This window comes from Drosophila mojavensis, unplaced genomic scaffold, assembly GCF_018153725.1.
Source record: "Drosophila mojavensis isolate 15081-1352.22 unplaced genomic scaffold, ASM1815372v1 contig_36, whole genome shotgun sequence".
NCBI lineage: Eukaryota > Metazoa > Arthropoda > Insecta > Diptera > Drosophilidae > Drosophila > Drosophila mojavensis.
This window is the reverse complement of record NW_025318858.1, coordinates 19,733,626-19,877,804: the sequence shown is the minus strand read 5'-3', so window position 1 is coordinate 19,877,804 and position 144,179 is coordinate 19,733,626. Positions and strand designations below refer to the sequence as shown.

Here is a 144,179-nt window from a genome sequence, read left to right as displayed (position 1 = left end):
TTTATTTTTTGGAACGGGTCTTTCGCTTTGACATTTGTAAACACTTCCGCGTGCTCTCTTTAATTCATCTGATTGTTTTTGTTGTTTTTTGTCTTTCGCCTGTAATTGATGGCTCCACATTGTGATTGGAGCTGATCTCTATACATGTGTGTGTGCGTGTGTTTTTGTGCATTTTCTGTTACATTTAACGAGAGCTATTAGCGGCTGTAGTTTGTGTTGTTTGTTCAAGTCGATCGCAATTTGTTATCTGCGCCAATTAGCCATCTGTTTCTCGCATTTAATCAGCTCTGGCATGGCTCACATCTGAAGAATGACTTAATTATTGAAACACTTATTTAATAATGTTGTTCATTTCGATTGGCTTTAATTGCATAAGTCTGACGGATGGATTGAATTGATATTGAATTAATATTGGTTTTGTATCCGTAATTAATAAGTTTTAATTAGAAATGTACTTCTATACATACATATTATATATACATAATATTATTCCAAATGTTTATTTTTATATGAATTATTTATATTGGTCTTCATACGTCTATTTTGTATAATTTTATATATAATTTTATATATATTATTTATATAATTTTATATATAATTACTTATATTCATGTAACAAGTAAGCTTTATTTAATCTTGTTTTTTTTTTTTTTTTTTTTTTTTTTTTTTTTTTTTTTTTTTTTTTTTTTTAATGTAATTCTCCTTATTTTTACTAAGTACCACTAAACTATTTTTTACTCAGAGATTCCATATATAAGCTCATAATTTATAATGGCTTGAATTTGCTAAAATGCACGTTCAGAATTAAAATCCAGTCTAAGTTTAAAATCCATTTTTTTAGCCAACGTCACCCGCCGCCCGCCTCCTGTGGAGTCTGGTGTAAATTAACTCACTCGCTGACAACAGCTGATGTCCCCCTTGCATCATCTATCTTCGGTGTCTGACAACAACCTACGACAACTGTAATTACATTAATCCATTGGCACGCTTCGTCGGCTCTCGCTTAGCTATTCCGTCTTCCTCTCTGTCGGTCGCACCGCCCGCCCGCTTGCCCGCTCATCCGCTCATCCGCTGCGCCATGAATATCAAATAACCAATCAACGCATAAAAAATTTTTCGCACTAATCCAAATGCAAAATAAAAAGAGTGTAAAAATAAATGAAGACAGGCAAATCAATCAATGAATCGCAGCCCAGGACAAGGACGCACAGCAGCAGCAGCAGCAGCACCAATAGCAACATCAACAGCGACCCAAATCAATCAAAGTTTTTGTGTGCGCTCAACAATATTTTAAACTTTTTTAGCCGCTGTTGACTTAAGCCACGTGTAAGTTGCCATGTTTGTCATGCCGCACAATGAGGCTCACGTACACACGCACTCACACACACACACACACAAAAGGTGACAACAACACAAACAACAACGGGAAGATCAACAATATTCATAACCAGCTCAATCGAACCCATCTCAGCTGCCAGACAATGGCTCTAAATAAACTCAACCCTCGGCTGGCATATTCGCATGTCTCCGTTCGCCTCTTGCTATCTCTTTCTATTTTCGCCAGCTCACAATTTGGTACAAATTATGCAAATGCTCTGGTTTCTTATCAGCAAATTAGCAACAGCCGGCAGGCGCTGCCAGACCACGATTGATTATCCCAAATGCAAATTGAAGCTGCAAAAAGAGCCAAAAATGGAAATCTGAAAAAAAAAAAAAAAAACAACTGAAATCTGAATACATTTTTATTTGCGTCGGATCATTTATCAAGCATGGCAACAACTTGCAGCGCTTTGGCAAATCACATAGAATGATGATTAATTTGCACGTGATTTGAGCCAGAGCCGGCGGGATTAACAGCAGCAGCCGCAGCCGGAGAAGTCCACTGTCCAGTGTGCACTCTCTAGCGGCTACTGTCTGCTAATGTTTGCATAAATGTTTGAGCTGTTGAGTCAACACGGAGAGGAAGCAACTGCAGCTCTATATGAATGGCGGGCTAGGGGAGCGATGTCGAAGCCGACGCGTCGCAATAATTAATGATGATATGAAGGTATCGCAGTCATGCGATATTAGCATGATAAATGAGCTGATGACCAGCTGACCAAATGACCGGCTGACCAGCTAACTGGATCCTTATCCAAACTCCAGATGCATTTGCTAATAAAAATTGTGAAATCTTCAACACATTCGTAGCTTGAAAAATTGATAGAGATAATAAATAAATCAAGGAAACGAATACGAAGCACTTTTATTTATTAATTGGGTTGTTTGAGCAGCATCGAAACGAAAGCATCGCCTAAAAATGTTTTGCCAGTCAAATTGCGATCCAGGTTGGAGAAATCTTTGCCGTTGGAGTAGGGCGCCTCATTTCTGGTTTGTAAATAGTAAGAGCCACGAGCCGTGGGCCGTGCATTGTAGCCAAGTCGCTCAATGTTCGCGCTGGGCTGGCACTCATACTTCATGTAGCTTATCATATTCTTACAATAGAAGCCATAGAAGCCAACGGGCGAGGTAATTGACTCCGCATAGTAGTCCGCCGCACGTTTGTGATAGCATTGATAGGTGGTCACTGTAAGCACAGAGCGATTGAGTCAATTGTAAAACATCTACCACTAAAATTTCTACTACTAACTTTGGGATATGTCTCCACAACCGGGCTGCGATATGCCCGAGTTGGGATAAAAGTCCACGTGCCCAAGGGGCCTCAATATGCCATGGAAAAACACGTCCGAATGAATCACATCCACAAAGGCGGCATCGCTTTTGTCCAAGCGGGCCTGAATATCGTCGGTGAGATACAGCGGCTTGGCGGGATCTAGCGCTGATATGCGGTTCACTCGTTTGTTCAGCTTTTGCAGCATTTTCGCCGCAAATCCAGCCACATGGGCACCGATGCCAAATCCAATCAGATGCGCTTTTGACAAATCCGCACCGGCACTAGCCAAAAGGTAAGCCAAACAGCGACCCACAATGCGTGAGTTGTGCACAGCTTCACTATAGCAGGGATCGACAACTAGATTCGTATATTCCAAGGAGAGTACGTCAACGTTCTTGTTGCGTATCAATAACGGTAGCAATTGCCTATTCGGTGACGCGGTCCGAGAACCAGCGTATCCATGTATCAGAACATGCAGTTGTCTCCCAGGTAGGAATCTGTCACTTTCGGTAAACCTAGCGCCTTCGGGATTGTCATGTCTGTAAAGAGTCTCAGATCAGATCAGATCTGAAAAGAAATTCCCCACAACACGCTTACGTATGCAGCCAGAAGGTAATATTCCAATTGGGACACTCGTCACTCTTCAGTGCAAAACAATTTGTCGGGAGCAATAAGATGTTAGCAGAAGCCAGCTCCAAGCCAATGCATCCTGTTGGGAGTATATTTAAAAACATTTGAATATATTTTACCTCTACATATATGATTATCCTTCAAGTACCCAGTATTAATATAAGATTCAACATTTTACTGCATTGCCTCAGTCCACCAAGCTAACGACTGAAAGTATTAACTTGATATTTTGACTTTTTCAACATTTATCGTCGCAATTAATTAGCATGACTTATAGAATTTGTTGAGCTATTTATATACAGATATTTTAAAATATATATTCGCTACACAAATGCGTATTATATTTCATTTGAAAGTTAGCTATACAAGTCAAATGAATCAGTTTGTTCTCTTTCAATATAAATAAATAAATCGTAAATATTATATATATCAAATTATAGCCAACCATTAAAGCGAGGCTAATCATCTTCTATAAACACATTACTAACATTACTTAAGTCAGTAAAAAAATAAATAAATAAAATAATAATAATAATAATAATTTTAGTTATCAATACCAATAAAGTTCTTTATGATTTTCTTTGTATATTCCCATTAACATTAATCATTAATTATAATCTCTTTTAACAATTCCATTTCCATACCCTTCGATTGACTGCGAATCCAATAACATTATTAGAGTGCTAAATATATATATGTATATTAACCTCTACCCAGCCAAGAGTCTTAGCGGCCAGTGCCTTACCTATAATTTATTTTAATTTTAATTATTTTTAATTATAGCTCTGTATTATAAATAAAATAACCCAGTGAAAAGCCCAGTGGTGTTGTTATTATGCAACTATTTTTCTTGATTAATAAATAAATTAGTAGAAAGTAAATATACCATGAACTCAAGCTTTACACATGAATAAAATGTATTTTGCATACTGAAGTCAGCTCTAACGATGTTTGACACACTAGTCTGATTCGCATACTCGTGTTAATCTACACCTCCAGCATTATTTTAGTTCACAACGCTTTTAAAGAAAGTTGTGTTTAACATAAGTATACGGCAATATGACATGCAATTTACAATAGTTTTTTAATTACTATTTAGCTCATTTGTATTACAATTGTTGCGTTGCTCTTGGAAAACAGGAAATTAGGTAATTTAAAAAAAACTCATAGCAAGAGATTTTCTCACTCGCTTTAACGCATCTTCCCCTTGATTTCACACAATACTTTAAAGTACTTTCACTGTGAAGGTCACGCCATAAACTTGGCAACTTGACCTAATTCCGCTGAGAGCTGTTTGCAGCATTCTGCGGCCGCAGCTGCTTAGAGTCCCCAGTGGCTGATTATGTGCTTTTGCACCTTAATGTGACCACATTTTGGACACTCACTCATTCCGTCATTCCCTCACTCAAGCACTCGATACCTGTCAAACACACACACACACAGACTCCTGCCACATTGCAAGGCTCCTCACGTGCCACGCTGATGGGAACGTCGTTCATTGAATTACGCACAAGTTGGCAAGCGCCACGGACATAACTTTTTACTGCAGCCCAGTGAAGTTTTTGAAACGATGGCGTTTGATAAGTGGCTGACAGGATATGTTGGGACAGACAGACAGACAGGCAGAGAGCAGATGGACAGAGAAACGGATGCTTGACTCTTAAGCAATGCTGCAAATTGCCAGCAGCTCTCCAGGGACAACTTTTTGGGTTGCGCTAGTAATGGACTTTATTGATAGGGTTGCCAACAGATTACACTTGGAACATTTAGAAGAAAATTTTATATATTTTGATTTTTTTTTTTTTTTTATTAATATTTACGTTTATGAATGACAATCGTAAATATCGCCTGTAGATTACGCTAAATACATAATACATTAAAAAATAAAATTAGGCCTTTACAAAGAAAAGAAAATATATTGGCCGAAAGCAGAAACAGTTGTCTTATATTTATTTTACTAAAATCTGGCCAGGAGAACAAATTATAAAATAAACTGACAATTCGCTAGACATTTTTGTAAAATTTATAATAATAAAATAAAATTGTAAAATATTCGAAAAATACCGAAATAAGTATATAAACTATATTTTGTGCAAGTGAAAAATATATAAACTTCGATTATAAAATAAATAAATAAATACAAAATTTATTACAATTAAAAATAAACAAGCTTCTAAAAATTATTTAACTATAAAAATTAAAAGAAATTTTAGCAATAATGAGTAAATATTCTTAAAAAAAACAAAAATTAAATTATACTGTATAACAATCAATATGTATATAGAATTTTTAGTCTTGATACAAGGTTTATATTCATGTTTTAATAAATTACTTGAACAATTCTACACCAATACAAAATACGTTCTTCAAGTGTAGAGTCCTTGGTAAGCAGCCGCCGACTCATGCTCAGCCACCTGTTGAAAACTTTGGCAGCTCTGCTGGCGCGCAGATATGAAGCAGGGCTTATGTGGCGAGCCTTTGGTTTTCAGCTAAGAGTTTGAGTAATTGCCACGTACGCGGCGGGTGTTTAACTTTTAATTGAATTTGATCGAACGCATGTGATAAAATTAATTGAAGAGGCTCACTGAAAACTCAGCTGAACGAACTGCAAGAACTAGGAGAAAACATAAAACGTGGTAGCAAAAGCTGCGCTGTGTCCACTTGACCGAAAGTTTTTAATTGACTTTTGAGCGTAAAATTTGAGCAGCACGTAAAAAAGGGGGACGAAAAGGGGCCGAGACAGGGGTCGCTGGCTAACAACTTTTTGGGGCACAGCGCATTGGTATATGTCAAGCGAAAATGGCAGAGAGAGTGAGCGAGATAGAGAGAGAACGGGAGCAGAGTCGTGGTCTCTGTTCGCCAGGTAATTGATGTTGCCAATTTGTGTTCCGTCCAAAAACTTTGTTGTGTAGTTTGCGGTGTTTCATTAGCGGTTTATGTTTTGCCAAACATCAAATGGCAAATGGCAACTGGCAGCCGCCATTTTTGTTGTTCTTGGTTAGCATGCATGAGCTTTAAGTATGGCTGCTGGCAGAGCTTCTGAGTTGCAGCTAATTTGATTTATGACTTATCAAACTGTTGAACTGGCGCTCATATTCGCCTTATATTCCCTGATAAATTGCGCAACAGGCAGCCCCAGCACTGTGAGTGCGACAGTAAGTGGGCAAATGCCCCTCTATATAAAACGGTAGCTCGTAAACCTCAACCGCAAGCTCGAGCAGCCTCAAAGTATGCTACGCAAATAGCTTCGGCAATTTATGCAAGAAACATTTTTGCCAGCTCAAGGCAAATTTCAGGTATTTCTATGAGTGCGCAAAACCTGAACAAACGACCTGACAAAACGGATATGGCCAATTTCAGCATTTTCATAATTTCCGCTCGAGTTTGTTTTGCTTGCGGTTAGAAGTATTTGGCAAAAGACGCCGACGCCGACGCCGCTGCTCGAGCTACCGAAAGTCTTGGCTAAAGTCTGCCGAGCTGCTTCCTTTTCCTGTTCCGCCGCAACATCGAAAGTAAAGCTCGTTTATTTACGGTTTAATAAGTCTCGGTTACTTTGCCATAAAGAAAAAAAAATAAAATAAAACAACTTACCACAAATAAAATATAAATATGAAGCCATGAACGTTAGAAAAACCTGCCTGAGACCTCTTCAGCTCCCACACGCTGCGCCCACACACACACGAGCCATATATCTAAGCCGTCTAATTCTGATTCGGGCTGCTGATGTTATGAGTCTTAAAGCTTAAACACATCAAAAATAAACATCATTATAATAAATTTAAAAAGAGCCTTCAGCTCGGATTACGGGCTTTTCTATGGCAACAGGAGCTGATTTCATCAAAGCAGCTGAAAACATCAAAGCAAATTGGGAGACAAACAAAAACACTTTCGTTCAATGTGTGAAGATGATACTCTTTTGAGCACACAGTAGCCTCAAATTCTTATCAGTTATATATTTTATAAAATATCAGATTCTGCAATTATGACTACATTTTTGGAGAAATACTTGGAAGTTATATATTCAATAAGAAAATAAAAAATTTGCAACAAAGTTGTAATATAAAATATCCTGAAAATTGAAAAAAAAAATTGAACAAATTTCTTGAATTTCAAATTAAGAGACGTTGTCTATATTTTTTTTTTTTTCATTTATTAACGCTCTTTTTACAATTTCTTTTGAATTTTATTTGTATTACTTTAAAGAATTTAATTCTTAAGGAATAAATATAAATATAAAATTTGTTTTAATTTTTTTTTTAATCTTTAAAATGCTGAAAAAAAATGCTGATGTAAATTATAAAAATTCATTTATTTAAGACAGTCAAGAAATATACATTTGATTCAATTTGAGTGCAAAATAATGATTGCCCGAGCACATTAATAAAAATCAGCAAAAATTGTCTTTGAGGCCGTAAAGAGGCTCTTTGAATGCATGGCACATTCAGTGCTCAAAATTTTGATGCTCCCTGCAAAGGTAGACCGCTCTATAGGTAGACGGGTAGACAGAGAGAAAGAGAGAGGGAGTGAGATATGTACATTCGTACAGAAGCCGCTCTGACATTAATGTATGCAAATGCGATGCCGTTCAGTTTACTTTGATTATGTTGTCTGGCTGTGTATTAATATTATCCTTTTTGGAGTAACTTTACACTGTGCACAGGATATGATTTGCATAGCTCAAATAATTTCGGATCGCAGGGGATTGGCATGTAAATTTTATTTCATTTCATTTCAGTTCTGGCTGTGTCTCCGTGTTGGCAAATGATTTCTCGATTTATGCGCATTCGCGTTGATTAATTATTGATTTCGAGATTTGATTGGACAAAAAATGATTAATGCTCCAGTTGAGGCGTCTCAAATTTCAATTTCAGAACAGCTGTAACATTAGGAGGATGTGCACCGCACCAACAAAGTGGGTGCTGCCCGGTTGACCGGCCTTTGAGGACACAAACCGCAACTAGTCAAAACTGGTTAATGGACCTTCGCGAAGCGGGGCGTGTGTGGACAGCATTAATAAGTTGGCAAAACTCGCTAAATGAGTACAAAATTGCGCGCAGGCGCAGAAAATTTAATTAAAACGAGAGCTGCGCACCGGCGCACCCCAAACAACCCCTGAAAATAAAAGAGTTGGCATCGCGTCAAAGAACTCCGACTGACAGGCCAACTGACGCAAGTTCATCAATTTCTGCCACTGCTGCTGCTGCTGCTGCTGCTGCTCCTGCTGCTGCTGCCAAATACAATTCACGCAATTAGACACACAAGCCGCATTAGCATGCCATAAGCAACACAATTGAATAAGAGATATATATACATATATATGTAGCTTTTTTTTTATTTTTAAATATTTTGTTCATTTTGTGTGAAGAGGGTAAGACACACGGAGACATGACTTGGAATTGCAGTTAGTACAAATGAAACCAATTTTTCATAAACTAAGTTAAGTATGTTCTTAATTTAAGATTCTTTATATTAGTATAACAGACAAAGAAGATAAGCGAGTTGAGTTTAAAAATATGATATCGAATCGTAGGGGATCGGCATGTAAATTTCATTTCATTTCATTTCGTTCCAATGCATTAAAATACTCCAAGGTATTAAAATTTATGATGTACATATTATATGTCTGTAATCTAAAAATAAAATTTATTTAAACAGTAAATTTGCGTCGTAATCGAATTTAAATGTTTTTTTTTTTTTTTTTTTTTTTTATCATATATATTAATCATATATTATATAAAATCTTGATTGACAGCTCTACTTAGCAAAATATTTCTAATTGGAATTAAAAACTTTCACACACTCTCAGCACTATCTAAGATTCCTGCTTCAATTAAGTCAAACGTTTCCTTACTCATGTTCGACAACATTTCTTTCATAATAAAACTACCACCAACAACATTCTTTCGATGAAGTTCTAATGGCTGGAATGTTGTCGAGGTCTTTGATGCAACTGCAACGCGTTGCAAGCACCTATCTCAAACCCCTTGAAACATGCTCGCTTGCAACTGCAACACATTGCACGTTACAACATTATTTTAGGGGTTGTTGATCTCACGAATTATGCCAAGACACGCATCTCGGAAAAACTAACCACAAACATTTTCAATTTCCAATGCATGCAATTTTCATGAGCCTAAAAAACGAGTTTTCCTCTTTTCTTTTGAGAGGACAATTAAGAAAACCAAGAGACGGCAGACAGACAAAACCAACAGCATCAAAATTCAAAAAACATTTTTTTTGTTTCTTGTATTTATTTATGCGCTTTATTTTCACTTGATTTAATTTTGACACGCACACTGAGCAATAGAAGAAAAGAAGAGAAATCTGTTTGCTAGACATTTGCATTTGATGTGCCAGTGTCAGAGTTCTGACAGCAAATATCCCAACCCAACCCAACACAACCCCAAACCGAAGGAAATTGCTGACCTATTTATGTAATTTTCTTGAGTTTTCACTTTGGCCATTGTCGTCGTCGTCGTCGCCTTTGGTATTGTTTGCATTCAACTGGAAGCACTTTATTCCGTTTCAGTTGTCAGCAGTGCAACGACTTTTCATTTATGAGTGAAAGAACTCCAGACAGCTGAATTATGATATATTTATGGTTTAGGGTTTAGTTGTACATTTTATTTTATTTTTTTTTATTTATTTATTTTTTTTTTCTTGGTTTGCCTATAGGTTTTTTATTGGTATTCAAAATTAAAATATTTCAAGGCATTTGAGATCATGTCATTTGAAACTAAATTGAGGTCTATTTGAGTTGTATTGTATTAGTGAGTACATATGACAAGCTAAAAATTTATAAAGTCCGCATCAGTTCAATTTAGTAATTATTATTATATACTTATATAAGATATACTATATAGTATAGTTCTATATTATAAAAACAAACATTCTTGAACTTGAACAAAAATATTTATTCATGATTATCTCATACTCCAAGCTAATCATCAATATATTTGATCTATATTGCTTTAAACCGCTAAAAAAAAAAAAAAAAAAAAAAAAAAAAAAAAATTTTAATAATAATAATTCAATAAAAACAATATATTTTGTTCGACTTTTTAGCGGAGTTCCAATCCCTTAAAAGCTACAGATATTAAATTGTGTATAAATTATCTTAGAAACTACACATAATAATCTAATTATACCTTAGGTTAATACAACTGCAAAATCCAATATCCCAAATCCAATTGTATATAGAAAAGCTATTGGATGTTAATGTACATCAGTATGATATTATGAAACATATATGTTCCTTCACTTCCTAAATTTTTCCAATTATTCATATAAAATTGTACATATCATAGATATACCTATTCAACAAATTATGACAACCTTCAATATTTCCGCTCTCACTCTCATCTGCTTCGCTATGAAGCATTCTACTATGAATAAAGTATTTCCTCTCCATATACATAATTGTAGTATTTTAGTTGCAGATTGAATACACAATCATCAATCTGGTTACTTTCACGAGTTCCATTTCGTATCTCATGCTACTGTCTCATCAATTGCGCCCTTAACAAACATAACTCAACCTCAATTTATAATGGACTTTCGCACTGCGCACGCTTCACAGTCCAGCGATTTGTCCAATTGGCAGCTCATAAACATTTCGATCCAGCATTTTAAAACACACACACACCTATACACACACTCATATGCTGTGCACAACAAAGAGAAAGGGCATCGCTAACAATTGCACGGGTTGCTAGTTTATGTGCCCCGGAGATTGTGCAAAAATATGAGCCCATTAAAAATAAATCATATGACAGCCCATGGCTGCAGCAGTGGCAGATCAGAGGCGCAACCCCCTAACCCTTCCGTGGTCCAGGTAAATGCCAGTCAAGTGTGCAAAAATGCATTAAACAACACGCGACTCTAAAATCTCTGCCTCACAAATTTCGACGCTGCCACTTGAGCGAAGGGGAAGAAGGCAAGTACTCTCCCTCACTCTCTCTCTCTCTCCCGCTCTCTCTGTTTGGCAATCCTTTGTTTTTGCTTAAAACCATTTATTAGCTCATATCGATAATAACGAGAGCGTCGCAGCAGCAGCAGCAGCCTTTGTTCGAGCTGCTGACTTTTTGTTATGCACTTCCGGCTTATGGATTTTAAAATTTTTTTTATATTTTTTACCAGAGTTTCAGGTTGAGCCGAGCTAAGAATTCGCAGCAGCAGCAACAGCAGCTGACCAAAAAGAGTTGGCATTAAATTGCGGCTAATTGTGAAGCGATAAAACAGAAATCGAAACCAGGCGCATAAATCTAACAAGTCAACTTCTCGGGGGCGTACGATCAGCTAGATCAGGTGTCTCCAGTGGGCGACACTTCACGCATATATTTTTCATAGAGCTGAGTTGTATCATGGTTCCGAGCAGGTTCGCTTTAACTAAACTTATGCAAACACAAGTGAGTGATATATTTTGACTAGTAATATAAATGGTTGATAATTAAGTGAATATCTAGTATTGAACTCGAACTATTGAGCTAATTAAACTAGTTCGTAGCTTAAAATGAACCAATTGTTATCATAACATTAACATTTTTCTAATTGGAATAAGATTGTTTGAATGGAACATTAAATTATTTACTGAATGATCATTAATCAGTGTTCTGGCAGCTTCAATGATCAGTGAACGAACAGTTTCTGGGATTAGTATACGATCATGATTATGTGAATAATATTCACTGTTATTGAACATATGACTGAGCTACTTAGTGAAGCAACTTACATATATAGTTGTTCGAAAAATAAAAAATCAACAACTAATCAGGTTTAACGTTCTCAGTTACACTTCTCCAATCTAGTTCCTGATTAAGTTTTTACGATTGGGCCACTGATGAGAAATTTGATCATGTGATTAAAGTGAATAAAATTAATTAAAAACTCATTTTGACCTATTAAACTTCCAAAAATAGTAAAACTAAGTCAGAACATGTTCTAAATATGGAATAATTAAAATAATAAAAAGTTCTTCATGAATTTCATTAAACATCTTAAATTGCTAAAACTAAATCAGAATATGTTCCGCAGAAAGGATTATTAAAATGAACTACTTAATGGATTTAGTGATCGTAGGAACTACAGAGCCCAATTTTGCATATACAATACGACTTATTAAATTTCTAATAGACTATAAGTTCTTTTGAGCTAAGCGGCTTTACCACTTTATTTTTATATAGTATAAGTTATTGATTTACAGTGTGTATGATCTACTGATAATATCATTTATAAACTCCTAATGATCGGAACTAGTGAGCACTACAACAAGTGTAAGTAGCATTGCCAGCTCTATGATGGAGCACATAGAGCATGGAGTGCAAGTGCAAGTGGAGCTCAAGTCTTGTTCAGTCAAAGCATAGCTCATTAATGTCTCGACCTCGACATGCTCTGGCCATTGGCATGCAGAAACACCCGCGCGCACTGATTGCCGTATTGGGTATGGTAAGTGGTATGAGTGTGGATATGGGTATGTGTATCGAGAATCGATATTAAATAAGTGCCCGGGCCAGACGATAGCGCAGCAGGTTCAATGCATGTCCCATTAATCAGTCGGGAATTGAATTGGCGACAGGAATCGCTGGCGACTACGCCACTTGCACTTCATTAAGTTGTACCCCTGTCGGCATTTAATTAACCGGCTATCCAACTCCTAGTTAGTCAGCTCTTCAGCTCTTCGACTCTTCGGCCCTCCCCTGTCCACGTCTGACGGTTTTTGGTTCAACTATTTTGCATATCTGGCAACGACAAGTCGCAGTCACAATTTGATTTGCAGCCGCGATTAGCGTCTGTGATTACATATTCAAATGATTGCCACTGGCGGCGTTTACAGCACGATTGATTGATTGACTGATGGTCCATTAAGTGCACCATTCAGGTGGGTTTAACCACCTACTGACACCTGTTACAAAATGCCGGTTTGTGGCTGCGGTAAATGCGAACAAAATAATACCGCTAAAGGCACAACAAATTATCTATGCCACATCGATAATGGAATACTCTTAGAGAGATAACATGGAGGTTATAGAGAAACTATATAATTGAAAATCTAAATAGAGAAACTATATAATTGAAAATAAAAATTTAGTCGATAAGTGAAATACGTAATGTGGAAAATGTAGTTAATTATTGCAAAGCTTTAAAGTAAATATTTTATTTAAAAGAGCACGAATAAAATACAAAATAAAAACTATGGTATATTAATAAAAAGATATTGATTAATATGTTTGGTTACACATTGAATAAAGTGTATCACTTTAATTAAGAGAGTGAGAGTCTTGTACTGAATGAAAATTTAATATTATCGTATTTTTATCAAAACATATCAAATATATATTTCAATATACCTATATTTATACACTCCTATATACATAACATTTTTTACATCTTCACTCCATTACATCACTCCATAACATATTTATAATACCCGCCCAAAGAGTATAAATAAGTGCATGTTACAGCTTAAGGGAGTGTTTGATAGTGAGAGAGAGAAAGAGAAAGAGAGAGAGTATGTTTTACTGTGAGAAATTTATTCTACTGCAAGCTTGGCATTGGCAATTGCTGTGTTTACACTAAGTGTATTCTAGATCCCTTATCTCGCTGACAAACAATGTAAAATAGTATGGGAAGAGTTTCTAAGTAAGTGATACTTAAGAGCATTTATTTAAGGCAAACTGTTTAAAATCATATAAATAAATTATACAATTTTTGCCTTACAGCGCTCATGAAAGCAATTAAGCCATAAAGAAAAGAGGGGTAGTGCATGGACAACTGGAAAGATGAGATGAAAAATTTGCAAAATGAATTAAATTAGATATTAAAAATATATTATTAATATAAACAATTTTTTAAATCACGCATGGATTTCGAATTTAAATTTGTTAATGTTTTATATAACTTTTTCATAACAATAATAAAGATACTAAATTATTATCAAATGGGGAATTGACAGAAGCAATGTCTATTTTATGTTCCCTTCCAGTAAATGTTGTTTATATATGTATGTCAAAAACTTCCAAATTATTCATAGCCTCCTCAAAGTCAACTACTTATATTTACATAGTTTCTCTGTGAGCATCATTGACTTAACGGTAAATATTTTATTCCCAGATAGAGTTCTCCTAATCTCAAGCATATCCTTACGAGGCAGCATTGCTATAAAGTAAATATTTCTTCTAGCACTTAGTCAAGCATTAAATCATTCTCGTGTGGTTACAGTTCAATTCAAAGCCCGAATCAAAGGAATTCCAGAAGCCCTCAAGCATGGAACCCTCTAAATGCTCTTTTAAAGCATCTGCTGAAAGTATTCCCCCCGAGCAACGCACACACACAAGCACACTCAACACGCTCTAATTGTGCAAATTCCCACAATTTAGTTTTTTTTTTTCCTTCTTTCTTTTCTTTTCTTTTCTTGACTCTAAAGAGAATGAGAGACTGAGAAATCGGCAGAGTCTTCATTCTGTTAACACTCTCGCGGTGCTTGCCTGTGCCTGTGCCTGAGCCTGGACCAAAACATTTTTCCCAGCCGAAAGGGTTGCCAAACAATGCGCTGGAAAATCTGTTTTCCACCGAAAAAAAGAAGAAGAAAAGCAAGCTAAAGAATGGGTAAAACGCCGGCCACTAAGCCAAATAAACAAACAAAACAAAGCCAAATGAAAAGTAAAGCGAAGCGACAGCCGAAATTCGTGATGCTGCAAAGGTAACACAATGAGAGAGAGCGGGAGGGAGGGAAAATGAATGAAAGAATTTTTTACTTTTTTTGTAATTGTTACAGCCAAAGCGCATATCCTTATGCCTGTATCTTGGCATTGTTATAGCAGCGAGCGGGAAGTGGAAGTGGAAGTGGAAGTTGCTAAGTAGAGCACGGCCAAGTTGTATAAAAAATAGAGGAAGCGGTCAATGGACTCGGCACAGCATGAAATCAATTTGTGGCAGCTACTTAAGTGCAACACACTCACACACACTTACACACACACACACTCACATACACTCAGCTACTTCATCAATGGCTCCATAAGCATTCGGCAACACGATTTGCCTATTAGCGACAACAACAACAACGAACGAGCGAAAATGGTGACAAAAATGTATTTGCTTTTAGCGCAAAGCATTTTAATTACCTCACAACAAAGCAGAAAAAGAGGAAAATGCAAAAAAAGCGATATTGAAAATTTGCATGCCCACCCCAAAATGCACATCCTGTCACACACACACACACATACACTCACACGCACCCAATCACCCATTATGATTCTTGCATTTGCTTGTCCTGGCCCATTGCCATAAATTTTAATGGCAAAAAGTGAATTTTTTTGCAATTGCCTCTTAAACGATATGTGCGCAGGGGAAGGGCGCTTATGATATATGTATATAGGTCTACCTACTATATCCCATAATGACGTTCGATGTTTGATATTTCGTCACATGGCGAGTGGGCATGCATAATTCGATGCTTAATGGCAGCACATTTCAATCGATTTTAAATGCCAATTCGAAATTGCATGCGTATGTGGCACACATGCAGCCTGCAGCATGCAACGTGCAACATGCAGCCCAGCTGCGTATGGCATCCGCAAATGGCGACCAAAAAATTTGCCTAAATAAGTCCACATACACACACAGACAAAGACATAAAGAGTTATTTTGGGCAAATGCCATGCGATTAGGAGGCGCCACCAACAAACGACCCAGCCCAGGCACGTGCCGCTGACTGCAAATGAGCATAGAATGCCACTGACACCAGGCAACAAAGCCCGTCCCAATTCCTAAGTTATAACACAACTGGACTAGCCACAGTGCAATATGATATAAGCCAAAAAGAAATTACTACATTTAAATACTCTTTTTATATATTTTATAAATATTTTTGGCAGCAAAAGTTAGAGCAGTTAGATTAAAGTTAAAAGAAGTCTAAGGTATTTTTAAGAAAATTGATAAAAAAATATAAGAGAGATATTATTAATTGTTTAAGAATACAATTTGGAGAAACAAAATAAAATCCAAAATTAAGAATCTATGAAAAATAAACTTTAAAATGAGGATGTCTAATAGAAAATATAGTAAGGTAGAGCTTATAAGATCAGAAAAAAAACAAAAAGTTATGTCAGACTGAACTGCTCTAAATCCAACAGATGTGGAAAAGAAACATTAGAATAAGAAAATATAATAAGGATAAGAACTGAGTTTTAAAGAAGAGTTTAGAAGAGTTTCTGATTACGAAATAGATGAGATGAGATCAGAAAGTATAAAAATACAAATACCAAAGTGAGATGATTCAAGAAAAAAGCTAGAATGGATTAAAAAAAACAAACAGAAAAATAATATTGTAAAAATATTTAAAATATTCAAATAGTGGAAAACGAAATTCCTTTAAAAGTATTTATCTATTTGTTTTTAATAGGAAACTAAACTTTTAGATTGGAACATGACTTCAATCAAAAATTTTAATATTTCATTAAAACTTATCCTAAAGGAAATTGGAATGAAAAGCGTAAGACTTTATTAATATAATCAGAAAAAAATGAGTAAATTTAAAGAAGTTTTTAGAGTTTCATAGAGTTGAATGTTATCTAATAATTATGTAAATAAATTAAAAGCTTGACCTTTATTTTATTTTGTGAGCTGAAATATAATTACCTAATAAAAATGATCTAATTATAAGGCAAATAAATTAGAAACTTGAATCTGCGAGCCTCTATGACAGAAAAGGATAGATACTGAAGCGCTTGATTTGAGGCTTGTGCAGCCAGTGACTTATATATACATATATAGAAGTTCGTATATCAGTATCCAAATCAGCTTCACAGTCCTCAATGCTCAAGTTGCAATAGAGAGTATATAAGGAATGAAACGAGTGTGTATGCGTTTTTGATGCCTTGCATGCTATGGCGCAGTTCTAAAGCACTTGAAAAGAGCATTAGGAATTATGCTAGAACTTTGTTGCAGTTGCAGTTGCTGTTGGTTGTTGGTTTTATTGTTAAGGCAAAGTCCTGCCCCAGGAAACGGGAGCTGAAGCATGTGAAGAAGAGCTGCTGGGGTGGGTGGGGCATGGCGGAGCAGAGCGCAACTGGTTGCCTTTTATGCTCGACCCAAAAGCCAGACAAATGTAGACGGCAAATCGATAGCAAAAGAAGTTGCACAAAAGACAGTGCTGGCGGAAGGAGGGGAGGGGGAGGACTGGGGACAGTATGGCAGAAGTTGGGGTGCGTAGAGTGAGCGTCATGTGAAGCCAATGAATAGCAAATAGTTGGCTAAAAACTGGGCTGGCATGAGGCAGAGTAGACATGGTGTGATGTGGTGCCACCACAGCGCAAATGTGTGGGAGGTGGTGCTGTGACTGAAGGAGGCGTGGCAGCCGCGTCATTTTGGCGCCACTTTGTTTTCTTCACGAGTGGGAAAGAGAGAGCAGATAGAATCGAGACATTCAGCTGGCCAAAGCTGCGTCTAATGTCGACCAGTTTTTATTGTTTGCCCAACTGATTTGCGTCGAGCATTGGGTTTGCGCCTTTTTATGGCCATGTCTTTCATTTGATATTCAACATGGAAGCTGGATTTGGGTCACCCAACCACGCAACCACACGCACATCCTTTACAGTTATGTCTGAGATGTCGGAGATGGCTGCTGCCGCTGCTACTGTTGTATTTGTTGTTGTTCACGGAAATTGAATTGTTTTTCACAATTTTCCATTGGTGGTGCGGGCGTACAATGAAATTGTCAGAGTCGTCGTCGACTTTCTTGTAAACAACTTCTGCATAACACACTCCAATGGATCGATAGAGGGCAGGCGAAGAGTCGAAGATTCTCACTCGGTTAGGTGACATAGATTTGTATGCGCCGCTGTTGACAAGCCTGATGAAGTATTAATAATAGTCGACTATGAAAACTTTGCTCCAAAACTAACTTTGTATGTACGTTACTTAGTTATATATAGTTGACTGTGTCTGTTTTAGTGGCCATATTAAAGTTATGTCACAGCTAGAGAGCTACAGTGATTCACTTGTTTTGCTGCCGGGCCACACGTGGCATTTTACGATTGAGTCCACCCTCCAGCCAGGCTGAAGGCAAAGATGAATCATTAGGAAAATCAGAGCTGAAATAGGCAGGGCTTATATGGTCCCTTACATACATATATTGTAGGTCATAAAGCGACAGTTGATTGAGCTGGCATGAGTGCGAGCAGTTAGTGATAAGGCAAAAGATGAAAGTGTATAAAAGGGCATTGCCATTATATTTATACATATTACTATCCTTTCTAAGACTGACGAGGTTTTTCAGTATACGTTTTTTTATTTATTTAGTCATGCTTGGTTGCTCTTGAAAGAACTTTAAGTTTCTGTCTGTACTTTTAAGTCGTTATTTTTTATTATTATTATTTTTTTTTTTTTTTCACTTCATATTTCAGCTCTTGTGTCTTAAGAACTTCAAAGTCTTCAAGTTTAATATAGTGCTCGAAAGTATTTAACTGATCTTAAAGTTTTTGCTACTAAAGGCTTCAAGGTGCTCAACAAATATTTGTTCTCAAAATTAGATTTATTTTTAATAATAATAAATATTTTTATAGTTTAATAAATATTAGGCTAAGATCAGTTTTAACTCATATCGTGACTGTCACAAAAAAAAAGTATTCTAAAAAAATGTTTAGTATTCAAAATATTGTTCGTTTTTTTTTTTTTTTTTTTTTTTTTTTTTTTTTTCACTAGCACTACAATTTTGATTACACTAAATATAGACTTCAATCAATTATAAACATTGGAAGAAGATTTAAAGCTTACCCGATATTAAGTCTGACTATTGAAACAGAATTGAAGACGAAACAACTCAGGATTCATGTTATAAATGTCTTATTAATAATTGTTGCTAAACAATAAGAAGAATCTAAAAATATGCATTTGTGCATAAATAGCTAATATTTATCATCATTATTATAATTACTTTATTAAACAATCATTATATAGACATAAAGGGAAAAGTGAGCAGGTAAATTGAGTTAAGAGCCCCACATTATCGAATGCCCCTCTCGTCACTAACAAAGTTGACTCAGGTAAGTGAAATAACAGCTGTTTGGCGCCCCCTTTGTGATGGCCATCAATGCGACAATAAAATGACAATTCGCAGTCAATTTTCAGTAATATCGCATCGAACGTGCGAAATTCAATTGCACGAACCAAACTGAGAAGGCAAACGGTAGAAGTCAGCACGTGACAATGGTTAGCAAATGTGTTTTCCATCCATTCAAAGCACTCATTCATTCATTCATTCAATTATCGAATCGCCAGCATTCAACTGCGTTTAGGGCAACTATTTGGCTTTTGCTGAAAGAGACACTGAAATAGATGAAAAGGAACTAGAAATGAAATCTAAGAATGAATGGCAAAAGAGAAAGAAAGGTGAGAGAGGAGAAAGGGAATGAGGGACAGGCCTGACGACAATTTCAGATGCTGTTGAAAGACAGCATTACGTTCTCATGCACCTTTTCCGTGTCGCTTACCTGAGTTAATTGCCGTCATTTTGCGCAAATTGCGTTCAACACACAAAAGACACTTTTCCCCCATTGCCCTCGTCCTTCACCTGCCTACCCCATCCGTCCCTTTGCCCAATTCTCGGTCAAGCAGCTTTAATTGCACTCATTGCACTGCATTTTTTATTGATTTTCTTTGCAAACTAGCTGACTGGAGGCGAACGCACGCCCCCATCTGCGCCTAAGCAACTGAGCTGAGCACAACAAAAGCCAAATATGCCATCAAAATATTCAGGGTCAAAACTTGGTCATAAAACCCAAGTGCAATTGGGCAACAATAGAAAGTGCTTAAGTTTGGGTAAAAGGATTTTGTATATTACAAAAATTATGTTCTTAGAGAGTTTTGCCGAAGTGAAATACATGCTTATATAAAAAAAATTTTTGTTAAATTAATAAAAATAAATATATATATATATATTACAAAAATTATATATATAAAAATATTTTCTTTTTAAATTTAATTTAAAATAATAATATCTTTATATTAAAAAAATTATATTATGAGCTGAAATAAATATAAAAATATTTAATTAAATTCAACAAAATGATGTCTAGATATTAAAAAAAAAAAAAAAATAAAATATATATATATATATATATATATATATATATATATATATTTTTTTTTTTTTTTTTAAGAGAATATAAAAAATATATATATTAATTATATTCAAAATTAAGTACATATTTGATATACTATATATATTTCATAAAACCGCAGTATAATATAATTAAAAATAAAATAAAATATATTAACCTTTAATATAAATAATAAATATATGATAAAAAAAATGTTAAGTATATGATTTAATTTATTTACAAATTATTATTATTTATTGATATCTAAATTATTCGATTTATATACAACTCAATATAAATTCTCAGCTCTAATTCATCAGTCATTTTCCCTTTAAACTTTCTCCGTTTCAAGTATAAAGAGTATAAGAAAGAAATACGTTTCCTTAACAATTTCCTGCATGTTCGTTTCGTAGAAGTTTGCCAAGTAGGTCAGCTGCCCCCGCACTTGGCCCCGGCTCTGACCTCACTTCAAAAGTCATTTACACACAACTCATAACTCAATTGTCGGCGCTCAACACGCTTCAATTGCCACGATGAGGGGCAGATCCTAAGAATATAAAAGAAGAATTTCTGTTGCCCGTCGAGCATTCAAATTTGATATACATTTTTGTTTGAGAAAGTGTCAAAATTGTTGAAAGAGAAAACAAGAGACAAAGAAATGAGAGAAGTTGGGGGAAGGGAAATATAAAACGGAAAATAAAACATATGCAACTCAATTAAGGATAAGGCAGGATAAGAGCCCGATGCACTTCAGCGCAGCGACGCAACAATTAAAAATCTCACCTCGCAGGTAGAGAGAGAGAGGGAAGGAGAGACCTGCGACTTGTGTGTGTGTGTGTGTGCACTTAGTTACGCAACATTTGCGACGATGCAGCGATAAGGTCCGTTTGACAATTTTTTATTTTTGTTAATTTAAATGCGTTGACTTTTTTTACACCCCGTCCCCCTCCTCCTCCTGCTCCACGCACATTACGTGTCGGCAGCTGCTTGTCCCAGGCGCTTATCCTGCTCGTGCCGAGCACTCGACACTCTATTAGATAATTGCCAACGCGAGTCCTTAAGTGTGTAGGCGTGTGTAGTTCTTCTGCTGTTTGCATTTGTCGCACATTAAGTCAGCCCCTGCCAACCTGCGCCAAGTGTCAGCTCATTAATTTGGTATCCTTTTTGACCTGCTGCTGCTTCTTCTTCTTCTACGGCGACTTCACCTTCGGGCTGTGTTGGCACGTGTGCTATGCCGCATGCATAGCTCCAGTTTCACAGGCCAGCTAATTAGTAGCATGTGTTGACAAAGCGAGGTTGCCCTACGGCTACACCTAATCCTAGGGGCTGGCCGGGCAATTTATCAGCTTTCAACTGTGAGTCATCAGGCAGATGGCCAAAAAGCTAAACACTGATTGGCTTAAAGCATTAACAGCGTAATTCAACTAACTTGTGAGGCTCATAAATACATAGCTCAGATTTGGTTGGCAACAGCAAAAAAAAAGGGCACAAATAGCCAGAAGGCCAACATGAAGGCCTTAACTACTTCCAAAAAAAGAGGAAAGTTTTTTTTTTTTCATTGTGCGCTCTACTCAAATTTACATAGCTAAAGGGAAGCTGTGAGTGGAAGCAAGGTGAGGCGCAGTCAACTCTTTGGCATGGCCTAAACAAACTAACAAAACTCAAGTGCACAACTGAAAAAGTCTAAAAATGCTTGTTGTAATTCGCAACGAGTTCAGGTCAGCCAAAGAGCAGAACTAGAAAATAGTTGGGAACATGAATAGAAATAAGTCGAAGCAAGTTAAAGTTATGCTAACATAGAGTAATTGCAGAATCTAATACTCCTTTTCTGTTTATCTATCTCTCTCTACTTCCGAGAATTATTATTCCCTAGTCTTAACGAAACTCTGATAATGATCTCTTATTTATTTAGAATTATCATAGGCTTTATAATTTTGAAGCTCTTATATGTAAATCACTTATATCAAGCCTATGCCTACCTGGGCAAAGTTTTTACAGCTAGGTTAGGGTAAGACAGCATTCTCACAACTCCCAGTCAAAGTTCTAGAATTTCAACTTTGAATATAATGGAGCAATATATTTGATAAATTGTAGAAACGCATAAGGAAAACTTTAACCAATATCTCATATACGCTGCCTAATCAATAATGTTAGCCCAGAAAACAATAAGTAACAAGAAAGAGAGAAAGTTGAGCTAATAACTACAATAAAGTAGAAAAGAAACAATCAAGAACTTCATAAGAACAGAGATGATTAAGAGAGATCAATTAAGGTAAAGGAAACAAAAATATCCAACTAAAAGTGCAATCGAAGCGTAAAAAAAACTTTCCTAACTAATAATATTCAATATAGCAAGGACAAACGACAAATTACGAGTTATCCTTATGACAGGATAACAAAGAGAAGCCCAGAAGATGCAGAAGAAGAAGAAGAGGACATTGTTGGCACAAAAGTTTTATTGCCGCGGACAGTTTGATGGAGTCTAAGCGCTTATCCATTGAGCCCAGAGCTACGAAGGAGCTAAGAGGCAAACGGAAAGCTAAAGCAAAAATTAAATTTAAGCTGATTTAGGATTTATGAGCCACCAGCGACCAGCGACCAGAGGACGTGCCACATGCGACAGGCGATGAGCTGCGTCTCAGACGACGCGTCGCGACGGCTGGTGGCACGGCTTAGCGGCAGTTGCAGCGTTTTTGTGGCATGAGGCAACATTTTGCAGTTGCAAACAGTTTTTTGAACCTATTTAAATGGAAATGCAGAGTTGTTCAAGTGTAAGAAATAGGCAGAGGAGGCGTGGCTAAGGCCATCAAGTATTTAAATATTTTTTATTAGCAATTAGTATAGACATGTTCATCTCTCTGTCCGGATTACGTATACATATAACTTTAAGTTTCTATCCATAGGTTTGAATATATAAAGTCCTAAGTCGCGAAATAGGTCAAAAACGAGATCATATCATTGAAAAAATTGCACTACTTCAATTAAATCTATCATCAGCTTGAATATGAAATGTCACTTATTTAAATATAAATATAAATAATACATATACATATATCATATATTTAAATCAGATTAATTTTATCCCCAATCATCAATATCTCTCATGAACTTCTTTCAAGCCATAAAGTCGATAACAGATCTTAGGTACTTAAAAATGCTAGTAGGTCATTTTATAGAGAACTGCTGATATTTTCAATATCAGTATTGCATATTCCTAAAATCAGTTAGGGTCGATTATGTACTTTAGTTATATAGGCATTTCTCGTAAATTTAAGAGCTAGAGCTATACAAATTTCTGTATTGATTCGGCTATTGCTGGCTCTTTTTATATTTTCAGAATTTGTCTTAATACAAAATATTCGCATTTTTTCCAGGGTATCTTGCTGTCATCCAACTCAAGCTCACTCACGTCTGTTCTTTATACGTACGTATGTATCCTTATTGTGCATTGTTTTTTTTTTTTTTTAAGTCGAACTGCGCACAATTTTTAATTAAAACTTTTGCTCAGCTGCTGTTAGCTGGAAAAATCGCGCTTAGCAGGCGGAAAATGCAGTAGCGAACAGAAAAAACAAGCGGAAAATAAAATTCATTTTCTTTGGTTTTTTATACCCTGAACCCATTGAAAATGGGAAATCAGGGTATAATGGTTTTGTGAAAAAGTATGTAACGGGCAGAAGGAGGCGTGGCAGACCCCATAAAGTATATATATTCTTGATCAGCGCGACGAGCTGAGTTGATATAGCCCTGTCCGTCTGTCCGTCCGTCCGTCCGTCCGTCCGTCCGTCCGTCCGTATGAGTGCGTCGATCTCAGAAGTTATAAGAGCTAGAAAGCTGAAATTTGGCATGCATACTCGTGTGTACCATACGCAGTACGAGTTTGCTTTATTTTTTCGATAATTCATCCGATAACTTTTTTATCGAGAATAATCGAAAAATCGGCATTGTTTTTTCAGCCTAATTGGAACATTTTTAGACCTGGAGTCTTCAAAGTATATAAGTATATAAAGTTAATCGATACAAAAATTTTGTAATTTACAGATTTTGGATACCACGCCCCCTTTCCTTCCAATTTGTAAAAAACGCATTTCAAATACTAGAGACTTGTGCTTTGGAATGTGCACACATATTCATCATATGATTACACTCTGAAAGTTTCATTAAGATCATATGTCTACAAAAGAAATTATTCAACAAATAAATTCTCATAATATTGCCCACACTGCAGCGCAGCCCAAGCGCAGTCGCTGCTTACTGCGCAGTTAGCAGAGCGCAGGCTTATGCGTGCGTGTGGAAGCATGTTTATGTATGTGTGCATAAAAATGCAGAATGATTAGAATATCAGTTTAGAGGGTTCAGGGTATCTCCTAGTCGAGCAGTCTTGACTAGAGCCTTCTTACTTGTTTTTTATTATTTATTTTTTCATTTTGTGGGGGCGGAAAAACTTAGAAGACGAACTTGGAGCCACTCGGATGACGAGCTCTTGGCAAGTTTTGTTGGCTTCTATCTCTCTTCTTTTTTTTTTTTGGCCAAGTCAACTTTTTATTGGCCAAATATTGGCCATAATTAAGGCGATAAAAAACGAGACAATTCTATTCCAGCAGCTATAATTATTTCGTTCGGCCCCGCTCGTCCGCCCTTTTTGGTGACTTTTAATTTGCATTTTAATTTATGGCGCCTATAACTTTTATCGTCTTCGTTGTCGTCATCGAGCCAAAGGCCAAAGGCCAAGCGGGCCAAAAGGTCAGGATAGGCAAGATAGGCTAGGACTACATTTCGAATGCCAAACGACAGAAACAGCTGTTGGATTACCCAAAAATCCAACTTCGTTGGGCAATTAGCAGCGAGGTCAAAAGGTTGATGAGTTTTCCGATAGCCTAGGCCGACAGCTGCTGGCCGCGGGGGCAGTTAGTCAAAGGGGTACCGTTAAGGCGGCTAGATTAAAGTAAGCCATAACATAGTTTCAGATAGTGAGTATCTATGCGTGTGTGTGTGGGGGGGATCTATGCAAACTAAGCAACATTTGTGAGCAAAGCGAAGACAAAGAATTTGTCTCTTCTCAATGACCTTTCTTATCGGTGTTGACGTCTCAGGTATGAGTGTGTTTTGTTCCACTAATGAGAGTTATCTCGTAATTGTCACTCGAGAGGTGGAGCTAAGATGTTTGTTCATCTGCTATCTGATTCTTTATGGGATTTAATTATTCAATTTAAATGTGCAATAAAAATTTATAAACAACTTTGAGCTTAAGAACTTATTGAAAGATTACTTTAAGCTAATAAAATAATTATGTTTGCCTGAGATAATTCTTAAGCGCTTTTACAGTTTGATAAGATGTTTTTTAAAATTATATTACACAAAGTTGGAAATAAAAGTAGTTAAGACTATAAATTAATTCTTGCCCAATGTTGATACCTGTTAAAAGTATGAATAGAGTATACACATGAAAATATGAATTTTATAACATTGGAATTTCGCCCTACTATCTCACAGGACGTGGAAGCTCCCACTCATCTTCCCTATCTTTCTCGCTCTTTCTGTTCCTTTTTGTCTCTGCCTGTCTCTGTCTTTCTAGTAGAGGGCTGCATGAGGCCAAAAAAAACGTACTCGAATTAACAATGCGCATATTAAGAACGTTTCTACGTCCGTCTTTATGACCCACTTCTTCTCGATCTTTCGCTGTTTTCATTTACATTATTCCTTCTCTATTCATTTCTCTTTCCGTTGCTCTCTTCTCCCCTCTCCCTCTCTCTCTCTCTCTCTCTCTCTCTCTCTCTCTCATATTCCCCTTATAATCTCTCTCCTTTTATCCCTCTCTCCCATTTTTCCTTATAATTCCCACTCTCTATTTATTTATCTCTCTTCTCTCTCTTTCTACTTCTGTACCTTTTGATCTATCTATCTCTTTCGGCCTCTCTCTCCCTCTTTCTCTGTGAGTCTCTTTCTGTCTTTCCCTCCACCTCTCTATCTTTCTCTATCTATATGTCTCTCCCTCTGTCTCTTTCTGTTCCTCTCTCTTTCTCTCTCTCTCTCTTTCTCTCTCTCTTTCTCTCTCTCTCTTTCCCTCCCTCAGTCTCTTTCAGCCTCTCTCTCCCTCTTTCTCTGTGAGTCTCTCTCTTTCTGTCTTTCCCTCCACCTTTCTATCTTTCTCTCTCTATATGTCTCTCCCTCTGTCTCTTTCTGTTCCTCTCTCTCTCTCTTTCTCTCTCTCTCTCTCTTTCCCTCCCTCAGTCTCTTTCGGCCTCTCTCTCCCTCTTTCTCTGTGAGTCTCTCTCTTTCTGTCTTTCCCTCCACCTCTCTATCTTTCTCTCTATATGTCTCTCCCTCTGTCTCTTTCTGTTCCTCTCTCTCTCTCTTTCCCTCCCTCAGTCACTCATTAAAGCTGAATTACTTTCTCCTCAACTGCACAAGGCAACACAAACTCGCAACAATGTTCCACTCGGCTAATGAACACATGTCAATTAAAGTAACAACACTGACCAGCGTCCAGTGTCCAGTGTCCAGTGTCCAGTGTCCAGTGTCCAGTGTCCAGTGTCCAGTGTCTGCTGCACCACAGTGGATCAGCGAAATGATATATGTGTGTCTGGCTGGCTGTCTGTCCCGCCGTCCGCTCGATTGGCCGGCGGACAAGGCTCGCGTGCCGTCGACGCAGCGTATTACGTCTACGCACAGCTGTGGAGCGCGGTGTGTGCTCAGGTGGTGCTGCTGGTGCAGGTGGCTCAGGTGGGCGACGGAGGGGGGGTGGGGTGCAGCTGTGACAAGGTGCCACTGTGGCCAACAGAAATCCATGTGTCTCACATTTCAGGCCAAGACGCGGGCCTGATTTATGTCGCCGCCGAAGGAAAAGTGTCGCGGGTGTTGCGTGTCAGCCCCCCACACAGCGGGCGAGCCACCCAGCCACCCAGCCACCCAGCCACCCCGCCACCCAGTTATCCGCACCACCCGCTAGACACATGAGACTTTGGCAGCAGCTGCTGCGGCTGTTGCGGTCAGCAATTTCCGCTTTAATGTAATTTTGACAACAAGCATTTGACCAAAATGTGCGGCGCAGTTGCCGGGGTGGGCGTGGTGCAGGAGTTGCAGGAGCTTTATTTTATTTTTGTATTTTGTTCGTGGTGCTTTGAGGAAATGCCAAAACATAAATCTTGCTAAGCTTTCGCCAGTTGGGCGCAACAGTAGCGATTTTATAATGACATCTGATGGCTGGCCGCGATTTGGCTGGAACGTCGATTGGATTTCATTGCAGTTCGCGTCCAATTGGACTCCAGTTGGAGCTACCTGTTTCTGGCTTATCATGCGATTTGTTTGCCATGTTTGATTTATCTGATTTGCCGTCCAGCAGATACGATTACCGTGTGCCATTTACTGTACGTTTTGATAAGTGCCCGTTGATTTGTGGCTCAGCGGGTTTCCGTCTCTCTACCTCTCTCCCTCACTCACTCACTCGCCCTCTCTTTCGGTGCAGAACTTGTTCTATTCAGCGGGCATTGTTATCAGCGACGCCTGCAAGTCTGGCCCATTATCGTTCGCTATAAAATTGCAAATGTTATGAGCCAATCGCTCATAAACTAAACACTAAATTGACTCATTGCCGGACTGAGGGATTGACAGATTGTGGCATTGCGAGTGGGCCGATAAGCACTTTGAATAGCACTCAGTGCAATGCATTTTTTCGTCTTGCAATTAGTTAGAAGCAAGGGCGCTGCCAAGTGGGCGTGGCAGTTGAGTAAGCGCCCACACAGAAACCGAAGCTGCAACTGAAACTGAAACTCATAAAGAAACAGAGGCAATGCTCTATAGCGAGAGGCAATAATGTCCAGAATTGCATTTATAGCACAGCTTGATTATCGGTTGTGCATATAAGATTTATATAATACATTATGGTCGATGCTAATAGCACGATTTGTTGTGCCTGTAGAGGTTAAGCCTATCAAATGTAGGAGTGTGATCAGATGATGTATGCAAAGTATATAGTATATATTGACTGATGATTATTAGGCTGTATTTATTTTATTCCATATAAATATACATATCATGTCGTTATAAATATCACAGCATTATATACATAAATACATAATATATTTGATCATAAATATCACATCATTATATCCATATATATCATATATTTAGTCATAGTTATCGGAAACTATGTACAGTAGAATACGCTCAAGGGGCCGTCGTTATATTATTGAATTATTGTTTTCAGATTTTCATTTCGTATTTATTATTTCTATATGAACTCTATACCTAAGTTAAGCACTCTTGCAGTTTTAGATAAAAGTTCATAATAACTTTTCATTGGGAAAAAAAAAACATAAATATTACTTTATTTTAAAATATCTTATAAAAAGATGATGCAAGTTCTATGATACAACTTGCTATTATCCAACAGATTTTAGCATATGTATGTACGACAAATATTTGCTAAATTTCATAAGAGCTATAAAATTTTATAAATCTCGCTTAGCTTAAATCATGATATATGTATACATTAGAATGTATTTATATGATATTAATATTCAATATCTTTCTCAGGAATGCTTACATATCTAATTTACATTGCTTATATGTACATATGTATTACCTAGTCTAGTAACAACTTAAACACCCTCTAAGAGTTAAGTTACCTTCTGTAAAGTGAAGCGTGGGCCGAGTTCAAAGCGGAAAAAACAAATTTGATTGATTAGCTCTGCTCGGTTAATTTATAACAAAACTAAGTATACTAATATAGATGTCAATCAGGGGCTGTATTTAAAGTGGATCAGCGAGCTGTGTCTTCGGAATTGTGGCATGCAACAGCAACGGACAATGGGGGCCACACACAAAGCGCTTATCAATCTAGTTTTGTGCCACTATCAGAGGAAAACAATGCAAATGAATGAAATGAAATGGGCAGAGGGAATTTCAACGCACTGAGAGAAATTGGAAAGTAATTGAAAAGGGAAATAAATATAAATAAGAATTAAAGGAACAGAAATTCAATTTTTAAAGAATTATACTTAAACTTTTTTAGATTTTATAAATTTATATAATATATATTTTTTATATAATAACTTAAACTTTACAAAAAGCAACATTCGTTATTTATAATCATCCATAAATCATAATATAATATATTTAATATAAAGCCCGATTTGAGAACAGATTTTATTATACTCTTACCCAAATTAAATTATCTACATATGGGGTTTCGTTCTTTCAAAAACAAAAACCGCTAAATGCAGTCTTATTATATAGACATGAGTATTATATATATATCTATATGTAAATATATTAAATATATGCATATATATAATTAGTATATATAAATACATTCATATATTCATATTTATTTTTTATATATCCAATTTACTTGCTGAGCAAACAATATAAAATATTTATGTACGCAGTTTTATCAGCGCTCGAGCCGCAAGTTCGTATAATTAATATGTAGGAAAAGAAATTACAGAGAATGAGACGACTAAAAAAGCAATGAAAAAGAACAACAAAAAATTGATATTATGCACATGCGACTAACAGATACTCTGTAATCTCTCTCTCTCTCTCCCTCTCTCTCTCTCTCTCTCCTCTCTCTCTCTCTCTCTCTCTCTCTCTCTCCCTCTCCCTCTCTAGCCATACAAATCCTTTGTTAACTGTTGTATATAAGGAATATAATATTTTTTAAGTAACCACTTTTAAAATGCATATTTATTACTTCAATGAGAAGTATTCCTATTACTTGTTTTTAAAAAACTCCACTTACAAAAAATAATATATTTCAAAGATACAATTTTTTATTTCCAGAGTCTAGCTCATATAGCTCTTGATGAGAATATAGTTAGATAGACAGGCTATATACTCCATTAGAGGAAAGAAATGCATGTTCCATATGCTACCCCAAAATCAGTATACCCCATTCTTAATCATTTACATTGCATTATAGGGTATACATAAATAAAACCAAAGCCCCGCAAAGAGCGACAAGCAACTGGAAAAAAAGAGATGAAAAATCGTAAATACAAATATGTATAAAGAAATAAAACATATATAAAACTCATATATGGAAATGGAATAAAGCAAGAGACAAATGCGATCAGTACATTAACGAATACCACTCCGTCGGGTGGTGTCAGCTCGTAACGCTCGTACTCTAGTCCGCTCTATTCGGCTTATATGTTTTATGTTCTATTGAGTTCTTTAGATTTGGAACTCTGCTATTCTAGCCAATTGCACGTTTCCGTCTCTATAAAGTGCGGATTTTGTGAAAGTGATTGAATACCGCCGTAATGAGTTCATATAGAACTTTGGTGGATCACGCAGAGTCAACGCCGTGCAACGCAGCTGCGCTGGCGACGGCGTCGCCGACGACGCTGCATCGCATGATCAAATATTGGCGTAATAGTTCCGGTAAGATTCCGGGTTTGCGCAAGAGCGAGAGCTTTACGGATTATCGACGGCATTCGGCGGGCGTGGCACAACACGGCACATTGCCCAATCGACAGGTGGTGCAGTATCAACGCCTGGAGAGCTACGACGAGAGCAAGCTGGCACAAATGAGGTGAGTGAAGGGGGGAAGGGTGAACTGGGTGTAGCTTTTCTATTGGATGGGATCGGCGTACAATTAATTTTATTGTTTTGCGCGGCTCGTTTGCTTTGATATTGTAGCAGCTGCATCGAAATGTGGGGCATGCATATTTGCCGTTTGGCTTTTGACCAAATGCCAGCAACAGTTGGTGCGCTACGCCCCCTAAATAGTGCGTTTATCTCACAGATGAGTTCAGTGTATCCCTATCCCTCTCTCTTTTTGTTTCTCTCTCTTCTTATCAGCGGCAACTCCAAAACTGCCACCGACTTATCAGCTGGAGCAACAACAACAACAAACGTTGCTTAGCTGTTGATAAACGCAAGTGAACAAGTGCATGACGCCGTCGCAGAAACAGCGAACGTTCCATAGCCACTGTGGATGCTATTCTCTTTCTCTGTATGTGTTAGTAAGAGAGCGAGAGCGCATAGCGTTTATTGTTGTTGTCGCTCACGCATGTTTGTCGTTTATTTTAGCTCAGCAGTTTCTTGGCGCTTTCCAGCGTCCACAACTCTCATACACAGTGACCACAAATGCCATCCACAGAGCTTGCGCGTGGTGGAGCTTGTGGCTGTGCCGACACAAGCTAACAAAGGTTTTGTCTTTGTGACAATTATTATGCTTAAGCGCAAGCATTTTTAATGGAAAGAAAATATGAACATTCAGTTGTGTTTGTATTATTATTTATTTAAAATTAATTTATATTTTTTCTATACCTGGAGCTATTAATAAGCTTATATTTATTTTCATTTAATTTTAACATCCAATTTATATTAATTTATTAATTTCCATTAGCACGTATAAGCAAATATTCATAGACAACACAAAAACTTTTGTTGCACAGTGTAAAAACAACTGTTTATGTTTTCATTCCAATGCGTGAGAGAGCGCACTATCGCGTACTCTCTCTGAGCGCCATACGAAAAAACAGCTGCGACGCCAACGGCGCTCTATGTTGTTGTTGTATGTGATTTTTTTTTTTTTTTTTTGTATTGGTGCCCCGTGCCGGTCGTTTACAGTTTGTTTTTGTTATCGCGCGCCGCCTACTGCATACTTTTGGGGTAGCCCCCAACAGGGCGAACTCGAAACCGAGTGGAAGGAGCAAAGCGGGCGAGCTATGCAAATAGCAGTGCATTCCGAGTTGTTCCTTTGAAGAGGCCGGCAACCATTGTTATTGCTGTTGTTTTTGTTGTTGTTGTGGCTTTTGATATTGGTCTGTTTGTTGTTTGTTTTGGCTAATGCGGGCGTATTCGCTTTCGTGCCAGCCACGCTGCTTACTGTATTTGCGCAAACTGTGCCCAAGCGGCGACAATAATCGCTTGCATTTATAATGTAAATAAATGTAAATGTAAATAAACAGGAAAATGTGCCCCCATGCGACTGCAACACCCACTCACCCCCAGAAGCAGAATGCGCTATGTAAGTGCAACAACTGCAAACACACACACACACACAAGCAGAGAAACAGTGACGACCACGCGTAACGGTTGTTGTCATTCCAGTTGTGTGGATGCCATTCGCTCTGGCTCTCACACACTATTTACTCTCTGGCTCTCTGACCGGTTGTGGAATCTGAAATCTGAGCTTCGTGCGCCAGCCAGTTGGCAGCGCAGCAACAGCAGCTGCCGTACTCCAATTGGGATTTCAGTTTCGTTTTGATAATCGACTCGTGTGGGCGTCGTTGTAGTCGTCGTCATCGTCGTTCCGTATGTGAGCCGAGAGCAGCGCAGTCGAAGTTCTTTTCGTAAAAAATGCGTGCGCTGTTCTTGTTCTTGTTGTTACGCTTCTGCCAATTCTGCTCATGCAACGGCAACATCGGCAACGTCAACGCATCATTTGCAAATTAGCAGCAGCAGCAACAGTTGCAAGCGCGCAGCACCAGCAACGGTCAAAACAAAATTCGTTGAACGAATTCATAATAATTCAAAAGTGCAAAAGTGTGCACGAGTGTGTGTGTGTCTAATTTGTCAAAATGAGGTAAATATTCTTATCAGCAGAACACAATACACAAAAGTCTAACCGAAAATTCGATCAAGCAAAAAACCGGCACGCGCCAAAAAAAAAAAAAAAGTGAAATTCGTGAAAGAAAGAAACGAAACGAGAAAAAACTGCGCTCAATTGAACGTGGAGGAGCGGAACAAGTGTGTGCAGGCATAATAGATAATTACAGTTGTTTATTTGCGTCTCATAAAGAATATGCATTGGAATTAGGCAAAACGAAAGTGTTTGCAGTGAAATCTTTTGTTAATATTATTAAACAACAAATTATAAAAGTGTCGTTAATAATTGTGCAAAAAAATAATAAAAAAATGTGAAAAAAAGATAATAAAAATGTAATTCAAGTGACCAATAAAAAATATAAACGAAATGACAATAATAACCGACAAGTTAACAGCTACAAAAGCAAAGCGCCAAAAAAAGAAGAAAAGAAAAAAAAAACAACAACTGCTGCGGCTTCCAAATTCGAAAATTCATTTGCCATTCACCGGTGGAAGTTGTTCGTGTTGTTTGTGTTGTTGTTTATTTTTTATATTTCGCTTCTTTTTGTTGCTGCATTTCGATTGAAATGCGTCACGCGTATCTGTTACGTGTTTTCTTTTGTAGTTGTTGTCTGGGGCATCAATATCGATGCGATCACATTGAATATTGATAAATGTGCAGTCTGAGTGTGTGTGTGTGTGTGTGTGTGTGTGTCTGATTGCAGTAAATGTACGTCTGATATTATTGATGAAGTGTTGGCCAGTATTATGATAGCTTGTTGAGTTTGATCAATATGTGAGAAAATTTATAAATACATTTTCAGATCATATGTACAAATCCAAAGTATTTGATAAAAATATACTCTGTTCAGAAATCGAAAAGAATTTGGCTTTTAAAGTATTGTATAACATTTTTATTTTTTTAAATTTAGAAATAGCTTCACAACTTTCTTCCTTGGTTTCATTTCTATGAAATTTTCATATTCAATATTTTAAATAGAATTATTATTTTAAATAGAATTCTTTTCTCGACTCCATTTCTAGTACAAACTTTAATCAAAGCGCAACTAGAATTTAGTTATTCCAACATGAATTTACGGGCTTTTTGAATTTAGTCAGCTTTTGTTTTGCCGTCCACAATATCCAATTGGAATGTCAGCTTAACTCTGTCAGCTGATCGGCAGCACAATGAACGTAAAGTTTCGTCACAAAATCTTTGTCTTAAATGCGGCCAATAAACTTCCAGATGCCCGTGTGTACAGAAGTGTGTGTGTTTCTCCCTCTCTTTCTCTCTCTTTCTGCTGGGTGTGTAGAATCCTTCTCGTACCCAATTTCCTTATACCGTTTGCATATGCATATCCCTGTATGTATGTGTGCATACGTGTTTGCTTGTATGCATGTATGCAAATTACGCATTTTTTGTGTGCCGTTTAATATGCGCCTCGCTGCTGCTTGTTGTTGTTGTTGTTGCTGTTGCTATGCATTGCTAGCGGCGCATTTTTGTTGTTTCAGGCGGGCAGGCAGCAAAGTCCTCAGCACGTGAATTTCTTTTAAACGAGTTTCACATGATAATTGTTGTTGTATCTGTTGTTGTTGTAGTTGTTATTGCTGCTGGTTTTCATTTTCGTAGCTTTTTTCTTTGGTTTCTACTTTTTTTCTGTGCGCACTTGTACAGATATACACACATACATATTTATTGGCATTTGTTTTGTTGTTGTTTTCTTTTTTTTTTGTAGTTTTGTTTGTCACAGATGCAGCACTGCCAAAATAAATTTGTGTTTTTTTTTTTTTGCTGGAATTTTTCAATAAGTTCTGCGCGCTTGTCCTTCTCCTCGCCTCCTTCTGCAGTCGCTGGCATATTTTCATTCTCGTTTGCTCTCTTTGCTGCTTTTGTTTTACTTGCACTGCTTGTGCCTGCGCCTGTTGCGCGCTGTTTGTTTTTGGATTTCTCGGCGAATCAAATAGATCTGCATAAATATTGGCAGCGTGCTCTTATAGCTTCGAGCTCTATGTAAATGAACTTTTTGTTGCCTTCAACCAAACAATAACAATAATAACAACAAGCATCTGCTTTTGGTCACTCTATCTGGCATTCATTCATCACTATCTTTCGCATATGCCGCTCGTCCACTCATTACGCTCATCAATTGTCTTGTCATCCATCTCTCAATGCTGTCGATGTTGTTGCTGCCTTCGCTTGACCGAAAAGTTCAAGTTGAAGTGCAGCAAACTGAACAGCTCAGATTCATTGGCTATCTCCATCTCTGTCTGGCTGCCTGCTAAGATTTCAGTGAGAGCGTGCGTGTGAGAGAGTGTAGAAGATGATTGGCCACTATCTTTTTCCCACTTGCGCTCGCACTCGCACTCGCACACACTCTCGCTCTTTATGGCATTGTTCTTTTTGGCACTGTCCTTTCGCTGTGTCATTCGCCTGCATTGATTTTAGATTTTGTTGCGCTGCTACGCAAAATTTACCGTTTTGCCGAATGCGTTTTGCTTTGTTGCTTATCTCTCGATCCCCAGCACTGTTATTGCCTCACACACACTCACACACACACACGTTTAATTTATGGGGCGTGCGCGTTCTTTGGCCCACTGCCAAATGGCCGCGACGAGTGTGGCACAGGAGCGTGAGAGGGAGGGAGAAAGGGGACGCATTACTCTTCTTTAGTCGGAGCAACTGTATTTGATATGCGCCTGGCGTGTTTTTCATATGTTTACTTTAATTGCCTTTGGCAGCGGCTTGGTTTGCTATTTGCAACGGCAAGCGACTGAATGGAGTGGGAGAAGGGGCTAGGGGAGAACCACTGCAAAGTGGGGTGTGTTTGCTTACGAGCTGTTTACACCTGTGCCAAAAGTCTGAGAATTCGCTTTGAAAAGGAAAACAAAAACTTTTTATGTTTTCTCACTGATTTTCAGCTGTAAAAAAATATGAATATAAATTATGAAATATTTGATGTTTGCTTTGTACGTAATATTCCAGGGATTATCAGCACAGCGTACCAACTGAAGGTCAGCTCTGAGTTATTTCACACCTCGACTTTTCCTATTGACTGAAAAGTTTAGACCGCTTTCCTTTGCTGGGCCAACAAATCATCAATGGAATGAAGGTCGAGCCGTGTGAAACCTGATATGGGTTGCAACAGAACTAATAAAAGAAAACAGACTTTTAACGAGTACTGAGAAAAGTTGATTACTTTTACAATTTCCCACAAATTTTATTGTATTCAGGCCACTTGTACTGCTTGCGCATAAATTTCAAAATCTATCAACCGTTTTACGTTTTTTGATTTGGTAGAGAAATGGAAATATACATTTATTATGTTGTTATTGAAGTTTTAGACTCAAATTTTCATTGGCATTCATTACTCTTTTCATATACAAATAATAGTTAATAGTAGATGAATTTTTATTGGATTTTTTTTTTCTTTTTTGGTTTTTTTAGAGACAACAAAAATTGGAAAAAATGATTTTCCACTTCTATCTTTTCCTGATTAACTTTTAAAAAATATTTATATATTTCTTTAAAGACGATCGCAAATAATATACATTTTTTTTTTCGCTTCTCTGACCAAGTTTATTCTTTACCGACCAAATTCATTTTGCTTATCTATATTTGTTAATGTTTTACTTATTTATGATTGTTCTTTATTATTATTATTTTTTTTGTATACATTTCGAGCCTAATTAGCTGATGATAACTGTGTCAAGAGCTTGCACCAAATATTTGTTTGCCCTCTTTCACACAAGCACACACTCTCTTTCACTCATTCTCTATCTCTCTCTCTCTTACTCTCGCTCACTATTACACTCTCCCCAGCCAACTGTTATTGTTTTAGTATCAACATTTCGCAATCTGATTTCAGTTGCATTATTTTTTTTTTTATTTTCTTAATCGTTATCGATACGTCATTTATAGATTGTGTCTTTCAAGAACTGGCACCTAGAATTCATATAATTTTCAGCTAACAGAAACCCTAACCGAGGCCCAATTCAATTGAAATTTGAGTCAGCAAACACGTAACGGTTATAAATACCGAGCAAATTGGGTTGCCACCGCTTATCGATAGGTGGCAAGAGATTTTTTCTTGTTCTTATGAAATAACATTTCCTTACACACAAAAAAAAAAAAAAAAACAAAGTTTTTTCTTTTGATAACCTTTATAGACCTCTGTGTGGGTGTACATCCGGAATTTTGGCAGGTTTTCATTTCAGGCTGCTTCCGTGTTGATTTTAGCCCTACCCTAAGACACACGCACACACAGCCCGCAGCCCGTAGCCCGTAGCCCTTGTTAACTTGGCCACATTTGCAGCATTTGTTTCATGTTTATTACGACTTCTTCCACGTCTTCTTGCTTCTGTGCTGTGACACGTGTTTAAATATTTACGCTCTGACATAAATGCTGTAAACAATTTCTTAGATTCGAGCTTGTGTTCGCAGCATCGACATTGCCCCGAGCTGAGTTCAGTTTCCACACAGCTTGCAACAGCTGTTGGCAGTTGACCAAACAACAACAATGACAACTATCAAAACTTTATTTCGTTTCAAAAAGTTTCTATCACACATTTGAATTAGTCTCTGGAGTGTCTGCGCTCTTATCTTATCTATCAGCTATCAGCTACCATTTGGTCAATGCATCATTGAAAATATGGCAACAGGCAACCTTGAAAGAGACTTTTTTGCTCTGGTAACACTCCATCATATTGTGACATTCTTTAGGCTGTATTAACTCTAAATGGTTATCATATCACGAAATGATATGATAGTAAGCCTAGATAATAGAGATAACTCTTGCAATTGAATTGATTTGATTTTTCATTTTTCTATTAAAATTTCTACGTAATATTGAACTAATTTCATAAAATCTTAGTTAATGATCTGTTGCATCTGTGATTTATATTTATATGATCTCCGTTTATATGATAAACATGTACAGTTAATATAGACCAAATCATTCCAGAATATTATCCATCTAATACTACCTGACATTATCAATCACATTTAAGTTTCGTTTTCATATTTGTTCATTTATTATTTATATAAAATACCAAAAGTATAGATAAAATGAATAAATATATATATATATATATATATATATATATATATATATATATATATATTATTTTGCTAACAAGTTTAGCAATATTTGATTTATTTACTTCTTTAAAATTTATATTTTGAGCTAGATTTATGTGTTATGAATCGAATCTATCTATCAAGTTCAAATTTATATACAAAATTAGAGGATAAAAAATATTTAAAATATGCGAAAACTTGCAAAACAAATGAAAATATTTTTGTAATATATTATATCCAAAAATAATGTTTTTATTATTTATTTTAAAATTATGTAAGTGACATGATTGATTGATTACTACAACAGATCTTAGGCTTGCCGTAGCTATCTTAGTTATATAAACTTATCGATTACTGTATCAACGAATATAAGCAATTAACGGTCTTATCGATAGATTTATTAATTAAATTTCCAAGACATTTTCTCTCTGTTTTCTATTTGCTTCAACTTCCATCTCAGACGCAACCCGCGCTAGTTTCCTTCTTGACTTAACTGGTTATGGTTGTGGTTATCGATTACGCTCATAATTGCTTACATATCAATATTATTTGCCACAGCATTTTCTTATATATACATAATTAAAACTTTTTTTATCCATTGAATTCGAACAAAACACATCAATAAAAGTGTCGCACAAGTGTAATGTAAAATCTGAGATTATTTACCCCCATCACGCTAGTTCTAACCACAATTAACTGAGCAATCAGCCCACATGCTACACAATGCTGCTTGCCTCCATCATCTCGCCGGCTGCAGTGCTCCTTCGTTTTTTTTTTCTTTGCAGCCAATGTAGTTAAATCGTAGACATATCGTTATAAATTGTTATGAATTTTTTGCATGTCTCCATAAAAGGTCGTCAAAGTTGTCGCTCGTCGTCTACGTCGACGATGTTGTTCTTGGATCTGGGTTGATGGGGGCGGTCGGATGCTGATTTAAATAAATTATTCTATATGCGTTTTTTTTATTGCATTTAGCCGCAATTCCCTGCCGTCAAACACTTCGCCACAATACCATAAAAACTCACACATAATGGTTAACTTTGCTCTTGTTGAGGGTAGGGGTGCATTTGTGATACCCTGTAATTATTAAAGTTGGTACAAGTGGCGAAAGGGGTATGTGATGTCTGATGAGTAAAATAAATATGTATATAGTTCATGTAGTGAATCAAAAAAGGAATCCTGAAAGTTATATATATTTAGTCTATGATAACTCGATAACTTCTCGATAACTTCGGCAACAATTCATTCATTTATATTCATTTCTTCTTCACTGCATGTTTCTTCTGAAAGCTAAAGATATCAATTAATCTAAGAATGCCGATCTTATACAGGGTATCGTTTAGTTTTTTGATTCTAAACTCTGTTATACTCTGATTTAGATGTATATGTATGTAATACAAAATTGTTTGTTATGCCACGTAATTGAATTCGCTTACCTAATTCTATTTTATGATGTGCACATATACACACATATCCACATACAAATATATATGTATACATATATATATATATATAATTCTCACCTGAGCGTAGATTATTCGTTTTATTTTGCTAGGTTTGTTTTCATTTCACTTCATTTTTCTCGCTGTATTCACAGGCGGAAAAGACGAATTTGCAGCGGAAGTTGCGTGTTACTAAATAATAGCAAATAACATAAAAAAAAAGAAGCAGCAGAAAAAATAATACAAATAAATGCGAAAAAAGAGATACAAAAATAAATCATTGCTCTTAATTCGATTCAAGTCAAATAATTTGATGTTTTGTAATTTTATTATGGAAGTTCATTTCCTCGCGGTTTTGCTGCCTTCCTCTGTGTGACGCTTTGGGCGAGAGGAGGCTTAACGTTTTTGGGGCCAGGGCAACTGTTGATATAATAACAAATGATGTAACAGACAGATCATTTAATGAAGTTTGGAAAATAACAATGGGCAAAAGCTTGTAAATGAATGGAAGCTGATGTGAAAGGGAGAGTTGTAAAATGATGAATGATGTTTTTCTTGAAAAGAATAGTCGCATTTAATGGGTATATATATTTGCTATATATTTGATATTTTTTGAATAGAATTGTACCTAATTAGTAAAAACATGAAATATATAAATTATATAATTATCAAAAATAAGAGATAACCATATTGTAAATTATAAAAGAGAAAATAGTTAGGATTTATAGAAGTCATAGATTATTATAATAAAGTATTATAATAAAATCAATTAAATATTACAAAAAATATGCAGTCAGTATAGCGCCATCTTTTAAGGTTTAATATTTTCCTATGTTATACGAGCTGAAATCCGACAATTTATTTATATTAAACTGTCTTTTATTCTTAAAATAAGTCAAAATAAAAAAATAAAAAATAATAATAATAATAATACCGGGTAGTGTTCCGGTAGTTTCCGAAAGAAAGCAAAGTAAGCAAAAAATAATTTGACATAAGTCGATTGAACTTCTATGGATAAAATACAAGTCAAGTTCTCTAATTAACTTAGTTATTAGGTGGAGCAAAATAAATATTAATTCAAAATATGATTAAAGTTCAATCCAAAAGTCAATTCATTAATATATTACAAGAAACGAAAGTTAGTAAACTTCATAGTCTCTACAAGTTGCTCTTAACTCATAAAAACTCAGCTCGAACTTTGAGTGATATTCAAATAACTAATTAACTGCTGCGGTCACAAAATGACAAAGCTAACTAATTAAGGACTCCTTCAGAGTCTTTTTGGGGGCCAACTAATCAAGTCAAGTGCTGACGTTAATTTCAAATATAATCGCATTGCCATCCCAACTTGGTTGGCTACCTTGTTTTTCCCCGAGGCTATGAAATGGGTTTTCTGTTGGCTATTTGCTTAAGTACGTCCTGAAATGACTCTGGGGCTAGCCTACCGAAAGTAAATAGTAGCTGTTGCTCTTCTTCCTTTCTACACCTGATTCGGCATTGTAATGAAGCACTTAGAGCTAGACTTGCTGCTGCTGCTGCTGCTGCTGCTGATGGGGGTGGGCGTGCGGTGTCTGTGGTGGTGTGCACAACCTGACAACGTTGCTAAGCAGTTGCCACATGCCTTCAGTCAATGCCATGCAACATAAATCATCTTGGCGGCACTTGGACACGTGCCGTCAGCCATTACCTACACAGAATGCCGGGTTGGCCAACCCTCTAGACTTAAGCCAATTGTCAGTGGGGCAGGTTCAAGTCAACGTTTTCTTACACCCTCCTCCCTCCGCCGTTTTTATTCGTTTTCCTTAGGCTTTTGGGCTCCCGTACGTACATTTGCCTCGAGTGGTTTTTATGACGGTTTTGTTCACAAGTTGCCTTAGGTCTGAGTTGAGCAGCTTTGTGGCCCGCTCACACTCACACTCTCACTCTCACTCACTCTCTCTCTGTCTCTGTCTCTATCTGTGAGTTGCTTTTCACATGTGCGGGCTGCTTTTGCTTTTCTGCTGTATGTTTTACTTACTGGCTGTCTACTGTCATTGGCTTTTCATATTGCACGCATTTTCACGCGCTTTTCATCGCTTCGTTGGACAAAGGCAAGCGCAGCAGGCAGAAAGCAAAGCAACAGCAAAGCAATGCCAATGGCTTTTCAGCATTACTTCTTAATATGGCCCAGCACTTTATTTCGGGCCTGAGTGATTCTCTTTGTTTTTTTTTTTTTTTTTTTCCTTCACCTTTACCATATTTTTCTGATGAAGTTTTACGAGCGCCCATAAAGTTGACTTCTCTCAGGCTGTCAGTTATTAAATTTCCATCGTTTTCCATATTCCGGCATTGCGCTTGGCCGGCCTTTATTGCCATTGGTTACCTTCTTAAGCAGCTGCTCGACGTATAAAGCCACTGAAATTGGATTTGCTTTTTGTTTTTTGCGGACAGTTGCCGCTTGCCGCATCGTAAAAAGAATTATCGTAACAAGTTCGAGATATATATGTATATTTATATATATTCATAAATTGATTGTACAACCTAGGTGATTCCATGTAATTAGAGAGCGGGAGAAGTCTTGATATAATCAGAAGTTTGCTTTAAAGTCGAGTTGAAAGTTGGTCATTGTACTACGCCCAGAAACTTTGATCTATATACACGGAAGATATATGTTTTCTTCCAGCTACATGTAAGAGCTCTAGCCATAACTTACTAGACTTATTTAAATCATTTTTTTTATACATATATATACATATATACATATGCATATTTTCTATAGATATTTAAAAATTTTTCTTTATACATATACATACATATATACATACGCATATTTTCCTGAACTCAAATGTATGTGTCATTAAGCATCATATCATATTTATCTGTACTGAGTTATAACTAGAGTTCTTATGTAACTAGAAGAAGAATTTTACCTTGTAGCTGCCTTAAAGAATTTTACATGCATTTTTGTCAATTTCAACAGTCAACTATACTTTGTAAATGAACAAAAATTACCGATCTTAAATTTTCAATTTGTGAATATAATATCAACAGCAAAATATTGAACGTGTAATTCGTTTTGTGCGCGAAAAAAAAAACATATTTTAATTAAGCAGCTCGATTGAGCACTTCGCAATTGGAGTACCTGAAGTGCAGGCAAATCGATTGTAATTAAATGCTGAGAAGCAATGTAATTAAATGTTAACCCGAATCCAATTTTAGCACACGCCGCCAACGATATGTAAAGTGAGTAAAACACACGGAAAAAAAAAACAAAAACAAAATATTGAAGGAAAACAGCGTAAACCCAAAAAGCAAACCAAAACAAAACGCATCCAAATATTTAAAACCAAAAATACAAAACCAAAAATATAAAAAGAAAACAACCAAAATTGAAAAGGAAAACAAAACAAAATAAAGCAAAACACGCAGCAGCAGGCCAGCAATCAACGCAACGCCAAACAGTCAATCCATCAATCAAAGCATCAATCAAACAACATGCTGAAGGTACATATGCTCGAGCAGGTCGTCAACACGGACAGCGTCTGCGATAATGCGGCCCAGGAGCTGTCACCCAAGCGCAAAGTGGCCATGCCAGCGGGTGGAGTGTCTGGCAGTGGTGGCAGCAGTGGTGCCGCTGGCGGTGGTGGTGGTGGTGGTGGTGGTGGTGGGGGCAGCAGCTCATCATCAAAAAGCACACCGACTGTTTCGGCCACCTCGTCGCCACATCATCAGCCAACGCCACCGCAACGTCATATACACACAGCGTCGGCAGCGGCTGCAATGGCAGCGGGCAAATGCTACAGCCAGGGATCCTCACCAGCCGGGTATGTGTAAACCAACACAGATGTAAATACCTAAGCACACACACGCACCGCTAACTTGGCCAATTGCTGCGAAGATTGACGCAATGTGGCGCTCTGACAAATTGCATGATGGATGCTTTTCTGATGCGCTGCACCCAAATATGCTTGCCTCTCACTCTAGCTCTATCTCATTCTTTCTCTCTCTATCTCTTCTTTCACTCTGCCTATCTCTTTTGCCTATTTCTCTTTACATTTTGTCGCATTCCTTTGGTTTTTGCGGTTATTCGTCGTCATCATAATGAGCGCAACATCAGTTACCACCTGCCACCTGCCACCTAGCTACCTGCCTAGCTGCTCTTCTGCTCCTCATCTGCCCATCTCATTCCTATGCAATGAAAATTTTCACCGCAATTCTGTTGTTGCCAAAGTTTTGCTGTTGCCAATTTGCTTTTGGCTTTGGCTGCTCGCGTCGCATGGGCTGCAACAATGTAACGCGTGCAACCATTGCATGCCACAGAGTGGCGTAGCTTTTTTTTGGAGGTCGTTGCTAATTAACTACTCTGCAACAACAATTTTTCATTTCAATCAAGTAAATTCCTTCAAATTCTTTGATTGCATTTATTGAGTAACAAATTTTATTGGATTATGGAAGTATTGCGAGAGTTATAATAATATATGATTTAGCCAGATTTGAGAGTTTAACTTTATGTTATGGAGCTAAATGTTTGTATGATTTTTTAATTTTTTGGCTCAAATATAATTCAAGAATTTTCATATTCCTCTTAGTAGATTGTTTATCAAAATAATAAGCGAATCTTTTCTTTTTTTCTATGTAAAAAATAAATATTTATTTATTTATTTATTATTATTATTAATTTTTTAATATTATTTTTTTTTTGTAAATATTAATATTAGTAAAATATTTGATAAATATATCAAATTTTTAGTGTTTCTTTTTTTTCAAAATGCAACAGACTTTGTAATCAAATGATTTTTTATTTAAATTATTATTATGAAATTACACAATAAATGATGTTATGATGCTTAGAATATTTTTTATCATTTCAGTTTTTTATTTGTATGTGTCGTATGTATTTGCACATATAATAATTTTTTTTTAATATGCATTATAGTTTTTCCAATTAATACTCTCTTTCAGCATGATAAATACCAATCCAATCCATCGGTTTTCTAAGAATTTTTAGGAATTTATATACGGATGTGTTAATACAAGTACTAATGCTTCGCTAAATGAAAACACACTTATTCTGTTGAAAAATAACAAAAATTTCCCTCTTTTTGTTTAGTATAGAATATTTTACTTTTGATTATATATCTGTGCAGACATTTTCCATTGAAAAGTATTAAAAAGTATTATATATGAATATGTAGCCTAATTTAAATTGCACTTTTTCCGTTTAAAACATTTTATATATGCAATTTGTTGATGAGAACAGAATATTTATGAATTATTTACATTTAATATGTATTGAATAAAACTTAAATATCCACGTAAAATCAATTTCATTATCCCTTTTACTCTTGCCACTCTTCCAGCATGCTCAAGACTATTCGATTCCATTCTATTCACTTCAATTCTATTCCATTCCATTCCCCTTCAATTCCATTCTCTCTCTTCTCTTGAACTTACTCAATTTCGCATAGCTCTTTAAAGTTGTTGCGGTCAGTTCAAAAACTACAATTACTAAAATTCCATTCCATTTCACTTGACAGTCCACTTCCACATCATTCCATTCTACTCGCAAGCCTTTAAGCTATTTACGTGTCCAGTCTGACCAATATAATCCATTTATTGTTGTTCATTCTCTGTGCTCTTGCATCACTTTTTCTTAGATAAGTTTCGACTTGTATTTCTTGCTGCTGCCCCATTCTTCTTTTTCGCCCTTCACTCGCATCGCACCTGTCACAACTTGTCATGAATCGTAGTGTTGTGCGCTTCATTTGTGTGGATATCTCTTACCCATTAGCTGAGCAACTCTTTCCCTATAAAAACCTCCAGCACCTAACCCCGCTCCCGCCAGCTTTTCTTTGTGTTCCTTGAGCTGGTCATATGTTTCTCTCATATTGTTATTATCTGTTTTCTCGTTATTCGCTTTATTGTTATTTTGTGATTCTTTGCTTGTTATTTTCGCATTAGAGATTTGTAATTGATACCTGTCCAAAGTCTGTCGCTCTCTATGCGTGTGTGTGTGTGGGTGAGCTGTATATATGTCCAAAGTCACATACACGTCGTTATCACTGTCTTTCTTATAAACACCCCCCACCCCCATGCCACCCTCTTCAGCAAAGCGAACAATGGCGGCTCAGCTGGCGCCTTCTCTTAGCTGTTCCTCTGCTGTTTAGCCTGTGGGCGTGGCGTGGGCGCATTTTGTAAATAATTATTATAGCAAAAATCGCACAAAGCAAAAAAAAAAAAGTAATTTTCATTTTTATTTTATTTTTTTTTTTTTAGAGCTTGCGGGCTCTGCTAATGTCCCTCGGACTTCCCCAACTGAACTTGACAGTCAAAAGGGATTTTCATTTCTTTTCTTTATGTTTGGTTTCTTTATCCGCCTCCCACTCACACACACACACAGAGGGAAACACTTCCGTTTCTAGTCCCCCTTCAGACACTCTTTGTTTTCAACTCTTCTTTTTTTTATTATTTTAAGATTCTATTTTTACTTAATTACTTGGGTTTAGTTCGGCTTCGGCTCCCTCGCCAGATTATTCATGGCTCGCGCATTAGCTCGACAACAATTTTGATTTATGTGTCTCTCTCTCTCTCTCTCTCTCTCCCTGCAAGCAACTCCATGCTTGATCTTCATTTCATTCGGCTGGCAGTTAGTCGACCTCAAAATGAATCTTGCCAGACAGTTAGCCCAGTTTACAGAATCAGTCGCACGAGCAAGATGCCATCTCTAAGAATTTGGCCAGCTGTGCGTATTCTTTATTTTTTTTACTGCCATTTTCTTCTTCTTCTAGCTAATTTATATGCAAAACTTAAGCCAGATAATTGGCCAAACAGCAGCAGCGACATGAAACAGCTGACCAGGCCAGATCATTTATCACTATTTAATTTCATGTGTGTGTGTGTGCGCGGCGGTGTGTATTATGCTAGCTTCTTTGTTTAGATATGTATACCCTGTGTATGAGTATGTGTATTGAAGCGGGTATACGCTTTTTTCTACAATCTAAGAAATATCAAAAAGTTAAGCTAAGGTAGTTATAGGATGTTTATAAACAAATATGTAGGATATATCTATATATTTTGTTTATTACATAGCAATCTTATATTACTTATGTATAGTTTGAGTAGTAAATATATATTCAAATATATTAATAAGATATAAATTTTTTATATTTTATCTCCTAGTCAAGCATATTTCATGTTTTTTCTTGATTTTGGATCTTAAAAAATACGCTGGACAATTTATGTTCTTTATTTTTGTTGGGCATTAATTTGTCGTGTTTAGTTTAAGATATACTTTCAAAATGTCTTGGTAGGGTATCTGCTACTCCAACAAGCTCTAATAATAAATAATATATTATGGTAGTATATCAATTCGCATGCCTAATTTAATATTACCTTTAAAATTAATATATACCTTTAAATAGAGTATCCCCTAGTCTGTCCAATATATTATTTATTTATTTCGCTTGCTTTTATTTCGTTTGGTTAAAAATTTGTTGCTCATCTTAAGTAGTTTAATAAACGGTTTTCAAACGAAATGCCGTTACAGGGTATGTGGTCGGTCGGGCACATTGCAGCTATCGCAATTATTTCTGGTATTTGCGACGTTTTTTTTTGCGTTTGTTTGTGTTGGGGTAAACAATTTGGCATTCGCATAGCTTAAACTGTTTCGACACGCAACAAAACTAAAAGCCTCGCTTCGGTGGGTGGTTCGATTCTTTGACCGCAGCGTGCGGCTGGCTGGCGTGAGTGGGGCGAGTGGTGTGAGTGGTGCAATGCATTCGTACGAGTAGCCGCTGAATAATTGACTGACAAGTTTGGCTGAAAGTTATTGGCTTAATTATGAGACAGCAAACGGCAGACGGGCAATTGTATGCATGGCTAGAAATCGCAGCAAATTGCAATTTGAATGAACTAGTTCATGTTGATGAACCGAGCCAAATAGAAAAGAAATGGCAAACTATGCCACAGCCGGACACCTAGCTGACGAAAGACTCGCCTTCCCCCATTTAAACGCGCACGTGACATTCGAAGCACCTGACAGGGCCACTCAACTGGGTTGGCAACTCGTCTTAGCCATGGCTAAAACTCGCTGCAACTTATTTAAGCCACAGCACGACTTGGCGCGAATCGGCATAGAAGTTGAATCGGAGAGCTGAAGTTGAAGTTGGCGACGACGAGGACTGACTCGCTGCTGACTCGTCGAGAGTGTAGGCATTCTGTGGGCGTTGGGGCATGTCCGCGTACGTGATTCTTGAGCAATTGCCACAACTGTCTTCTGGCCATGCATAAAATCGATAAGGAAAAACAAAAACGGATTAGGCTTGAACGACGAAGGGTTACTCTGTATGAGGATTGGAACAGTTCTGACTATAAGAATTTGCTCGACTAGTGGATACCGGAAACAAGAATAAAAGTAAAGAAAATTAACTGTGTAATCCAACAATAATTATATGAAATTTATTATCAACATCATATTGAAACGTATACACCTGCTCAGCTTACATATTGCAGGGCATCATAAGGTAAAGCTGACAATGGCAAATTTAAAATGATTGCATTACGCAAAACCTAGATAAGGAATATTCAAGTTATTTTCTATGTACAATCAAGGGGTTGACACATTAAAGAGCCAAGCCCCCTACGGCGGAATCGAGCGAATCGAGCATTAACGGCACTTCAAGAGTGCCGTGCCTGTCAGCTTTCAAGAGACAAGAACAATGAGTCGGGCTGAACAATAATAAGAGCCAAGTTCAAGAAACCAGAAATCATGAATAACAAAAAATAAAAATATACGATATTCGCGATACAGAAATAGATTGTGGGTTATGAGTGGAGGCAATGTGTTTTGTAATCGCAGCGCGGCATAGTTCAATGGGCATTACGATTGCTAAGCCACATAATCGCTCCAAATTTTATAAATTTATTAGCTGACACGAAATGGAGCACAAAAGGGATGGGGGAGGGAGAGTTAGCGGGGCAACTGTCGCATATGAAGTTCAAAGATGCTGACAACAATTAAATTAAAGTCACGCCAAGGAAAACTCAATAAAAAATATATATATAGAAAAGTAACAGCAAATGAAAGAGCAGAGCCTAAGGGCATGAGATTGGGGCAGCAACACGGGGAGCTGCTGCTGCTTCTGGCTTGTCATTTTCCATGCCAGTGAACCGGCTCTTGTCTGCCTGTTGCACACACACACACACACACACATACACACAGTCACACACAATTAGAAATGCGTCTAATTGGTGCCTGGGGGCCGAGCTGGCCGACGCGTGGGTGCCGCCTGCCGAAAAAGGTGCCAAGACAACGTTTACACCCATCTGCTCCTATCACCTACCAGCAGCTTCCAGCTTCCAGTTGCCAGCTGCCTTATCGACCCGCTTCCCATTTGCTTAAACTGTGTCGAAAGTCAATTTCGCAGTTTGACGCTAATTTATGCTCCGGCCATTCGCTTGCCATGGGTCACAGTTGAGGCGGCAGGTGTATTCAGCCCCCATTGTTAATGGTCCATTCATTCTGTTTGGCTTAGATTTCGTTTGACACAAAACTGATGTAACTTTTGTTTTCTTCGACACACAAAACTTCCTCTTTGTTTATTGTTGTCGCTTGTTGCCTGCCAGTCGCACAATTATGCAAAAAAGAAAAAAAAAATATGTATATAGAAAAGAGAAAAAGAAGTATGTTAAAGCAGATCCCTCTTTTGTCCCTCTCTCTTTCTGTCCCTCGTACTCCCCATCTAACTCCCGCTCTGTCTATCAAATGAGGCCAATAAATGTGTGCTCGAACTGGGTAAAGAGTGAAGGTGCCTGCTTATGAGTTATGCATGAGCTTTATAATACCCTGTATTAGCGAGAAAAGGGGTATATTTTTATAATCTTATAAGTAAAGTTTTTAATATTTTATTCTTTAGAATCCACCAGTTGGACAATCTTCTCAATAAGAAAATATATCGAGTATAGAGCATATGTAATATTTAAATAAATTTGTACTTGATTCGATTTTCATACTATCAAACCAATATGATGTTTCTAATATCATCATGTTAAATGTATAGTTACTACGATATTCACTATGTTTAATGTTAGGATGTTCTCTATCAGCTATATATTTAACGTTTTCTTTTATCGTATGTATTTTTCTCCAATTAACAATTTTACATTTAATAGTGAATGTGAATGTTACGATATTCGTTTATATGTGCTAGACAAATATTATCGTAGAATAGCGTAACATTTATATATTGGATAATAATAAAATACATCTGTCTAAGTGGTGTATATTCAGTAGGTTCGATATTATACGATATTATATGTTTAACTAACTTTGTTTAGTTATTTAATGATATTTGACTGATTTGATAATTTAATATTCGAATATATTAATGGCTTACGATTGATTAAATCCTAGGTAAAATTTCCCTAGTTAAATTATATATTTTTGTTAACGTTCCTTTCAATATATTATCTCAAGACAAATATCGTAATTGTAAATTTTCGCTAGATCATCAATTACGATATTCCATAGTACTTACTATTGACAATGAATCAAATTATTGCTAATATTATCGCTAGTTTTCTAGCAATCATTAGAGTACAATTTACAGAGTATTATCCCGTACATCATTTGATTGCCTCAACTCTTGCCATTAACTTCAGTAGTAGGTAACTTGGCCGGAGAGTTTCTGGCACCAGGAAGGCACTCAACCAATGCGTGTCATGTGTGTGTTTGGCAATTAGGAAAATTGATATTTGTGCTGAGCAGTGAGCTAAACTAATGGCTGATTGGACCGAACAGAGTCAGAACTTTGCCTCTACTTTTAGTGACAGAAATTGGAATAGCTCTGGCATTGGCATTTGTGAGATTAAATATGAGAGTTGACGTTGGCTGGCACTTCGAACTTTAGCTCATCTATGATTTATAGAGCAGATTGCTCGCTGATTACATACTAAGCCAACCAAACGATGCACATAACGAAATTTTTTAAAGCTGTCGTAAAAAATTAAGCAAAGGCCCATAAAAAATGCGCATAAAAAACGATGCTGGAAGCAGGAAAAAAAAATCATCATTACTCAGACAAATCTGAGTATGAGTAGTGCACTCATTTGCTATTCAAGAAAGTTCAAAAAAATAATTGAGAAGATGAAGAAAAAGAAAAGCTGAAAACTCACTTCACTTAGCATCTGCAAGTGCTGCAACTGTATCTTTGTATCTGTAACTGTGCATCTGTGTATCGTTTGGTATCTGTGTCTGGGCAACTTGATGTGCATGCCAGACATCAGCTGCTGCTGCTGCCGCTGCCGCTGCCGCTGCTCCACTGGTAACCCAATTACAAGCAGGCTGTGTAGCATATATAAATTTGCTGTTGTTGTTATTGTCTCACTCAAATGCAGCAGACAAATTGCCAAGAAAAACACTTTGAACAACAAGTGTTGGCAATTCAGCCAAGGGCCAAGCCACAACCGCAACAAACGGGCACAACACACACACAGACACAACACTGTTGTTGGGGGCGAGGGGCATAAAACATTTGTTTTTTGACACTAAAGCAGCAGCAGCAGAAGATTCAGTCGACTCCGAGAGAGAGAGAGAGAGTGAGAGAGAGTGAGAGAGAGAGTACACTGAGCAAATGTTTATGAATTATTAATTGGAAATTGTAGACAGAGCGTCAGCTCAGTGTGCTCAGAGTGCTCAGACTCTTCTATCAGTTGGCTGCCTCTTCACAGCCAACTCCGTATCTCTGGCCGCAGTTGCACAGTTTGTAAAAAGTTAAAATCACTTGTAAAACTTTTACATTTTGCGGTGAGTGACACACTGCTGTTGTTATGAATACCCTGTCGCTAAAGTGTCAGTCAAGTGTGGGTATGTAAGTTTGTCTAAATAAATATCTGTCTCACGAGATCAGCTTAGTTTTCTCATTCACAGTTTCAGCAACAAACTAAATTTGGATATGCATAAATCATGTTTGCAGAGGCTATGAAGAAGTTTTTAGTATTTAAGTTTATGATTCTACTTAGCTTAGTTTGGCTAAATAGTTTTCCATTTCAATGCATTCAACTCTTTGTTATGCACTTTTGCACAACAAAAATATAAATTCGATTAATTAATTATTCGAATTCAAATTTAGGGATTTTAGGTGTGTAGATTTAATTGTCTACATTTATATATATACATATTTATTTTATATATGCTATTTTAAGTTATTTAATATAATGTTATTTATATATATAATATAATATATATTATATATATATATATTTTTTTTTTTTTTTTTTTTTTTTTTTTTTTTTTTATTAGGCTCTTAATTTACTCTAGCTATAATAGAACCAATTATTCAGCTCATCTAGATGAGCTGATATAACTCTAGAGTTATATATATCTCTTACAATTTCTAAGATATCTCTTAGTCTAGCAGAGTCCAGTTGCATGCTGCATACTTCACGTTGTTTGTACTCGATGTCATCTGTTTGTTGTTGTTGTTTCGCTGTTGTCTGTGCTATATGCAAATATGTATCTGAATTGATGTGGCAGACATTTTTCCATGCCTCAAAGTTTGACAACATGAAATGAAACATTTTTTTAAAGGAAATTTGTTGGTATTTCGTTAGGCAAAGACAGAATGACAGAGGGGGGTGAGTGAGTATGTGGGAGAGCTTTTAAGTGAAAAGTTGAAAACGCTTTAGAATTGAGTTGATTGAACGTTGCGGGGGTGCAGCAAGCGCAAGTCAAGTGGCTGCAGCGCATTTTTTGGGGATCAACTGGCGCCCGAAATGTTAAACAAGTTAATTGCATTTGCAATTGCGCGACGGCCAAAATGCTGCAACAATGCAAAACTGGAAAACCGACAAGCGGCAAACAGCCAACAGCACACGGCTCACAGCCAACTGCCAACTGCCAACTTTTTCTTCTATTTTTTTGTTTTTGTTTTTGTTTTTTTTTTTATACTTACATATATTTTTTTCGTATATCAGTCAGTGGGTCAAAAGCAGCCGCCACTTTTAGCGTTTTTGGCATGCGACGGCGCCGTTTAGTTGTTGCTATTGTTGTTGTCGTTTGTTGGCAGCGCACCAAAAATAGTTGCTGCTGCCAGTTGATTGAGCCAGTCAGCAGAGACAGACGGACAGGAAGACAGACAGAACTCGCATCAGCAGCAGCAGCAGCAGCAACAGCAACAGCCAAGCATCGGCTACTGTTTACAACTGTGCGCAGCTAAATAGAAACTGCTTTAATGAAGAAAGCAAATAGAATAGGAACTAGCAGTGAGCCAACTGTGTGTTAGATAACAATCAATTACTTATATATATAGTATTGGTATAGCTACAGCTGCAGTTTAAGGCATGAGCAAACTTTAAAGTATGTCAATTGAAATTTTCAATATTGTTAGCGTAATCGAATAGCTATAGGAATTTATAAATTGTTATTGAAGCTTCATTAGTGTAAGATATTAATTTGAAACTTACTCAAGGGTATTACTGTAGAAATCAAGGCAGTTAAATATTGACTGAACTGCTTATCTCTATAATATGTTAAATCTAAATGGCAGAGTGTATTTCCTATTTAAGTTTGTTAGATCCATGATTTTTACACATTTACAGTTCATTATTAAGAATTTAAAGAATAATAGAACAAACTGCTAGCACCTCTAGAATATACTACCCCGAAAATGTCATACATAACTGACAAAAATAAATCCCAATCGGGGTCAATCATTGAATAATCAGTTTTATATAAAAATCCTCTGCAAATTACCTTAACAAGAACTTGAACATATTGAAAAAATATGTTATCAGTCATCCACTTATTGTGGAACCAAAGTCATCAAAGTCAGTTGCTAAAATAAAAAAAAATAAATAAAAATTAATAAATGAAAAAAATATCTTGTCAGTCCAATCAACAATTGTTGAGTAGTTTCATACACATTATGAGGTTGCATTAAGTAATTGATTTAACCAACAATTTATGAAATTGATAAAAACTCATATTCGTAAAGCATGGATAATGTAAGCAATAAGCCAGCTCTGCTTTATTTTCATATTCAAACTAAAAAGACTTGCAGCTGCTTAAATCAGCAAAAACTTACTTAAGCTTAATGTAAACTTAAGTGTTTAATGCCAAGCTATAAGTTCAGAGAAAAGTTTTAGAGTTGATTATTATGATATTTCATATTATAAATCTTGCTATTAAGTAACGTAAGCTGATTACAAAGATTCAATTGATATAACACAAAGCATTATAATGTTTTAAAATAATAATTAAAATATTTTAACCTAAGCTGGTATTAACCAAGATCATCAAAGAACGAACTAAGACAATGTTAACTAAGCTGCATTTGCCCTATATACAGCTCGCATACAACATACCTACCCACAAGGTACCCATTTATAGGGTATTTACAACAGGTTTTCGTCATCATTTCTTTTTTGTTTATTTGAATCATTCAACTCTTCGCTTTGGCGATCTGCCAAGATCGTGTGAATGGCGATAGGGATTACTAAAGTGGCTATCAATTGATGGGCAGTTCCAATGATTATCACGCAAATTTATGTAAATAAGCAAAAGAGGCAAAGCTGAAGCTGAGTCTGGCCAGGGAGAAGGGCATTGAAACGATCGAACAAAAGAAAGTCAAAGAGTCAGCGGCCAAGTTCATTGTAAGCCAATGAAGGTCACAGCTGAACGATGAGTTAATTATGTAATTTACAACAGTTCATGTTGTTCAAAAAAAAAAAAAAAAAAAAAAAAAAATGCAACCGAAGAAGAAGAAGAAAACAAAGAAGCTGCAAACATAAACGGGGCGTATACGCAATGTGCACCAAAATTGAATTCGTGCCGCATGCAAGCGCTCAGGCAAGTGGAAAAACTTTCGTTTTTCACATGAGCTGAACTTGAGGCATTAACTAAACTGAGCTTCGCCTCCGTCCGACACAGCCTCAACATTCTTTATGGGCACAATTAAATTTCAGCTCAGTTAATTTAACAGTAACAACAACAACAACAACAGCTTATCGAACACCTCTCTAGAGTCGCTTTTAATTGGTTGCTTTTAATGCAAAGAGTCATTAACGCCCAATTAAATCGAGCAAATTCTAAATTCGATCAATTTTTTTATTTAATTTTTATTTTTTTTTGCAATTAAAAGCAAAAGGTCTTTAGTTTTTCAATCACTTTCGTTTAAGGCAAAAGTTTCACTATTTTTTTTAACTAGGGCTGGGTAGTTCAACTGGCTGACGTCTGACAGCCCACAGTCAGAGTTAGTTGTGTCTGCTTTGGTCATTTTGGCCCGTTTGGCTAATTACGTGTTGCACTGCTGTCTCTTTCAATTTTCGTCGCACAATTTTTGTTGCATTCATTTGTCGGCCATAAAAGTCGCCGTCAACGCCAAATGCGCCAAATTTACAAAAGCTGCTTTACCATATTCTCAAATGAGCTGCAAATATTTGTCGTATTTCTACACCGACTATTTTTTTTTTCTATCAACTCGACATACACTTTATGAGCGGGGAATGATGACGGGACGTGTCAGCTGAGAAATGCTAACTTGAAAGTGAAGCTGCAAAATATTTAAATTTGAGATTAAGAGTTGGTATTATAAAGTTAATTAAAAGTAAGTTTTCAGCCTTGAATACTAGCTGTATAAGCACATTTATAAACTTTTAAGCTGCTTGTTTTTTTTATTTTATTTAATTTTTTTTTTTTGTATTTATACTACAACTAGATATTAGTCACATTGTGAGAGCTATTATATATATTATTAATTATATATATTATTATATATTGTATTGTCTTATTATAATTATATATCATATTATTACATTATATTAAGCTATAAAATATTTTGATTTTTATTCGCCAGCTTTGAAAGCTTTTCTCTTATTTTTCCACTCTGTTCGATCTGTAAATAACTTTTATTGCCTCCAGTCATTGACTCACGTGACTCACTGTGATTTAAGTGCATTTAAGCTTCGACAACGCTAAAAAAAAAAAACCGCTTTAATTTCATATATTTTGTCTGCTAAGCAGTCGCATTTTTGCACTCACACTCACACACATACACATACACATTTAGTTTTCAAGTCTCAGCTGCAATTCCCTCAAGTTGCTTATCTAATGTGGCCCGAGACTAGGTGGGCGTGCCCTGGGTTGCCTTTTAGAATCAACAAGTAAATCATATGCGCATTGTGGATGACGTCAATTTTGAAATTCAAATTGAACGACTGCCTGGGGAGCTTTGCACTAAAGCACAGGGGTGCAGGGCCCGATTAAGAAGAGAAATACAGTATATCACATATACTTATATATGTATATAGTATAGTATATATAGTATGCATATCGTACAGTTGTGATGCGGTTTCAATGTCAGTTCTTCATCTGCTCAACTCATTTGGAGGCGCATTTTGTATGCTATTATTGTATTGCCTGTGGCTGCATTACACATTCAATGATGCTAGGAAGGCGCCGACGCCGCAACTCATCAGCAATTCAATTGCCAAGGGAGAGCAGCAGGAAGAGGGAGCAGTTAGAGGCAAGGAAGCTGGCAATAAGACACAGAGACAGCGAAGCTTTTCCGTTTATGCCCCCACGTGCCAAACAATTTGTATGCGACTGATTCGATTATCGACTTGGGCTTTGATTTTCAACAATAATTCCCATTGGACTCAGTCTGAGAAATGTACTTGAAAGTGCGATCTTTAAAGTGTTGATAAGATCTTCAAATCTTCGCCCTTTGTCCATCCCTCAGGCACACTCAGCTATCTGTTGCTGTCGCGCCTCACACATTATCGAGCTTTAAAAATCTCACTTCATTCACAAAAGTCTTAAAGTTAAGCAAGCACAATGTATTCCAGACATAAAGATATGCCATTAGTGGTTTCTCGGCTCAGCAGGGCAGCAGCTTTTGTGTCATTGTGCGTCTAGCGCACAGTGGCATAAGCATGCATAAAATGGTAGGCAAAATTAGATGGCAAAGGCCTGACAAGTGCTCGAGAAATATTTGAAATGTATATATAGGAAGTAGAGTATTTCTATTCTATTTTACTTAAAGCTTTGATTGAGATTGATTATAATTTTATTTGTCACATATTCCTATCTGTTTATATAAATCTACTATAACTTACTTTATAGCAAAAGCGTTCCTAAAATATATGTAAATTTAATATATAACTGTTTATAAATTGTATGCAGATATTGTAGATATTTGAAAACATATTTTAGAAAATTTTCCTTATACATTTTTGTATTTATTTTTAGTTTAATATCTATTTATTTATATTTAATGATTTTTATGTTTTTAATTTTATACTTTGAATTTTTCATCTTGCCCAACTATCCTAGCCATATGAACGCAATGAAATCGACTTTTATTTACTACTTTTTAATTATTTAGTACAAAATGGTTTTCATAAATCGTATTCATAATGAATTTGCTCTAAAGTTTTTTTTTTCTATAGTCTCCAGCATGACAGTTGGTTACCATAATTGAACATCACTGTTCCACTGTGCTCAACAAATCACTTCGACTCCCATACCACACCAACACACACTCGCTCGACTTTTTGTCTACTCTAGCCCCGACATCAGGCAGCCTAACACACTCCTATTCAGCCCCATTCCCAGTGCCCGGGCTATTACATATATTTTGTAGCATTTTGTGCCCAAAATGTATGGATGGCACACACTGCCGGAGATACATGATATAGACTTTTGGGGCTCTACAGCAACGACGACATATTTATGAATCCTCGACGGCAACGCTTGCAACTATGTATTTATGAGGCAGGGCCAAGTTTTGGGCAGGGCAAGCGTGAGGAAAGCGCAACTATGAAATATTTTTTCCTTTTTTGATGATGATTATTAAGGCTGCCAAAAAATAATTTCCTTACTGTAAAAAACTTTAGCGAGTTTGGCGAAAAAAAAAAAATGCCTCAAGAATTATGAAAAATGCTGCGGCAAAGCCAGAGAAAAATGCGAAAAATAAAAATGGCGTGCAGCACGAAAATGTTGCAAAACGAAAATAAAAAGTGAAATAAAAATGAGAAAAATGCTTAAAATAAAATTGTAAAAAATGGTGTGCAAAATTTAGCTTGGGGTTACATTTTTGGCAGGCAGCCGCGCAGACAAGACTGCAAATTGTCTGACCAACAGTTGGATCGTGGCTGGGGGCTGGGGGCTGGTGCTGGGGCTGCGGGCTGAGGGCTGAGGGGAGGAGCTGGGTGCACGCAGGTCTGCCACAGCAAGTGCAATAAACGGAAAAGTGTCTGCCGACGTTTGCCAGCCACTGTACAGTGGCCCCATTGTTGTCGACGTTTTGTTTACTGGACGTCGCCGATGTTTTGATGTGGTTGTTGTTGCATTTTTCTTTTTTTTTTTTTTTTTGGTAGGCATTTCGCATTTGTATACACTTCAGCAAGACAATATTTTAGCAAAATAGACGAAGCGTAGAACTGAATAAAATATATGTACATATACTGTAAATACTCAAAGTGCACTAAAAATGTGATTTATTTTATTTTTTGCTTGAAACGGAAATAGTTGAATATACTCAAAATAAATTCTTTAAAATGTTGCAGTCTATCAACTATGTGCGTCTGTTTATTAGTTATTTGTGAGGGTGTTCTATGAATACTGAATATCGCCTGGTTAGTGAAAATATAGTTAGAGTTGAAATATGCATCACTGGAATGTGAAGGTTGTTTAGTGTTGGAGGAAAGTTAATTTGCAACAGTTTTACAGCTGGAATTGAAAAAATTTTCACATAATATAAAATATATAAAATAAAATATATATAATATTAATACACATAGATGGACTAAAGAAAAATTATTGGATAATAATAAAACAATAATAATATATCTTCAATGCACTAAGGTCTAATGTATATACATATATAATAATAAATTTATTATTTATATATATTTTTGACTTCGTCAGTCTAAATTGATGTACTTAGCTAGTATGTTAATCAGTCGTTTAGTTTTTGTATAGTTGTTTTTCAAGGCATAGTCGACTGTATCTAGGTATGCATAGTTAATCTATCGTTTAGCATTGACTGTTTTGCTTTATCCTTTTAAATCTAGTTATAATCTCCATTCATCATGCATTGTGCTGGAAGTTTATGTCTTTTTTTTATATATATATTTTTTTATTCTTTTATTTTTTGCCATGTAATATTTTTTTTAATTTTAATTTAATTTCAATATTAAATTATATTTCATAATTATTTTTACTCATATATATATATTCTTCAAGGCATCTTAACTGTCAAGATATCTTAACCGTCTTCAGGGCTAAAGAGTTGATTGACTCTTTCTTAAATATTATCTCTTTGTTTTATATAATAAATCTATTATACTCTTGCCATAAAGCTAAAGCTTTTTATGGTTATAAAGAGTATTTAATCTTCGCCTTTTCATAGTTCACATGTGCCCCTTTAAATGCGCATGAAAACAGATGAAAAATGTGTATATATGTATAGAGTTGCTGGAAAATTTGTTGCACTGTGCAAATAAGCGCTTTAATTGTTACGCTCGCCACACCAAACACACACACACATAGATAAACAATTTTTGAATTAAAGATTCTTGTGAATTTGACAGCCGGGCGATATATACATATATCTAGATACATATATATATATATATATATAAATATATATATATATATATATCTACACAATATTCATTTATTTTCGTATATAATTTGGTTTTTTAAACACAATTTTTGTTAAATGTTAATGTACACACATATACATATCCAGTTGTGCATTTATTTATGTGCATTTTAATGCGCTTTTATTGAAGGTTTTTGGCGTGCAATTTGAAATTTCAAATTTGTCAGCCGGCCGCACGTGCAAAATGTGGCTCGAAAATAGCATATTCCATGTCCCCCCGCCAATTTAATTGCTAATAAATAAAAACAATAACAGAAAACAAAGCCGATAGCAATTAATGCAACAACAAATACCAAATCCAAACAGAAAACAATTAAAATATGTTGATTGCACAGGCATGGCCATAAAAATAAGGCAGGTGGCGCCAAGGCTTTGGAAAATTATGTCAAATTTACTCTGGCAGCCAGACAAAAACTAAAAGGGGAAAGCGAAAGCCGTTTTAAGAGAGGAGGGCGAACTCTTTAAGAATTTTCCGTTTGGGAAAATCTTAAAAATTTCTTTTTTCTTTTCGAATTCCTAACTTAAATTCCTGCCTATGGGAATGTACAAACATATTTTATAAAAAATTTTAGCAGCTAAAAAAGGAAAAATATTATATGCTTTTATGTTTAGATAAATGTTGAAGAAATCATTTAAGAGATTTATGTGATTTAAATGTGATTTAAGCGTTAAGCTGTATTGCTCATCTGTAATGTCAAATAAATATATTAGCCATCGTCTTTGATTGGGTCAAGATGTTGGCAAGTCACTTGCGGACAGCTTAAAATGTGTTTGTTGACCTTCTCAAGGCCAAAACCGCGGGTAAATAGGGTCAGATGCGGTCAAAGTGAATTTATTCTACATTATTTGTGCCTTAAAATATATATAACAAAAAAATATATATTTTGCATAATGCTGTCCTGAATTGGGTTTGGTAATTCTTTTGTATATCTCCCTCATTTTTATAGCTTAAAAATATTTATTAAATAATACATATATAATTTTTTATTTTTATTTTATTTTTTTTAGATATTTAAAAAAAAATGTAATAATTTTATTTATATTATTAATGATTATTGATATACGAGTCAAATAAATTTCCTTCATATAAAACTAGAAGCACTTGAAATTAAATGTTTTGTTGATTATATTTATTTTAATATTTATTTTAATTGCAATTAACACAAGCTACAGCTGCTATAGTCGAGGTTACCTTACTCTGAGCTGTACTGAACAAGTGAATAAGCTGCTGGTTGAATTAGAATTTTCAGTGCCTAAATGTTTTTAATTTCCGCGCTCGACGCGTTCAATCGGTTAAACGGATATCCGGACATGATTCAATTGACCCAGCAGATGGCCGTTCTTAACTTAGGTGCAAAATTTATCTGAGCGTGAATATTCTTTGAAGTTGAGGTTGCGGTCTTATGCCTATTTAATTATATTTAAATTGTTTCAGATTGTTTCAGAAAATGAAGTAAAAAGAGTAATTAGAGTATTCGCTGTTAATTTCTATTTAATGCTATCGTCTTTTATGTTGATATCTAAAATGTGTATATTTCTATAAATAAATCTGATTTTTTGCCATGAACGTGTCGATTGACTGCTATACTCTCGATTGTGCCATTAGAAATTGCAGGTATTCATTTACAACTACTAAAAGAGACCCATTAAAATAACGTAGAATCTTATTAACTCTTCCAAAATAGCCATAATAGCAGCTATAGACTATTTTTTGATAGACTTGTTTCTACAATCAACATTTTCTAGCTGCTCAACTGGCTATGCTTTCCATAATGAAAACATATTCCTTATCAAAATGCATTTCCTCAACCATTTTCATTTTCAAATTGAGTTCTTTGACAAGTTGGCCAATTTCCTGTTGTTCATAAAGGATGGATTTTGCATAGATTTGTGTCCAATATTTGTGTTGCCAAATTAACCCACACGAACGACTAATTTGACAAGAGGCTGACGCTGTTGAGTTAAGTGTTGGCCCGTCGGCGCTTTGGGTTGCCTGATTAATGGACACGTGTTTTGCATAGCCATGGCTGAGAGCGACTAATAACGGACCATAAATTGTGGCTGGCAGTGCCCCACTGTTGGCCAATTAACGGCTAAAAAATTACGAACGGCCACTTTGCCAAGTATACATACATATATGACGCAAACTAAATGCGAGATGCAAAAAAAAGTGGAGCTCAATTTACAGTTTTACATGCACCACACTTACTAGATTAAATGCAGGGCTTTTAGCCAGATTTCGAGCAAGGTGCTAATGGACTATGTAGTTATATAAGTTTTGAAAATATGTTTGGCAAAGAATTGGGAAAATAAATTGGGCAATGAGTAGGAATTGTGTGTCGAAGACGTTGATAGACTAGCGGTTGTTCTGTAGATAGTATAGGGTCGTCAAACATGTGACAGTATAAATCAGGGGTTGCTTATAGTATTCTATCTATAGTGAGAATATATAGTTAATATATACATATATGCATAGAAATTTATAAATATTAAATAAACTTGAAATATTCCCAAATTTATTTAAAGCTAATCGAAATATGATCTGTGTATGTATTAGCATAACATTTTTTATAAATATTAAAATTAGATTAATAACATGATATATTGCAGAAGAAAACGAATTTATAATGTTTTATTTACAACGTCTTTAGTTACAGCTGTTTGATATTTAAAACTCAATATATTATGGGCTTAAGTCTAAAAATGAAAGAATTTAAAGGGGTTAAATCCTAAGTTTATTAAAATATGTTAATGATATTACTGACTGTTACTACTAGACTAGACTAGAGCCAGATTTTTCGTGTAGCTTAACTTAAATATAAATGAAAACTTCACTTGATTTGCTTATTTAGTTTTTGTTAGCGAGGTTGAACTTAAATCGCTATTAGAATCAAATGATGATCCGGGCTGCTGTACATTATTTGTTTGTACATATACTACTACTACTACTACTACTACTATTGTATTAACTTTATATTTATTAGATGTTAATTGAAATTGTCTTTGAAAAAAAAAATTCGAAAAGGTTTACTTTCAACATTTAAAGATCATAGTTTATATAACCCTAGATATAGTAAAGGTTCCAGTTGCCATATATTACTGAAATGGAGAGACGCAATCTTTCACAAGTCGTTCAATATGTATATGCAAAGAATTCATAGTAGTATTTTGAAATATTTTAACTATTTCCTTTTTTATATGTAAAAGAAATCTTAGATGTTGAATGCTCTTCAAATATTTTGTTATCAAATGAGAAACTTTAATATATAGTTGAATATAAAACTCAATAGTAGTCAGATGTACTTAACTTAATCGATTATTGATTTGTAATTTCCAATTGAAACCTTCGTTTGTAAACAGAGTTCTCATATAAGCCACATGATTCACATTAAAGATTTGTCCCTGCTCAACGGTAAGCTGACTGTAAACTGACTCATGCTTAGTTCATAGAAACTTTTCAGCGCCTATAACTGTAATTAGTAAACTTGGCCAAAACCAAAAAGCCAGTCTGAAGGACTTTCGACCAGCGCCAAAGTTGACTAATGTCTTAGCCAGCCAAAAGTGCTTATGAACTTCTAAGGGTTCACTAGCCAGATTAACGAACCAAGTTAGGCTGGCAGCCTGGCAGCCAGTTGGCTCTTGGCCATACATCTTCTAGGCCATATTACTTCAGACCCAAAAGCGCACACACACTTTTCAGTTTGTTGCTGTTGTTGTTGTTCGTATTTCCTCTTTGAGTTTTGTGAGTTTTTGGGTTTTTCTTGGCTGTGTGTCTGGCTTTTAATTTTGCACTTCCGATTGTTGGCCAAGACAACAGCAACAGCAACAGTAACAGCCTCACAGCCAACGGCTAAGACGCCTATTAATGTTTTTCTTTCTTTTCGCTGGCTGCTCATTTTGTGCTTCCTCTTTTCTTAGCCACATTGTGCAATTGTTTGTCTGCTGCTGCTGTTGCCTCTTCTTCTTCTTCGACGACGACTTTTTTGTTTGTTTTGGGAAACAGTTTGTAAGTCTCAGATGTTGTTGTTGTTGCTGCCGCTGTTTGTTGCCAACAACTTTATTAGCAGCGGCAACAAATTGTGTGTGATATAAGCGCATTGCCACGCCCCTTTTATAGGTATCTATGAACTGAATGCTTCAGTGATTTGGCTTTTGGCAACGCATAAAGTAGATATCACGTGAGAGTGCGCCAGATGGCAGTGCACGACTAGTAGATGCCCTGCTATTGAATCAAATACGTTAACTTATATCACACACACACACTTACATAACTCTTACACACATATGGAGACAGACTGATACAGCTTGATTGACTTCATTTAATACCCTCGCATTACCCTAATCAAAATATGTATACTTTATGATATATGCCACGCCTTCTTCTGATTGTTACATACATTTTATGAAAACCAATATACTTCATATTTTCAATCCGTTTATGAGCATTAAGAGCCAAAAATTGTGCTGTTGTTGCAACACGACAGCATTTTCCACATTTATTCACGCGCCAGCAACAATATTAAGCTGTTGCTGCTGTTGTTGTTATTACTATTGCAGTTGGTTGCATTAAATTAAATTACACGCTTATACGATTTGTGTGGCTGGTTGACTAATCGTAGTTGTTGTTATTATTATTGTTTACCTTTATAATTCATATTAATTCAAATTAGTTAAATTACATTTTGCCCTACCCCTTTCTCTCTTTATCTCTTCTCTCTCTCTCTTTCTCTCTCTCTCTCTCTCTGTTGTTGCGGTTGTTTATCTTTATAATTTATATTGATTCAAATTAGTTAAATTACATTTTGCCCTGCCTATTTCTCTTTTCGTCGCTCTCTCTCTCTCTCTTTCTCTCTATCTCTCTCTGTCCCAATTGGCTTTAATGTGTTTTGTTTTCTGTTCATTGGGCATTTGTAAGCTTATATATGAAAATATATTTAAATTATATTAATTTATAATATTTAATGGCTTTAGCCTATTTTGGAAATAATATCCATTTGCGCTTTATGACTTTGTTTAATTACTCCACAAATAGCCGATTTCTGTGTGTGAGAAAAGTGTGGCTTAGATGAGTTTAAATATATATAGAAATTAATTATATATACATATATTCAAATATCTAATTAGATATAATTTAAATTAACTACTTAATTTGTTTTACGCTTTAAAAATAATTGACAGTTTCTTCGTCTTGAAAATTTTGCAACAGTGTAAAGTTTAAGCTTTGCTATAAACAAAAAGCGTATTCAATTCGATTTTAGAGCTTTAATGAGCTTCTCAGCCTCAGCTTTCATTTAAATTTATTTATACGTATAAATGATATACACTGAATTAATTAAAATGAACTACTTTTAGCTAGTGCAAATTAGATTTCTTATGCTTCTACAGCTACACTTGACCTTACTTAAACTGATTAACGTATTTTAAAAGTAGTTAACAGCTTTAATGATTTTTTCTAACGAGCTTTGTCCAAGCATGAATTATAGTTTCGTAAAATTAACAAGATTTCGACATTTAAAAAGAGATTTGCTACTACTTTATTTAAAGCTGCCTACTTTGCTTGGCCATCAACAAGATTATACTTGCTCAGGAAGTAAAAACTCCAGATTAGTTTTATGCAGTGTATTGACTAGCTGGTTGTCTATCTAACTAGACTTAAAGCTTTATTAACAAAATCAGTCATAATTCGATTAGCTTCGGCTAGTCTTTAATACTAATTAATTAATTTCGAAATTATTCGTATATTCTAATAACATTTTCATATAACTTCCAAATTAATTATTAAATCATAGAAAATTTATGAAATAAATCATACAACAAACTTGTGATCGAAATCCAATCCAAACTTGATTAAAATAAAAACTGACATCAGCTGAAATAACATCTGGCCGTCCGTCTTTCTCTTCGTCCAACTGTTCTTCTGTTTACTTTGCCAATTGATTTCCCTCTGGATTTTCATTCTCATTTAGGAATGCAAGACAGAGTTGCTTATATACATATGTGCGATATGGCAAAAGCACATTGAGAATAATGTCAATTCGACTTCAGTCGAGCTGTGCAAATTGCCCTCATCATCATTATCATCATTATGGTGATTATGGTCATTATGTGATGGCAATCGTCAAATTATCAAACAAAATGTTGTGCAAATCGCTTTATCGTTTATTTAAAGCCCACAAAAACAATATGCAGATAATAAATACGATTTATTAAGCTTTGCCAACAATGAAAAAAACACAAAGCAAATAAATAAAAATCAAATCAAATCAAATAGACAATAAATAAATTGTTTAACTATCGAATTTCAGTTTATTTAGCCAGCCATAAATGACAAACCACAACTAAATAAATATATTTACCTAACAGTATTTCGATTATTTTTGTTTCATTTCTTTTTTTTTCGCATATTTAATTAAGAGTCAATTGCAGTGACTTTTTTTTAGATTTTGTTGAAAAATGTTTAAAGCTAAATTAAAAACCTTTTTGATTGAAATGCGGAAACTAGGGTATATTGATTTTCTGAAGTTTTATGTAACGTGATAAGCCAGACACTATAAAGTATATATATTCTCAAATGTTGCATGCGGGGTATATCCTAGTCAAGCACACCCCTAGTCAGCCTCTTACATGTATACATTTTAATATATGCCAACTATATACTATTCCATGTGCTCTCTCTAAACTCTTTTGTAATAACATATTTTCTTTATTCTCTTTTCATTTATTTTCAGGTAAGTCCTTTTCAATCTCCATATGCCAGCAGTTGTGATGTAAGTGATATTGAAAAATTCCATAAATCTATACGTAATATGCTCTTAAATATTTACGAACATATCCATTGCCATTTGATGCGTCTTGTATTTTGTAACACCAGCCAGACAGCCAGCGAGTCGTGTAAGACTCTCAATTTCAAATCACATCGACAGCTTCCGTAATTCAATAAATATTTTATTGCGTTGCATATTTCGTTTTGCATATACCCTAGAAGTGGGTATTATCTTTAGAGTGGGTATATAGAAGATGAATGCTCCCAAAAACTTATTCAATCAATTCACCGGGTATCCCTTTGATTATTTTTACTGATTCGAACTATTATAGCTATCTGATGTTTATTATTATTTCTGTATTTATATTTTCTATATATAACATTTACTAAATGAATAGTCCAGTAAGTGTGAGCACTTTAAATTAAACAATTAATTTATATAGGTATTATTACATTATACATTATTATACATTATATTCAATAAAGTATATAAAATAATAAATATATGTATTATAATCCATTATAAATATTAATACAATAAATATTTAAAACAAAAAATAATCATATTAAACACTTAAAGATTCTGAGAATCACTGAGAGAGGTCATTCAACTCAAAGGTGCTTGCATATTCCATCAAATTCGTTTAACATGGTTTACCAAGTACTCGCCCCCTCCGGGCACTCGCCCCTTTCGGCCCACCGTTCCGTTGCCTTCACATTGTTGAATCTTATTTTGTCGCTCTCAATATTATTCATATGGCGTTGACAGCAGCCGGCGACAATGAAAAAGCGAAACATGAAACCAAACGCCCAGCAAGTGCAACAGATAACGGCACATTGTGAGAATTGCTCCACTGAAATGAGAGGAAAAAATGGCAAAATGCAAAGTTGAAAACTTTATTTTGCAGCCAGCGGCAGTTGCCACAACTTCAACTTCAACTTCAACTCAAACTGCAACTTCAGCTCTCCAGCTCCAACTTTGGTTCCATTTCTAGTTGCATCTTTGCTTGAAGACATATTGATAAAAAATGCGTTACTGCTGGCCCCTAGGGAGCATGGGGAATGGGGAATGAGGTATGAGGAATGAGGAATGGGAATTGGGCCTATGCTGCTGACAAAGATACGCCCACCTTTTATTTCATATGCTTGAATATAGAGGCAAGCATTTCATATCAGCTCCTCTCTCTCTCTCTCTCTCTCTCTCTCTCTCTGTCTGTCTCTGTCTCTCTCGACGCCTCGTTGCATATAAATAAAACATTTGTTACCACCCAACAGGCAACGACGACTTTTGTCCTGCCTCGTCGTGAGAAACTTGTCGCACTCTGATAAGGAGCCAGTTGCCAAGAAAGAGAAAGAGGGCGACAGAGAAAGAGAGCGAAAGCGAGAAGAGTGAGAACTTGCAAATGCAGTTGCGAGTTTGCAATATTTATCGCTGCAATTGAACCTTTCAATGGGCCGGCCATATATTGTGCCTTTGACTGCAGGCCTTAACTCATCTAGACAGCCCGCCCCGAGCAGCCCAAAGCCAAAGGCCGGCGATTCCAATGTGCAACAGGGCGTTGCCTACATATGGCAAGTGAAAAATTGAGAACAAGCCAACGAAATTGCGATCAAATCTGAAGCATATAGCAAATATGGAAATATAATGCAATTTTATTGTATGTAAAGAAAGATTAATCAACATGCATATAAAAATGAAAATGCTTCATAAATTTTTATCTTGATTTATAGTTTTATGAAAATGTGAGGCAATAATATATGTATTTAAGCTTCAATTTTTGAGCAAAACAAAAATACAAAATTTGAAAAATTTATACATATATAAAAATAATAGACTTATAAAAATAAAAAAACAAAAATAAATCCAAAAAAATTGAGAGAAAATGAAAAAAAAAAGTTCTAAAATAGAAAAAAAAATGAAAAAAAAATTTTTTAATTGTAATATTAAAACAAATTTAATTTTTAGAAACAAAATTAGAAACATAAAAAAAAAAATAATTAAAAATACTAATACTGCATAAAGAAAACATGCTTAGTGCAAAAGACTCGAGAAAGTACTGTAAAAAACAGGTACAAAATAGTTTTTGGGAGCAGAGAGCAGAATTTTAATGACCATGCAGAAGAGCTAAACAAAACACTGAAAACCCATTACTAAACCAGAAGCTATAAAAATATAAACATTATTAAAAACGTTAACGACTATCAAGTGAAAAAAGCTAATTTCACAAAATATCCCAAATGACCTTGAGGCATGTGTATGTGGTGCACAACAATAAAAACGTATGTGAACAGATTTCCCATGCAGAGATTTTCCGATGACCTTGGAGTGAATGTATAACATGACATCTAACATCTTTGATGGGAAACTTTTGTAGTCTTTATCGATTATGCGATGTTAACGTTAAATAGCAGACGGCTTAATTAAAAAGCCCAGAAGGCTATAAATATTCCAATGCCATAGACTGAAGTTTAATTAAACTAGACGGCCATTAGCTGGACCCACCTACCAGTCTGATAACAATTTGCCTGTCATTATGATAGAGAGAGTGTGAGAGTAGCAGAGCGAGAGAGGGAGGGAGGGAGGGTGGTAAAGCGGCTGTAATAATGAATGAGAAATTTGTTGACCCGGCGAGCGTCATAAAACAGCATCGAAACGGGCATATACGCCACTGTAATACTCTGTTAACTGTTATATTACTGGCATATGCCAGTATTGTCTGATAGGCCTTTAACAAACAAACCCAATATACTCACTTGTTCGTTTAGCGAACCAGCATGCAAATTGACCTTTGGCCGACAATAGACAATAAATAGACTGCAGCTGGGAAGCGTTGGCGTGGCCACAGGTACTCTGGTTATTTATTGTTCTTATTTGTATGTTGTTTTGTTTTTTTTTTTTTTTTTTTTTTTTTTTTTTTTATGTTGGCAGCCATTTTCTTTGCTGTCAATTGCAAACATTTCAATAAACGCATAAATTTGAGTCTATTTTTAGGCGCACTTTAAGCGCCTGACTACGGCAAAAAAAAGGCAAAAGCGAAAAGTTGTAAGACACTCAATATTCCTGGAAATATTCACAGTCTTAGCATCGGCAAAGAAGTAACATTAATTAATTAAGTGTCAATCGCAATGAGCATTAAAAGCAAAAATATAAAAGGCAGCTCCCACGCTCTCTTGAATACCAATACCTGTGCATGCATATGTATGTGCATACATGATTTTGTTTGCCGAAATACAAATGAACAAATTTATCAAAGCTTTGCAAAGGAGGAGGATTTTTATTTGCTTTTAGTATATTGGTATTTTTTACATTTGCTACATTTAAATACATGCATACGTATTACAGACGTGCATGTTCTCTGCACTCACTTTGCTCTCTTCCAACAACGACTCTAGCTCTCTCTCTCTCTCTCTTTTACGCGCCTATTTGATCAACTAACGCTGCACAAATCCACCCATACGCACGCACGCTCAAATACGCATGTGTGTTAGTGTGCTTGTAAGTTTGCTCAGCGATTCCCACGCTGTTTACAAGCCAGCCGCACACACGAAAAAACAACAAAAAGTTCACAGGTGTTGCTTGCCCTGCGGTCACGCGCGAACACACAATTACAAACAGATATATATATATATACATATATATGTATATATAAAGCTCCGGTAGGCGTTGTTTAATCATTGCATTGTCAATTAAACAATAAAAACAACGCAAAATGTAATTAATTGGCAACCAGAACAGCTGTGATCAATTGAGTGTGACCAGATCACTGAAATGAAGTGTACTCAAATAATTTTTGGCAATGCCCTTGACAGTATTTTTTTTACTTGTAAGCTCGCCACGACACACATACATATGTATGTATGCGTATAAAGGTACATACATATGCACGTAACGACAGCACATTGTTGATTGTTGTTGTTATTGTCTTCGTTTTGTCAATTCCACTTTGCGCTTGCCATTTGCGAGCGCTGATCAAAAGCGCGATAATTTGATTGAAAGAAAAGAAGAAGAAAAATGTGCCCAATGGAATGACTGAAAAGAGACGACCTGCTACGCTCACTGCCAGCAAAACACACACACACACACACACACATACACAAAGAGACTAATGGCAACTGTTATTAATTAGATGTGACCGGAGGCCGTTAAGAACGAAATGACAGGCAAATGGCGAAGGCCAAACAAAGGACCACCCAAGTGCAGGCGGCCATAAAAATCAGCAAAGGTGTCAAATAAAAAGGCCTAGAAGCCACAGCTCAGGCACGAGTCAGACTCAGACTCAGACTCAGGTTGGGCACATTAAATACGACGGCTGCGACGGGGCCATAAAAGTGCGCCAACTAATTGATGCTCGACAACGTGGAACGTTGAGCAGGACGACGTCATATGAAATTGATATTAATTAATATATTTTACCTATATGTATATGCATATATGCATATCAATTATTTCAATTTGGTTGTCAGCTTTTGTGCTAACGAGCTGCTGGCCAAGCAATTAAAATTCACCAACCAAAAAAAAAAAAAAAAAAAAAAAGGAAAAAAAATTAATATAAAGAGCAGCAACGGGGCGTGGTTTGGCGTGTGTGTGGTCTCAAATGAATATATGCACATATCTATGTATGCATACATATAAATATGCGTATATACATATATACATACATATATCTAGCACATATTTCAATCATCATTTGGAGCAGAGCCTTTTAACATTTTTACACCTGACCCTCGTGTTTTTGGCAAATTAAAAACACATTTTGTGACACGTTATGTAGGTGTTGTCCCGACCAGTTGTTGCTGCTGCTGCTTTTGTTGTTGTTGTCGTTGTTGTTGGTATTGTTGCTGTTGGCACATGGCGTGTTGACCTGTTTGGTGCAACACACCTAGAAATGCGCACGTTTACGCCTCATTAGACAAAGGGAACAACGAATGAGTTGAAAGGTCGATTTACATGCACTGAGCTGTACCTTAATTAGCTCAATTTGTAGACCAGAATATGAGGGTATGAGAAAAGGAAGAGAAAGGAGGTAGTGAAAGATCGAGGCAAAGAGTTCAGGGAATAAAGTTCATACAAATTTAGAGAAATCTAGTATGAGAGAGTAGATCAATCAGTCTGAAAGCTGTTCTGCACAATTACTTGTATATGTATATGTATGTATGTGTATGTATACTTGGCCAGAGTCCTTACCTTAAGCTTTTCAAATAAAAGGAAAATAGATTGCAACTTTTGCAATTCTGAACAAAAATAGATATATAACAAGTTAAAGTCGCTTTAAGCCAATAAGTGGAAAAGTAGCCAATTTTTTTTTTTTTTTTTTTTTTTTTTTTTTTTGCAAAAGCGCTTTGGAAAATTTGCTGATATTATTTCATTATTGGCTTCTGCCACTGCCACTCGAAACTTGTGATGCTGCAGACTGTGAGATGATTTGGCAAAAGTTTGCGACTTTTGGCATTGGCATTCATGTCTACCCTACTAAATAGCTTAAAAACTTTAACAGCATTGAAAGTTTGCAATGCATGAAAATATTTTGCATACAGAATAGGATGACGAAGGATAGGAAATGCTGGCCGAGGAAGTGGAATTTGTTGACCAGCTACGTTGTAGAGTCGTTGCCAGACAGGATTTGGTTTAATTGAAAAAAATTAGCTCAAGCAACAATTTGGTATGCAAATACACGAGCCGAGGGAGTTAAAGGATTTGCTATTAAAGCCTGGCCAACTGGAGACACGAAAAATGTTAAATGGAAAATGCAAAATGGCAAATGGAAAATGGAGCTGCAAGCAAGCAGGCTCCAAGCTAGCTGGAAAATCATGTGTCAATGTCGAACGGATGCGTTGCGGAGCTGAAGGGGAGGGAGGGAGGAGTAGGCTGGGCTCTGGCTGGTTAACGACTGCTCAGGCCGTCAAAAGCGATGAGTTTGTCAACGTTGATGAAATGATGTCTGTCTGTCGCTCTGTCACTCTGTCTATCCGTCTCGTTGTCTATCTGTCTGTTTGTCTCCTGTTCAGCTGGGCATGTCCTGTGTGTACTTGTAAGGACTCGCTGCGCACAATGCAGCCAGCGTCGGGACATTGCACTGTCTGCTTCAGGGGCCCAGGCCTCGTTCAGCCTGTGCCCTGTGAGTTGGCAACTTTCTCGCTGCTTCTCTTTCTCTCTATCTTTCTCTCTGTCTCTTTCTCACCTCTCTCTCTTGCCTGCCTCTGCCTTTGTGCTCGCCCTGACATTAACCCCTCGTGCTTTGTGCCAAAGGCTCGCTGAGTGTCCTGTGTCTGTGTGTATTTTACTCTACTTCTATAATATATATATATATATATATATATATATATTTATTAGTTTTGTATTTTGCTTTTACCCTTCCTCCTTTTTTATGATATTCAATTATATCTCTGGGCTTCATCTCCTAAAACTTGCTTTTTCCCATACACATTCAATTATCGCAACTGATTTTCTAAATGTCCCTCAAATTAGTTTGTCAATTTCGTTTCACGGACGTCGCATTAAATATTCAGAAACTCGTGAACCCTGCCTCAATTCTCAATTGTTGAGCTAACAGAGAAGCGAGCGAAAAAAAATTGTATATGCAGGCAGTAGGCACTGCCACGCCCCCCATCGCCCTCTTTTCCTAAGAAACTTTTCTGCTGCACTGCAAGAAAACCTTGTTGTTATATTCCGCCTGCACTAGGCTTAAGGTCTGCATTATGACTGCTCCTGCTGCTTAAATTACATTTGCCGCATTAAATGGAGAATTATATTTGTTTAACCCCGCCCCCTGCTCGCAGTCCCAACTCCAATGGGGGTTTGGGCGACACTACGACCCGCTCAAGTGCTTCGACGGCAAAAGGGATTTGGAGTTGCAGCTAAATAGCAACAGCAATTGAAATTCTTAGCAGTTGCATTAAGTAACGAATGTTTAATACACTAATATAAATGCTACTTCTTGATTAGTGAAAAAATAATAACGCAACAATAATAATTATCAAATGAAAATAAGGAAATCATAAACTATCTCATAAGCAAACAGAATAAAAATTATAGTTAGTTACATTCTAATCAACAATAATTACATGTATAGTAAATAAATAAAAAAAAGAGACATAATAATTACATAATTAAAATATATAATAAAATATATTCTACAAATTTAATTAAATATTTTATTTTATTATTATATTGTATTATATTATATTATATTATATCTATTTGCAACTGTTGCAACTACTACGATTAGATATGAACAAATTGCTGAAATTATTGTAAAATATTTTTATTTAAAGTACATACCTTCACTTTGTGTTATTAAATTTCTAATTAGCAAAAAATGTTCACCAAGAATAACTAAATATTAAATTAAATTACTATTCTACGAATTACCTTCCATAAAGCATAATTCAGTGAATTGCTGCATGACGGGAAAACCTATTTATAAATTTCCTGGAAATGCCTTTGATACGTTAGTCATTTATTGCGATATATAAAAATGTACATAAATAATACAAATAAATAATAAAATTATAAAAAATATTATACTATTAATTATATTAATAAATATACTTACATATATTATTATTAGAAAAAAAAATTATATAATGAATTAAATTAAATTGATATTTATTTATATATAGACATTTTTATTATTAATTTGTTCTTACGTGTATATAATATATTTATACATACTAAATATAATTAAAACCTTTCTTGTCCTGGCTTAAAAAGCTTAAAATGAATTCGATTAGTCCTAAATGGCTTTAATATAATTTCTACATATAATTCTTTATTGCTAGAACGACTAAGTCATATCGTTTAAACGTAACCAATGCCCTCGGTTGCCCTGGGATAAGTGTATAAAAAGTGCTGACTGCAAACGGTGACGACGACGACGACGACGACGATGATTATGACGATGACATTTTAATTATGTGTGCCTCCAAGGCTGTATTAAGATGGAGCCTTTAGGAGCCTAAGGTGGGGCCGAGGGGGCGGCCTGGGCAGACTGGTAAATAGGGTACTAGCCGAGACGCTTGCGAGACACAGTTGCCGCTCGTTGTTGTTGCACTCGACGCAGCTCGTCGCTTGTTCGGCTGAATAGGGGCTGTTTAGCTAGGGGTTGCGTCTGCGTCTGTGTGTGTGCGTGTGCGTGTGCGAGTGTGTGTGTGAGGGGCTTTTAGGTTCACAAATGAAAAGTGAATTCAAAACGGAAACATTGCGAAAAATGCGCCAATGCAGCAAATGTTGCTCAGCTCGACAGCCTGGGAGGTTTGTCTAGGTTCCCATTTATGAATATAAGCATATTTTCCCATTGCGTTATACACTGAGAGAAATTACATAGAATTTCACACATATATATATATATAGTCACAGATGTAATTAAACATTTAAAAGCTCCCCCACACACACATACATACACACTCAACTCTCTATGCTGTGCATATGTATTTGCAGTTCATTAAGTGTTGCATGGCCAAGCCAACTAACCCTCCCAACCTCTGCCACCCTCTTCTGTCACCCACTACGCACTGGGCAGACCTAAGCTAACCCAATCTCACTTCCTGCACATTTGTAGCCTGTGAATGTGGATGTGAATATGAGTACTTGGCGAGCTACGGCGTAAATTAACAAGCGTAACAAAAACCCGCACACACAGACATTCACATATCTACAATGCGTTTGACTAAAAGATACCCTGGAATAGATAAAGAACGAAATAATGAGTCGATTGGGCTTAGGCTCACATATATTACAACTATTATAGGTACATAAATGCTTATATAATTGCATATTTAAATTGGTTTTCTGATATTCAGCTGATCAATGTAGAAGCTAATCCAATCAATTAAAAGAAAATACCTTTACTTAACTAATTCTAAGAGTTTGAAGATAATACGAGAGTTTCATTCATTTTAATTTCTTGTTTCCATTTTTTGTGCATTACATATTGATATCAAATATCATATAACCCATTTAAATCACTATCTACAATACTGGGTATATAAAAATGGTTCTAAAGGGTGTCGCCAGCGTTGTGGGTGGCCAGCTGCGAGCTGAATGTACTGGGGGGTGCAAGAGGAGGGCGACATTCGGCCTTACCCCAAACAATCCGCAAACGGGCAACAGCAGCCGCCGAGGCCTGGGTTAATGTACTTTCCGTGGCGTCTGCTTGACTGGCAGCCTACCCAAACTTGTTAGCCACCTCCCCCCCAGTTGCCCCAGTTGGTGTCCCGTGCACCTCGCCGCTCGGCAATTGCCGCAGCTTGTGTGCAGCTTCCCTCGGCGGCAGCGGCGATAAAATGTTTTATTTAGCATACACAAAATGTAATTCTAACATTTCATTTTTGTAATTGCGGAAATTTTCATTGAAAAGAATTAGCTTTCAGAAATTTGCTTGTTTGTTGACTCTTGTTTTGGGGTCTAATCGAGTTGAATGTCTGCTATCAATGTCAGGGTCAAATGAAGTCAACGAATTTGGGCAATACACAGAAATATATATATATATATATCTATTACAATTTCATTCTTCATGGGGAATTGTGTTGGGAATTTAAATAAAATATATTGCATTTATTAAAAATAATAATATTATTAATTAAATATATTGAATATTCCAAAAATATTATTTATAGAATTTAGAAAAAAGGAAAAGCTACATTTTTTTTTTTTTAATTAAAATACGCTTGTAAACAACCATCTAAATTAATGATAACTATTATTTCGTAACATAACAAATTTCTGCGATAAGGCTCTAATTACATATTTATAATAAATTTTATATGAATAATCTTACATTATTAGTAAATTATATTATTGATATATTATTAAAACTCGCGCTCCTCCTCCCTCTCCCTGTCTCACTCTCTCTCCATACCTGCTACAACATTAGGTTTTCCGAACATGTTCCTCCTGCATTGTTTTCCCTTTGATCATAATCATATGCAGGTTTCTAACAAATTTATAGTTTATTTGTCGCATTGTCTATGGTTTGTTGCTGTCCATTTAGAAAATTATGTAAATTTTATTTGAATTTTAAAGAGCCCGCCTCGCATGTATCCAATCAAAGTTTACCAATTAAGCGAGTAAATTCTAAAAAAAAAAAAAAAAAATAATAAAAATAAAAAAGCATAAAAAAACCTTCAAAAAATTATATATTCAAACAAAATACCAGAAAAAATGTGTGTGTGTAGAGGGGTAGCAAGGGGTGCCTATCGCAGGGTGCTCAGCATCAGGGGTGATTGAAGCGAAGTACAGAGAACGAAAGGTGGACGCGTGCGTAGTCGCCTTTAACACCTGAATAACACAATTGGAACTCGTGCAGGGCTGAAGGAGGTTAGAGGCTGCTAGGGCTACGTAGAGCTGCCTTCCACACAGACTCTAACACCCTGCGCCTGCGTTTGCCACTTGAAGCGAGCTGCAAATTATAAAATCATAAAAAAGCGAGAAAAAAACTTGACTATCTGAGGTGCAATCAAAAAAAAAAAAAAAAAAAAAAAAAACGATAGAGTGAGGGATAAAGAGAGAGGAGTAAATCTAGGTAGAGTGCGTCGTCAACTTGCGACAACGACGACGACGACGTTCCATAAACAGAGGCGCAACTAATTTGCATAATTTCATGAAGAAGTAGAAGAAAATAAAAACAGTAGAGAAATAGAGAAGAAGCGAGAAAAAGTGTGTACAAAGTCGACGAAAGTGAAGTTAACAAGCGTGGGCCTCGAGAGTTGGCCAGAGGTAGCTGATTAACATGATTATGTATGCAAAGACAGGCATAGGCACTGGCACAGGTCGAAAGACAATAGAATTATGAGGTGTTGAGCGTTGACTTGACTAGCGGAACGTCCATAAAAAATGAGAAATACCAGAAAGAAAGAAAAAACAACAACAACAACAACAAATCAGAAACCTGGGCCTAAAACCCCGCTGTGCTCAAGTCTAGTTAGACGCCAGCTTAAGACAATAGATAGAAAGTTATGTGTTTCAGGGCTAAAAATTGAAGATGTTCAACAGAATACAAGAAGCACAAGCAGATAACTTTGGCTTAGAATCTTGACCCAAACAAGAAGCCAAGTTGGGAGGAAGTGGAAATGATGCAGAGGTTTCTAGCCAAAAGTTGAAAATTGTATTTTAATGATAAGCTAGCCAAGAGAGTTAAGGAAGTTCGGACGAGTTAAATTGGCCTAGGTAAGTGCAAACAGTTGATAGATTATATAGAGATGCTCAACTGGCTTAGCTCTTTCAATTTAGTTAAGGTAAGAGTCATTGTTGTTGTTGTTGAAAGTTTCTTAATTATTTTGTAAGCATGACACTTACCTTCGCTTTCAACAGTTAAATTTTTTTTTTTTTGGTTTGAATTATGGAGAAATTTTTAAGCACGCTCTTCACTCAATTATTTTAATTAGTTTTAATAAGAAAAAACTCTTAAAAAGAAACTCTGTGTGCGTATAAAAAATATTTAATTTTTGCTTTACGATTAATTTTTTACGATACGCAAAGAGTTTTAGAGTTGAAGATGCAGATGAGGTATTTAAATAGACATGCTATTTTTGTATAGTCTAAACTCATTGAAAATTAAAAATAATTGTTTTGTGCTTTTTTTTTTTAGGAAGTCATGATTGGAAAAGAATGCAGGGTATTTGTTCGTCAGGCACTGCCGACTCGAGAGCACTCTTACCTGTTATGATCTTTTCATAGATACTGAGTCAAAGACAAACTTTGAGTTCTTATAACTTAAATAGACATTCTATATGGATATATATTGTATATATGTATATTCATGGTAAATCGAATATATTGAAGGAATATATGATAAATCAATTTATCAAATTATGGATTACTTGAAATACTTATTATATATTCTAATACCTTATATCTTTTTTGTATGCCCCATTGACACACTCATAATATACATATATGTATATATAGTCCTTAGATTTTCAATCTCATCATTTACTACACTCCCTTAAGTTCTCTAAGGCATTCATTATATTATCTCTTTACTTACATCCTTTCAATATTATGTTCTCACACTCTTCAATGAATCTATCTTTCTCTCTTTCCCACTGTCCTGCCCGTCTATAGCTATAGCTGATATCTGATCTGTCGGCTCAGTGGCCTGACAGTTCAGGTGTTAATGACTCCTTTACAAGCAGAACGCACAAATGCCAGTCCATTGTTAGAATATTTTGCATGTCCGGTTGAAATTAGTATGCGCTGCTCGCAAGTCGCGACTCACTCCAGGCAGTGAAGCCACTCTATATAGCCGGCTCATTGTTTCGGGGCACCCCAAAAACAAGAGGCGACCGATCGAATGAGCGAATGAACGAAGCCAGCGATCCAGCGAGCCAGCGAGCAGGCCTTTTGTGTGGCACGCTCATATCCGGTAGCCGGCCGGTGTCGCTTTAATGCCATATAATGGCTTGATAAACTCAAATGCGATGTTGAGAGCCTACGCTCGTTCGCTCTGTGTTCGCTGCTCGCATCGAACATGTTGCATGTCGCACGATCAGCGCCGCTCAGTTCCGGGGTTGAAGCGAGCGCCGAGGTTGCACGTTGAAGTTGGGTGGAAATTTTGTTGTCGAGCCTATATGGAGTTACTGGCGCAACGCATCTGACTTCAGTTTGAACGCATACGTCGTGCTGTTAGGTTGTATATACGCGGGGTTACCTGGGTAATTTTTAAGCTTGACAAACAACAACGAGAAAAAGTGCGAAATACGAAATTCGACAACGAAACGCGAAAGCATCGAACATTATTTTGTGAAACTGTGGCAACTTTAGTATCTATGAGATGCTTAAGCCAATTTGTATATATTCAATTAACTGGCATGTGCAATACAAATGCTTTATAAAAGTGTAATCACAATAGACTACCTGTTCAGAAATCAAGGCATCTCTTAGACACTCTGAGTGTCTATGTGTGTGTGTGTTCTTGACCTAAGCAAACAAAAGACAAAGTGAAATACCTGCTGAAACGCAAGCAAAGTGAAGAAGATCAACTGGGAACTACCATCTCTTCATCTTCATATCCATCTCCATCTCCATCATCATCATCATCATCATCTCTTCTTCTTTAATTCAATAACTGACCTACCTAGATAACCAACTACCTGTGTGCGCGTGAAACAAAACAAAATGAAATATCTAACGCATACACATAAGGAATCCTACACATTGGTTGCCCGCAAACGTTATATGAAGAATCTGCTGTATGTATTAACTAATTAAAAATAACTATAAATGTATTCATGAGTGTACATAGTTATATGAGCAACTGTTTGTGCTTATAAATCATATATCATTGCAATTGAAATCGAAATCATGTGCAAATATTGACACACGTCGCCCCCATTTGACATATGCGAAAATTATGCAAATTGGCCAAAAACGAAATGTTTTGCATTTTTGCCCTGCCCAAACGGGATTCGCATAATTCACATTAATTAAATGCAATTCAATTTACAGCGCACTCGAAAAACGCGAATATTTCTGCACTAATGCGCATAAAATATGCAAATTTCAATTTTTGCATTTATTTCGATAGATCGGGTAAAATGTCATCCTGTTGTTTGTTTGCTTGTTTGTTGTTTGTGTGTGATTTGGCCTTTTGTTGCCTTCTTCCCTTATTGGCAAACAAACCGCAAATGACAACGAAAAAGAGAAAGAGAAATAGAAAGAGAAAGAAGGGAAAACATTTGCATCAATGCAAATATTCTGAGAAACTGCAAACGCAACTGAAATCCTCGCCGCTAATTTTCTCAACCCTTTTGCAGGGAACGCCTTGCAAAAACCGAATTCCTTTGTCAACTTTTGTCAACTCGGTTTCTTCAGAAATCCTTGATTGTTAATTAAATTTATGATTAATGAATTGGTGTCCCAAGATAGTGTTGATAATGATGTTGATGATGTTGCATAGTTGCACAGTTGCACAGTTGCACAGTTGCTGTTTGCTCAAACCCTGTTTCCTATAATGCATAACAAACAGCCAAAAATTGTAAGGCGATACCTTAACCCTTCAGCAAAAAATGGAAAATAAAAAAAATCAGATTCCCTAACCCTTTTTTTTTTTTTTTCCTGTAACCCCTGTGCAGATTTTCAGTTTTTTTTTTTTTCTATTCGCAAATCAGCAAAGTCAACAAGAGTTTGTTAGTAATTCTCTCATTGCTTATCAATTTGCGGGGATCGGCTGTGTAGAACCGTTAGGCGTTAAGCCCACTGAGCTGCTCAAGACATAGTATACTATATCTGTGCGCCGATCTCTGTGCACAATAAATCACCTGGTACAGCCCACACTTGACTAGCAACCGAAAAACTTCTCATCGAGTCGAAGAACTCACCCGGGTTCAAATGCGGTTAGTCAAAAAAAAAACACAAAAAACAAAAAAATACAAAAATTTTGCTGTGCCAACACCAACGCGTACAAAATCGACAGGCGGGTCAGCTGGCGGTTAAACTCGCGTGGTTTCAATTGTTTCTTGGCCCGCAGCTCTCCTGATGCGGTGTGTGTGAGTGTGTGTGTGAAATGGACAACAGACATGCAAGCGGCATCGACAGCATACATAATTAGAAGGCCGCGCCTGGGTTGAGGAAGTTGCATTAGTCAAGCAATCAAAATAATTTGTTGCGTCTGAAAACCGCCTGAGAGTCGCGCGTAAAACGCGCAGTCAAGTATGCAACAGCAGCAGCAGCAGCATCATGTAATTAATTAATTCTTGATGATTTGCTAGAAAATTACATTAGCAGATAATCAAACTAAATGTGTTGCAATAATGCAGCGAGGCGACTAAAAACGCGAACAGCTTCGGTGCGCTTTTAAACGCTAGTTAGGTGACTATTGACAAGGCTTATTGACTATAGAATAATATTGAAAATAATAGATTTTTTTTTTATTTTAGTAAATATTTTCTAAGAATATAAAATCATGTAGGAATAAAAATCATTAGGTTTAGCGACAAAAATCGAGCATTGCTCGCTGTTAAAAACGCCTGTAGATCACTCAGAAGACTTACAATAAATATTATATATGTTTATATTTATTTTAATTATTCCAACAGCAGCACAGTCTCATCTATGAAATTACAGCTGCTATAAAAACGCACACAAAACGCACGCGACTTCTCACATGCCGCATAAGCAATAGGCAGCCATTTAATTTATTGCGTCTAAAGTCGCGCACAAGTCGCGTGCGCTCACCTAAATAGTGTTATAATCGTGCTTGTAATACGTATGGCGATCATTTAACCCACTAACACCCGACGTAATTTGCTTCACTTAACCACATCCAACATCTCAGCATCTCAAAATCCCAGCATCCGCACACAACGATCAATGGAAACGATTTCAGCTGCTCCATCGCTCAACGCGTCACGTCGAGCTGTCAAATTTGTCGGTCTACGGAGTGGGAGCGGGGTTAAGAGAGGGAGAATGCGTTGCGAATGTTGTCGTCTTGGTTAATCAGAGGCTTTGTCGTTTGGCTATTGGTAATCGGCAAAGCTAACCCGCAACGCGTCGCGCTCAGCGCAGAGCGTCCCACATCTTGTTGGCCATAATTGCAAATTAAGCAGCAGCGGCAATTGCTTTCGTTTCGTTGTTGTTGTTGTTGCCTTGGGGCAACGATTGAACTGCGCGATTGCAGCTCTTAGCTTTGCTTTTTGACCTTGTCACGCGGCGAACGAGAGCGACGCCCACGCGTTTTAAAACGCGCGCAACAACTTATGAGCGCGCAGAACTTTTTGTAAGACTTTGCATTTTACATCAGCAACACCTTGACCTGGCTGCTCCCAAAAAAAAAAGAAGCAGAAAAACTGTAAAGAAAAGCGCGCCAAAATAGCATAGTGGCGGGGGGAGTGGCAAGCAGACGGTGGCACGTGGTAACTGCGCGTGCCGCTGCCACATCAATTCAAGCCTTATAAATAGTCCTGCCTTTCATTAATATGCAAAGCGAATGAACGCCTCACTGCCCCGCGTCACCTGCTGCGGCTCTTTGGCAAATTATTTAAAATTAAAAAGAAAAAAAAAAATTAAATAGAGGAGAAATAAGTAAGAAAATATCAACACTTAAACGGTTATTACCAACATTTTCATGCTGCACTTGCCAAAGTCCCAGATCCAGTCGACGCGCGACGTGCCGAGGCGAAGGCACTCAACAGGTTGGACTTGGACTCAATTGCGTGTCAAATTGAACTTGTTCCCAACTCTGGAGCTGGGGGCACACTTAAGACGTGGGCTGAGGGGGGCCCAGGCGACGCGACGTTTTCTTGTAGTTCTTGATGACGCGCTGCTGGCACTTATATAAGAAGTGTTTGTGTTTCTGTCTGTGTGTGTGTGTGTGTGTGTGTATAAATGGTTTGTTGACTTGTTAAAGTTTTGCCAAAGATAGTTTGGGATAATTAACAAAAAGGCCAATAAGATGATCGAAAGAGCGCCTTGAGCTCTACCGCAGCTGGTTAATGGAACACGCTAAGTGGTTGAAATTTATGTGCCAGTTTTATCTGCTGAGTTACCAAGTGAATTCAGATGACTTTTGTGTGGCAGCTTATAGATCATAGATAAGTGTAATCGAATTTTTAAAGGGTTTCTTGAATGGACTGTTTTAAATTTTGGATATATGAGAAGATATAGATATTGTAGAAAAAGTTATTTTACTTAAAGTAAACCTTTGCAAAAATAATACAAATATAATTCTATGAAATGTTATTAGTATTGGTATTGGAGTATTGGACACAGAGCTGAACTACTGGTACTGGTAAAAATAGTTCTAAAGCAAATAATTTATTTACCAGTAACAGTAATTTCTTAAAAAATTTATATTTATATTTGTTTTCGACTCTTAGATACCCTATAAGTTCATACTCTCTCTACTAGAATTTTATTTCTGCAGCGGCTAAAATCTTAAAAGTTTATATTTATCTTGTCTTCTGCTACTTTTATTTATAGTCCTAGTATATTCTAGTACATTCTAATATATAATAGTGAATTTTAGTATATTTTCAACAAGCTAATTTATATGTTGTTCCCTCGGCTAACCCTCTTTTAAATGATGCTAAACAGGATCTGTCTTAGGTTACTTCCTTCAATTTCTTTTAACATCTCCAAGTCCAATCTATCTCCTGGTCTAGCTCTATCTCTTTCTGAGCATCGTCTCACATCAGATCATTAAGCGACTTACCTAACAAACTTGCCCAATAGTTAAACTAGTCTAAAATTTAACTAACATGGTTGCCCTGATCTATCTCCACTCTGCTCCCTCCTCTCCCTCCACCTTACTAATCCTATTCCATTCTATCTAATCACTTGAAACAAGTTCTTCTTCTCTTTCTTTGTTGTTTAACTAACCTGATCTACATCTAACACTTTCACCTCTCACCCAAGGTATCGGGTTGCAGCTTCTGGCAGCTGCTGTTAGAACTGGCGCATCTCTGTCGGAATTCAGCTGAAATCCAAATTAGGCTAATCTGCCTGGAGCATCAGCTCTGCAGCATCTCTGATTGTTTTTTTCCCATGTTTTCACTGACCGAAGTCCAGCTGCTTGGCCTCTGGCTCTAATGCTAACACAACTCTAGCGCCTTTGCCCCTCCTCCCCTTCCGCTGAAACTTTCACTTTAGCTGCGTCGACTTTCCTCGATCGATCAACTAAAAGGCCATAAATTTACAGCTTGTCAGCAACTGGGGAAGAAAAAGACTAAAATCTTTGCCAGGTCCTGGCGCAAATGAGAACAAGTTCCAACGGCTGCGCCTTATCAATAAAATATGTCTGTGAAAATGCCTATGAAAATTGTGTAATTTTTAGCCCAAAAAGGAAAAAAAAAGAAACGATTCAAATTATGCAAATGACCAACTTTTCCGGCAAATTTGTGGCTAATTTACGAGCGAGACGAGTCGGTGTTGCCTGTACCTGAGCTCAGATCAGCGCAGCTCGCCGTTTGCTTCGAGTGTCGCGCATTTCCTTTTTCCTTTCGCTTCCTTTTCGATTCTTGTCTTTTCGTTTTGGAACGTGTTGCGTTTGCTGCAGGAAGAATGGAAAAACGAGTTTCTGACGGACGCAACCCCTGAAGGATGTCCTCGCCCGGCACACAATAGGAAAACTGGGCAGAGACAAGTTTTTCCAAATAGACTAAAAGGAATGAGTGAGTAGGAGAGAGCGGGATAGAGCGAGATAGCGCACGGAAATGAGAAATGCGCGAATCTTTGGCTGCAGCCGCATCTCAAGCTGAATTCAAATTGAAAATCGCCGAGTCCTGACGATTGCCTGGAACTAATTTTAATGACAATTCATGCGGCGCGACAGCAGTCGCGACTTCTCAGCGCGCATTATATGAAAATGAGCTGGCCCTTGCAGCTACTACCAGGCTGCAGCCTGCACTGCTTGGGTCCACCCTAACGAGTAGTATACTTTCTTACCCTCCCTCTGTGCTGCATTGTTTTCGCTCTTATCCTTTTTTTTTTTTTTTTCTCCACTTTTTCAGCATTTCCGTTCAACTTTCTCCGGCGCTTTTTCTTCAGCCTCATCTGTACGGAAATACATATAGCTGGAAAACTGTTGTAATTTTCACGTAGTTTTCCTATAAATAATTTTTTGTGAGCATATATGGGCTGGCCTGGCCACTGGCTGACTTTACACGCTGCTACAATTATGCTATTAATTATGGCCCTGGGGTCGGGTCGACTGAACGACCTCAAACTGTCTCTCGCCGTTGAGGTTTTGACTTTTTGCTCGCTCGGGATATCCCTTTACACATGTGTCGGGCATAGCCAGCCAGCGGCTGTCCAGTTACGGGTTTTTCGTCTCTCCCCCTTTGCTTCTCTCTGTCTCCGTTATCTTCGCAGTGCATCGCACTGCAGTCCTTTTCATGTCCTGGCTGAGTGCGAGAGTGTGAGAGTGTGAGATATTATCAGTTTTGTGCTCCAGTTTCCAAAGAGCAACTGAAAAATTGTCGCTTGACCCATTAGCTGCATGTGTGTGTCCTTTGTCCTTTGGGACTTGATTTCTTGCTTAGTTCTGTTGTTGTTGTTGCTGTTGAACGTTTCCTGTAATTTCTCACCGGCAATTGCCAGCAACTAGACAGTTGAGAGCCTGCCCCACTTGCTGCTCACTAATTAGCGCCTGGGGACAGGTCTATCAAAAGCCAAAACACCCGCCTCTAACGGCTGCTGCCTTAGTGTTTTTTGTTTTTTCTTCCTGTTTCCCACGCAAAGTCGAATCTGAAAACCCGAAACCCGAAAAAGAACAAACCCAAACCCAAACCCAAACCCAAACCCGAAGCCAAACAGACGCCTGTGATTAAGTGCGGCAAGGCAGCTCATATATCTTACGCTTTGCAACAACTGTCAACGCCCCACGGCCCCAGTGGCCCCAACTAACTGATTCACCTCTCTGCAGCGCCTCCCTTTGATTTTTTGTTTTTTTTTTGTAATTGTTTTTCTTTTGCATTTTCCGCTCAGCGGTTAAACTTTTAGAACACACGCCGCGCATGCCAAATGAGGCAAGTTCGAGCTGGCATAGAAGGGGTGGAGGAGCCAGTTGGGTTCGTGAGGGCGGAGGAGGAGGAGGAGGAGGAGCGCGCGGTGTTTGCCTCGCTTGGGTGGGTGACATAAATTTGCATTTAATGAACACTTTTCTATGGTGTGTGGAAAAAGAAATGGAGGAAGTATTAGTGCTAGTAATAGCTTTTAATTAAGTGGGCGTGCCAACCGCCCCACTCACACGCAGCAGCAGCAGCAGCAGCGACACCTCGAACAATGGCTAGATGAACAGTTAGACGCAGGCGCAACCGCAACAGGAAGTTCTTCCTCTGATTCTTCTACAACTTTTTTGTGGGTGGCACAGATTCTGTTATATATACATATACATGTATATATGTATGTATGTATATATAGAATTTCATTCAAACCCAACGATATCATCTGCAGAGCTCAAAGAGAATGAACCCTAAACGAACAACAACAATGGGCACAATGCGAGCTGCAGTTGCTGCTGCCCTTCGCCTCCCCTGCGACCCACAAAATTTTGCGACTTTTATTGCTTGTTAGGGCAACAATTTTTATTATGGTTTGTCCTGCTTTCGATATTTATACACACACATATACATACATAACATATATTTATATATATGTTTTTATTTCAATTTCGTTTTGCGATTTCGCTTCAGCAAATCATGTGAAAAATTGTCATAAAAATGCAATAAAAATTTCTTGCACTCGTCCGCTCGCTGCTTGATTCGATCAGATGATTTTCATCTGTTGGCACCAAAAATACTAAAAGTAAATATATATAATATATATATGAGTTATGTATATGTGTGCTGACAAAGTGGGAAATATGAAACGCATTTCAATTGTTCAATACATTTCGCATAGTTTTTATTTATTTATGTTTTGCAGTTTATCAAAATGTCAATGAGTTGAACTTTTCACAAAAAAAAAAAAATACTATAAATAATATATATAGATGCTTTGATATTTTTTATGAATTCAGTTATGGCATGTAATCTTGGTGCTGCATTGTGTTCGAGTAAAATTTTAGGAGAGACTGAATCTGAGTCTAAGTATGAGTGAAATTAAATTTTTAAGCATAAATTGAGATTTCTAAGCAGATTAATAATATTATTTTATGTTATAATATACTTTTATAATATATTGTTCTTTACTCTTGACACTCTCAATTCTCTTAACACACTCTTGAATTGGAAACATTTTAAAGTGAATTTAAAATATGTATATTCTGCTGAATCATCAGCTCATTATTTATGCAGCTCATAAACTAAATAATTTTGACAGATATACATTTATCTTAACATATTTATTAGTTGCATATCTCAGTCGCTTATTTACCTACACCCTACACCCCTCCCTCTCTCTCTCTCTCCCTTTCTCCCTCACTGTGTAAGACAGACAGCTGTACTGTCACGCCCATAGCTAGTTCGACTCGGCTCATATTACCCAAGACCAATGGGTTAGCTATGCTACTTTAAAACTATCAACACTCATGTGTTCTTGTTGTTGTTGTTGCTGCTCTCCTTATTGTTGTTGTTGTTGCTGCTGCTGCTGATCGTTGCTGTTTGATGCATATGACTGTGAGTCCTGTCGTTTGTTGTCCTGTTTCTGATATCCTTTTCCCATAACTGTCAACGTTTTTATGCGTGCTCCACTTTGTGTGTAGGTGTTAATTTATGGCTAGCAGCAGCAGCAGCAGCAGCAGCAGCAGGAGTAGCAGCAATGACAGCAGGAGCAGGAGCAGTGGCAGCAGGCACAAAACTTGCCAGGACTCTAGAGCACTCGCAGAGCGGCAACAAATTGTTTAAAAATAACAACAACAACAACGGCAATTTTTGTTGTTTTTATTGCCTTTTCGAGAATGTGGAGCAACAGCAGCTGCACACACGCAACAGCAGCAACAACAACGACAACAACAAAGTAAACAACAACAGGAACATCCTCGACATGGTTGGCTCCTTTGGCCAGCTGAAGCCCCCACAGAGTACCTAACCAGCCATCTCACTCACGGTATCTCTTCCACTCTCTCCCACTCACTCGCTGTATCTTCTGCATGTCTCCTGTGCACAGCCAGAGCGAGGCGTTTGTTGTTTCTGTGTCAACAAAGTCGCGGCTGCTGCGACAAAACTTTAGGCAAGCCCCAAAAAAAAAAAAAAAATAAAAATAAAATAAAATAAAACGAAAATATGAACTCTCCTCACACACAAACAAGTGACAAAAAAGAGAGAATAAAAAAAAAATAAATAAAGAAATACAGAAAATACATAATGTAAAATACAAAAATGAAATAAGAAATATGAATTATGAAATATTCCAGTGCCACTCATAATTTTTTTGTTCTTTCCATTTTTTTTTTTGTATTCTCTGATGCGTGAGCGAAACTCTTAAGTACCCGAGAAATGTGCCACTTAACTCCACGAAAAACAACCCAAATTTATCCTTGAACAGCTCTCGACTGTCGAGAATCACAGCTGAAGCAGCTAGATTAAGAATCCTCGAGCTTTGATTGCAATTGTAAATGAGGGTTTTCATCTGAGGTTTCTCAAATGATCGAGAGTGTTGGGCCGAGAATTAGAGTTGTATAATATTTACTATTCTATTATATGGTGTATATATGTATAGATATATTTACGTATATAGAAATGTTGTCTAAACTAATTCTTTTGCCTTAATACGTTTGCCTATGTCTTATAATATAAATAAGATTAAAAATAATATGAAAGATTTGTATACATATAATAACATAAAATAAAAAAAAATTAAAAATATTTAAATTATATCAAATAGTATATTATTTCATTTATTATTGCTACTAACTTAATAATTACTTATTTAAGGAAAAATAGTCCAATTTTTATTAAAATGAATTCTGTTCATATTGAAATATATTTTATAAACAAACTTTTTTTTATGCATCTGTAACTTTTTAGAATATACCACTAAAATTTCTGTTTTCTGTTTTGAAATTTATATTTTATTGTATCTTATCATGTAGTTCCATTTTCTTAAAAAATTTTTTTTTTAAGTAAATAATGAATGCATATATACGCTATTCCCTTATATAGACGTTATATTCCGGATGCGTTCGTGCCTTAAGAGCTATTTTGTATGCCCTTTTTCTATTTTTTCATTTTAATAGCTTTTTTCTTTTATTACACAATTTTTTTTTTTTTTTTTGGTGTGACATAACTTCAGCAATTTTTGCTTTTACTGTTTTTTAACTTCAGTTCCGTCTTCTCCTCCCTCTTTTGGACGGCTTTATTCTCTTCTTTTATTCGTTTTTCTATGCGTTTCTTAAACGTTCCGCTTGACTTTCTATGGCTGTCAATCTGGCAATTTTTGTTCTCTATTGAATCTTTCTTCACTGCCCACTCGAGTTCGCGTTGCAGTTGAACCCTTTTGCCTCTTCAACGGTGATCACTGGGTTCTACTCCGTTTGCCAGTGACTGCTCTAGTGCCCACTTACCACTAGCAAAACCCCTGAAAATGCCAATCGTGCCGAGGGGGTAGGCAAGGGGAGGGGAGGCGAGCGGCTTTGCCTTGCACTTGAGTTTGCGCAGTCAATTGAAGATTGTTGGACTTGTACTTGGCGCTGAAGCATGAACAGATTGCATGTTGTGGCTGGCCCAGGTCGTACTGCGCTGGTCTACCTCAAGCTCAGCTGTGACATTGGCACAGCCAAGTGCTTGGCTTGGCTGGGCACACGCTAGCCAAGATTGTGATTAGCTTATTGCGTGCACTATTATTAAACAGTTTCCTGTTTACATTTTGTCTCTTACTCATCTCTCTACCTCTCTATCTCTCTCTGTCTCTCTCTCTTTGCAGACGTCAGCATGCCTTTATGGCGGGCACACAGAAACAGCCGTCCGGCTCGGCCGGCACCGGCGGCGGCAGCGTTACCCACAGTCCGGAACGCTTGCGCGGCGCCACACAGGATCTCTTTGAGCTGTTGGAGCGGGTGCAGTGCTCCCGTCTGGATGACCAGCGCTGCGTCCTACCAGCGTACTTCTCACAGGTGAGTGTGAAGGCGACAGAGCACTAGCTGCCCTACTCTCCCTCTCTCTCTCTCTCTCGCTGTCTGCCTTTTGGTTTACTGACCTCTCACAAGTGGCTGTGCCTTGCGCCTGGCCATATGGCACGGCTGCTCTACTAATCTAACTAAGACCCCGGCCCCATTTGACCCATAAAAATCCCAGTTGCATTTAACATTTTTATTGCTATATGTGCGTGTGGGTGTGTTGGTTGGGGTGGATTGTCATAAAACTGGCAAATGGCACAACAACAATAATGACAGCAACAACAACAACAAATGTGACCATAAATTGCCAAACAGCAAACAATGTGGGCCCAACTACTGCAGCCACACTGAACCGCACCTTGTTCACTGTTTTTTCTACCTATATAATTTGACATAATCTGCGCGTCTGTGTTGTTGACTGAAGTTTTTTTATTGGCCATCCATTCATACAGCTATACGGCATGCTAGGGATTACGCTCCACGTTTTCGTTTTTGGCCAATTCTTTCAATCACTTTTTAGTTTATTTATTACACACTTTCAGCTGACAGCAGCAGCTGCTAGGTGTGTCCCTGGTCTCCTTATTTTTGTTTTGTTTAATTCAGCAAAAATTCAAAATTCGTTGCGCCTCTTGCAATTTGACATTCGGAGTCAAACGCGAAGGCGAAGCCGAAGGCGCATTTGATTGGCTGCCGTTTCGGTATAGTTGCACACAGCGGCCACTAGAGAGCGCTGCATTCATTATTTGCTCAATTTATGTTATATAGTTTGATATGCTAACGCTAGATGTCGCTGCAAAGAAGCGTCAGCTAGCGTAGGTATTAAGTTAACTGTTCCCTGGGTACAGTTTAGTACGCAGCGTTGCCGGTAGAGTGCGCTTTGCAGTGGCGCTACCTGACGTTGAATGTTGAAAACACGCGCTCAGTAGCGCGTTATTTCAACGCAAGGTGGCGCGTTGGTGCTCAATAAGCGCCAGATTCAAATTTAAACATAAAATAAATATCAGAGAAATAAAGATTACTTCAAAAAAAAATAAATATGAGAAAAATATAAGTCAAATTAAATTAACTTGAAATAAAAATATTTAAAATGAAAAACAATAAGAAATAAAATAATAATAATAAATAAAATTTTGTATATGAATAACAAATTAATTTTAACTAAATATTTTTTTAAACTACAAAAAGACTGTACTTAATATAGAAGAGTTTTTTATTTCTCGAATTTCTTTTCTCATACAATAAAATTATGGTTGGTTAAGTCTCTTCAAATTAAATTAAATTGAATTGCAGTGCTAATAAAATTTTTAATTTAAGAGAATTACATTAAAAAGTTTTTACTCAATTTGTGTTCACTCTCTATGCTGCCCAACATGATTCCCTGTCAACTGCTTTTGTTGCTGTTTGCCAACTCATTTGCCCACTAATTTAGCATAATTCACTAAATAATTAAACCGCTGTTTACACTGCTCAACACGGCACAACGAACACTTACCACCACCGAAACCCTTGCTCAACCCAAACCCAAACGCTTTTTAGCATTCCGATTCATCTCGCTCTTCCTTTGGTTGCTTTCGCATCTTTTCACATTTTAATTTAGTTTTCGCAAGAAATTTTGTTGCAAACTTTTCCATCAAAAGACGCTCAACGGCTGCACCAGTCGCAGGCTGCCCCTTCCCGCCCCCTGTTCGAGCCTTTCATGTGTTTGCACTCGTGTCTGCCACACAATTGCCGCCACCTCAGTGCTCAGGCCAGGCTCTTCCCGAAGACTTTGCCTTTTCAAAAACTTTTATGCGGGTCGACGTGCACGCCGTCTGGAAGCTGAGCTAAGCCAGAACTAGGTTGAATTTTGAAGTAGGTCCTTGCAGCGGCAACCCCTAAGCCAACGGCCCTTCGCCCCTCCCCGCCATCACTTTTGTTGCTCACTTTGCCAAACTGTTTGCTCAAGACGCCAAATTGAATTTAGGCTGCAGTTGCAAAGCAATTGACAAGTGACCAGCGCTGCTCAAACTGTGCTTGTCACCTTTTACTCTCTCTCACATCTCTCTCTCTCTCTCGCTCTTTGTCCTGTTTCCTTTCTCTTTAGCAGTTGCCGCATTGTTTGCTGCGCCTTCCGTTTTTTCTTTCATCTCTCCCTCTCTCTCACTCTCACGTGCAGCCTCCCGCCCGACACGCCCACTTTTCTCTGCATTTCATTACCATTTACTTTGGCCTGCTGCTAATTAAGGCTACAGCCAGCTAGCGCTTTGCCTAAAACAAAAAGTATCTCTACTTTATATGTGCATACGTAGCGCCGAGATACATTTGTATCTTTGTATCTTTTTTTTTGCGCTCGCAGCCGTTAGCCATTGTCTTTGGGCTTGCGTTGTCCGCAAAGCCGCGAAAATTTATGCCACTGTTTGTTATTCTGCCCGCCTACGCTCACTCCCCCCTAGTCTTTCCTTCTTCCTCCTTTCCCTCTTCCTTCCTCTCTGCTTATTAAGAGGAAAATGTATCTTTAAACATTTTATTTTGGTTTTTGCGGCTTGCTTTTTTCTTGCATATTTTTCACGCTGCCGTTGCCATTAGAAGAAGCTGTCCCCTTCGTCTCTTCCTACCCCTTGCCCCCTAGCCCACCTGTGAGCCTACACCTTTTCTCTAGCTATTTCAATGAGCCGTTTGCTATTTGTCTGCCAACAGCAGCCCCACACAACTTTTGCTATTATGCACATGGCTGTCGAGTTTATTTGAAGAGGTGCAGCAGAGGGATGGCTACAGGGGGACTAGGGGGCTTTGGTTTTCAACTCCCAGGCGCAATTGCAACGAACGTTGAAGTTGTTAATTGCCTTGGTCGTCAGCCGCAACGATGCGTCGTCCTCTTCGCAGTTGTAGCTGGTTCTGTCTGTCTCTCTATCAGTCTCTCTGTCAGCGTACTCCCACAGTGCATACACACACACCCGAACATACACACACACATGCTCGCTGTTGCTTCTAAGCCACAAAATGTGCGATGTTTATCTCGTGCGCAACCCACACACGTTTCTCCTCCCCTCTGTGCAGATGCCAGCGGAATGATATGAAAAACCTTCTGCATATGATCTAAGTTTGTTCCTATCTCACTCTCTCTCTCTCTCGCTATCTTTCTTGCTCTCTTTCTCGCACATAATCTTGATTTAGCTGTCAACTATTCTTTTCTTCCGTCTCTCAACCTCTTCCTCACTTCTGTTTTCTAATTTATAATTATTTTCCGCTTGTTGCATGTCTGGTCTCTCTCTCTCTCTCTATCTCTCTCTCTCTCTCTCTTTGCCCCTCTCTCTCTCTCACTTCCTATCTGCAGCTTCTTCTGGCCAGCGTTCGAAACTTCGTTCATTTGTGACTTTTTAATTTGACTCCCTTTTGCCCCCACTCTCTCCATCTGCCCTCCCTCTCTCTTCGTACCTTCCTCCCTCACACCTGTTTTGCACCTGTATAAAACAATGCAACTTTAAAACTATTTTTCTTCTCTTTTGGCTCCTTTGTCTTCCTCTTCTTGTGTCTAACAACTGCAACTCTTTATTTCTTATTTTCGTGTCTTTGACGTTGATGTTGTCTTCCCCTTCAGGGCCAACAGCAGAACGCCTCTGCACCCTGCCACAACCCCTTCCCCTGTCCCTGTCTCTCCCACTTTTCTGCTTCCCTTTTTCTCATTTTGGGGGTTTCCTCTGTTGTTTACCATGTTGCTGCTTCGCTGGTTTCGTTGTTGATTGCCGCCTGTCTGCCGGAGACATAAAAAGCAGCAACAACAAATGCAGAGCGGACTATATTAGGCAGTGCTTAATTTAAAGGTACCCTGTAAAGACAATAAGTCTGTAAGAAGACTTTAAAATGATATGGTTAATGTTAGTAATTTTTTCGAGCTTCATTTTTTTTTACCTGCTAATCGTATTGAGGTAACCCTGGTAATCTGTGAATGCTTTGAACTTTAACTGTAACTGAGGGTTACCCTGTAATATGTTCATTTATAAAAGAAAGCTGAAGTCGATTCTCCTTTGCCTTCTATCTGATAAGTAGACGTAGATATTGATGTCGATAGATACCCTGTAATTCTATGTCTTTTATAAATTCAGCTATAGTATATAACTCTACTCATAGATACGCAATAATACTCATTAGCTAACATAATCCATCACAATGGAATCATTGTATATAAATTTTAAGCATCAACCACATTAAAATTCCTGCCCCATATTAATTGCTTAATATTTACAGAGTATGGCAATAGCTATATAAACAACTTCATATATCTAGCAAGAGTTTCTTTTAATTCTCTTTGTGTAATACATTTTTATTGACCCTACACGTGAGCTGGTCGACTATTACAGGGTATTCACGACAGCAACAAGAAGAACTCTCTGCACTTTAGTTCACATTAAAACCGTTACTCATCCATTGCAGCTAAAAATTTCCAACTGAATTTCAATGTAGACTTTTAATGCGGGTCATGAATGCATATTTCATATTCATTTCATTTGTTAGCCTGAGAAAAATCTCTGCTGATTATCATTATCATTACCATTAACATTATCGTTATCATAATCATTATCGTCAGCATCATCAGAAGCAGCAGCTTGTTCTGCTTTTTTAGGCCAACCTTTGAGGCCTCCGGGGGCCTTCGTCTTAAGCCAGACCCCAGTTCGCAGTTTACACATATACTTAAACGGCCACGCCCCCTTCGTTGATAAACAAATAATAATAAAAACTAATAACAATTATATTAACCACCCGCTGCAGCTATATAGAAACGTGTTTCTTTCGCCTTTTGTATGTTATATTGTTATATTGTGTTTTATGCTCTTCTTCTTGAATATTTATTGAAGATTCGTTGACTCACTGCTTCTGTCAGCTTTATGGCTCGAATGCCAAGGTCACGTGGGTCTAGTGCATAAATTCCGTTTGTCTTATAGTGCGTGCGACTATTTTCTCTGACATATATATGTCCACATCTAAACATATGTATTTTTGGCTCAGTCAGCTGTTCGATTTGCTCCCGAAAATACGAAAAATGTCTTATCACAATGCTTTGGCTCTTACAAACATATGAACTTGAAACATTTGCTTCACACATTTCTTACAAATGTCTTATCGATAAAAAAAAACATGTGAACTCATTCAAATCCTTTATAATAAATAACATAAAGTGCGTTGCAATAAATGTAAATATAAATAAATACAAACATATTTCGCTCTCTTCAAGTTCATTTAAAGATCTAGAAAAACTCTGAATTCAAATATTGGCGCGGCACACGCGCAGGCACAGCACACCGTTTGTCTCACTCTAACGCACGCCGCTGTGGCTAAATGCTGTCGTTATGATAAGTTAACATACACTTCGAGTTGTAACTCACTGTTATGCTCAAATGAGCTGTCAGCTGGTCTGTTAAGGCGCCACTAAAACGCCGCTTAACATTATGTTAGCCGGCCATAGCAGAACTCTGCAATTGTAAGCGAGTCGCTGTTAGCAGACGTCTTCGGTCGGTTGTCGTCGCCAGTCGCAAGTTAAACACAAGCAAAATTATAGAAAAAAGTAGCAACGCGCATGTTGCCCGTCGCGTTGTTCGTTTTTGTGTTCGTTACAAATTCGAAAACAAAACAAAACACAGAGTGGAAAGTGGCAAGTAAAAACAGAAACGCGAGTTATTTTTAAAACAACAAATGCAGTTGCAGCAACGCCTCAACTGTTGCTCACTTCTCCAAAACAACAAGAGAACCAAAAAGCAAAAGAAATTTCAAATAATATAAAAATAAATTTTGTGTGCGTCCTGCACTTCTGTCTCTCTATCGCTCCGCGTATTTCTATCTCTTTCGCGCAGAGTGCATTTCGCCGCACAAAAATAAAAGTAAACTCAAAATTTTGAATAGATTTGGAAGTGCTTGAATTAAGTGAAATTATTTGCATAGCAACTGCAGTGCTTGCCAAACTGCGAGCTTGGAAAGTCGTTACGCTTTGACAGTTACTGACCAAAAACAAAAATAACCAAAAAGAAAAAAAACAACACAACAACAACAACAAAACTGGTCAAACGAGTCGAACTACGTGTGTGCGAAGCAGTCGCAAAAAAAAATAATAAAGAAGGCACAAAATAATAACAACAACAACAACAGCAACCACAGCAACAAAAACATTCATAATCATTTGCATCAGTTGCAAGCGACAGCAGCAACAGCAAAAGAGCATTTGCTGAAAATTATAACAATTAACAACAACAGCAACAATTGCTGCTAGAAAAGGCTTAGACACCCACAAGCAGCAATCAATTCAGCAACAATATTAATTATAACAGCAGCAACAATTGCTGTCAAACAAGGAATAGACACCTACAACAGCAACAGCACACGCCCACAGTTCAGAATCTGTGCAGCAGCAACAGCAGCAATAATTGTAGCAATTGCAGCAGACATTAGAATAAAGGCAACAGCTACAACAGTTGTTGCTAGAAGAGCTTATAGAGTCACATAAGCGGATTTGCAAGGTATAAGAGCAGCAGCAATTGCAGCAGCAACAATAATTGCAATATTCGCAACATCAGCAATTGCAGCCAACGCAGCAGCAACAGTTGCAGCTAATGCAAAGGAGATGAGACACCAACAGCACCCACAAAACAGTCACAAAGATTTCATGCAGCAACAAGAATTCTAGTGGAAATTAAAGCTACAGCAGCAACTAGAGCAACAACAACGGCAACAACGGTTGCTGGTAAATGCACACCTACAACAATTGCTCAGTCACAGCAACAGCAATAGCAACAATCAATGCCAACAGCAAGTGTAACAGTTGCAATTGAAGCCTAAGCTACAACAACAACAACTGCAGCAGCAGCAGCAGCAGCAGCAACAACAACAGTTGCAGCAGCAGCAACAACAAGGCAAACACAGTTAAGGTGGCATTTTATAGCGAAGGCGCTGAACGGCGTTGGGTGCGGCAGGCAGTGATGGGGGTGCTCAGGTGGCGCGATCTGCCCGGATCGCGAATGTCGTCGGGCAATCATACAACAGCAACAGCAACGGCAGCAGCAGCAGCACACAACAACAGTAACAACAACAACACAGCTAGCAACAGTCAGCAGCAATATCATCACAACAACAACAACATTAACAACAACAACAACAATCGAGAGGTAAGTTTGTCGAAGGTGTTAAAGTAGAGTGCGGATATGCGATATACAATATATACAGTATACATATGTCTTATATATAGCCGTATGTATGTGTGTGTGTGTGTGCGTGTGGGTTGCTCCTTTTATTTTGCGATACATTTTCATTAATTAAATGCAATTTGGGCGTTGTAATTGGCGTTGTTTTGGTGATGTTGTTGCCGTTGTTGTCATACGGCAACGCTTAGTCAGCAACGTGTTGAACAGTTGCAGAGCGACTGCGTGGGCGTTGTGTGTCCAAAACAAGAGATCAAGCTACAGTTTGAGAGCAATGTTTGGATATAGACCATTATGAGAGGCGCAATAAATATGTTAATTTGGCACATTAATTAACAAGAAACAAGAGCTTTAACAGTCAACAGTAGACTAATTTTAATAGTTTGACAGTCACTTAAACAATATACACTCATGCAAACTATTAAAGTCGAGCTATCTGTAGATATCTCACACAGTTTGAGCAACACAATAAATAACATATTTGTCATTTCGATTGAAACGGTTTTTCCAACTTCACACAAATCACAATAATAAATTGAAGAATAAATAAGAATTGCATGAAAAGTTCAAGACTCACAGATCTGAGTATAGCTGCACAGCTGTTAATTGACTGTTAAAGTTTATTAGTACTTCAGTTCACATCCTAAAGTATAGCAGCCACTCCACTTGGCTTTTCTACATCATTATGCCGCTTAACATGCATTGCACTTCCCCTCTCTACATCATTGTGCAGTTTAGCAATCATTTCACTTCCTATAGATTCTCATTTCAATACAGTTGAAGAAGCACTGCCACTTTAAGCACACATTCGGTTAATTGTTAATGGCCATCAAACTGTTGTGGCCTTTTGTCAACTTTTGTGGTCACATTTCGGCTTATGTGCGGCTTAATGCGCCTTATCAATGAACGCGCGCTCGCGTCACCCGACTTAAATTCTTTTAATACCCATTAATGTAATTTACATAAAAATGCGAGTATGTGTGAGTATGAGTCCATGTTAAGTTGCTTCATTTAAATACAAATCGACAGCAGCAGCAACAACAACAACTACAGCTATTTCCAATGTCTGATAAGGCTAAAGTATTTGTGCTAGGCTGTGCGAGCGAGATAGCTAATGCATCACTCCTTCTACCTACGATACGCTGTTTCTTTGACCTTTTGAATTGAAAGAATTTCCAGGCGGTATTGGAAATACACACTCACGCACACACACACACACGTATTGACACAAATCGCATATAAATCACTACAAACAGCATCCACAACATCGATAGATACCACAACAGTTCCCATTTAAGTGCTGCCAATCGCAGCAGCGAGAAAGCAAACTCTACGTCTGCCAGTTCGTCTATCATCATTATGAAGATTACACATTCATCATCATTATATGTGTGTGTGGAGTGTGGAGAGACAGAGACGAAATGGGCAAATTATGCGATTCTTGTCGCGCTGCTTTTACCTACGCACTTTTACTATGCCCCGTCAAATAGCCGCGCTGCAGCCCACTCGCAACTTCCTCAATGTTCGACTCGCGACTCTCGACTTTCGCCTGCTCCGAGCAAGATTTGTTGATATTTTAGTTGTTGTTTCTGTGTAGAATTATGATTGCCCAAAAATGGGCGCAAAGCACTTAAAGGCCCTGCCGCATAACAGATCGCACGCTCCAATTAACAATACGATTGCAGTTTGTCTCTCTCTCTCTCCGTCTCTTTCGCTCCAGTTTTGTAGTGCAGGCAGCTTATCGACACCTTTAAGCGCCGTTTTCACTTTTGCCTTTTTTCCTAGTTCTAATTCAATTTGTGTGAAGCCAAAAAGGGGACAAAGAAAAAAGTAAAGAACAATCTCTGGAATGCTTATATATTATTTATATTATTTTGTTTTCTTTTATTTCACTTCTCCCCAAGGGGACAAAGCCAATATCAATATTTGAAACATGTTCGAATGTGTATTTGCTCTCTTTTGTTAACTGACATCCAATGGGTATTTGGATTTTAGCAAGCAATTTGCAGCTCAATAAGCAGAGCTATTTATAGGGATGCGAGCATAATTTAGCTGTTCATGTGAACTCGGTAACTCTAGGGCAGATGTTAATGAAACTTTGTATGGATGAAGGCTTTAGCTAGAGGTTTCAAACGTGTTAAAATCATCTTAGATTAATTGCTAGGTTTTATGGAAAACCATCGATCATTAATGGTGTTTTTTATGGTCTTTAGAGATATGTAAAAAACTTGGTTATTAATGTCATTTATTATACTTTTTGACAACTTTTGATGGGTGCGTGATATCTATGTGTAACCCATACGGGTGCATGAAAAAACAAAAAGTACATACATATATTATGTTTTTGTGTGAGAAAAATTATAAATATATAAATACCTATAATATATTAGCATCTTAAAAAAAAAAAATTATATAAATAAAAAATTACGTTTATCATTTATATATACCAAATTTATTTATATAAAATATCTATATCTCTTTATTGCTCGTCATGAGCATAGTTCACCGAAAATATATTCAATATGCTTATCCAAAAATCAATAAAAAAAAAAAAAAAAAAACTTGATCTAGAAAACATAAAAATTATTGAATTTGTATTTTAATGTTTTTAAAATGTGTGCAAAAACATGTTATTATAATGACTATCATATCATTTAGGCAACATGTCATTAATGCATTTTATGTATAAAAGATAAAATCTCTTCAAAATACTGAAATTTGTTTTCTTTATGCAAACCTTGGGTAGCTATATATAAATTAATGTCTCATAACCTGTTAACCCCCATAAAAAAAAAAAAAAAAAAAAAAAAAACATTTAATAATGTCCAATTTAATATACTATTTAGCTAATATAATTTGCGGTTAAAAGATCACATCGTAAACACTTCTTTTAGTTCTTGTCTCTTGAAATCTCTTTTATCCTCTGGAAGCGCATTTCAGCTTCGTCTAGTGAAATCTCTTTAGATGTCTCGTTGTTGTTATTTAATTTGATTTTCCATTTCATTTTGGTTTTGCTTGTTTGTTTAAACCTGGGCCCACATGTGCCACGCCCACAACATATATCAGAGGCGGCTGCCACCATACAGTCTGCTCATTTGATATATAGAAATATATTTATTTTGTATTATTTTTTTTTTTTGCCAAACTTTCGCTTTTTGACTGAGGCAGCGGCATTTAGCAGCCACTTTGTGCTGCCTGCTGTCATGTAGCTTTATCTTTAGCTGCGGCTGCGGCTGTATCTGACAGATACAATATACTATATATATAGATGTATAGATATGTGTATCTGTGCCGCCTACAACGTCCATCAGCTGTTCTGCTGCGGTCGCGTTCTTGTGTAACACACATGGCTGGCAATTTATGCTGTTGCCCACTTTGATGTCAAGGTTTTTCCCCCCAACATCGAAGAACACAAAAAGAAAACCACTTGAGGACAGACTTCCTGCTGTGCGCCGAAAAGGGATCTCTGTAGTATATACATTGATAGATGCACTGAGCGAAAATTTCAATGTGAATTGTGAATTCAAAATTATATGTTTAGAAAATATATAATATATAAAGAGGGAAGTATATAGAAATTAGTTCTAAATATGGATTTTATAAATTTCGATAGCAGAAAATTACAGAACATATTTTTAAATAAAAAAAAAAAAAAATTTAACTATTAATTTTAAATATTTTTTTTCTTTTAAATTTTCAAAGTTAATGTTTTATTAAATAAAATTAAAAGAATAATATTTTCGAAAAATATATTTTGATTTCTATTTTTATGATTTGAAAATAAATAAATTTAAAAAAATTTTCAATAAATATTTTTTGGTTTGTATTTTTATGATTTTAATTCATATTGAATTAATGCCTATGCTTAACAGTTCACATTATGTATGCCAACTTTTTGTTTAGTGTAGCTACAGTGAATATATTTGAAATAAAAAACAACTATAAGTTGGTATATAATTTTTTATAGCTCAAATAAAAGTTTTTATATAAACAGCATTAGCTTTTTACAGTTTATGACACTTGAATTTAGCAAATTAACAATGACTGCCTAATTTTGTAAAGTGTAAGTACAGCTGACGCACACATTGGCTAAGTACAGCTGACGCCCAAGTTGAAAAACCCGCGTCAAGGTCCGCCACAGACACCGTCTTGGAAACGCTTTCGCTTTTTGCTGTCGTTGACGTCGACGTCGTCGTCGTCGTCGTCGTCGTTGACTTAGTTGGTTTGGCTGCCCTTAAATGGTGAGGTCCATGTAACAAATGTCGTGTGGCAGACTATAGTCGCCACCTAGCTAGGTAGCTTGCAGGCCCGCCTCTTTACAGCTCTCACTTGCCTCACCTCTCTTTCGCCACCTCTCCACTCTCATTCTATATATATATATATATATATATATATATATATATTACTTATGCATATGGATTGCAATTGGCTGCAGGGCGCGTGTCTTGCATAATGGCCAACGATTAATGCGTCCCGAGCTCGAATCCTCCTCAGAACGGCAGCAGCAGCAAACGAGGCAACAATAAGGCAACCCATTTTGTTTGGCTGTGACTGTGGCTGTGGCTGTGCCTGTGCCTGTGTCTGGTTAGTTAGTTAGTGATTCATGACTGAGTCGAGTCTCCTCCCGAGCGGGTCTCACACTCGTACTTCCTTGGCCAGCGACCGGATATGCATTTGCCAGTTGAGAGTTGGCATTTTGCATTTTGTATGCTGCTTTATGGTGCTGTTTGGCAATCGTGGAACAGGCGTAATGACAATGATAATGCTGATGATTATTATGCATTGCCTCAGACTGATTAAAAGTGGCTAGCAGAAGGGCATGGCACCATGACACGGGCATATAACAATTATTAACAGCAACTGGCGACGAGTCGAGACGAGAGAGACGTGACGAGACCTAAACGTGAACACTCGCTTCGAGTCGATTGGGAGATCGTTGCAGTGCGATAAGGTCACTGATCGATTATATCGATGCAGTCGCTCGTCGGCCACTTGAGCAGCAGGTATTGATTTAGCTAAAAAAGAGATAAGGCCGTCGAGTGTTTCAAGAAGCATCTTTCAACAGCTGAAGAATAATATATAAATAGAAAACGAAAAAAAAAAACCCTGTTTGGCATGGGTAATATCAATGACAGCTTGTAAAAGGTAGACCCAGATAAGATATGGTACGAGAGTCAATACGGGAATGTATCTATCCATGTATATTTTGAAATGAGTGTGTGGCTAATGATCTTTGTGGATGTCGATGTGAAATCTAAAGAATAATTAAGACAGAGAGGCGACTGGAAATTGAATAATTTAGATGGATGAATTAATTCAACTACTAAAGTGTTTATTATTCATCGTATAGCTGAGAGAAAAATATTTTTAGGACAGATTTTTAGTGGTAAATAAGATTAGAATACCATTGAGGATAATTATAATGATAGTAAAAATGATTATGATCATGCTATAATAATACGAGAAATTAATAATCATAATGATAATGAGATTAATAATGATAATGAATGATATTAATAGCAACAAAGAAACTAAAAGTAATAACAATGACATGATATTGAGAGTCACAATCGTAATAATACTCATCTATAGCAAAATTTGTAATTGTATTGCCAATAATAATGCTAATACTAATGATGACAACAACTTTACAAATAGTTATCAATAATAATAAAAATAACTTATGTAACATTTTTCACATATTTCACCAAAAATATTTGTGCTTTTCTTTTTTTTTTGCCATCATCTTAGCCGATTCTTCACACGTTTTGTCGCATCCCTCCCAAGGCTTCAGACAATCGCACGGCAACACAATCGTTGCCTCTATATAAAAGATATATATAAAATAAAGTTTTGTATACTTCATACTTCATGCTTGACGTCGAGCATATAGAAGACTGCATGCGATATATATGTATGTGTATATGTATAGTTATATGTATATATACATATTGTGAAGACGTTTGTCAAGCAAAATGTGATGACAATGCGGCATTAAAAAGCATGAAAATCAACCCGTTGCTAAAAGCAACAGCAACAACAGCGGCACCAGGAGGGGGCATGCCATATGCTGTTGTTGTTGTTGCTGCTGTTGTTGTTGTTAGTATTATGTAATGGCAAACAGTGGCTGACGGCATTGACAACGCTTTGGCTGCTTTGGCTCTGGTCTGGCTGCATTGTTGCCTGCAAAGAAATGAAATTGCGTTTATGACAAAGAGAAAAGACAATGACAATTCTTTATGCATCGTATTTTTGTCTACTAAGGGTGGCGGATGGCGGGTGCCGGGGATTGATAAACATGCGCTATTAATTAAACAAGCAAAGCAAGCATTGCAACCATTAACGGTAGCTACCTTAACTTGGCCAACAGTGAGGCAAGACTCAGGTAGCCAACAACATACGTAAGTTATCAGCAGAGCAAAGCAGAGATAAGGCTTTACTCACACTCACTCTCACTCTCACTCTCGCTCTGGCCTCTGTCGGCCCTATCTATGTTTGTTTATAAGAAAGGTCTACCTTGGACGCGTCTTTTTGTTATTTGCACAGACAAATTGCATGTGAGATAAAAACTCGCTCGATCCGCGCTCCTTTTCTGATGCCCTCTGACTAATGGCTACCTAACCAATGGGTATTCCGCTACAAAGCATTCAATGTGTTACGCATTATCGGAAATATATGTTGTGTATGTATATAGAGAAAGGTATTTCTTAGTCATGTGTTGGTTTATTCTTGGGTTTCAGACATTTTTCTCTCTTCCAATTCTAATATTCTTATAAACCTAGTTATGATTCATATTGATTATATATATAGATCTATAACTTTATTATCATCTGTGCACAAGTGCGCACTTCAGGAGCTCAAGTGCTTTGTCAGTAGCTCGACATAGCTAAAGTATCTAGACAATGCATAAGAGCTTTGCTTCTTGTCTTTTAACAACATATTTCATTCATTAATCGCATTACTAGGTCTGTCATGCCACTCAACAATTAACTACTTCATGGAGTGTCTTAAAGATAAGTTTGGCTTTTGACAACTCATTTAATATTAAATTCATTACAAATTCTATATCTACCCCAACATATATCAGCCAACTCCTACAGTGAAACATCTCATAGAGTATCTCTAGTTTCGTCTTTGTTCTGCTCATTTTTGGACTTACTAATATTTGTTTAATAGCGAAAAGCCTGCCTGCTCATGTTTACTCTCGCCGACCTCTATTTTATCGCACTATAATTTTGTTGTTTTCTTTTTTTTATTATTATTATTTGCTTTGCTTTTGATTAAACAATTTCGTATTTGTGGCTGGCAGCTGTGTGCCTATTTATAAAAAAAAAAAGAAATATAAATATGTATTTAGAAATAGACATTTTCACGCTGGAAAATTTCTTAGCGCTGACAAATTGTGCTCGGCCGAAATTGCGACAGACGCGACGACGCGTCAACTGTTGACAAATGCATATAAAGTGTTTTATGGCATATGGCGAAATAACTAGCAGGTTCTAAACTGAAAAAAAGTATCTATGAAAAAGTATCTGGCTTGCGCTAGTTGGCTGACTGGCTGGCCTGGCAATTGTAACAATATTTATATATATAGGTATGTAAATGAGTTTGTTTTGTTTATAGTGTTGCGTGGGCAACGGTTAAATAATTATGAAATATTTACGGTAAAAAATAATCACAATACACATGAACACACACACACACACATGCAGACTTCAAGTTACAGTTGCACAAAGTTTACTCGATAAGAACTTGTGAGCTCGTTTTGTTTTGTATTTTCAGTGGCTCTCACTGTATCTAGATATCAGTGTAATTGTATCTTAATGTGTAGAATACATTTATATATGCATATCTATCTATATCTGTATATGTATCAATATCTGTAAATATATCTAGATATCGGTGTATGAACTTGTATCTAATATGCATATCCAGCTTATATTTATTTGTATCTACAGTCATAATTGTATCTATATCTGTACGTGTATTTCTACTTGAATTATATATGCATATACATATATGTATATTCCATACGTATGTAGATGACTATATATGGGTAATTGTACTTCTGTCTGTATATATATCTGTACGTAAAGCAGTAGTAAAGTATCTAAGTTGATATGTTTCAAAAAATATCTTTACCTACATGTTTGTATTTGTCGCCGTATCTGCTCTGTTTCTGTATTTCCGAATGCATTTAACTGACACAACAATAATAATGTATCTGCATCTGTATCTACTCATGTATCATGTATCTGTTCATCTAAATGAAAAATATCCTTATCTATAATAGCAAAGCTGTCGAAATATCTGTAGCCCTAAAGGTATCTGTGTCAGTCGACATATTTGTATCTTATACCGTCATCAGTTTGCTCATTTGTATCAGTAACTGGTTCTGTATATATGCATATCAATATGCATGTGTGTGTGTGTGTGTGTGTGTGTGTGTGTCTCTATTTGTTTGTACTTCTGTATCTGACTCAACAGCTGCTGCTGCCCCAAATGTATCTGTATCTTTTAACTGTATAGCTTGGCGGTAGCTTTTGTCATCGACATTCAACAGCAACAAAAAAGTAAAAGTTGTTTCACTTTTCAGCAACTGACAATAACAAAATCCGCCGCCTTAAGATTCTCTTGATTATATTTGTTGTGGAAGATTTTCACTTTAAATAAATATTTAAAAAGCCCCAGGCCCAGTCACAGCCCTAGTGCCAGCTCAAGCCTCAGCTTCTGCCTCGTATATATCATACATTCAATAAACACTTTCGCTGCAAATATTTATATTAATAACTATTATTATATATACATATCGTATATATATCATCTGCTTTATTTGGGTCGTTGATCGCTTTGCCCGCATGCATAATTAAATGCATTTGAAATTGAATTTATTTTGGTTTACGTTTGGCTGCAAAAACCGCAAATGATTCATTTTTAGCCCAAAAGTAAAATTTTGTGTAAATTATTTTTTAATCAATGCACAAATTTATTTTATTTTACTTTTTAGTTCAATTACTTTGCGGTTGTTATTGTTGTTGTTGGCCTTTACACAGAACTTGGCGCCTTGGCTGCCTTTTCGTTAATTTCGTTGTTTTTTGCTGGCAACGCATTCGAGTTGCCAAATGTTATTGACCCAAATTGAGAAAATGTAAAAAAATAATCACATTCGAAATAGAACCAAGCAAGTAAATAAATAAAAAACACACACGAAAGCTCTGTTGTCGCCAAAATAGTTTTACATATATATAGAAGTATGTATATATATAATATAAATTATAATGACACACGATACGCAGATTTGTACTATCCATGTCAAGTGGCCAATGATGGATAGATTTTTCTATGGAAATGTTTTCTCTGTAGTGCATAAAATATGTCAATTGCAAAGCTTTGAATATAATATATAGAAAATGTATATAAATGCACATTTATGAATGTGCATGTATATATATATATATAATGAACATACATATATATGTATTTCAACTGGCAGCTGTTCAGTGACATTTTCTCGATTCGAGTTTAATTTTATTTGCATTCAAAAATAATTCCATGTCGAGTTCTCAATTATTAAATAATTTTTTAATTATTTTGCAGTCCGTAAATATTTGTTTATTTATTTTTATTAGCATTTCTGTTAACTTCTCTGGTTAACGATTAATTAAAGAAACCTTGACCTTTTTCTCAGCTATATTTTCAGCTATTGGCATTATCTTATCTAAGTTCAATTCAATTTACTTAGAGGGTTTTTTGTAGCTCACAATCTTATCTGAGGCTATAAGATTTACTATTTGTTCAATTCATCAAATTCTAGATCCTTTTTGGGCTGCTTTAATTGCAAGTCTTTATATTTGTTGCTGTCTTTGCTTTACAAATATTGCTGCTTTTGAGATAAGTCTGCATGAAATCTTATCAATGAATGAAATAAAATTGGAAATATGTGTATTTACAAGGAATATTTCTTGGTAATTTGCTATCTTATTGAATACCTCATAACTGTCATTCAAGTCCGTTCAAACAAATTTATCTTATCTGTCAAGCTTTGCCAACTTCCTTTGTCCCACACACATCGCAGTCTGTCTTGCTGCATTCATGCTCCCGCTTTATCTCGCTCTAATCATATCTGTTCTTATTTGCATATTTCAATTATCAGCAGCTTAAGCATTGGCAAATTGTGTCTGCGTTGGGCACCTTTATTTAATTTATTTATTATTTGCTTCTGTATCTATATAGCTGTATGTCTATGTGTGTTTTATCTGTAGCTGTTGCTGTTGCGGTCTAAATTGCCTTTTGTAAGCAGCTGAATCAATAGCTGAAATACCGCCAGTTGCCCAAACTGAAAACCTTGCCTTGTTTTTTTTTCTCCTCTGTTGACAAACTAATTTGCGCACAATGTTTGCTATTTTGTTGTTGTTGTATTTTTCTCGCGCTTAATTAGCAACTTGCTGAGCCTAAGTCTTGAATTTTACTATCAATTAACATAATTGGCTGTCGGAGCTCGTAGCTCTTAGCTCTTTTTTTCCCCCTTCAGTTTTTGCTCGATTATTTGCTCAATATAATTTGCTGTGATTGGAAACGTTTCGGAAAAATGGTTAGCTACTAGCCTCAAGCAGCGTTTAGTTTTTCTTTAGCTTTTTTTTTTTATTTTTTTATTTAGCTGTGGAATGCGGCTCGCGGATTTGGGTCAGAAGAGAAGCGTTGCCGTTGCTTTTTGCCCAGTCGGGCTGCTATTAGCCAACACGGTCTTTGAACTGGCCAGCAGCTCCAACTGTGCTGCTGTGCGTACGTGTGCATATGTGTGTGTGTAATCTGAGCCATGTGTATCATAATTTGCTCAGAGCCAAGCGTCGCATCGCGCGTCGCGCCAACATTTTGTGGGCCAAGCTGTGGCCACATTGCGCATACGCCACGTAGTGCCGAGACTCAAGACTCAACTCGACTCGTTGCTGCTGCTGCTTATCGCGAGTGTAGAATCATTTTGCGGCTGCTTGTGCGATGTCTTTTGTTGCCAGAGCATAGAAAATGCAGCAAGCTTTAGTTGTATGTTGCCAGCTCGTTTGTTTGTTTGTTTGTTTGCTCTGCTAGCTGGCTGGCTTGCTTGCTTTCTGGTTGCCTGTATCTCCGCATTTGTTTTCAATGCGTTTGCTGACCCAGAAAAAAGAAAACTTTCCAGCAGCTGTCGCAGCATGCAACCGCAGTGGCAGCAAAAGCCGCAGCATCAACAGCAGCTGCAAGTGTTTTTGCCCTAAAGCCATGGGTTGGGTGTGGATGAGTGGGGCGTGGCTGCCACTCGGAGCCATCAACAACAACAGCCAGGGAATCCAAGCATATGGCTATGGCATTTGACTTGTAATTAATAAATACTTGGCCTTCTTGATTTATGCGCCACAATTTGAGCCGCATGAAGTCTCCGGCCGCAACCTGTACCTGCAGCTTGCGCAATTTGCATGCTGCAGCTTTGATTGAGCAACTGCAGCAAATTCATTTTGAGCAGCAGTGTTAACAATTAAATTTATTTACTTTTTTTTATGAAATTCTATTTTGTTACATTTGAACAACTTTTCATTTTATTTTTGCGCATCAGCTTTTTATTATTTATTATTCAGCTGTGATGAAAAACTTGTGCTATTAACAAAAATTTACATGCCAGCAACAACAAGCGGATTTTTTTCTATGTCTGTTTTTTTGTTGTTGCCTTTAAACGAGTTTTATTTACAAACATTTGACTTGAGTCGCTTTAAGTGTTTGCACTTCTCGTGTTTAATGAACAAGTTGGTTAGTTTTTCTCCCCTGCCTCTCGCTTTTTCTATATGGCGAGAAAAGGCATGAAAAAGGCGCTGAACGCTTATGTAAGCAAAGCGCTGAAAAACAGTGGCGCCACAACTATAGCTACCCAGTGGCTGTCGAACTGTGTAATTACTGGGCGCTGCTTTAGAGCTTGCTAAATGCCATACGATCAATATGACATTAGGAGTAATTGCTTTCAATTTCAGTTGAATGCTTTTAATGTTTTCATTATCAACTCTGTATGATTGATATTTGAGCATATGGACAATGATTAAAGGCAAATTATTACATTGGTCTCCATCGAAAATTGTAAAATACGTTTTTGGCCTTATCTTATGGAATAAAAATATTAATTTGCATAAAGAATATTTCTTGAGCAACTTATAAAATATACATACATAAATAATATATTTTTTGAGCTGGTTTTAAATTTATAAAAGAAATATTTATTATACAGTTTGTACATAATATTATATACTTTAAACAGGTTATCAAACATTTTTTATTGACAGTTATGAAAACATTATTTATTTTGAAAAAAATTGTATATAAATGCAGTTTATTATAACAGCTGAATAAGCTGCCTGTTAAATGTTGACAGTCATATTAGCTAAATAATACAAGTTTAATCAAATTGAATGTAAGGACGCATATAATTAGAGAACTGAAATTGGCTAACTTCTATAGGCTTTTATAGATTAACAATATGTAGTACATAATGGGCTGAAGCTGATTACTCAGGTGCATTTCAAGTGCTGGTCACTGTATTTACACATGCATACATATATGACTTCAGTATATGCATTAATACTAATAAATATACTCGAGTAATCAACAGCATAAACTACTTCAAGGGCAACGCCTACTTTTCTCCTTGGCTACATCTAAACATTTCTGCAGAATTCGATATCAAAAGTTTCCCATTTTGCATTCTTTATTAAATTACAAATTGAACTCAACTACAATTAACATTTAATTAGACTCTTGTACTTGGCTTAATCATTTATCTAATTATGCTCGCCTTAGATTATGTTCTGCAGTTGCTGCTGCTGCAGTTTCATCAGTTTCGCATTGAATTGCACTTTGACCTCTCCTCGAGCATGAAATGATTGCTGCTGCACTTATTGCCAGGCACTCACATTTCAATTAGTTTCATTTGCCTCGTTTGCCTCAGTGTTCATTCGTTCAGGCAATTTGCGTAAGTGTTTGCGCTTTCGTTTGTCAGTCTTCAATCTGACATTTCTCCAAGTGGCTGCAATTTTCGCTTAGCAATTCGATCGCATTTCGCACTTGTTGGCATTTGCAGTTGGCCAACCTCTCGCTCTTTGACTGATTTTGCTAGTAGGCAATTTCACTTTGCAAATTGACGGCAGCAGCAGAAACAACTTTCATTTTAATTAGCTGAGCGAAATAGCAACAGCGAATAAAATAGAAATAAATTAGAGAAAAAAATGAAAAAAAAAAAAATAGTAAATTATAATCAAAATCAATTTTACAATCATGTGCAAAACAAAATTCCAATTTCAATTCCAATTCCGAAACGCGAGCCAATGGCATGGAAAAACTAACTAACCGCCAGATTCAATTTAGAGCCAAGCCAAAAGGTCAATTAGCCAAGCCAGCAACGACAACAACAACAAAAGCAGCAAATTGACGTATGAGCAAAATGAAAATAAAAATAAAAAAAAAACTATAATCGAAATAAAAACAATTTTTGACTGACAGTCTGAAGTCGATTGTCGAACAGGTGAACGTGGGCGGGGGTGTGGCTAAAGGGGGGAGTACAGCGGCTGGCTTTAACAATTGCAAACCAGTTTACAGTTTTGTGTGTTTGTAATTCGAAAGGCATACAACAAATATTTTCTATTATTGTAGTTGCTTTTGCTATTGTTGTTGCTGTTGTTGTTGCCTAACAACAATTTGAAACGTGGCTAATTACAAAAGCGTTTGTTGCTGCTGCTGCTGTTGATGGTGTGCAAGGTGTGTCCCAAGCTGACGCTTTTGGCCAAGTTAGCTGCCACCCACCACAGCAGGCAAGTCCGCTGCCAAGTGTTTCAATGACAAAGCGCCTGCAAAACTGTCGCGACAGCATTTAGAGAGAGGAAGAGGGGGGGGGACTGAGAGAGAGAGGGAGAGACACTGATAAATATATTTAAAGCTATGCTAAAGATTTAGTAGAAGAGGTAAAAAGAATGAAGAGATTATTAACTCTCAGTTAAGAGAGAGAGAGAGAGAGAGAGAGAGAGAGAGAGAGAGAGAGAGAGAGAGAATCAAAGATATATCGAGATATATATGTGAGTATATGTGAGAGTGAGACACAAACAGAGAAATAGACAAAGAGGCAGTTACAAATAGATAGAGATGGACACAGAAAGATGAGCTATTTAAAATATACTTGAGCTCTAAAGCCCAGTAAAGCCGTCTTAAAATATCTAATATATTAAGAAAAGCGAAATAAATAATAGAAAAGCAAAACTAAATGAAAAAGGCCGACAGACAAAGGAATCGAAGTTAGGTATACGACGACTGGCTTACCTGCCCCTGGCTAATGGACAACATAGCGTCGCCGCGCATTGTTATCCAGCGCTGACGCATGGCTGGGCATTTGAATGTTGCAACAGAAGCCGCCAACTGAGTCACAAATTCAATTCACATCACTTTGATCAATAAATCTTTCTGTAAAAATCAAAAATAGAAAACTTTTTTCAATAAATCTTGTTGTTTATCAGCTAAATATAGTAGAGCAACTATTTCAGCAAGTTCAAATGTCAATGGTAACTAACAAAAAAAAAAAAAAATAAAATAAAAATAAAACACAAAGTGAATATGAGAAAAAGATCACTTGCTAATGGCACAGCAATTTCGCACATACACAAAGATACTTTGTGTGAAACGACACAGATACAAAGCGAGAGATACAGATACAGCCAGAGCCTCAGCTACAGATGCCAGCTACATTTAGCCGCAGTCTCAATTGATTGGCTTTAATTGCTGGCAATTGGCTTTGCTGCAATCAAAATCAACACACAAACAACATCCTGTGTGCGTGTGTATGTCCGTGTTTGTGTGTGTGCAGGACGCGTGCTCTGCGCTTGGTTTCCTGCCGTTGTCTGGCGCCATCATCGCCTAATCACCTACCGACCAGCTCCTTCCACGAACTGCTGAAAACTTACCTGGGTTTTTGGGATTTTTGTTGTGTTTTATTTTGCGCTTGTCCATTTTTTTCTAACTCTCTGTCATGTGTTGTTGTCACGTCCGGAGCCCGAGACCTTCCTGGGCTGAGCACTCGTAGAATATTGTCTTCTTCTCTCCTTTTTTTAAGTGTAACTCTTTTTGGCTAGCCACGCCCCATTTTGTTGGCATTGTAATACGCATTACACAATGTCGCACGCTTTAATTTGTGCTGTCTGTTTTTTGTTTTTTTTTTTTTCTGTTTTTTTTTTTTTTTTTTGTGTGTTTCGTTTCGCTCGTAAAAAATAGTCGAGTGAAATGTTTATGCCGACATTTAGACAACTAGAAATGTGAACTATGTATGTGAATGTATAATTGTGTATGTGTGCGTATTGTTATTTAGCTGCAAATTTACGATCGTTTTGCTGCTGATGATCACGTTTCAGACGGCGCCTGTTTGGCAACCTAATGAAGCCTTAGCAACAGTTTGACAGCCACTCGAAACCGTATGGGAAATTTAATGTGAATATAATTTAATTTGAGTTAGCTCTTTAGGAAAGGCAGGCAGAACAACTGGCTAAACAGTTAACTCTATTGGCTTTTAACTTAAACATTCATAAACTTAATTTTATGACTTGAACTCATTGAAGTTGTTAACAATTTGGGAATTATAACAATAGTTTTGTTTGTTCGAAACGTAAACAAACATTTTTAATTGATTGTCAAACGTGTAGAGTTTCAAATGAATTCACATATCTCATGGGCTGATAAAGTTTCCATAGTTAGCTGACGGCATAATTTATCATTTTGTCAACCAGCGAAACACATTTGCTTTAGCTAGAGAACGCTAATTATGAATATTACGTGAGAATTTAAAAGGGAGAAACAAACAAGCGAGCGAAATAACAAATGTAAATACAAATTTTACGAGTTTTTGTAATATATGTAGTTAAAGTCTAGAATTTTAGCTAATGCAGTAAAAATTTGCTTTATTTTCGATTTCAATGTTCAACTTGAAAATTCCAAGTAATTTTCCGCAATTTGTTTCACTTCTAGTTCAAATATATCATATCTATATATTATCAATAATTTTCTAGCTCACATCTAGTTCAAATATATCATATCTATATGTATGTACATATATATATATATATTATCAATATTTTTGCAGCTCATAACAATGAATACAAATTACACCGAGGCGCTAGCGCTATATCAACAAATATAGACAAACAGAGATAAGCTTTGAAAATAGGTTTTATCATTTATTTGCATGCGCGCTGATAAACGTTGATTATTGATTTAGTATATTTATCGTTATCTTCTATTCACTTGTCATGCTTGGAGGACACACCTCCCCAATGGAGCTGACGCCCACATGGCAAATGACATGGAATGACACTTCATTCATGGCATTTGGCTAATTTGCTTTGGCTGTTCGCCGCCTGTCCGTCCGTACATAGTGAACTAGATGATTATTGAGCGACAATTTTAAAGGCCATTTTGGCCAGAATTTGGCCCGCATGGGCTCGGGCCGCGGCAGACGTCTGAGGTCAAATGGCTTGTAAACCTAAAACAAATGGCACAGTCGTAAAGCCCAAATTTGTTTTGGTTTAATGCGCTTCCGCCACAGAGTCTCACAGTGCCTCCCTGGCACAGAGATTGCGCAACCTCAGGGCCAACTAGCAACAGCTAACAGCCAACAGCTGAGAGCTAAGAGAGCTAAGATAGCAAACGGTAGCCCATTGGGCCATAAATGGGCAGGCGGCGAATGAGCTCTGTGTGCTGCCAGGTGAAAGAGTTGCCTTTTCAATTGGCCAATTCTGTCAGCATGTCAATTGGCATTTATTATAAGACACATTCATTCAAATGTCAGTTGCATTGAGCAACGAGCAGCACCGACAACCCTAAAGACGGCAACCCATACAACTCCAGTCTTCCAGCTGGCTACAGCTCAGCCTCTATCTGTCCATCGTTCATTGTCGTGGCAGCTGCTTTTGGCCGTTTTTCCTCTTTCTGTCGCTGTTTCGGCATCAGAAACCGCCAACAAGTCGGCATGATGTCATAAGCCACACACACTCACAGCGCTCACAAGCAAACTGTTTTAAATGAATGCCTGTCAAGTTCTTCTTCTTGTTCTTGTTCGTGTGTCTTGTTTTGATGATTGTCTTGATATGCTATAGGATAGCACTATTTTTGTTGTTTCACGAAAACTAACCAGCTCCCATTGTTTTAACAAGCAGGCAGTTATACTTAGAGGCCGATAACTGGCAGTTGTACTTTATATATATATATACATATGTATAATCTCAAGACAAAGTACAAATTCTGCCTGCGATTCTATTAAAAATTTGTTCGACGCATTCTATGAATTGTTTGAAAACTTTGGATGCTTTAGCAATGCTATTAGTCATTTTTTTTATTTATTTTTTTTTATTTACTTTTTATTTTTTAAATTTATTTATTTATTTATTTTTATTTTTTGCTATATTTAATTTTAATAGATTTTACTAAAGTAGTTTATATATGATATAGAAATATAGAAACGGATTCATTTTATGAAGTAATTTATTTTATTTGTAGTTATATGTTTTTAATAATCTATAATTTTTTTAATAATAATAATTTTTCTCATATTTTACTCAAGTAATAATTTATAATATAGCTAACTATTATTTAACTGAAAAACTAATTAAACTGCATGTTAGAGTTGATATAGAGTGGGATATATTACAGTCGAGCTCTAAATTAAAGTAACCTACATATATAGTACTCTGTCTATTATATTGTTCTGTCAGAATCTAGTCGCAAATATGGAAACGAAATATGATCCCTGTTGACCCTTAAAGCAGACTCAAGATTGCATCTCATATGTCTGGGTCTATAAATAAATTTGAAATAAGCTATAAAACTTTCTCAAATTTAAATACAATTTAAATTTGCTATATGCATAATTATGTCATCTAAATATATAAGCATATAAGAAACATGTGTCAGAGCCAAACGTAGTCGAAATTGCATATTTATTCCCATATGGCCGTTTGGTTCTTTTCTGGACATGACTAATTTTGGTAGTGCCGTTGGCTTGTTGTCGCTTGTCGCCTGGGCGGTTTCTTGAACATATGCTTATGGTAATTTTCATATGGCGCCAGCCTCAAATGAATGGGATGCAAATTGTGAATTGTGAATTGCGAATAACGAATTGCATGTTAGCCTTTAGTTGGGCCATTGACGTAAACCCTTTTGCTGAGACATGACACGGGCCGCAAAGTAATCAGAATTGAATGAATGAATGAATGGGCCAGGGAATGAAAATGGTAAATGGCCAAAAAAAAACGGGCCACAGCCAATGGCCAAAAGGTGCGCCCACAATGTGCGCTGCGAGCTGAGAGCTCGTTTGGCAAAGGTTGTTGCATGACTCTTTGCTGCGTTGTTGGCCAAAGTTCAGCAAGCAAGCGAAAAAAGAAATATGGAAATAAATAAATGAAAAAACAGCAAAGAAAAACAACAACTACAAAATGGCAACACCTTTATGGAACACTGTATGTTGTAGGGGCGTGGCACAGTCAGAGCTCTCTTTCCATGCTTGACTCATGGAAGTCACGTTCGCAGCTCGCATTTGGGCCTCGCGCGCGCTCGGCATTTGGCGCATTTTGCTTGGCACGCCATGTTTATTAATATTTAAATGCAACGAGGCATTCGCCCCAGACTCAGTGCCCCACTACCCGATGCTACCCCCGCTCTTAGCTACCTAGCCAGCTTATATACCAGAAGAAAAACACAAAAAACAAAAAAAAAAAACAAAGCGAGTCGAACAATTTCAGGCTTGAGCGCTTGCAACTGAGCTGGCAAAACTGGGAGTTGGCCCTGGCTAACCAGCTTTTTGTGTGTGTGTGTGTTTCTCCTCGTTTTGCAGTTCGCGTAATCCTTTGGCTCTACACTTGTCGCAGACAAGGGGGCCAAGGGGGGTCCAGCTGCAGCACATGTTACATTTCTAATGATGCATGGGCTGGCAACACGCAGCACCGTTGCAACGCAGTGCCCCAGTTCATTTGGGTCAGTTTGCGAGTTGCAACTTACATTTCCGGATGGTCTCTAATCGCTTGTCCAATGCGGAGATTTATATTGAAATGTTATCGAACTATGTATGTTGCACATAAATTGAGTTTTTTTCCCCGGGGACTTAGTGGTCGGCCTAGGGCGAATGTTGAGAGCGCAGATTAAAGTTAATGCATGCATTTAGAGATATGAACTGCAAGTTGAATAAATAATTTAAATTTCATTGTGAAATTTACATATATATTTTTGCGAGGTAGTTTTTACAGAATAATGTTCACATATATTTTCTGTAAATTACATTGTACAGAAAATTAATATATATTTTTACGAATGCTTGGATGTAGCTGAAGAACTTGAAGACTTTGGAGGATAAATATAATAATCTAAAATGTTCTCATGAGCTATCTTTATATATTATTTGCTCTCTATATATGCTGCACATTTAGAGCTAATGCAGTCTAGAGATTTGCAGTTCCAGTTTAGTCTTCTGAAACTCATATTGTTAGCAAATTAAAAATATATTAACAGTTAATATTTTTTATAAACTAGCAAAATCTATCCATCCATCTATCCAGCCAGCCATCCATCTACCCAAAGATCCATTCTCTATCCCTTTTTACTTTGGAATAGCTTCGTTATTTTTCTCTTTCATTACAGATTTCTTATTGTCTTTCATTATTATTCTATTCAATTCCTCTATCACATCTTTCGTCTCTCATGGCTCTAATGAGTGCCCGTCCGGAAGTTTGTCTCTGCTGCTGGTCCTCGGCTCATCGCCTCACTTCATGTTTCCTTCTTTCATAATTTTGCGCAACTAATAATTCTTGGCTGCTTTATAGTTCATTATCCATTTGGACACAGACCACGCACATCCGTTGGCTATACGATTGCCATCAGCTCCTAGCTGAAGTGCTCTTCGGCCCTTCAGTGCGAGTCCCGACCGCCCGTTGCGTTTGCTTATTATTACAGTTCGTTCCTCTTGAGTGCCACCTGTCGTTCGAGGATCTCGAATTCGACTCTTCCCTTCAATAACATTTTCGTTGTTGTTTTCCCACGAAACTACCGGCTGCAGTTGCCTTTTGTCAAGTGCACAAAAATAACAACAACAATAACAATCTCTCTACCTGTCTCATGTCCTTTGTTGCCTTCTCCTTTACACGCACTTTTTATGCACAGTTGGCTTGTTCTTATGTTTCCGCTCGTTGTTTTTAATGTGCGCTTCTTCTTCTTCTAGCACTTATTCCCTCTGCCCTGCTTCATCTAGTTACCGCCTCCTGCGCTAGTTTGCTTCATTTGCATTACAAATCAGTTAAGAGCAAGTGAAAATCTGCGCGTGGCGACCTACTTTCACAGCTACCCCCATCTACCCCCAACCCTACCCCTAGTTATCCCCATCTACTTATCTGCTGCTGCTACTGCAGCATCTTCCTCTGTCGCCTTTTGCTTTCACACACACTAACACACTCACACACACACATGTGTAAACAGCGCTCCTTGACAGCATTAGCCTGACAGTTTTAAGGGATTGTGTAGCCGTACACTGCCTGCGAGCAGTTTTCGCATACAAAATTCATGCACATAAATCGCGCTCGCTGCGAGCCCCCGCCCTCACCCATCGCTCCTCCTGCTCACGGCAGCCCTTGCTACATCCTTTTGCGCTCACATTTTTGTTTCCCACGTTGCAATAAAAAGCATACAAAAAATGGCTCAAAAAATATATATAAAATTTTTCGCCTCTTACAAAAACATTGCAAAACCCTTAAAAAATAAGCATCAAGAAGAAGCGAAAAAAAGAATCCACTCAACTTCTTTGTATGAAATCAAAATCATATATATATACGTATTTGTATTTTTGTTTTTCAACTGGCAGCTGCCCTGAGGTGTGGGCGTGGCTGCCGCCTTTTATACAGCTAAACTAATGCTTGTTTATTTCTCTCTCTCTCTCATTGCAGGTTCGTATTCACAGACACACACACACACAGATATGTATATATATATATATATACAAATATATATTCACTGTAAACAAGAACTGGGCAACTGGTTCCCATCTCACGAGCTGCGACCTCTGGAAAAGCCTGATGAATGCGCCTGCAGGCCAAGATCTGTTTTCCCGTCGACTCACCCCCGCACAACCATTTGGGCATTTGAAATGTGCCGCGCGCGGCTTCAGTTTACAGTTTTTTCTTTCAGTTTCTCAGTTTTTCATTTCATTTTTAAGTATTTTATTTATTTTCCCTCCTTTTACTGCATTGAATGTGGCAAAGCGGATTAGTTTTAGCGGCTGCGGCTGTGGTGGCTCGACTCAAAAAGGTATTTTCATAACTCGCCGCATATTTCTTTTTAATTTAGTTAATGCAATCATGCCCACTCCGCCCCCAGAATTAAATGCGCAAATTTATGGCATTTAATTAGAAAAAATAAAGGATTTTGCAATTAAATCCTGCCGACAGCTGTGCCGCGTTATCCAGCGCACACTGTAAGCGGCTTAGTGGGCTGGGCGTTGTCCCGCCCCCGGTTGCCGTCACCTTGCCAATCACAGCTCATCACGGCTCAGAGCTCAAAGCTCAGAGCTCATCGTTTGGGCACCTCTCTAATCGGTCAGCAGGTGTTGCCCGACCAATTAGTCGTAAATCTCTTTTCTGTTAGCCCAACAATCCTGGCCCAATACTTTCGTCACTTTCACTTACCATTCGAGTCTGGTGGCATGTGCCGCCAGAGGCTTTGCCCCAGAGCAGGTGACGTGAGTGGCTCAGTGTGTGAGTGTATAAATGCGTGAGAGTGTGTGCCATCGATTTTGTGTGTCTGGGCAGTTGCCTAAGGGCGGGCACGTCTTATACTCTATATATGAGATTTGAGTTGAGATTTGATTAGCTTTGAGCAAAAGTTTAAGAAATTCGAGTAAATGAATGAATTTATATATATAAAATGTGCAGGTTTGGTATATATATTTAGTAAGCTATATATACAGAGATAAGAGAAATATGAAGACAAAATTAGTATTTATATATATAAAATATATATATAGAAAGCGATAATGCTGGAATTCATAATTTTGCTCAGCATTTTATTATCATTATTATAATATATCCCCAAAAACTTTCTTCATTTCCTTTTTTCTAAGAATTGCTTGGCTTAAAATTGATTGTAAACCGAAATTCTTTTCCGTTTAAAATTTGCTTTAAACGACAGTTTATCAAAGTTTAGAAGCTATTTCTAAAAAGATTTATTAAAATGAAATGACTTTAAATTGTCAAATTGCTGTGCTTGCAATTGCCAGCTTCTTTCTGGAACATATCCCAGTTCTGCATGTCTCCTAGCCGCCAGTCTCCCATCAATTGCCAAAAGAGTGTATTATGCGGTCGACCACAAGTGTTAGCCACATTTGCTGTACTTTCTGCATTTAATTTCCCAAGTGAGTGCAGGCCATTTCCTTGAGTTGGGCCCTCGACAGAATGCCCTCGTCAGCTAAGCAAAAGCATTAAGACGTGTTTAATCATGAGAGCAGAAACATGTCTCCGACATGTCAAATCGAGCAACTGGCGCCCTGAGAAAAATCTACCCAAAGCCATCCCACTCAGCCCGCCTCTGCCCCTGCCTCGGCCCATCCGTTTGCACCTCCATTCGCTCCATTCGCTGTAAGCCGATATCCAGCGACACAGCAACAAGAGAATCGAGTTGAGAAGGCTGAGAACATGCCATCTAGCCAAATATCCGTTCACTGTTGCGCTCAATGGAGCGAAGCACGAAAAGCGTGTGTGGGAAACGAACTTTGTGACAACTTTTAATTACATATATGAGGAATTTCTGCACACATACATGTCTATGTGTATAATATATATAAATATATATCACAGCTATGACATCATTTGATGAATGGGGCCTACCGAAACAACGGAAATGAGTTTGTGTGAGCCGACAGCACGAAAAGGGGCCAGAATAAATATTTGCCTAGGCATTAGACCCGAAAAATTTCATAACTCTGACTTTGACTTTGACTTGATGAAAATTGAGATGAAAATTGCTGTTGATATTGCTAGTTGCTGTTAGGCTGAGCTCGCTAATTAAGCAATTAGGCAAAATGTTTGATTAATTAACAGAGCGGAGCAATAATGAGCTAATGGAACACAATTTACATTGATTTCCACACACACACACACACGCACGCACATAAATTGCCGATTTGTAAGCTGTTCAAGGTCATTTCACCACACACCAAATTTAACGGCGGGATGTACAGTCATTGAACTGGTCAATTTAATAATACAGTGAAGCCTGGTGGAGAGCGAAAACAATGATTGATTAATGGTCAAGCGAAATTTGAAACAGTCAATGAATATTAAAAATATGAGTTCTTGTGCGTAATGCTAATTTAAATACATTTTGCATAAACTTTATCAATCATGAATGCTTATAGAGTATAATTCATTCAGATATAAAGATTTGAAGTGATTAGAGAATACTTTTTTTTTTCACTGTATAGTGATGCGAGAAACGGTCAACATGATTTACTCTGCTTAAAGTTTAATTTAAATACATTATATAAAAAGTTTTAATGAACTTTCCGAATGACGAGGTTTTTAAATACTTTAATTATGCATGTGTGTGTGTAGCATATAAATATATTCAAGCTTGCCTTATCGTTAAGTCATTCCACTGCTATATACTATATATATACTGCTATATACTATACTGCTCTTCATTATTTTCAAGCATTAAGTAAAGTTAATTATATGAAGCACGTGTAATTCAGGTTTTTAGAAAGTCTCAAAGAATATTTATATATAAATAAATGACATATGGAAAGTTTGTAGAAACAGAAATTGCTGCAGCACAGCGTGCAAATTAGGCAATTTCTACTGTACATTTATCATTATTATTATTGTTATTATCAAAGAGTGAGCTTTTTTGTTGGTTTTTTTTTCTGTCTGCGCGGATGTTGCGAGTTTGGTGAACTCGCAGCGAAAGATTGTTCCATTAGCCAACAGAATGATGTAAGAAATGAAGGAGGGAACGAGGAAACTCCAAAAGAATGGGGGGAAGCTGAGGCACATTAGAAGCAGAGCAAGAAGAAGGAAAGAGACTCCAATGGGCGGCCTACTGCACATTAGAAGAAGAGCAGGAAGAGGAGAAGAGAGTGTGTATACTGTAGGCAGAGAGAGGCACACACATTAGATAGCCGCTGGGTAATTAAGCGATGTGGCAACGCTGCCGCTGTCTGCCACGCTGCTTGACTGTCTGTCTGCCTGTCTGCTCAGACGGCCTGCCAAGAGTTCCCATAATTTATGGCAAATAATTATAATAGTAACACAATGCACACATGAGCTTAGTCTATGGGTGGAAGGGTGATAGTGAGGGGGAAGAAGAGGGGGCCAAAGGCGCTTTGCCACTTGCTGCAAACAAAAGAGTCTTAAATTTTTTTTTGTTTTTTGTTTTTTTTTTTTTTTTTGTCTGCTGCATTAGGCGCTGCAAGTGCCGCATGAAGTTGCGCTTTGATTATGGGAAACAACAAGAGGAAAAAAAAAATGAAGTCGAGCCTCAGTTTCAGCCACGTTTTTGTTTTTGTCTCCGGTGTTAACGGTATTCGCTAAAGCTAACTGCATTAGCTACTTTTGTTGCTGCTGCGGCTGCCGCTGCAGTCGCTCTGTTAATTATGCAAGCGGCCAACGATCGAGCCAAGAGTTCTGGTTCTGGCCAGTCAGCAATTCCACTTGCCAGTGGCCAAGCAGCCAAGTCGTGTCTCAGGAAGTGGGCGCTAGGAAGTGCCAGCCCCCTGCCCCTGCGTGGCACCTGTTTGGCTGCAAGTCAGTCGAGTCTCTAAGCTGGAGTGAGAGAGAGAGAGAGAGAGGGCGAGTCTTTGCGTCATTAATAAAAATGTCTGGCCAAGTCTTAGAATTTATGGCATGCTTGCCAGCAGCACTTTAACATGTCCCAGACATTAAAGCGGGTTTTGATTTTTTTTCTTTTCTTTTTTTTTTTTTTTGCAACGTGCCTCTTGATTGCTGCTGTGTGGCCGCCACACAGCGCCTGTCAAACTGTGTGTGTGTGTGTGTGCAGTGAAATTGAATTTGCATAACTCCAGGGAAATGATAAACTATTATTATGTGGCAAATTGTTGACATCGAAATTGAAAAGCAAAATCGAGAATTTTAAAAGTATTTGCAAATGTTTTTCCAGGCATAAAAGCTTATTTTCCATGAATTTAATAACTGAATTTAAATTAACATAAATCTAAGAATTATAAATGAAAACGTTTTTCTTTGAATTTCACAATTTAATTTCTCATTTGCAGCTTGCATCTATTATTCAACATTCAATTTAGCATAATCGAATCAAATTGAAAGCCACTGAAAGTGTATTCTAAATTTGATCAATAACAAATCAATTATTGAGCATATAGCATACTCGTGGGAGTCAGGTCGATGAATGTACATATTTCTATTAAAGCTATTCCTCCCAGCGGGCTGTCGTCTAATGCATTTGAAATGTTTTGCCTGCTGGCTCAGATTTATTGCGGCGCAAATGTTGCTGCCAATGCGTCAACTTTGAACTTTTGCCGCTGCCACGCAATGGCTGCTCCACATACGCAGCTGTCGAGGCGAACACACACACTAGTGTGTGTGTGTGTGTGTGTGTGCGGCTCATGTTTTATGCAGCGAATCCTTGGGGCCAGCTGCAACAGCGTCGTGCCATAAAACAATAAACGCGGCTTATAAAACGACAGCAAAAAGCAAAGGCAAAAGCAAAGGCAACAACACAAAACACATTGTCATGACAGTTTGGGCCAGGCAATTTACTATATAGTCATCATACTATATAGGGGCATATCAAGGGACAGCCCAGCTGCGAGCGAGGGCTGAGCGCTGAGCAAACAATAATTAATATGATTGTCACTCAGGTGGCAGCTAATCATAGTTTTCGCTGCCGGCCTACAAAAGTTAACTCAGCTCTCATACACTCACCCGCTCTGAGGGGTTAGTAGAATTTTGGGATGAAATGTGTAACAGAGGGAGATATGGGTAGATAACCTAAATAAGCTGAGGCGATAACTAAAGCTATATACGCTATGAATCGCTCAGCTGAATCCTATAAACAATCACACAATGGTTGGTCTATATATTGCTATACTATATCAACAGATATACGCATATAATCATAGATTTTCTATATCATATGCTTTTATATGGGAGGACCGTGACAAGGATTGATCATATATAATATAATCATAGAGTAGATTGATTTTCTGTATAATATATGCTCATATATCCTACAACCTTAGCAAGGATCTATCTTTGCTATCCTTGTGTATCTGAAAATTAAAGGGGAAAAATCCACTCTATATTATAGATCTATTATATATATGAATGCTAAATCAGGTATATGTTTTTCTTTTGCAACAGTTTCACATTTTACTCCCCTAATAAATAAAATCTAAATACATTAATTCGTTAAATTAAAAATCCTAATCAGATATTAAAAATTTATTAATTCCGTTTATTGTGCAAAAGTCTGCAATTACAAATCTCTCTATACAGCCTTAACATACTTTAATAAAAACCAACTCACATCAATATTGCATATATCCGTTAGCCCACAATTTCCAGCTAGAGTATTGAGGCTTCGGCTTGTCAATGATTCAGCGTTTTATAGTAGTTTTCTTTTTATTGTGTCAACTCATGGCACACATTTAATACCATTTGGCTGTTCCTAAAGCTGTCAATAAAATTTGTGTCACACGCTTGCCACGCCCCTCGCGCACCGCGTCTGCTGCTCCTCTCCGCCACTCCGACCAAAGCGCGTCAGCTTAGAGCTATTGTTCGCTTATTAGTTTGGCCCAGTATTGACGTCAATTTTGGTTTCGGTTTCAGTTCGCTTTGGCTGCCACAGGAAGCGAGCCGCTCAATCATTTGCCCCATCCACCGCCGTTCCTACGGCGGAAGGATGCATTTTGTGGTTTGAGCCTCGCTGGTGGTTGCCCAGCGGCACTCACTCGAGTCTCTCCTCTTCCTCGACTTCAGCTTCGGCTTCTTTTGTTGACTTCTCACGCGCCCACTGGCTGCTTCCGGCCAGTTGTCAGACGTGGGATTTTGTTGGACTTCCTTTGCTTTTTCTCTCCCTCTCGCTCTCCCTCTCGCTCTCGCTCTCTCTCTCTCTCTCTCTCTTTTTCTCCTTCCTTTTTTTTATTAATTGCATTTTGCTCGCCTTTTTGGCCAACAGGCCAAACTGACAGCTCATAACAGCTGCCAATTTGTAATTTTATATGTTGCGGCTGTCGTTAGTTTGCTTGTTTTTTAAGGCCAGCTGGCACGTGCCACCGCATCCTGCAGCAGTAGCAGGTGCGGCAAACAGGATACTGCAACTCGCAGTTTGCTGCAAAACAACAAAATATAAGGCAAGAGCACAATATTTATTGACGTTTCCATTCGATTCTTTGTAGAAGGAACAATAAATAAGTAATGAAAGCTTAAGTGAGCTTAGACAGTTTAAGTGTTGGGTAGCGACTGTCAGTGTTGGTTAAGCAGCAATTGAACCTAATACTAGAGTACCTTTAGCAGTCTTTGCACATTTGCGTAAAACTCATTTGCAAGTTGCTCTGTGCTGTGCACCGTTAGACGTTCAGGTCATGTCTTTTGCTCCAGTCACAAAACACGCGCTACACCTGTCATAAAAACGAAAACAAAAAACTCATTTAGATTAAAGATCGTTTGGCGCATGCCACAAGAAACGATTAAATGCGCATCTAGTGCAAAAAAAAAAAAAAAAAAAAAAAATTGTGTTCACCTTTTGGCTGTAAACTGTCACAGCAGCGGTAAAGAAAAAGGCCAAGTCGTTGACTTGGTCAGCGGCTTAATGACTGCAGCACGGTTCAACGAACTGGCCAGTGGCTGTCCAACTGTGCCGCGTACTGACCCCAATGCGTAATACGCTTTCAATAACCGAACAATAAGCAAAACTAAAATTGCCGGCCAAATCGACTGAAAGCTTTTTTTTCTCTAATTAGTCTTCAGCTTCATAAGTTATTCGCCCCTCTCTCTCTCTCTCTCTCTCTCTCTCTCTTGCATTTTTATTAATATTGTGTCGGGCTCATTATTAACCCATTAATGGGCCTAATCTGTTTGGCGCGTTTGGCCATTTTACGAAAATTAAACAAATTAACTTAAGCGACTACAACAAGAGCAAGAACAACACTTGCTTTTGGCCATCTCCCTCTCTCTCTCTCTCTCTTTGTCTCTCTCTTGGGGAGTCGCCGTCATCGCTGGCCAATGGAATGCTCATTGGTTAGGTCATCGCTATGGCGCGAACTTCACGAAACAGCAATACAATTAGCACGGCTAGGGGTTGAGTTGTGGCCGAAACTGAGAGTGAGAGAGAGAGAGGGGCGGCTCAGGGGGCGTTCAAGCGAGTTTTGTAAGTAATTTGTGCGCAATTAAACTAAAAATAATTTGATTACAACGCCCAGCAATGAGCTAAGCACTTTAGTTTGATGAGTTTCCGTGCACGGTATACAACACTGTTTAATTTATTCTTTTGGGGACTACAATACTTCGAATAATACTTTTTATGTCCAATAACATTTAGTTGCAGTTTGTGAAACACATTATAATACTAGTTAATTAGTAAATATAGTGGACTGCACTCGTTTGTAGGGCTTTACAGCACTGTTTTTGGACAGCTTGAGAGATATACTTTACTGCAATATTTTTGAGCACTGTTTAGTTTTCTTTTTTGTATTATCACTGTATTATCTAGTACATTTTTAGCACACTTTCCAATACTAAAAATATGTGAACTTGTTTTATCTACCACTATATTACTATAATTAACTATTTTCTATATCACCCATATTAAATTGGATATTTTGCAACACTGCATTTACATTCTACTTGTTTTCTTGTGTGCACCAATATGATCGCACTTAGCGGCTGATCTGCATAAGTAGCTTAAAAATAAGCTCAGGGTCTTAGCTCGCAATTCTTGTTGTCTGTTGATGATGGCTTAACCCAGTTTGGGATGCACTGAGCTGTTTAGCATGATGCCAGGTTACCTCTAGCATTGTTTTTGCTCATTTGTATTTTATTGTTTCTTTTTTTTATATGTATATTTGGTTGGCTCAAACTCGTTTCGCCAGCTCATTTGATACGCTCTCGTTTCGCGATGAATATGTCAAAGCTATCATCATTTTGCACATCAGCAAACAAGTTGGGCCACTCCGCCAATGATCCGCTCACTTGTCAGCCTTCGGCAGACAGCGCGCAATGGGTGGGAGTTGGAGAAGGAGGGGAAGGGGCAACAATTTCGTAGCTGTGTTTTGGGTAAGGCTTTAAGCACTTGCACTTGAATTGATTGTCATGCTCAGACGCTTCGATTTGTTACTTGGGCATATCTATGTCAGAGCTAATTTCTATAGCCTTGTTAGAGCAAATGCCAATGCACGCACACAGAGGCAGACACACGGATATAGCATTTACATAGACAGGCGCTTTTCACACACAACTTTTCTCATGGCAGCGAAAGTTGGCAGCAAACCGCTGAGCGAGCCGACAAATAACAATAAACAATGCTTTTCCGGCGTGCCGCAGAGAGAGTGCAACATGCCAGGCAACTTTTTTTTTCGGTTTCTGCTTCTTCTTTTTTTTTTTTTTTTTTTTTGGCCTGCAAAAGAAAAAACAACGAAATTCGACAAGTGTTGAAAATGCTGATGATCAATAAATACCCTATAAGCAATTGAGCGGTAGAAATATTTGAAATTTATATAAATATTAAATATTAAATTAAAATACTAAATAGTTAATTTCCATATTTAATTAATTTTATATTTTAACTAAGTTGAAAAATGTGAAACATGTTGAGATCTGAGTTAGAAAATTCTTAATTAAAAATCTAGAGTATATGATATATATACCATATAATATGTGTATTACAGTTACATTTACAGTTAACTTAAATATCTTTCATATTTAATGATATGGTATGGAAATTTAATTATATTGCCAAAACTTTCATGACTACTCTGGTTGCTCGGCGAGCTGGTTTCCAAAAGCCCATTTCCATGACAGCTTTTGGCAATTAACTGCTTTATTTTCACAGCTCTGTGGCCACCCGTTCGACCCAATTTGGTTAATCAAAGGGCATTAAAACCGAGTTTCCAGCAGAGTTTCGGCCAACTTATTGCCGCCTAGAACTATTACAAGGCCATGGGGCTTATAGCCGTGGCTAAAGCTGTTGTTGTTTTGCTGTCTGGCATAAATTAAACGTAAGGTCATCGAAGCGTCGATAGGTGAACAAAAACAGAAAATAATAAAAACACAAGAAAACAGAATAAAAGTAAATAAATAAAACACATCTAACAACAGTTAGTAACGGCACAAAAGCAGTTAAGTTCGAGAATACAATGCTGCAGTGCAGCCACAATTTGACGAGCAGATACATAATTTATCAATCAGGCTGAAAGAAAGAATAGAACAGAACCCCTTGACTCGCTGAAGCTAATCAGCGATCAGTCAATGAAACCATTAAACAGCTATGCAAAAGAAACTGAAAGAATGAAAAAAGAAGAGCAAAGCGAAGAGCTGAAAGAGTTCTCAGGCAGGTGGATAAACCACGATTGATAATATGCTAATCAAATGTGCCTTGAAATCTGCCACGCCTCTGCAGAAATAATTTATTCATTTGCGTTTTTCTTTTTTTTTTTTTTTTTTGCATTTTTCGTTGCTTTTGCGAATCATTGTAGAGTCGTAATTCTCAATTCTCAATTCGCCATTTGCTATTTGGCATTTGCCATTTTGCCTCTCGTAATCGCTCGCATGTAAACAATGTTTTCCGCTTGTCATTTTTCCTCGGGCTAGCTGAAAACTGAAAGTTGACTTGCTAACTGGTTTTTCCCACCAAAGCAAGCCAAATTCTGGCTTGTGGCTTACTGTAAGCCGAGCTGTTAGCAGCTCGCTCTTAAGTGCAGTCGAAGCTTAGGCTTTGTGTAAACAGATCAGCCAACGGGGGGCCATATAGCCATAGCCATAGAAACCTTAGACGCCAAAGATGCCCTCCCTCTCTCTCTCTCTTTCTCTCTCTGTCTGTTTGTTCCATTGAAAGTTTTAGCCAAGTCATCAGAAATGCAACTTACAACTAAGCCAAGGCTGCTGCAAAGTCACAAGCGAACGGCCTTTCTGAAGCCAGTTCTAATGGCATGTGTTATTCCATGCATGCGAAAAGCTAAGCGCTTATGCACCTGCCCAGCCAAATTAGTTAGCTTTGTTCCTATATATACATATATATAATGCTATTTATTATATTGTATTATTAGATTGTATACACTCTTGCACTATATACTATTATTGGATATTTCTGTTACACTTTTGTTATACAAGTTCTATAATCAGGTGTTGAACCCAGGTATTTCCCTTTCAATAAGTAATTAATCTTAACTAAGCATTCCCTTTGTTATATTACAGAACTTTTTCTTTAGATTGCTTTCCTTTATTTATATAACAATGCCTGCTGTGACATAATATTTTCTTTGAGAACATTTTGATTGTAGTATTGGATGAATGCTCGTAGGGCATTCTATTTGTATACTCTTTCATCATAGTTTATTTTAAATAAATCAAATACATTTATATTTCATTGTTTCGAGTATATAATGCAAAAAGAGCCATTATTTATTTACAATAATATTATATAAATATTTATATTATATGTGGGTAAACACGCGATATGTGAATGCGGTCTTTACTAATAAAATTCTCGAATAGCTGCAGCTGAGCAAGAGTAGCTTAAAATAGTCGAGAGCAAAGTTAGCTGAGTATAAAACTGGAAAATTCTTGAAAGAGCTTATTTGGTATGTGTTAAACATTCTTAATTAGTTGTTCATATTCAACATCATCAATGACATCAAGTCTGTAAAATGAACACATTTGTATTTATATAAATGCATATAAATATACTTATAATTATTAAAAAAAAATTAAGAGGGTTTAGTTTTGGTTCCTAAGGTCTACTATATATAATCAGCATTATATTATCGTAATTATATATGATACATTGCAATTATAAATTATATATATAATGATGGTATGATGTTGATGATGATTTATATATAATTATTGTACAGAAAATGACCTAAAGCATGTAAAATTGACTTAAAAACCTTTGTACATTAAGTAAATGTTTAGTTACATTATTATTAAAATGCATATACAATCTGTACTTGCATTGCTAAACATAGAAACATATTAATAAAGTTTTTAGTATTTTTCTTGTTTTTTTTTTTTTTTTATTTTTTTTTATTTTAGTTGTGTCATATGGCATTCCTCTACTTATTTATTAATCAAATATTGTTTGATTGAAATTTTCAGCATTTTTCTAAGAATGAAGTCTGTGTTTAGTCATTTTTTTTTTTTTTTTTTTTTTTGTGATTCTCATTCTTAAATTCCATTTAATTGTTATTGGCATGCTCAAGTTTTGCTCTGTGAGCAAGTGCAATTTATTGCCACATATTTCCGAGTAGTTCCTATGCATAGAGTTGTCAAAGAATAATACTGAGTAAAGTCTTTGACATTAAATTGGCTAGAGTTTGAATGAATATTGCTCATAGATATCGGAATCAACTGAAATGCATGAAATATTTATAGGTAAATATTTCAATTTTAAACCCATTCATATTTCATAAACTTTGCTCATTTTTACAGCTCATTTATCTATTCATTTCAACAAAATTCCATTTCTGTTTAGCTATTTTAAAAAAAAATCCATTTCGCACTCACTTGACTTCGACTTTTGATAATCTGTTGATTTGGCATTGCTTGAGAATTAATTACTTCTGCTTCTTCTTCTCGGTACTCGCGATATGAATCTTCTTTTAACACTTGTCAATTTGAGTTACGGCCATAATATCCACCAGCATAGTGAACAACATGATCGTTTACTTGACCTCAATTTGGATATGTAAATACATTACTCTGCAGATCTACAACAATTTAAATAACAACAACAAAAAGAGCAACAGAAAAAGCCTTGACTGTAGTTCAATTATTAATCAAATCTGTGCTTTGTTTCTTTTTGTTTCGTTTCTCATTTTGCTGTTGCTAATTGAATTTTTGTTTTTTTTTTTTTTTTTTTTTTTATATATATCTTTGCCGAATTTTCGTTTTCGATTCTTTTCAAACGGCAAACGAAAATCCAAGCCACAGAGCCAAGGCTTAAAGCCGTCGCGTGTGTTTAAAAAATAAAATAAAAAAGATAATAAGATAGAGACAAGAAACCAGCTATAGATACAAAGCAACAAATGCTTAAGCTACAGCCGCCACAGGTTCCGGTTTTTTCGTCTTTTTTTTTTTGTTTTGTTTTGTTTTATATATGTATTTTTTGTTCATTTTAGTTTTTGTTTTCTGTCAGGCTGGGAAAGAAAGTCAATTCGTAGATTTTCTAAATGAAATGCTCGCAATGTTGTGTTAAAAAATTCATTAGCCCCAACAGCTAAGGCAACAAACACCAAAAAAAAAAGCAAAATAAAGCAAAGCTCGAGGGAAGCCCTAAGGCAAAGCCTATGAAAATATGTAGTTAACACGCCCTCACCTGCCACGCCCCTAGCTCATCAGTCAGACGGCGGCTGTGAACAGTTGTTGTTGTTTTTATTTCATTAACTTTTTTCGCTTCGTGTTTTTTTTTTTGGCTGCTTCTCTTAAATTTCTTCATAAAAATTTCGTAAAAAGAAAGTTGCGACAGTGACTGCCAAACTGTAACGCACCCAAAGCCACCAAAAAGCGTGAATCATGCTGAATTGTTTGCTGTGTGTTGAAAGTGTTAACTGCATTGCATATTAAACATATATACACATACGTTTGTATGTATATATATATATATTATATATATATGTACATGCAAGTGTGCTCATAAGATAGATATAGATATAGCTTTATCTATTTGCAGTTTGTGGCTTTGTTTTATTTTATTTCATTTCATTTTATTTTGCTGAGCTAAACCAAATTTTCATACGCTTTTGCTCATTGCTTAACTTTGTTTTTAGTTGTTTTGTTTTTCTTTTTGTCTCTCTGCTTTTTGTTTGCATTTCACTTTGTCTGTGCGGCCTGTGGGGCAGTTATCACAGTAGCTGTCAAAAAGTCTCGTCTAGGCTTTTTGTTTGCCTTTTATTAATTGCTGTGGCACATGCAACAACAAACAGCATGCAGCATGCAGCATTCAGCATGCAACATGCCAATCTTCATCAATGCATCTGCCTCATCTCCCTCTCTGCAGTTCATTGACTGATTGCAGCCACTGTTGCTTTGCATTGCGTGTCTTCAATTTTGCTCAGCAATTCTGATTGTTGTTGTTTAATAATTTTATGCGCTGTTAATTTATTGATGTATTTACAACAGTTTATTCAATTTTCAATTAATTTTGTTGCACACAAAAATTTAGCAACAATTATTAATTATTAATATTTCGCACGTTTACTAATTCGTTAAAGTTGTTTCCAGTCTCTGGCTCTTAATCTTCTTCAAGATATATAGCTTATGCTCCAACTCCTTTTGCCCTTTGCTTATAGATTTCCACACATTTTCAATGAGTCAGCAGCTATCCCAATCAAATCTGTGCCATAAAATAGTTTTTCACAGACAACCCAAAAGGCATTAAGTAGTCATAAATAAGTCAACAAATGTCTGGCTGCTGCAGGGATCGATTGCTATATATACATATGCATACATATGCATACGTATACATACATGTATAAGTAAAAGTAAATCTGTATGCTGCATGTCTGGCTTCTCCAGTCGTTCGTCGATCCATTGCAATCATAATGCAGCCAATAAGTCCCAATGGCGCCCAGGCGCAACGCGTGGGGGTGAGGGGGTAGGAGCGGGGCGGTGCGGGACGGTGCTGTTGCTCTGCACTTGTAAGCAATCGTTTGCTAAAAATACAGCGCAAAATAAATAAGTGCATTTGCAATTTGCGGCAATTGTCGCTGTGGCGGCTTACAGTTTGACAGGCACACAGCAGGCGACAGTTGCAAAGGCAAAAGATAAACGATGTGCAGGTTTTTGTCAGCTGCGAGGAGCCGGACGTGCGTTGACCCACATTGTGCACAGCCGAAAAAACTCAAAACTAAAGCAACCAACGCGAATATGCAAAAAGTCAGATACATACGACTTATGCACACAGATACAGATGCAAACGGAGCCAGATACAGGCACAAATACAACTACATATATCCATAGTTTAGCGAGAGAGTCGAGCGCATAAAAGTGAATGTTTGCCTGATGATTTTTGTGGGTTTTTTTTTTTTTTTTTTTTTTGCTTTATATCTGGTTGGATGACGCCAACGCTGGCAAGCGGGTGGTCAAAAACAGAGTCAGAAAAAGTCAGAAAGCGCCAGAAATCCCTCAAATCTCTCGTCCGTTCATCATAAATCAATCAAAATGTTGGCAGACAAATAGTCGCTATAATAGTCGCTGAATATTCGAATTTGCGGTGCTTTGAAAAAAAAAAAAAAAAATATATATATATATATATATATATATAGACAACTGCAGGGTTTGAGCAGAGAGGCTGAAATACTCTGCTTAAAGTTATGTGTAATTTTGCGGGATGTTAAAGAAATTAAGCAGTTATATTATTATATTACGCTTTTGCAGACAGCAACACCATTAAGGAAATTCATTTAGCGGATATTTTGAGGCTTAGGCAATAGGGAGAAATGAGTGCTCTGGATGTGCTATTTCGACAGATGCAAATATCGTTAACTTTCAAATTAGACTGTGAGAATGAGATGATATGAGAGCATTGTATGTATTTTTGTAATACTAAATTGATAGTGACCGTAATTGATAACTTTTGAGTCAGAGTCTGGAATCATATTTAAGTAAGTATAGGAAATATTTCGCTTAGCTAAGAACAATCAATCAGAAAATCAATTGAACATTATACACGAATAAAGACCTATTAGAAAATTTAATAAACCATAATGAATATAATTATCTGATATTTGATTTATAGTTTCTATTAATGAAAGACATTGACTAAGGTTGGTGCTGTCTCAAATAATGGTTAGCTTCTTCCAGGACTTTTATGTATAAAAAATCTTGGAAAAGAAATGATTTTTCTTCTTAACTGGTCCCCATAAAATTACTTAGTTTACATGCTAAAAGTGGCATAATTTGAGCACCCTTGCCTTAACAGTTACCGTGCACTCAGCACGAGTGTGCACTCACTATTTGCAGGCAGTGTGAAAAGCAGCTCAGGGCCAAAAAGCGTCAACAGCTAAAGATTTACCTGCCCCAGCTGACCCGAAAGTACCAAGAGGCAGCCCCCAAACACCAAGTCCTACCCACCGCCCACCACCCACTCGATGCTCCACTTATAGGGTTGCGCAGTGCAGGGTTGCCAACGTCATGAATGATGCAAATGTGCGCATTCGCATTTGTTTTGCCTACGTAAATAGTGACGCGTTCCGATTTCGTGTTGTTAAATCAATATAAAGGCGACTACGACTGTGACTTGAGCGTCGCTGTGGGCGTGGCCAGCACTAATTGCCCGCCAGCTGTATAATTAACAAACCGAAAAAAAATGGGGAAAGAAGTGTAAAACAATGCGAGCTGTGTCAGAGTTGCCAAAGTTATGACAGCTGGCCGACAGACGGGGCAGCAACAACAAAAAATGCTTATAAAGGAAACGCTTTGCTGCAAATTCTCAGTAAATGTCAGGTAATGTCAGGTGCCCCCACTGCCCCGCCCTGGAGCCAAGCGCCTGCTCCTGCTGCTGGAACAGATTACATGTTTAGAGCGACGCGATTTATTTTTTTGCTGTATTGCTGTTGCCTTTGCTTTTGCTTTTTAGCTACAAGTTGGCTTCTAGGAAGACGTTAGCAACGGCAAGCAATGCTTTAGTTGTTCCTGTTGTTATTGTTGTTGTTCATGTTTCACGCTTCGTTGCCAAATTCTCAGCAGAACGTGGGACAAGCTACAGCAGCAACAGAAGCAGCAACAGCGTCGCCTCTTAATTCCCAGTTGAAAGCCAAAAGTCTTCGCTTCGGTTGCCGCCCTTTTGACTGCCACCATCTCCCTCTCTCTCTCTGTCTCTCTCTCTTTCTCTATTCCTCTCTTTAACTTGGATCGACTTCATCACACGCGCAATTATTTTATGAGAAAAACAAACGAAGCGGAGCGGGCAACAAACAATATGAAAGGGGCCAAAGCCCATCTCTCTAGCCAAAAGGTTGGGCAAGCGCCTGAGCTCAACTTTTTTGTCAGCTGTTGGTAATTTAAATGCGCAACTTACATAAAACTAAGAAATAATGTAGAAGAAGCAGAAGCAGCCGCGCCACCTCACACGGCTCTTGAGGCACAGCATGGCCGCATGGCCCGCTGCAACGCCGCTGCGCGCCCTCAGTTTGTGCAGCCAAGTGGAAACGGCGCAGCTTCAATGCACATGCGCAGGCAGCTCCGAAAAGGGCTCAGATAGGGGCCACACAAAGGGGCCGCAAGGGCCATTCAAATGAGTTCGCTGATTGACGCGCAGTGGCCAAAGCTCAAGACAAAGACGTGAGACAAAAGAAATGCGAGCGGGCACAGTGGTGCAAAACATTGTTGAATGGGTTACATAACAATTAATTGGAGCTCCGTTTTGCATGCCAATTAATTATAATGCATAGCAATAGCAAAAGCTTTTAGTTTTGACTTTATTCATTTACTTTAAATGAATTAAAATCTTAAGAAATTATATGCTATAAATATTACTTTAAATACAATTTAAAATTTATTAAATTATGAATTAAAAAAAAAGGAAAAGTTTTATATAATTTATGTATATACATGATAATTATTATTATTATATTATTAATATATTTTATTATTATTATTTATCTATTTATTTTATTTTGATTTTATTATTACTTATTTATTATTATTTTTTATTTATTTATTTATTTTTATTATATATTTATTATTATTATAATTTTTTTTTAATATAATCAACAACAGTTTATTTATTTTAATGCATTCAAATAATTTTTTAATATTAAACAAATCTTTTGTGTCAATGCATTGCAATTTTATTAACTATATTTTTAAAAATCTGATTTAAAAAAAATTTAGTTGAAGAATTTATATAAAAATTTTCTGTTGTTATTCATAAACTTTTAAAACCCACTGTGCCTGCGATCGCTTACAGTTTGACAGCCAGCTGCTTCCCAGCTCACAGAACCATGACAAAAAATTAAAGAAGAAAAAAAGATGAAGTAGAAAAAGCGCAGTAAAATATGACGTGCAACATGAGGTGAACCTGGTCGCAGAGGGTTCTTCCTCCGGTCTAGCCGTGGGCGTGAGAGTACTTTGCCAGTTTGTTGTTGCCTTAATCAAATGGTTGCAACTAATTTGATGCAGCGCACACACGCAAACGACAAGGCAGTGTGAAAGAGAGAGAGAGAGAGAGAGGGAGAGAATGGGGGAGTCACAACAACTCCTTCATTATGCAAATTTTGTGATGGGTTCATTGCGCACAAATTGGGTCAAAGCTGCCACATGCAACAACGCGTTGTTGCAGCCAATTAAAAGCAGCCACAGAAATTTAAATAGCAATTTTTCTTAATTTTAATTTTAAACAGCAGCAGCAGCAGCTATTTTATTTTTAGATCCGCTGCTAACAAATTGTTTATTAAGTAATTAAAAACGTTTTGAAAATCAATCAAGCGCCTTGCATAAGTTTTCCATTCGGTTTGTTTACGGATTTTCCAAATATGGCTAGCGCCTTTCGCTTTTTTTGGCTAATGAAATTGTCGCACACAAGACAAAAAAAAAAAAAAAAAAAACAAAGCAACAACAATCGACAACAAAGCAACAAATGCGACCAGCTGCCTTAAGTGGTTCGTTGTTTTGGTATTTGGTGTTGGCTAAAACGTTAAGCTAAGTTAATAAAAAGCCGTAATTTATGCTACTCAAATCGCCCCCAACTATGGCTACCTAAGCAGCTCAAACTGTAAGCGTTATTGCAATTTGATGTGCTGCGAGCTGCTCAAACTGTGCTCGGCAAAACTCATGAAAAGTTTATTTTCAAATTTAATTGGATTTACCGTCTGATTGCATCTGTTTTATGAATGTATGTATATGTACACATGTATATACAACTCTATATAAGCATATTTCTAGGAATTCGACTGCTGATTACTTGGGTCAACTTTTATGTCAAATCTCTTAATGAGCAAAGCGCATGACGAAGAATGCGATAAGAACTCGAGCAGCATTAAACCCTTCAGAAGCACATACGTGCTTCCACTGCACACAGAGACACACCTATACATATATATATATATATATATACATTTATATACACATATACGTATATAGACATATAGATGTGTCTTAATTGAATGTGTGAAAGCGTTTAAAAGCAACTATTTTGGCATTTAGCTCACGTGCAGCGAGCGTTACGAACAGCACAAAAACAAAACACAAGAAAAACAGACAAAAAAAAAACATTTGGTATAAACTGTAAAAGCTACTTTTAATATCTCTCTCGAAAAAACTGTTACCAACAGCCATGAATAAAAGGTTAAATTGGGTTAAAGAGAGAAGTGCCTATAATAGGGCTAAATAGGAAAACAAAAGCTAAGACTAAATTATACATATATACATACTTATATTTGAGATATATCCTAACTAGATTTAGAGCAGCCTATAGGTGCATTGGATTTAGAATATATAGGCATGATTTGAATGACTGTGAGACTGACATTGAACGATTGATTGACAGATGGACTGGCTGACTAGTGATTCATTGACTGATTGACTGAATGCTTAATGTACATTTAAAACTGATGGAATTGGTAAATAGATTGAATGATTAATAGACTAACTAAGACTTGATTGAGCAACTCTATGATTGATTGACTGACTGCCTGAGCAAAAACTTGTTGATTGATCTACAGAATGAATGATTGACAGAGTGAATAAGTGATTGATTGACTGACTATGCTTGGCCAACACAACAAATTGATTTATTGATTCATAATCAATATACAGCTCAAGTCCTCATAGATAAGAAATCCATAATGCGTACGCCATAAAAAAGTCTATAAAAAATATATAATTAAGATTTAAGTATCTAATAAAAAGTTGAATATGGAATGATACTGCATGTCATTTTAAAGAAATTGAACTTTAACTTTTGATATTTTGATTCTTGTGCAGAGGCAATTCAAGAACTGAAATCATAATCAAATTTCATGTTCCACTATAGATCATACTCCATATGACAGCATAATAAAATTTCATGCTCAGCCAGATCTTACTCCATACATAAGCTCAAGTAATCACGACTCTTGAGTTCGAACAGCTTAGTTTGGGCAGCACTGGCAGTTTGACAAGCACCCCATTGATTTATTTGCCAGCGTGCCTGATTTATGTAACTTTGATTTGATATATTTATGTGGAATACATTTTCAAATGAAATCGGCATGCGATATATACATATATGTATGTATATATTATATATCTGAGAGTTATGCATATATCGTCTATAATATTTATCATTTCTTGGCTCAGCGCAGAGGCAAGAATCACTCGATTGCAACGTGTTTATGTCACAGGCTCCCAGCACATAAATCAAATCCAATGCAAGTGTGGGTGGAATTCTGTTTTTCTTGTCGGTTTTCTTTCTTTTTTCATTGCTTTTTTTTTTTTTTGGGTTAGGTTTTGTCGCCAACTCTCAGCCCAGAAGTTGAGTCTAGGGCGTCGGTTGGCACTTTGCACGTGCGTGGCGCATATATGTATGTATGTATATACATATGAAGATATATACAGATATATATGCGTGTATATCGCTTGCATATATCAATCACTTGAACTGGCTTGCAACTCTTTTTACGCTTCGCCAGAGTCATGTGCCACACTTTCCAGCAACAACAACAACAATGGCTAGAAATGTGCGCTGCATAAGTGATGAAAGCCCAAAATGAGTTTGACAAGCGCTGGCTGCCAAACTGTGCGCACAGATGGCTGCCTGTGCGCTTTGTTTTGCACACACACACACAAATATATATATACACCAGGGCTGCCTTACCCTTTAGCATCTGGCATCTGCCTCTGTCTCTATTAGACTTTGTTTTCAAAAAGATTTCAACGCCCCCGCAGCAGCAGCAGCAGCAGCAGCAGCAGCAGAGGCAGCAGAGGCAGCGACGGCAGCAGCAAATGCAAAATGCACATTTTTAATGATGGGGGCCCTGCACTTGAGCCAACGGCAACAATAACAACGACAACAGCAGCACAAACAACGTTGTTGACGTTGGCGTCTCGCACAGGATGTGCCTCAGAGTTGGGGGCAATTGGGGAACGGGGAGCATGAATTGAGGGATTGGTGCTTGCTGCTTGCCGCTTGGGGCTGGCTCATCAGCCATCAGGGTCTGCCTGCCCTTCGACTTATGCAAAACGTCTCCACACTTTGTTTTTTATGGCCTGTTCAATGCAGTCGCCGGCAGCTCAACTCAAGGGATTCCGTCTTGTCTGATGGGCACCGTCTCCTCTCCTCGGATTCTCCGTTGCCGCCTCTACCCCACTAACCTCGAAAGTTGCCACATTTGGCTTTAAAGTTTTGCGTTTGTGTAACACTTTTCTCTCGCCATCTCTCTCTCCCTCTCACACTCTCTGTCTCTCTTTCAGCCGCTCTGTCTCTATTCGTAATCCGCTTAAGTTCTCAAGAATCGGCACAGCGTCATAATGAGCACAGCGCGATCATCATAATTGTCGAACGTTGTGCTTTGGTATTAGTTCGTGCTTTCGTTATGCTTTCGCTCCGCTTCTTCCTCTTGATCCCCATTCATTAGATTTTCGTTTTTCCGGTTGTGCTCTTAATACTCGAGTGGCAGCTTCTTCCCTCATATCTCTTCGCATCTCTCGCTACTCCACTCTAGCTAGCTATGCGAGTTTAATTAGACCAAAGAGGCAGACACTACACATCTTCAACATCTTCAAATCTCATCAAATTAGACGCCGCAACGTAACTTGACACATTCTTTCCCTCCCCCCCACACATGAACCAATTAAGCAAACGATTCCCTTTGCCACTAGCCACTCCTGTATTTTGCTCTGATGACTCATTCCGCCCCAAATCGCTAGCCAATAATTCCAAGTCCAGACAGACGTCTGTCTGATTGTCGCAACTGTTTAGCCAATCTATAAAGCAAATGAAGCCAGCTAAGCGTGTGACAAAGGAAGCTCAATCGGAACCCTCCCTTTAGCCGGTCCAACTGACCCCTGGCCTCCATGACCCAAGCTCCTCTCGAGTTACCACAATATTAATTTATATATAGGTATTTACTTAGTATATATATATATATATATATATATATATATATATATATATATATTTCTGCTGCTATTGCCACATTTAATGTTGAGCGTCGTGCAACATTTGCATAATCCATTCACACGCTGCTCTATTAAATGTGGTTGAATGCATTCATTTCAATCATTTAACATTCAGCAGTCAACACTCAACACTCAACCGCATTCGAGATGACAATGCACTCATTAGTGGTCGGCAAATGCAGCAAATGCAGCAGTTGTAAACTGCATTTAAATTGCACTTACAAAATAAACATTGCATAAAATGCCGTGTGGAAATGTGCGCCAAATCGTCGTCGACGTTGACCTCGAATCAGACGGACGCATTCAGGGCCCGGCAATAAAACTACAATCTCACAATCTCTTAATGCGCCCTATGCTCAGCTTCCGACGACTGAAGGCACTGAGCTAATAGATTCGTCTTGACTTGTAAACAGAATATTATTTGATAGAGAATGTTGTTTTCCTCTTGATATCAATAAATATGACATTTTGTGGTTTATTGCTCTATCAAGAGTTGCTATAACTTATTAACTTTTACTGAGTGGAAATGGCTTAGTTTATGGAAGTTAAATTCTATTTACTATTAAGAGGTTTTTAAGATTTCGAATTTATTGAACATATAAAGAATAGCGACTGGTTTTGATATACGATGTGATATATTATTTTCGATATATGGTTAGAAAGTTTCAGCTAGTTTCCCAAAGTTCCATAATGTTAACTGATGTAACATAAGAGAGCTACGCCAGGAAACTAGAGCTATAGCGCTATATAAAACCAAGAGTTTTTCCGCTTAGCTTAACGTATTTTATGCTCGTATAGCCTGTCTTATGTAAAGAAAAATCGAGAAATCGAATATTATTATATGTCAGCTCTGTTGATAAGGATTTCCTTCGTTCGTATCTTGTAGACTATTCCTTTGTGCAGCTAATCAAAATCCTAATAGTCAAATGAGCTTTTAAGGATTTGTTAATCTCTCCTAGGGAAATGAAAACGGTCTTTGATATGTTTCATTTGATATCATATGTTTATAGTATATAGAAGATCCTTGGATTTAGAAGAATTCCCAAGGACTTTCTTCCACTCTAGATATCTATTTCCTTTCCACGGACTCGACAAATCTATTTATTTAACATGAATATTTCCTATAAGACAGTTAGGAACTATTATAATAATAACAACAACAACATGTTCAACTACAAGTATCATTAAAAACCTTGCCTGGTCTCCCTGATATATAACTGGAAGAGAATAACCTTCAGGCTTGCCCTCTCAAGTCGCAGTCCAAGTCGAGCCATTCTCAATTCATTTATCTCTAATGACTCGGTCAATCGCGCAATCTGTGAGCACGTTATTGCACAGCAGTTGCATTTGGCAGCCAGCAGACTCTTAAATCAAGGCACGAACTATCGATGAACCCGAAAAGACCTAGCACACATGCACAGACGAGCTCGAACGCCCTACCCCTAGATGTAAACCCGTTACGTGCCACATTTGGCTGCAAGCCAGCTATAGAAAGAAATTGCAGCTGGCCAAACAGACAGAAATAAAAGAAGTTTTTAATATGTGAGCACAAGCTAGAGAAGGAGAGAGTAGACGGGTTTAGGGGTAGGGGTAGGGGCGTCTTTTAGGGTTTGGCTTTGGCTAGACAAAAGCGCACAGAGCTCTGGCGCCGCTTGCGCAAGGATGTTCATGTCAATTCAAAACGTTGGCTTAATAGTATCCAAAATTTAACGGGTCTCATTCGCTGCTGAACCGCAAACAAAGGCCGCCCACACAGGAGTCGGCCGTCAACGCGTCTCGCGTATTTGTTTAGAGCCAACAAATTGGCAGGCAAGGCCTGGCCTGGCCTGGCCTGGTCGGGTCTGGGCCCTGCCATTAACCAGCTTCAGCTTGGCTCTGGGGGCTGGGGGCATTTGCATAGACGTCGACGATAATTGCATGAAATTATAATGCAGCCCATGTGTAGCCTGTCGCTCGTAGGAGTCGATGCCCACACACACACACACACATAGAGATGCTGTGTGTGTATATAATTATAGAGAGTGATTCAAACCCAGCACTAACCTACTCTCTCTCTCTCTCTCTCTCCCTCCCTCTTTGCAGCATCATCGTGGCAGCAATGCAAGCGAGGAGCGCGTGCCACAGCCACACTCACCACACGATGGCGGCCACATGAGCGGCGGACTGCAGCATTCGGGCTCGCGGGCCACGTTGCGTCATTCAATGAATCACTCCAGCAGCTCAATGACGGGCGGCTCCGCCTCCAGTTCGACGCCCGCCTCGCCGCAGCTGAGCGGCGGCCAGCTGCTGTCGAACGGACACCATTATCAGTCACAGTCGTCGGTATCGTCGAACTCATCGATTGTGTCGGCCATACCCGCCTCGCAGCGCCTGCTCGAGGAGGCGCTGGCCAAGCCGGCGCCCTATCCGATGATCCTGCTGCCGGTGCATGGCGGCTACTGGCTGGACGGCACTGAGCACGAGTGCAGCTACGATGCACGGGGCAATCCGCAGCTGCCGCAGACCACCTGGATGGCCAAGTTCGAGATGGACGATACGGCCAAGTGCTATCGGCGCTTCTATGCGGCCAGGGAGCACTCGAATCTGGTTGGGCATGATGAGCAGCTCGGCCCGGTGCTCATCTCGATCAAAACGGAGAACGTGGCCAATCAGGAGCATATGCGCATCCTGCTGCGCCTGCGCACCGGCACCATGCACGAGCTGATACCGGTCTCGTGCTTGGGCGCCCAGCCCAGTCCGGCGAAGATGGTGCGGCTGCTGAACGAACAGATCCAGGTGGATAACTTTATGCCGGTGTTGTGCCCGAAGGCATCGCAGCTGATCAGCGTCTATGATGAGCATGTGCTTGTCTCGCACTTCAAGTTCGGCGTGCTCTACCAAAGATATGGCCAGACCACCGAGGAGGAGCTCTTCGGCAACCAGCAGACCTCGCCGGCCTTCGAGGAGTTCCTCGATGTGATTGGCCAGCGCATCAGGCTCAAGGACCACAAGGGCTATCGCGGCGGCCTGGACATCCAGAACGGGCACACCGGCGACACGGCCGTCTATGAGGTGTTCAAGGAGCGCGAGGTCATGTTCCATGTGTCCACGCTGCTGCCCCACACCGAGGGTGATCCGCAGCAGCTGCAGCGCAAGCGGCACATCGGCAACGACATCGTGGCCATCGTGTTCCAGGAGACGAACACACCCTTCTCCCCGGACATGATTGCCAGCCACTTTCTGCACGCGTTCATTGTGGTGCAGCCCCTGGAGCCGAACACGCCGCACACCCGCTACAAGGTGAGCGTGACGGCCCGGGACGATGTGCCCTTCTTTGGGCCGACGCTGCCCAATCCGGCGGTCTTTCGCAAGGGCCTGGAATTCAAGGAGTTCCTGCTGACCAAGCTGATCAATGCCGAGAACGCCTGCTACAAGGCCGAGAAGTTTGCCAAGCTTGAGCTGCGCACCCGCACCTCGCTGCTGCAGAATCTAGTGGAGGAGCTGAAGGAGAAGACGCGCGACTTTCTAGGCGCCGATCTGTCGCAGACCCTGGCCGGCAGTCCGACACCCGAGACGCCCAAGTCGGAGAGCGGAGGGGGCGGCGGCGGCAATGCGGGCACTCGTTTCATTGACACCGTCAAGAAGGCGCTGATCATGCGCGTGCGCTCCCAGAGCGTGGACACCGGCAACGGGGCGCATCCGGACAAGTTCAGCGTGAACACCAAGGTGGGCACGCTCAACTCCAAGAAGGAGCCTCAGCCCGAGACACAAACGCCCAATCTAAACGTGAGTAGACATTGGCTTCGCTCTAGTCGATGCAATTAGCTAATCCCATTCTCTTTCTCTTGTTGCCCTGCAGACCTGCAGTCGCACGGCCTCCAAGTCGTCCTCAAAGTCAAAATCCTCGAATGAGTCCACATCCTCTTCGCCGGACATCACCTCACGTCCGGCTAACCATAATCACAACAACAACAACAACAACAACAATCCAGCTGGCGGCCAACAAAATGGCGGTGGTGGCATTGCCGCCGTCGCCGTCAGCGCTGCCCAAAACGGCGGCATTGTGGGCGTGGCCGTGGCCACCATGTCCGAGGCGAGCGACGACTCCAGCCTGAACAGCGTCGATCTGGACCCGATGATGGGCCACCTGGACGGCGGTGCCGCCTACATCGACAGCGACACGGGCCTGGAGAGCATGAGCTCCGCGGAGGCAACGACCAAGGCCTGCTCGCTGTGCCTCGAGGGGGTGCAGGGCACCACCATGATGGGCAGCTCGCCCAGCAACGAGACCATCATGATGATCGAGAATCTGCGCCAGGAGGTGACGCGGCTCAAGTGCGACAAGCTCGATTTGCTGCGACAGAATGTGGTAAGTAGAGAGAGAGAGAAAGAGAGTGAGAGAGTGAGAGAGAGATATCCCTATAGAACAATCAACTCATTTAAATATTCTCTCTCTTTCTTGCAGACCTGCCAAAGGGACATCAAACGTTTGCGGGAGCGAGAGCTATCGCTGCAAGGCGATCTGGCGGCAGCCGGACGTGAGATTCTGCGTCTGCGCGATCTGCTCAAGGAATATATGCCGGATACAGCCGCAGCGCCGCTCTCCATTTCGCCCATCTAAAGCGTCTAACGCCAAGCACAAAACAGGGAGGGACGGAGACAGAGAGAGAGAGAGAGAGAGAGAGAGAGAGAGAGAGAGAGGGGGAGAAGGGAAGGAAGAGATCGGAGGAACCACTGTGCCGTGTTTAACACTTTGGATGCGTCGTTATTTGTTTTTTCTTTTTTATTTCTGGGGCCAGTTCTCGCAAAACTGTATTATATTTAGTTTGCATAGCTGTTGGAACTCGAAGAGGATTGAAAGCTGAGGTGTGGCGGCATATATATTATTACAGTTTAGTCTACAAATATACACATAACAGTTACGTATAACAGTTAAAAGAAAATCAACTTAGAGAAAAAAAAAAACATACACACACACAGAACTCAAAAAGTTACACCAAATATATAGTTGATAAGTCTTTAAGCATATTTAACGCAATGTTTAGAATCCCCAAAAAAACAAACAAATTTCCCACAGACGCAAAAACTAAGCCTTAAATATAAGTAGACAGAGAGAGAGAGAGAGGGACAGGGAGAGGGACAGGGAGAGGGAGTATAACAGAGAGAGAGAGAGCGAGAGCTTATCGATTAGCGCATAACACAGTTACAAAAAGTTTACATAGAAACGTCTTCGAGTTCGAATTCGACTTCGAGTTTTAGCTCGTCATCGATTTAGTAGCAGAGTAGAGCGATCCTTGGCAACCCTGCACTGTGGCAACCCTGTTAGCTCCGCTCGT

The 144,179-nt window shown here is 37.6% G+C and overlaps 2 protein-coding genes and 2 long non-coding RNA genes across 7 annotated transcripts; 2 read left to right on the top strand and 2 right to left on the bottom strand.

Annotated features, from left to right (window-relative positions):
• Positions 1–2,233: 2,233 nt before the first annotated feature.
• On the bottom strand, positions 2,234–3,541 carry LOC6577370 (pancreatic triacylglycerol lipase). Its single transcript, XM_002003301.4, has 4 exons — positions 3,432–3,541; positions 3,251–3,362; positions 2,630–3,192; positions 2,234–2,566 (listed from the first exon to the last, which is right to left on the bottom strand). Exons 1-4 carry the CDS (start codon positions 3,454–3,456, stop codon positions 2,253–2,255), a joined length of 1,014 nt encoding a protein of 337 aa, XP_002003337.2. The 5' UTR covers positions 3,457–3,541; the 3' UTR covers positions 2,234–2,252.
• Positions 3,542–30,626: 27,085 nt separating this feature from the next.
• LOC6577366 (rap1 GTPase-activating protein 1) lies at positions 30,627–143,894 on the top strand. Of its 4 annotated transcripts, none has more exons than XM_002003297.4 (5): positions 30,627–30,913; positions 89,138–89,327; positions 140,947–142,629; positions 142,703–143,212; positions 143,309–143,894. In XM_002003297.4, the coding sequence occupies exons 1-5, from the start codon at positions 30,642–30,644 to the stop codon at positions 143,462–143,464; spliced, it is 2,811 nt and encodes a 936-aa protein (XP_002003333.2). In that variant the 5' UTR covers positions 30,627–30,641; the 3' UTR covers positions 143,465–143,894. The 4 variants fall into 4 exon arrangements, with proteins under 4 accessions (XP_002003333.2, XP_015021130.1, XP_032584265.1 ...); XM_015165644.3 differs by lacking the exon at positions 30,627–30,913 and adding an exon at positions 42,786–43,238; XM_032728374.2 differs by lacking the exon at positions 30,627–30,913 and adding an exon at positions 78,451–79,029.
• LOC26528348 lies at positions 32,543–42,684 on the top strand. The gene is made up of 2 exons (XR_001449455.3): positions 32,543–32,914; positions 42,634–42,684. It is a non-coding gene; the product is annotated as an uncharacterized LOC26528348 (long non-coding RNA).
• Positions 108,799–112,460, bottom strand: LOC26527496. The gene is made up of 3 exons (XR_001449454.3): positions 111,454–112,460; positions 110,816–110,956; positions 108,799–109,681 (listed from the first exon to the last, which is right to left on the bottom strand). It is a non-coding gene; the product is annotated as an uncharacterized LOC26527496 (long non-coding RNA).
• Positions 143,895–144,179: the final 285 nt, after the last annotated feature.

Coding starts and splice junctions, on each gene's coding strand:
- LOC6577370 (XM_002003301.4), bottom strand. CDS start 3,456: ATGTTGAATCTTATATTAATACTGG. Junction 3,363..3,431: donor GAATCTTATATTAATACTGG/GTACTTGAAGGA, acceptor TACTCCCAACAG/GATGCATTGGCTTGGAGCTG. Junction 3,193..3,250: donor ATTACCTTCTGGCTGCATAC/GTAAGCGTGTTG, acceptor GACTCTTTACAG/ACATGACAATCCCGAAGGCG.
- LOC6577366 (XM_015165644.3), top strand. CDS start 42,910: ATGCTGAAGGTACATATGCTCGAGCAGGTCGTCAACACGGACAGCGTC. Junction 142,630..142,702: donor CACAAACGCCCAATCTAAAC/GTGAGTAGACAT, acceptor GTTGCCCTGCAG/ACCTGCAGTCGCACGGCCTC. Junction 143,213..143,308: donor ATTTGCTGCGACAGAATGTG/GTAAGTAGAGAG, acceptor TCTTTCTTGCAG/ACCTGCCAAAGGGACATCAA.